At 40.0% G+C, this 137,919-nt stretch overlaps 5 protein-coding genes and 1 long non-coding RNA gene across 6 annotated transcripts; 1 reads left to right on the top strand and 5 right to left on the bottom strand.

The window, feature by feature from the left end:
• Positions 1–7,490: 7,490 nt before the first annotated feature.
• vamp2 (vesicle-associated membrane protein 2) lies at positions 7,491–13,257 on the bottom strand. The gene is made up of 5 exons (XM_026181891.2): positions 12,892–13,257; positions 9,171–9,273; positions 8,750–8,908; positions 8,403–8,454; positions 7,491–8,240 (listed from the first exon to the last, which is right to left on the bottom strand). Coding segments are annotated over exons 1-5 (333 nt in total). The 5' UTR covers positions 12,894–13,257; the 3' UTR covers positions 7,491–8,223.
• A 2,601-nt stretch (positions 13,258–15,858) lies between these two features.
• mpp1 (MAGUK p55 scaffold protein 1) lies at positions 15,859–25,832 on the bottom strand. The gene is made up of 12 exons (XM_026181998.2): positions 25,461–25,832; positions 22,372–22,500; positions 22,201–22,279; positions 21,943–22,028; positions 21,751–21,819; positions 20,363–20,559; positions 19,604–19,707; positions 19,441–19,521; positions 18,445–18,525; positions 18,143–18,345; positions 16,638–16,712; positions 15,859–16,556 (listed from the first exon to the last, which is right to left on the bottom strand). The coding sequence occupies exons 1-12, from the start codon at positions 25,581–25,583 to the stop codon at positions 16,380–16,382; spliced, it is 1,404 nt and encodes a 467-aa protein (XP_026037783.1). The 5' UTR covers positions 25,584–25,832; the 3' UTR covers positions 15,859–16,379.
• Positions 23,123–23,450, bottom strand: LOC145431379 (uncharacterized). The gene is made up of 2 exons (XR_013911684.1): positions 23,290–23,450; positions 23,123–23,207 (listed from the first exon to the last, which is right to left on the bottom strand). It is a non-coding gene; the product is annotated as an uncharacterized LOC145431379 (long non-coding RNA).
• A 3,737-nt stretch (positions 25,833–29,569) lies between the features above and the next one.
• Positions 29,570–38,226, top strand: tmlhe (trimethyllysine hydroxylase, epsilon). The gene is made up of 7 exons (XM_026182859.2): positions 29,570–30,392; positions 30,511–30,687; positions 36,615–36,894; positions 37,014–37,133; positions 37,222–37,458; positions 37,568–37,706; positions 37,852–38,226. The coding sequence occupies exons 1-7, from the start codon at positions 30,272–30,274 to the stop codon at positions 37,981–37,983; spliced, it is 1,206 nt and encodes a 401-aa protein (XP_026038644.1). The 5' UTR covers positions 29,570–30,271; the 3' UTR covers positions 37,984–38,226.
• Positions 38,227–39,419: 1,193 nt separating this feature from the next.
• On the bottom strand, positions 39,420–44,353 carry LOC113030858 (V-set and immunoglobulin domain-containing protein 1-like). The gene is made up of 7 exons (XM_026182610.2): positions 44,311–44,353; positions 44,054–44,217; positions 43,119–43,326; positions 40,447–40,602; positions 40,110–40,226; positions 39,858–40,002; positions 39,420–39,767 (listed from the first exon to the last, which is right to left on the bottom strand). Exons 1-7 carry the CDS (start codon positions 44,351–44,353, stop codon positions 39,671–39,673), a joined length of 930 nt encoding a protein of 309 aa, XP_026038395.2. The 3' UTR covers positions 39,420–39,670.
• A 19,643-nt stretch (positions 44,354–63,996) lies between these two features.
• gabrb4 (gamma-aminobutyric acid type A receptor subunit beta4) lies at positions 63,997–115,928 on the bottom strand. Its single transcript, XM_026181779.2, has 10 exons — positions 115,227–115,928; positions 113,149–113,243; positions 84,579–84,646; positions 82,182–82,402; positions 74,116–74,198; positions 70,086–70,223; positions 67,904–68,056; positions 66,595–66,851; positions 65,800–65,889; positions 63,997–65,497 (listed from the first exon to the last, which is right to left on the bottom strand). The coding sequence occupies exons 1-10, from the start codon at positions 115,304–115,306 to the stop codon at positions 65,144–65,146; spliced, it is 1,539 nt and encodes a 512-aa protein (XP_026037564.1). The 5' UTR covers positions 115,307–115,928; the 3' UTR covers positions 63,997–65,143.
• Between the last annotated feature and the right edge of the window lie 21,991 nt (positions 115,929–137,919).

Consider the following 137,919-nt stretch of genomic DNA (forward strand, 5'->3'; position numbering starts at 1 on the left):
AGACCTTTAATTTGCAAAACAGAATGTTTTTCTTTAAAAAAAATAGCCTTAGTTGAATGAAAAATACATGTGGGAGTCAAAATAAGCTCTAATAGGAATGATAATAAACCTGATGCTCTTATTTCCCTAAGCCCCAGGAGCTCCTTTGGCTCCATTGACTCAAGGACTGTTTATTTGCCACCAAGGCAAGAATAACACTTGAGAGGAGGGAGTATCCTTTCTCTGTTGAGATTCAGTAATGAGCCAACTCTTTCGCCTGCGTTATTGAGGCCTGTGGAGGGTACGCTGATGTAAAATGATAAATTTTTATGGACTACAAAGGTGGACATCTTGATCAAACTGTGAGGGAAAAGGTCCAGACAGTCTGTAAAATCACAAAGATATTTCCACAAAGAAGTTTTTTTTCTTTTCTCTTCTTTCTTTTTTTATGTTTAGTAAGATTTTATAGTTCAGATCTCATTGTGGCGTTCCAGATTGCTTGAAAGAGGTTTTGTGCCACATGCTTTCCAGACTTTTGACAGATTTGGTGCTTGTCTGTTTTGCAGTTAGAGAAATGAGCATTCCCCAGTTGTGCTGTGTTGTGTTTGTGTTTAACCCCAAAGACTCTGATAAGAGTCAGCGGGGGAAGGAATGCAAAGGCGCACAGGAGTCTGCTGGTGGTGGTGGTGGTGGTGGGTGGGGTGGGGGGTGGAGTGTACGACGTCTGCACAACCATGCAGCCGCTGCCAATATGTGTGGGAGTAACAGTGACCTTTAAGCCGTAATCCGAGGCAAGAGTGTAGGTTTCTGCTGTAACTCCTGAAAGAGTCCTCCAAGCTGGCCCCACATTCCTGCTGGGGAGTCAAGAGGGAACAGCAGCGGGGGAGGAGATGACTTGTAGTGAACGGATGGCTGAGGCAAAAGAGGAGGGGTGCGCTGACTGAGAAAAATGGAAAACAAACTTAAAACAGTTTGACAGCGAGACAGTCCCAGAAAAGTGAAAAGTTGTTTTTGGTACGCACCCTGGAGTTAGGTCACGTCCATGCCTCCTCCCTGAGCCAGCACATTACTGTTATTACATCCACACATTTCCTTTTGCAAGCTGTTAATCTCTCTCCCTCTCTTTTTAAACTCTGAAACACAATTTAACGTGACACTGCGCTTCAGAGGTGAGGAAAAAAAACCAAAACCAGAATGCGTGCAGTTGTGTGAATCCATCTGTAAAGGTGATGGATCCAAACTGATGATTTTAAAGCAACTGTGGAGCCATCTGTTCTGTTTAAATATGGTTCCTCACAAATTCACTCCACACATTTTTTTTTAAAAAAAAGAAGAAAAAAAAACATTCCTCAAATCATGTGGTGCGTTGCAGTAAGGACCAACTCTCATAGGATCTCAGTGATAACTAGATGGAAGCACATGCAGAGGTGACTTGGAATGACTGTGTCCTGCTTTGTCTGAGTTTGTCACTTTTCAGGAGGGAAGTCGTTGAGGCATAATAGCCTTTTTCCTGGATGCACTTCATTGTGCGTTTTATGGGGAAAATAAGATATTCCAGTGAATGAGCCAAAAAGCTCACAGCAATAACAGGATGTCTCACTAAAGTCAGATCTAACGGCAACTCAAATGTCACACCTAATACTTGACTTCCCTCACATTTTATGGTAGCTGCTCAGGAGACATCATTATTTGCCAGTAAGTCCGAGTCATGGTAATGACAGTATTCAGCTAGAAAGTTAATTCCTTTCACATGCATGCTTTTTCCCTTATGCTGCAGTGGCAGACATGTGGTTTACAGAAATAAAAAGCACAAGTTAGACAGATTAGAAAATAGCTAACTATATCCATCTGTAGAAATGAGTTCAAATAATAAACACCATCAAAACAAAAACAAGACGCTTGCATGAGGAAACATCTGAAAAGAAAACTCTAAGTGCGCAAATAGAGCAGTGGTTACCCTCACAGATTTCGATGTAGCTGGTTGCATGCAGAGGTGATATAAACGAAGTGTTGCAAGCCAGCATCTATGCTTTTGCATGCTGGCAAGTAGTTTAGTGTGAGTAATTTCAGTCTGTAGTGTACGTGAAGTAATGTTGTAGAGGACAGGGCGACACCCAGCGGTGAAAACGTGAAGCTACATCTTGGGTGCAGTGTTATTATCGCCGCCCTCACAAATAGATGGTGAAGTCGTGTAACAACAATGGTCTATCCCCCCTCTTTCTGTTTCATCATCTTCGGAGTGATAGCAGCTCATTTTCTGTTTCTTCGTCCAAGTTGTTCCATTTGAAGCGTGTGCAGTCGTTCATTTAGCCACTCTGTCAGAAAGCCTGTTTTGCGCTGACGAAGCAATTGGAAAGAGTCAGCGCCATGATAATAATGTGCAAAATGAAGCTTTGCTTTTATGTGCTTAATTTAGAGCTAGCGCTTGCTGGAGAGCTTTCTTCTTCTTCTTTTATTACATATGTGGGCTAGGAAATTCATATTTAGTGAACCGATAGCAAGAAATATGACCGCTTTAGCTACTCTTCAAAATAAAAGCCACCGGAAACGACGATGATAACGTTTTGGTTTTTTGATTGAGCATTTATTAGAATTAAGTAGAAAATTCGAGAATAAAGGTAAAATACTGCTTGATCTTGGAATAAAATTGTCGGCAATAAGATAAAATTGTTAATTTTCGATACTTACTTGGTTACCAGATGCTAAAAGAGAAATTATCTATCTGTTACCTGACACAAAAAGTAGTACATTCTCACAAATTGTGGCTTTACTATTAAAATTTCTATTTATGTTCTCAAAATTTCAACTTTAATATGATCCTAATACTCCTTCATAGGTTTCCCTGGTTCCAAAACCCTAATTAGATATTGGCAGGTTGTTAGAAGTTTTTAGAGAGCAACCCCCCCCCCCAAAAAAAATCCCATTCTGTGATGTACATGAGTGTCTCAGCCACACCTGACAGTTTGTATTTTTGCCCTCTGGTTTCAAGAGACTTACTTTTCTGATACAGAATTTAGTGTGCGTAATTACTATGGAGGCGTAAGTTTTGTGCCTACTTTATTAGTCTAACTACAGTGAACGAGCTACATTATAGTTTAGCTCATTTATATGCTCATGCAACTGGTTGTGCATGCTGTTTAGTTTTCAGTGATGCGAGAGTCTTAATGTGAGTTTAAGGAGTTAAAAAGAGACTATAAACCAGACTGAATGGATGCAGAGGTGCACATTTTTCTGACTTCAGGTCTTAACATAGTCTTTTTTGGCACTCTTGCATATACTAAGGATCAATTAAGGATATCATTTGCATTGGTAATAACTGTATGCTTATTCACACAGGTCCCAGATTTGCAGTCACATTTGCATTTCCCCATTGTTGCACACGGACAAAGCGCAGGAAGCACAAATGAAAGCACAAGCTGTCATAGACACAGTTTTTCCAATATACATATATTTCATGATGTTCATCAATATAATAAGACATTGATAGATTTACACTACAATTATTTTATGTACTTTAGTTTCTCATTCAGTCTCCTCTCCTTTGCGTTGAGTCAACCTTGTTAAGTTTCTAATCCCATACCAAATGACAGCACAATAAATGTATCAATAAATAAAAGCAAACAGAGAAAAAACATACAGCCCAGCACATTGCCCGTGATCTTCCAGTCCTGTCCCTCCTGTAAGGCCAGATGACCAGAGGCAATATGGACCATCATCTCAGAAAACCCACTCCCAAAAAGACAAAAAAAAGAAAGAAAAGTCTTTCCTCAAAAATAAACTGATTTAAACAAAAAATATATCTGGTAGATACAAACAGCAATCTGATGTAAACTGTAGAGTCATTCTAAGCACTCTGGACTATTGAAAGGTAAAAATACTTTCCCCTGCCCTTCTAACTTCCCATTTTCTTTACCTTTACCCATCAGTGCTGACACACAAAAACTCAGTGACATCTGGAGTTATTACTAAACTGATGCAAAATAAAAACACAATATTTGGTTTCAAAAAAGGAACAAAAGAAACATGTTAACATATGTTAAGTAGAATATTGTGAATTGATAGCCATCAAAAGAACATTCAGAGACTCAAAAGGTTCCCTCCTATTGCTGCGTTCACCCCCTTTAGGGCTTAATGGCGAACATTTCAATAAGGTTGCGGATTTTGCGTTGGTCTCCTTCTTTCTTGCTCGTTTGCTTTCAAAATTTGAATTACAAATTCAAGAGCCCTGTAAAAAAAAGGGCTCCAAACACTTATTCCCCCTAAATGACCTGAACACAGCACTGAGATCACTGAACGGTCCTTGAGGCTGACGTAAGACAATATTCACCAGTGAATCATATTCCCATCCCGCTTGAAAATGAATGAGTCACAACATTTTAAAAAGAAGAAGAAAGTGCCACGGTGTTCAAATTTATGCACACTTCTTTTCATACAGACAGTAAAGCAACAGAAAAAGAGAGCAATCACTTCGTTTTCACTATTGTGACCAATAGGGTTGAGCTCTCACGGGACAACAGCTGGATTTATGGAGAACACACAAATCCTACCCCAATCAGTAGTGTTATACCACTTCAGTCCACTGTATGGTTAACTCCTGTAAGATGGCTAAAAGGACTACATCTGTAACCCAATGATGATTTGATATTGCCAAAAATATCCAATTTTACTTTTTCTCATGCAGTTTTTGTCCTTGTACATATTATGGTAAATTTACTAGTGGCTTAAACCTGAGGATATGGACCCCTTATCCCCAAAACACCCCCATATTACAACACCAAACAGATGCAGATTTCACTGTTTTTCTCGGGTTTGTCTAATAGCTGTAGTTTGTATCTTAATTTTTATGTCTTCTGAAAAATTGGCAGCACTGTGGAGACACACAAAAAAGAAGACTTGTGCTATAATTAGTTATAGGATCATGTGTCTACAAACTAGTTACAGATTAAAGAAGCTCCTCAAACCTGGATACACATAATTAGGGGAAGGCTAATGTAGTTTTGAGATTTGAAGCATGCGGTCCTCAAGTTTTGGTTTAACTTGCATACGTTTAGTAGGATGGCACACTCACAAGCCGTAACTGACACACCACATAAACAGTGTGTACGAGTTCAAAGTTCCTATAGGTAGAGTAAGGGTGTAAGCTATCTGAGACAGACTGGGATAGCTTGGGTAACATCTTCCTATCCGCTTGTTTTTGATGGCAATTGGCAGCATAAGCATGGAATTCTGGTCTTTGGTAATCTTCTGTGGTTTGCTTTTGCTTTGTTTGGGGATAAATATATGTGTATGTGGGGGGGGGGGGGGGGGGGGGGTGTTAAGGTTGGAACGGGCCAACAGTTCTGGTAACCTCTCTGTTCATCGTACTTCAGTGATCAAGGAAACAACGTGCCTTCACTCTGAGAGTTAAGCGGCCTAATCTGTCAGGATAAACTGGGGATATTCCCAAGACTGAGCTATTCTAACACACACACATGCACACACACACACACACACACATACACATTAAAGCACTTGTGCACACATACACTCACACGCGCAGACAAGGAATTTCGAAAAGTGAGTTGAGCAAAGAGGGGCAGGTTGGTTTACTCAGGTGGTGGGGAAGATAAAAAGACACAAGGCTGCTAAGGCTTTATACACATTTGCTCTGAAATGCTGTATTTCCTTCAAAACTAAATTTCAGGACTGTGGCATCAGTGGCAGTAAAGGATAAACTGAGCGGTTTCCTGTTGAGCATTTATCAATGCTAGGCCGGTACATCATTTCTCTAAACGCAATATAAACTTTAATTCACCACAACCTCAAGGGAAAATTCTAAATCATCCCGCAGCTGAGAGCGAAACCTTTTCGGCGGTTTTGAGAAATGAAATGTGTAAAAGGCCTTAGTGTCCCACAGTGTCTGAAAATTAAAAAAAAAGAAATCAAGTGCATCTATATTGCCCTGCTCTCCTGCTCCTAGAATAGCCGAAATGGTCACGCGCAGGAGTTAGATGCCGAAATCAAGTTACGTAAGAGTTCAAGACCAAACCAGTGAGGGCACCAATGAAAGAAAGAACTGCGATAACAGAAGCCTCTCCCTTTGATGCTTGGCAGTGTGTAACGCACAGAGCTGAATTACAAAAAACACAGCAGACAGAGGTAAAGAGGAGCTCGCTGCCAGTTAGCAGCAAATGGTACTGATTGCACACTTCCTCTTTACCTGTCTGTTTCACACAAAAATATACTATAATTAAAAAATAGAATCTATATATTTAAAAAAGAAAAAGGCCTTGACTATAGGGAGACACACCGAGACAAACCACTGCTCTAGCAAAATGCTCGTCTTAGGAATGCTACTGTTTGTTGTTTGTTTTTTTTAAATTGTGACTTACTTGTCTTGTCGCTAGCTAACCTTTGAAGGTTAGCAAACTGCTCAAGTAAATCTAAAACTGTGAATCTGACTAATTAGCCCCTGTCCCTGTTGCTAAATCTACAAGGCTGAATTGTCTTGTTTTATAATGTGCTCTTCATGTGGAGAGGTTTTTTTTTTTTGTTTGTTTCTTTGATTTTTACTGCACCAGGACCTGCTTTGGCCAGGCTATGGAAGAGCCAGACAGCGCCATCAAAAACAAGGTAGCTTGTGCATTTGAAGCAGACTCCTCTTCTGCAGTCCCTCCACACCTACTAAAAGTGTGAGGGGGATGGGGGGAGATTGTGTGACTGGAAATAATTGACACTTACTGAAAAAAAGTGACTGAAGACTAAGACTAAGGCCTTTTAGTGTCCACACTGGGGAAACGTTGCTGTGTGCGAATTCAACAATTTATACAACGGTACCTTCACAGAATACATCTCCAGAATATAAGTGTGAGTGTGTAAGTGTGTAAGATAATACCTCTAAAAAAATAATCTGGACAGTTTCAAAGTCTAATCCTGCCTATTGAAAATGTACCCTTACAGCTATTTAACTTTTTTCTCCAGTGGTTTGCACGACTGACGTTTTCGACAATAGGTTCATCGCATTTTTTGTTACTTTTTTTTTTTCAAGATACTTACACTTACATGTGCTACAGTAAGAGCGTTTGCACTAGACTGCAATGAAGGAATGTTTTCGAAATAAGACACTACGTAATATTTAAATAAAAAAAGAAACATCTACAGACATTGGTCCAAATGTACTATGGCAGTTTCGAAATTATCACAAGAAATTGAGGTGTCCAAGCATGCCGAGAGACAGAAGGTGGGGTGGGGGCATAAAAGACGCAACAGATGAAAGTTATTCAAGAGGGAAATTTCAAAAGAGAAATGGAGGTTAATGGGAGGATTACATGGAAAGGGGTCCGGAGGGGTGATGATTATTAGAGCAGTTTCACAATTCATGCATTATTTGTACGCTTGATGGATTATCAGTGAGCGTTAAATCGCTCAAAAAGCCATAAAAGAAGCTAAGACTTGATTTTTGTTTTTCACGGCATCAAGTTATCGAAATCCTGAGCCGAACAAGGAGTAACCTGGAGATTTTCTAAGGGCAGTTCTTTCTGCAGATTAGCTCCAATTTCTGTAACTTGATGTCACTTTTTTTTTTTAAAATGCAAGTTTTAGTTCTCTGGCTTGTTTTGCTGGATGCGAGTAACCCAGACAAGATGAAAATTTGTATCCCAGTTGAATGGAGGCGAACTCCACTGTGCAAAAATACACCAAAAAGAGAGGAGAAGCAAGGGGACGGAAAGATGATGAAAAACATGCAAAAAGTACACACTTCGATTAATAGGCAGTAGTTACCGCTGAAGCATACGTAAAATTAATACAAAAAATAAAAAGTACAAAATGCACACGCACCGCACGCGCACACACACACCTACAAAACGGTATATATCAGAATAAAACTCTACAAAGAACTATATATATATCAGTTATGTAACAATTATCGCCAATCGTTGTTTCCTTTTCTGTTGATGCATCGTCACAAGTGTTTGGTTCTCAGTATGGCAGGTTAGAAAAGCCAAGAGTACCCAGAAAGGAGACAGGGCCACACACTCACAGGACAAATATTGACAGGGGTCCAGAGGCGAGGTGGTGGAAGTGGGGGAGCCGTGGGGGCCCTGACGGGTTTAGGGGTGTTATATCAAGGCTAATTGGGGAGATGTAATTATATATAGAGAGAGTAAATTAATCATCTGCAGTTAATTTTGTCATCAATTCGAGGTTGTTTTTTTTTTCTGTAGCAAGGAAGTTAGGATCAGACTGGGGTAGGAGCAATTCTTCTTAGGTGCTGAAGTACACTGTAGAGACATAGAAGAGAGGAGAGGTGAAGGAGGGTAAATCGCTGCATGGGTTAGGAGATTATAAAGGCAACTACAAAGAAATGTATGTGTATTACAAATAAATAACACCATTGAAATAACTGTTATATCTGTTATAGAAAATATCAGTGTGCTTCTTACCAATAATGACGATGAGGACAATCACACATATCACACCCAGGATAATCATCATCTGTAATCAGCAGATTTCCAGAAAAAAACAGAGATTTTTAATAAAAACTCTTTAAAGCACTAAAAATATCAATATCACATAAATATCACATACAGCACACATATAATTTCTACCAGTGACACACAAAATTAGGCTCAAGAGCAAAGTTTATAGCAGAAACTGATGGTTGTAGTTGGCTCCATGTTTGCAGAGGCTTTCTGTTTCACTTTGATTTTTATTCTTTTCTTTTTTTTTCATTTTGTCTGTAAACAGACAGACATTTGCTATTCAAGTAAGGATGTCTGCATGACCTCACCTTGGCATTCTTCCACCAGTATTTATTCTTCAGTTTTGCAGCGCTGGTCTCAAACTGAGAGGCTCCAGCCTGCAGGGCATCGGCCCTGTCGTCCAGTTCTGACAGCTTCTGATCACGCTCCAGAACCTTGTCCACATTTACACGCATGATATCCACCACCTGGGGGGGAAACACACAGAGCAGTGTGGTGTAATCGGCCATCAACACAACATGACTGCATGTAAGGGTTACTAGATATAGGATATTGTTTATATATTTTTATAGCAAAAGCTGTTTGAAGACTTGGAGAAATGATAGAGGAGTCAAACCCACTACTTATTATTAAATGTTCATTTTTTTCAGTTCTTTTTTTAGTATGTGAGGAATGAATGAATGAAATGAAAAGCATGAATGCCTGGCTGTGTGTTTGCACTGTACTCACCTCATCCACCTGTGCCTGTGTCTGCTGCAGACGGCGGTTGCTGGTGAGGTTGGGAGGCTGATTCCCTCCCTCTGGTGCAGGGGCTCCGGCGGCTGGGGCAGACCTGATGATAAACAAATGCAAATATTCAATAGCATGTTCATCATGTTAAATTCCCACATTACTCTACAACAGAAATGGAAAAAAAGCCACAAGTGTTTTTTTGTGATGCGGTGAAAATTAGTCTACAAAAGAATGAGTCATGCTCCCCAAAATCTTCACAAAAACCTAAAGAGGCCATCGAGTGTGATGCAACAGATGTGGAGGTTTCACAATGTGTCAGTTCTATATGCTAGTATATATCAATCCACTGAACTTGTCCTCTTGGGCTAGATGAGCCTGTTCTTTGACATTATGTACAAACGGTGACCACAGTGAGAGAGTGTCATTTCACAGAGTGGGGGTGTCATTTACCGCTAAAAGGTCAACATATGTATATATATATATATATATATATATATATATATATTAAGTCAAAAGGGCCCAAATAGTGAAACAGTTTGGGTAAAATGACCCTACATCCCAACCCAGATGTCTCTTCATCATTGCCATTTCTAAACCTCCTGTGCAGAGTTCCACCACATGGCAGTTTCAGAATAGTTTCTCTGCTTCTTTTTGTCTTAGTGAAAAATACTTAAATTTGTCACCGCTGATGCAAATGTCATTTATATCTATTTGAAACTTTAGCCTTTTCTGTGCTGCTACACTACTTGTGATTCAGGTATATCCATAGTTTTTGTAGTATATCAATAGAAATAAAAAATATCCACTTTGAATCCTCTATGACACGCATCTCATGACTGAGATGGAGAATGAATGGGCATCAGGCGCAAATTACAACCGCAAATATACTTTTTAATATTTTTTTCAGGAATAGTTTGTGGCTATTTTAAACATAACCTTTAAACATTATACAGCTTGATGTAGAATGTATAACGCGGTCGCTACAACTCCTGAAATGCAAGTGAGAAAGTGTTGAAAATACTTAGATGGAGTGTGATCTAATGCTTACCATTTGCTTCTATAAATCCAAACTAAATCAATGACCACAAAGTAAGATCGTGAACAAACACTCTATGATAAAGCTAAGCTTGTAGCATCTTACGAGAAATATACCTTAGCTGTAACTGAGCTACTTCACTAGTGCGAGGGGAAACTCTGTATAAAGGTCACCTCTGCACACTCACAAATGACTAATCCTTTAACAACAACAAATCCTTTCAAATAGTTTACGTGGTGCTGCTGGTGGTCCCTATGAGTCGCCAAGGAAAAATTATAACAGCTAAATGTCATATTAATAATATTATTTGCCTTAAAATACAAACATGTGCAAAATACTGATATTATTTTATTTTATCAGACTAGTATGACTACTATTCTATAACTGTATATTTACAGGCATGAATGTACAATAAAGTTGCACAGAAATATATATATAATTACTATGAGCTCCCTCCAACTTTCCAATGGGTCCCACCATAAAGGTGTAATGTGTACAGAGGTTCACACTGTCATCACCTCTAAACTAGCACCAAGAAGAGCTGCTAGTGCTGTGACGAGGTTTCTCACCAGCTTTCACATCCTGTGAAAACTGTGTGCTGCTGATTTGATCAACCATTTCTCATCTGTGTGCAACTTCAGAACATAATCTAAAACCTTTAAAGTTTTAAAGTTAAGAAAACAAACTGAAAATAAACTAAATAAAGTGATTTCATGCTCTCTGTATTTTTTAACAAAGGATATATTGTTTTCATTTTAATACATTAAAAAAGGAGACATAGTTATTTTATAAATGACTCTATCAGCAATCTGTGTGCCAGTATTCCAATTCAATCGCACTTTGAGATTGTAATCAGTGAAAACAACAAAAACAAAAAAAACATTTAATAAAAGATGCAGTTTGGTCTACAGTCCACTGCTAATGTCAGTTTTCCTATGAACGCTAAATATATATTTAACCTTCTTTCAAGATAGTGCTTTTAAAAATAGTCTTGCCCTGTGGAGAGCTGCTGCAACACTGATGGGACTTATTAAGGGGGGCCCTGATGATATGAGGAAGCTTTTCAACATTTATGCTTGGTTTCCTTAAGCCAGAGTAAGATTGGCAGATAGACAGACGTTTAACTCTGCAATTGATTTCTGTTTGTCGCTGTCACGGAAAAGCATGCCGCCTGATTTTCAGCACTGGAGAGCGACATTTCAGCACTGGACAGCGCAACAGCAGTCCACACTAAACTGTCTGATCCCAGCATATCTGTGCCAGTCTGTTTGATGCTGGGCACTGGATCCTAACCTACACGACTTTCATGTGTGACCGTGTACCCACACAGACCAGGAAACACGAAACATCCCTGTTCACCGCGAGCAGGACGGGCCTGTAAAACACCTACAGCACTGCCAACGTCGAGGGCGGGGAGGTTCCTTATTAGGGAGGATGTATTTTAAGCTCTTAAATGCACAATAACAACCAAATATGGCGACAAATGTAACTCAAAGCCCAAAAAGAAAACACTAACAGGCACGACGACCCTGGTAAATGACAGGTAGTGTGTCGGAACCAGGCTGCTTCACCCTTAAAACTGCCTGCTATGCGAATGCTGACAGTGAAGGCTGTGGCGGCTACTTTTCCTCAGCCCACCCTTTCTCACCGTGCGGTCAAAAACAACAAAAAATGGACAATAAAGGTGCGTGAAGAAAGACATTTACATGCTTCGTTTACCCACGAAGACCCAACAACAATGAAATGTGGTGAGATATACAGCTGTCCGCCCTCGCACTACAATCGACGACATACAGTAGGAGGCTAGGCTATCCCCACCCCCCGCTGTAGGTTGCAAACATCACGTAAACTAGGCCTAAGACTAATTCAGAGCTAATAATAACAGTCTTTGACAAGTATTATGGTGTATTCGTCGAAAATCGTCGAGGGTGTGTTCAACAGGCTATCCAAATAGTCTGGCGCTGGTCAAACAGCTAGTATGGCTCGTTCAGCGTTATGTCCTTGCTGTTTCTAGAATCGGCCAAATCGTCACCTGTGACTGGGCAAGGGAAGAATAATGCACTGGAAATGTTGAACAAGGGGACACAGCTTTAGAGAACACGACGTCTTTTCCCTTCTTAATATTATTATTAACAATAAGAAATAAATAAATGTATTTTAATTAGCCCGTGGGTATAATCACACAGACGGTGTCCTTTTCAAATCAAACCAGTCCAAACTGGAAAAAAATGCGTACGTGCTGGCTCAAGTCAAATGTAGCTCACGGCAAAAGAAAAAAAACAACAACAACTAATAATAATTACAACAAGGAAAAAGACAGTCGACAAAAACGTTCACTGCACACACACTGGAAATAAGGCTAATAACGCGTTTAATAACAGTTAAACCCGACCCCACCGTCTGCTCTAAGGTTAGGCCGACGCGTTAGCCTCTTCACTTTTGGGTCATATTATCAGAAAGAGACAGCTGTGAAATGAGATCAAACTGCGATATTTCTCCATGATCAACACAACAGCAGAGATTAATAACCATCTCAGTTTATGACGGCTGAGGAACACTGTTCACACGCCACAAATCCCCACAAAGCCTCCCAAACACCAGTCGTGAGGACCAAATTGCAATTAAATAAATTCGGATTTGACAAAAAAAATAAATTAAAAAAAATCAGCGAGCTGTACTTACATTTTCCTGGTAGCAGGGAGACAGCTGTGCTCTAATCCGGACTGGAAATGTTAGCGCGTGCTAAGTGGCTGGCAGATGGATGTGGATGTGCCTTCTGCGCTCCTCTCTACCCTCTGGCAGCCTTTGGTTGGTTATTGTGGCGTTTGCCTGCCTATATACCCTAGGAGGAGCACTGAGTTTGAATCTGCCACTGAGAGGTGTCTCCTCGCTATATATTTCTTCTTCTTTTTTTTCTTTTTTAAAAATTATCTCTATGTCTACAGATTTGCGGCACCTGACAGGCTATTTACTAGAGCCCGGTGCTGTCGGAGACCGTGCTGTAATGAAGGTGTAATAACCCTCCGCCTGGATTAGGTGGACAAAGATGGCTCGGTGACGTCAATCGCGGCGACTTTCATGTTGAAATGGGTGGCCGGAGACTTCAAACACGCCATTTTAGCGCCCACAAAGCATCGTTTTCAACCGTGGGGGCTATTATTGGGGATCTGCTCGTGTTTCATTTAAATACATTGCATGTTGCGGTCACATTTGGGGTTCTAGCTCCTCAGAAAGGAGCTTTTTCTCATGGCGAGTCTGTCTGTCAACAAAATGGCGTTCCTCGAAAGGGGGTGTGGCGAGATAAGCAGTAGCCTAGGTTATCATTTATAGTAAATATGAATGTGGCTGTTAAAATATATATATATAAAAGGCCCCAAAGTTCATAGAATAGTGTTACTGGTGTTTATAAGTTTATATAGGTTCATGTAATGTTCAGTCTTCTGTCAGTTTGGGCCAGCCGTGCCTATCTTCGATATCTCCACTACACACACACACACACACACACACACACACATATATATATATATATATATATATATATATATATATATATATATATATATATCAAACTGGCATAAATCTGCATTGTAATAGCTTTGATACTGTAACGTGTATATGTACAGTTCATGTGTGACAGGCTGGTACAAGCTTGACCTTTGTGGACAGTTCCTACATCCCAAGGATGATTAGTAGAAGTTAAGTAAAACGAAAGGTCAAGCAACAAAAAATGGTTTTGAAACATTATTTTTCTGCAGCCTTTCTTTTTATTTTATCGTGTTTTGTAATGACTTCATAATAATGAAGGTTCTAATGAAGGTCCTAATTGGTCCTAATTGGACCAACCATCACCATGATGGTGATGGTTGGTCCAATTAGATCTTGATGACGTAGAATTACACCTTAAGGAAGTTTAAAGGTCAGCCTTTAAAAATAGTTATTGTTTGTAGGTCTTGAGAGCTCTTGACAGCTGCCCCAAATGTATTACCTTCAAAGATGTTCCAAGTTGAAGATGATAACGAGGCAGAGTTCAATTAATGTACTATAAACCCTAAAAGAGTGGAAGCTGCTCTCGCTGCTGCAGGATCAACACAGTGTATGGAAATCAATGTGCCTTAATTATGTTTTACCTTTGGCTAAAAAATATATATCTATAGTGTTTCCATTACAATCTGTGTAATGAACAACTGTGTTGCTGTGCAAGACTGGGGGCATCCTTGGTAAAATAAATAACACAAAGCGCAGTTAAATTTAATATGATCCTATGTGACACACCAATGGGCTTGTTCTGCTGCATTAATAAACCACACAAACTGAAATACCTTGCAAGACTAAACAAATGTAAGGTTGAAATGGTGAAAAACAGCCCGTTTTCTTTAATTCTCTGCGTTGGGTCCGTTGATAAGGTTCAATCATGATAAAAATGTCACGCTAGAAGAAAATTTAACAAGACCATGTAAATGTGCACTAGATTGCTTGTCTAAAATTTGGCAAATACAACTTATTATGGTGTTTGGGGTTACTGTTACAGAGCTGAAGAATCCTCTTGTTAGCCTGCAGCATATTCTCAGAGGAGCTGTAGGTGCTCACACTCAACCACTTGGTGGCATCAAAAGGCAGCGTTACTTCACTGCCCACCCCCTCACAGGCTAACTATGCACTGGTAACTATCCCCTTCACAGTGATGACCTCAGTCACGATGTGGAACATGTTGTACAGCTGGCACTCAATAAAAAATTGAGAAAACCCAGCTTGTTATTATGATGTTTTGTTTTTTCATTTCGTATGTATAGAAAGCTTTGAGACCTGAACACAGCTAATCAGCTGATGACGAAATAACACCTTTTTTTTTTAACTGTGCAGCTTAAGTTGTATTTGTAGACTTAATAATATGTTTGTTCCTTTTGTTAATTCTTGAAAAGACACAATTTAAATCGGCACGGATTTTTTACGTGTTTGCTTCCAGTACACCATACAGCAGATTTCACTGTCAAGCCTTACCTTTAGACTTAATTTTGATATCTTTCAAATGCACATTGGCTTTAATGACTTAAGAACTAAACTGTGTCATTTATTTGCACACTCATAAATATATCCATCCATGGAGTGACATGTTTTAATTTCAGTCTGTACGCGTTTGCTGCCAGGAACTCTGTGCAAAACTGAATTGGAATGAAATTCATTGTCATGTACAGCCTGTAAGTGTTTATCCCACAGTGTGGATGAGGGACGAATTGCAATGTGGTTGATACAGGTGCATTGCTCGTATCCTACCATTCAGACATGCACGCCTTGATCTATTATTGATGGCAGCCCTGAGCTATGATGCGCTCTTAAATATTCAGGCAGACATGACCCTTTTGCACCCCCACCCCGCCACCCCTGCACTACATCTAAGACCAAAATGTTAAGAGAGATTTGAAGTATGTGTTACGTCTGCCCTGTTATGCTGAACCAATTTAGGCAGAAAAAGTCTAGATGACACCGAAACAATAAAGACTAAACCTCGACTTTTATATTTCGGTTCAAAGACACCCTTTCATGTTTGTGATCCAATGAAGGGAGATGACCTAACGACAAGCAAACTGTCAAAATAATTCCACGAAAGGTCTGAGAAACAGCTTTTAACGTAAAACACATTCAAAGACTCAATTGCAACAGAGATGGGAGATTTATTCTTTTGTTTCAAAGTGCCTTTTCTAGTAACATGAGGTATACATTTTTGCGAGGCTCTAATGATTCAGCGAAGGGTTTTCTGTGACAAACAATGATATATGGCACTACACTCACAGCATGAACAATTTCAGGATGTGCCTGTTAAAACTCAGTTACGTCAGAGTGAGCATTTCATTCACAGTTATCGCCCCGTTTTGCTTTTTTTTACTTTCCAAATAATCCCAAAGATGTGCGGCACCAAAACTTCACCAGTTAGTCCCTGAAGCACAAAGTGTCTAAACAGCCAAAAAAACCATCCCTGGTGAGGCTCTCGACTCTCTGAGATAACCCTGTCTACATATTGCTTCTTTTTAAAAACGCAATAGTGCAAAAAAATCTCTGTGACAATTAACATTTACCTAAAAGTAAGCCCACAGACATGTGGGGCATTGCGTAAAGGAGTGATATTGCACTGCTATTCGACAAAAAGAAGGTATCATAGTGGTGCCAAACATCTTTCAGTACACCCATGACACAGGCACCCACTGAGGGGTGGACGTGGCCCGCTCCATGGCCTCCTCCACACCCTTAACACTTTCATCCACGTCGTTGTTGATGAGAACCACATCAAAGAAGTGTCCATATGTGCTCAGGATGGCGTCTGACTCTTTCTGGATCATCTGCAGATTTTCCGTCTAGGAGAGGAGATGTAGATGATTAGCAGTTTGTGGTTGGGAAATTTGGGGATTTTAAAACACTTGGATAAGATGTAGTACCTGGGGAGCGGTGTTGGTCGGTGCAATGAAAACTACCAGAGGTGCAAAATCAGCTGTCCGCAAGAGTTTCAAGGTCTGCAAGAAGGATTTAGTGGTAGTTTAGAAGCACGTACATCAGTGGGACAGCTTACGTTGAGCAGTTTGAAGAAGAATTTGGAGAGGCAAGGCGGAGATGGTTTAGACATGTGCAGATGAGGGAATATGGATATTCTGTACAAGAAATGTTGAATATGGAGCAGTGTGTCTACTATCTATGTGTTGGTGTTGTTCCTGTATCATCACAACAACGTTAGTTTTGAATCAGCGTCGCAACTGAGCAGTTACATTGTTGTGATGTCATTACACTGCAAGGTGGACTTTCAAGTTTGGTTTGCTGTTAGACAAATTTAGGTTACTCACGTTGCTTCACCAGTGATAGTTTTTAAAAGCATAAGCTAGCTTCTTGTCTAATGCTAACTGAATGCTCAGACAACGTCATTTGTCAGTTGCGATGTTGATCCTGAACTAATGTTTTGATGATGTAGGAACAATGACAGCTTCGTCCAAGATGGGATATCAGATCATGTAATATGAAGCTGCCAGGCAGAAGGAAAAGAGGAAAAGTATAGAGGAGATTTGTGGATGCATTGCAGGAGGACATGCAGAGGGTTGGTGTGACAGTGGAGGATGCTTGGGATGGGGTGAAATGGATTCAGATGATCTGATGATCGGCTGACCGCTAAAGGGAGCAGCCGGAAGAAGAAGAACTGATGAAGTACAGCGCATTTCACACATTTGATACTTTAAACATCCTCTAAACAAGACAAGATAAAGGCAAATATGAATTGTTTTTGCAGTGCAAGAGACTGACTCAAAGCACAGAAGGAGCAGCTTTTCCTTCACTTGTTAGCCCAGTTTTATTTGAAAAATAATTTGAAAAATGAAATCGTTATAAAAATCATACGTTTACCTGTAAGGAGTGTGAATTTCATTCAAAAAGATGCCTTTTGAGTCATTATTTAACAAAAGGGGATTTTAGGGGATTTTTAATAACTACTTCAGTCTAGACTATCCTAAAATATACCATATTATCACTTCTATACACTGTGCTGCATGAATATGAGTACAAAAGCAACTCACTGCAGGAGAATATAAAATTATCATCTTTGGTTTGTCAAAGGTGGATAGTAGGTTTAGCAAACACAGCTATAGCTACTGAAACAATAGCTAATAATATGACTGCTGAATCTGCACCATATTACTTTAACAATGTGGTTAGGTTAAAGGGCAAAAAGTTAGATTGGATATGCATTTTCTTTCCACTTGAGTGAAGCTAATTCATGTAGGTGAATATCTCAATTCTAAAGAACTTTAAGAAAACAAAAAAGCTCTCAAATTAAGCATAAAAACATTTAGTGAGTTTATGCAACTCTGAGAAATGGTAAAATAGCACTCCAGGGCAGACACAGTATTCTTTATTTAGATCAACTGCGTTGATGCTACATGAAAAGAAGTTTGGCGCTAACCTGTGGTTCTATATCCAGCAGAGCGATTTTGCCCTGCGTGTGGATCTTCTGAATGGTCTCAATTTTGGTGCCAAACATGAAACCCTGGAAGCTGCCATACTCCAGCAGCTCATTTCCAGAGATGCTCTTGGTCATGGCTTCATGGGAGATGAAGTAATATTCCTTTCCATTCTCTTCATCCTTACGTTGGGGTCTGGTGGTGTCTGCGCAAGAATGAGAGTTAAGAATTAGTGAGAATTAGCCCACGGATGGTAACAACCTGCACCACGTTAGAGGAATAGAAAGGCCATCAGTCTACTTACGTGGTGAAGGGTATGAAAACTTCTCGGGGTATCGTGTCAACAGTGCATTCTTAATATGACTCCTTCCAACACCAGGTGCCCCTGAGAAAAAAAGGCAGAATTAACAAAACAGTGCTAATTTTTTAAGGAAATTTTAATCAGACCCAAACTGTGCTAACTATGCTTTCATTACCGTTGATTAAAGATATACTTATATGCAATTTCAATGAAGACACAATCTATGTTATTTTAACTTCTTGCTAAAGCATATTAAAGTTACTGTTACTTAACACATGTGGGCTAAAAGTGTAGGCTCTCAGCTATTGTAGTCCACTATTTTACAGGGAATCAGAGCTAACTGGACTCAAGTGACTCAAAACGGTTTGATAGACACATCTGAGCTATTCCTGTGTTATATCTCATTAATTTAAGCAGGCAAATAGTCTACAGCCGATTCCAAGTATGGCATCTGTTTTTGGAATTTACTGTTGTGAATCCACAGCATATATTCAAAAGGGCTCTCGATGCAAGTAAAGCAAGACATCCTTACACATCAATAGCAGTAGCATTAAGCGTGGCCTAACAGCTCTCACAACAACAACAACAACAAAAAAAAACCCAGACCATGCTGGCAAAATGCATCATTAACAGACCTGGCAACCCATTAAAGAAAACAGTGGTGAATAATCACAGGATTCTTTTGATGCTAAAGACAAAAAAGCTGCACAGCTGCGCACAGCTGCAGTAAAAGTCTGACAAAGAATCGCAAACAAAGAAAATTTATTCTTTAGTTATGATCATGGGTTCCAGACTTCAGGCCTTCATTGCCCACAGAGGATTCTGGACAATGTTTTAACAATGAACATCTTATTATTTCTGAAACCCAGGAAAAAAGTGACTGATCTGAGGACTGTGCACATTTTCTGCATCTTGCTTGTTTTATTTCCTATTGCGGTGATGTGGAAAGCAAAAGGCAAAGGTTACAAACTTATAATATAACTGAGCTAGGAAGCTTACCAATAAGGACCAGTGTTTTCCTTTGAAAAGCTGGGAGCCGAACAACCTCCTCATAAGAAATCACATCCAGCTGGTCAAAAACTGCAGAAGAAGATTATTTTAGGTCGCACTAGAGAAGAAATGAATGAAACTGTGGGACTGAGAGTTGCAGTGTTCTACTTACTAGAGCTGTGTTTAGCTAGGTACTTGTCCTTGCACTTCTTTTTCTTTCCAAATGGACTGCAGGACTGAGTGCCCTCTTTGGCCTTGCTTTTACTGGCCACCCTCCTGCAGGGAAAACAGGTATTTAAGTTAGCCTGAGAATATCTGGTACAGTTCACTCTGTATTATAAATCAGCCACGACATTAAACCAGCAAACCTAGATCGTGTACATCCCTAACATGATGTCAAAAGCGCTCTGACCACATGGGGCATGGAAACTGCCATTCTTAAGAGGATCTTGTGGTTTTCTATCAATAGATCCTTGGGGTCCAATGACTTGAGAGTTTGGGTTTTGATGGACTGAGCTTAGCCTGGCAGAACCCGTGAATAATTGTTTTGGTTGAGCTTTGGGCAGTTTGAAACCCAGTCAATCTGGACCAGTTTTATTCTGGTGGTGGGGTGCACTGTACTGTTTGGAGAATGGAGATGCCAGGCAGGACACTTTCCAAACAGAACATTGCAGTAATGGCAGGTATGCCCCTCCCTGAGGCTGGAGGTTTCTTCCTGTTAAAAGGGAGTTTTCCCTTCCCACTGTTGCCAAGTGCTTGCCCATAGGATGTCATCTAAATGCTGGCGATTTCTCTCTATTATTGTACCTTACCTTACAGTTACGTTAAAATATAAAGTTCTTTAAAGCAACTATTGTTGTGATTTTGGCGCTATATAAATAAAATACAATTGGATTGATTTGTGATGTGATTGGTATATTAAAGAGTTTACCATTCTTGGAGCTCTGGAGAAGGTATGAGTCCAGCAAAGTCAGTAGCACTGCTCTCCACTCTGCCCTGCCACCAGTTTGGATCCTGCTTGTTGATGATCTGAATGATGTCCCCAGTCTGAAACTTCAGACCTGCCTCTTTGCATGGGATGAGGTCATCTGTGGCAGGGTCATAATTGAACTGAGCCCTCATGTACATCTGGAGATTGTGAACAAATCTTATTAGTTCCCCTGGCAGTAAAAGGACTAAAGATTTACAGTTGGCATTATGTAAGGTACTACTGATAACCTGCTGACCTTACCAGAGTGTTCAGTTATCACCCAACACTTATTTAAGGTCAGCCGGGAGTAAAGTTCTAATCTGTAGAACTTAATAGTTTATCTGAAGTCTACGATTCTGTGATTCTACTGATAACTGTGAATTCACCCTGAAGTAGAATACTAGTAAACAATTTCATGATATGATCTTGGACAGCTCCTTTCAAACTGTGGACATGGCTACATTTCTAACCAAGGGACAAGGTCTACTTGTGCGAATAAATAACTGTAACTAAGTAACTGTTTGTTACTTTTTATATCTCAGGTTAAAATCCAAAGGGTGCAAACTATGAGGAAACTGTCAAAGATCATAGCAGGAACACATGTAGGGTCCCCTCAGCGTAAATGATTACTAATGTTAGTAGAGTCCATGAACATGTATTTGTGGTTTCCCCAAGAGACTCCAGTAGAAGTTTACACAAGCTTACACCCCAAAATGTGCACAAACATTGATGCACTGGAGTGATCTGGGTCACCAAAAATGCTGTTCTCTGTATGGAAAGCATATTAACAATGCCTACATATTAATGCAGTGCAATCTTTAAAGTAAACTGCCATCACTGACCACAACAGGGACGAACTTTGATGCTGAAAAAAGAAATATATGTCAATTCTTTTAAAGCTATTTTAAGTTGATGTCGTCTGTACTTAAAAGTATGTTACAGGGCAGCCATTTTTATGCCACAAGAAAGATGTAAATGGAGAGACATGCTGTGGTCACTAGATGGCAGAATGAAACACACTACCAATGTGTTTCATGTCAAAAAGCAACAATGAGTGATGTTCTTAACATTAAAGCTAGGTTTATAGTCACCTGGTTTGTTCACTGACTAACAGCAGATTCACCTAAACAAAATCATTGTAAGCAAGTAAGATGCAGAAGAAAAAGACTGCGAGAAAAGTGACCAAACTAATACTTGACTGTGCTCTAATATGACCAGAAAAGCCTGCTTTCCTGGATTCACTCATGCAAATCTCAAAAGTCTCTTGGAGAGAATAAATATGAATCAAATTATTCAACATAAGCATCACAACACTAAAGCTGTGCATAGTCTGTCGGTCGTATCGTTACCTCGCAGATTCGGGATCGACTCTTCATGTTGGGTATGATTTTCATCGTGACGACTCCATTGGTTTCTCTCTGTATGTAAAATAGAAATGGATTTATGTTTTTATAGCACTGCCGAGTTAAAATGAAGTGCAAAAACTGTGATTCAGTATAGCTCCAAACATAAATGGAAGGACTTAAGAGCTGGTGGTTTACCAGGATCTTTTGTAGCTGATCTACAGTTTGGTTTGTCACAGTTTTTCCATTGATTTCTGCTATTTCATCTCCTTCGTGTATAGACCCTGGAAAGACAAAGAATGCAAACTAGATGTCTTACTGATCCTCCAGTACTATAACAACTAATCAGGACATCAGATAAAACTCCCTCGTGACACACTATATTAATATCTTTTCTTGCACAATTCCTGCAAACTGTAAAAAAACAAAACAAAAAAACAAAATGTGCTGAATCACCTTGTCTGTGAATCATCCCTCCATGCAATATCCTGGCCACCGTGCATCGCTGTTTCTCGTTCAGTTTCAGAGTGACCCCCTACAGACACAGACCACAGTCAATGAGGAGGAATCATTTCTTTCAAATTTAAAGCAGGAGTACTGAGTGAACAGTCGAGGCTGATTACATACCATTGGCTCTGAAGCACTCTTTTCAAACGCCACTTCTTTCATCCTGGGAACCTCTGTGCAATTTCTGTGTCCAGCACTGCCGTTGGTATAAAAGTCAGCCCCCTGATTCTCATAGTTTTGCATAGCTGCCTGTTAAAATGAAGAAAGAAAACAAATGAATCACATGACATCACAGGAAATGAAATTAACTAAAGAACAAGAAGCCTCCCATTATACAGGGAACCGAATTCACTATTCTGTCAGATCAGATCATTAGCTTACTGCTCTTTCTAATAACGGCGGCGGACACTTTCTGCCCTCGTGAGCACAACAGCTACGTTTCCTTTGCACTTTCAACATATGTTCAAAGTTGAAAATTAACCAGACATTAAAACACACTTCATTAACCACGTCCACTCATCTGGTCCACCAGGTTCGTGTGGTCATGGATACCAGCAGTGTGATGAACAAAGCACTGATGTAGCAAAACGAATACACTACGAAGCATGCTGCTTGAATGTTTGCTACAGAAATCAAATGTGTAGATTTGTGCTATTCTTTTACACCAAAAGCGTAGCAGGACAACCTCGTCTGAGTTATTTCCCGAGTGTAAGCATCGCCGTAAAAGAAGAAATCCACGTAGCTCCCCTGACAAATCAAGACACTACGGAATTACATTAAATCTACTGAGTACAAGATAAGATACCACGTAATGACTCTGTGAGAGTAAAGTGCCCTCCAGGATCGGGCAATGAGTGCACCATATCAAAGCTTTTATAATTTGTTCACTTAACTGACATCAGAGAGATGATTGCCTGCATCAGCAAACTTTCTTGCGTGAATATGACACATCAGCACTGCTTCAGCAAAAAAAAAAAAATTATCTACCTTCCATCATCAGCATTACAATAATCCAATCGTTATCACTGTCCACCTCACCAATAGCTTTAGCTGCTCTAAAGCCAACTCTGGGTTTAGAAACTACTCCTGCACTGATGAGCATCCAGTCAGGTCACTTCTCTGTGAGGTGTGATAGTAATTCATCAGCTGTGTGTGCTGTGAGCCATCGGGAGTGTTGAGCACCAGGAAAGAGTGAAAAGCTGTATAAGAAATAAATAAAAATCTTGATATTCCGATACACGATATGTATCTTCCCTCTCATTTCTTTTCACACACAAAAAAGAATCTGCAATAATGTCCGCTTACTCACAAATCAGCTGAACGTGTCTGAAGAAAGGAGCAGAAATGTCTCTGATCTCTTGAGGAATTAGATTTAGACTAGCACTAAAGGGTCATTTTAATAAAACCCACCTCATCAAGATGTTGACAGTGAGCTCTGTCAGCTCCACCACTTGGAGTGTAACAAGATCAAGATTTAATTAAAGGTTTGAGAAATGCTTCAGTAACTGGAAACAAGCTATCCTTCAACAAGTATGGTCAGGTCATGGCCACAGTTTTAATGCTGGTTTCAAGTTTGGAGGAGCATCATGGTAAAGAAAGAGTGTTCAAAGCGGCGGCTTGTCTCTTCAGGGTGAAAAACAGAAGGTGACAGGCATGTAGAGGAAGACCATCCGTGCCGAGATAAATTAATTCACCATAAAAATCTATATCAGTAGTTCCATTTGCTTTTCTGCACACAGTTGGGTTACTAATATAACACAGAATAGTTGATTATACTTTATCTTTCTTACATGATCTGCTGTTTTTAACTAAAGGAATATAAATCATCAGCCCTCCCCAATGAAGGGTTTACAGGTTTTTGTTTTCCTTCTATTGATCTCTTGGAGAAACACAGTGGGAGATTAATAGTTGACATTTGAACACTGTGTGGTTAATGAGCTTTCCACAAAAAATGAGAAAAAAAAAGGAGGAAAGAACTGCCAAAAGTTCTGCGTGTCCCACTTATCAACTTGCCTCAACTTGCCTTAAGACCTTAAATGCCTTATTGTCTATCTAAGTAGGGCAGTACACAGTTATTAAGCATGAGATATTAGAAGCATAACTCAGTGCAAAGGAGCAAAAAAAAAGGGAAAAAAAGTAAGAAAGAAAGACACAAAATATGATTAATCAGCCTTAAACACACCATTTAAGATAATGCCCTCGTGACCTCAGTTAGAGACATGCTGATTAACACAGATCAGAAAGATATGTAGGCAAGATTGCAACTCAAGGCTATTGAACTGCAAACTGCTGATGTCAGGAATAAAGTTTCCTCTCTTTCACATTTCCCTCAGTGGCTCAGTGCTGACTTTTCAAATTCTGAGAAGGCACCGGTCTCCTGCTGGAAATCAAATCCAGGTCTAAAGTGTGCCAGAGATTTAACTCTGGCTTTCTCCCTTCCGACATATTCTAAATGTTTTCTGGGACATCTTTTCAGTCATACTTGTTAGCTTAGTCTTTGTTAGAGGCAAAGACAGTATTTTCATGACATACTCCAGGATCTTTAAGGGGAGGAAAATGCAAACAAGTTTAACAGTGTGCTTGGCAGTGTGGTGTAAACAACTTTTACTTGACTGATTCCTGAGCAGAGGCTCAGGGTAAGCTGTAAGCAAAATTACACAATATGTTTCAAAACTGTACGAAGGCACAGTCCCAGAAACGACTTCACAGCTGACATGTTACTTCTTTATGATCTTATTGCCGCTCTTAAATGCGTTCATATCACTATAGCCCAGCTGGTTAGTGAGACAGTTCATACTACTCTGTGAAATACAGGAACATAGTCTTATGATGGCTAAAAGAAAACCAACAAAAAAAAAAAACCCTTCCCTAATGTTTTCCCCGAGTTGTCAAAATACTTGCGTGAATTTGTGAGAAATGGAGAACTGAAACTGCCACAGCAATGTCTGCTGATTTCAAGCTGAGGCTGACCGATAGTGCTGAGCAATGAAGAAGCTGCTAAAGATCTAAATGTTCTTTGTTTAAGAGATCAACACATTCAGCTGCTGCAGTATGAAAACATAAACGGGTCTATTCTTAGAGATCTTGTTCGGAAATAAACAACGATCACATGTCCCCGTATCTGCTTCCCGGAAGCAAATAAGAACAGCGAAATCAGAGGGGTCTAAATAAATTAATAAGGTATATATATACAAAAAAGATCATCTTACCTTGTCAGACTTTGGTTTGTTTTGAAGGAGCTGCTCCAGGTAGAGATCGGAAAGGGCTGTCCGGACGCTGTTCACGGACTCCAGTGTGACAGTGGGATCGTTTTTATTGGATTTTAACGTCATCTTTCCCGTTAGATAAAAAAAAACATACACAGTGAACTCGATTTGCCCCCTCGATCAAAGTCCTCAAGACACTGGCCACAAACTGCTGATAAGGAGTGACTATGAGATAAGTCACTGTCGGAGATAAAAGTCCAAAGATGTGATCAGCAGTAGGTGAGGTTCATGCGATAACTACTGCAGGGACACCGCTGACAAAGCAAGTAAACATGCATCTGACTGCTGCTGTGCTCTGAGGGGCTGGCTGCTGATGCGTTCAAGTTCCCCGTGCGAGCTCAGGAATCTCATTATTAAAGTTATTATCACAAAATGAGCGGAAATCAGAGAATTACAAACGATAATGTAGCGCTTCTTATTGTTATTTTCTTTGGATATTTCTACGTTGGCATCGTATATCCCTATTGATCTATAGGCTTTCTCTAAACTGCGATGTTTATTCAAACATCATCTACCTATGTGTCACAAAAACCCTTTTAAAGATTCTTTGTTTATTTTTCGTTTTATTTTTTTAAAAAGAGTACAAAAATAATTCAAAACCGGTGCTAAATAAGCCTTTAGAATCTGATGGGCCAACACGGAAATCAATTTCCATTTTGAGCCCCACAAAATGCTAAATGTCCCACAGGCGGAGAATGCAACATTACCGCAGCATTTTCAGCAGGGCTACCCTCTCAAGCTACAGAGAAGCAAAAAATAACGTAGTCCCGGTGATTCCAGCAGCTAGCTTGCAAGAACTTCAGTTTGGAACATAGTGTACCCAGCTGCAGTGTGATAGTCTCTCTGTGCTAATTTAACAAACAAACAAAAAATAATCAGTGGGAAAGTCGAGTGATCCTATTACTGATACATTACTGAGTGATTACAGATGACATCAGTGTTGCAACATGCACACTGCATGTGATTAGGTTTAATACAGTGCAGCTGTGGGAGACTGTGAGCAGGAAGCCCCGTCCTTAAATGGCCTGTCTATTTCCACTGTGTACTCATACAACATATACAAGCATGTATCCAGTCTTTTTGACAGGTGAACTGAGGGCTGGTTCACAAAAACACATGGATTTCATCTCCTTTACTGTTTTAATGAACTTTAAATAGATTTATATTACACCGCTTTCAATTCAATTCAGTCTCATTTATATAGATAACAAATCACTATATCTCAAGGAGCTTTATATTGCAAGTAGACTACAATAATAAATAGAAAACTCGAATAATCAGAAAACCCCCTAGCAGCAAGTCTTGGGTGACAGTGGGAAGGAAAAACTCCCTTGCAAAAAGAAACCTCCAGCAAAACCAGGGAGGGGTAGCCATCTGCCGTGAAGAGAGCAGAGAGAGGATAGCACAAAAGACACACATGGGAGACAGCCAGAGTTTAAAATTAACGATGAAATACAACATGGAGAGTGAAACAGAAGTGAGTGAAGAAGGAACAATCAGTGGATCATGAGAAGCCCCCAGCAGTCCGGAGCTATTGCAGATTAACTAAGAGAGGGTTCAGGTTCACCCAAACCAGCCCCAATTTGTTGAAATAGGAACATTTTAAGCCTAATCTCAGAAAAAGAGAATGTGTCTGTCTCCCAAATGCAAACTGGGAACTGATTCCACAGAAGAGGAGCCTGAAAGTTGGCTGAATCTTCTTCCCCTTACCGCCAACCAGTCATGGCAGATGGCTGTCCATCTCTGAGCCCAGTTCTACTCCATTTAAAGGGAGTTTTTCCTTCCCACTATCACCAAGTGCTTGCTCACAGGGGGTCATCTAATTGTCGGGGTTTTCTCTCTATTATATGGGGTCTTACCTTACAATATTGGTACATAATGGTGCTATATCAATAAAGCACAATTGAACAGAGAGAATAGCCCTGTACACTCAGAATTCATCCTACTGCTTCTATCAGCTGTCACATCATGATACCCAGCTTTATTCATTTGTGAAGCCAGAAGATACAAATCAACTAGCTAAACTATAGACATCTCTTAAAGATATAAAGGTCTGGATGACATCTACGTTCCTTCTTCATACTTTTCTCTTCTGATCATTCTGATACAAATTAATCCTGGTTTTATCCATAATTTTTTTTTATTCATTTATTTTTCAAAAATATATATTTCAGATGCTTCCTGGCAAAGAAGATGGGAAATTGTCCTTAAAAGGTGTGTACTTCTCCACAATGGAAATCTTACAAACTGGAAATCCATCCATCCATTTTCTTCCGCTTATCCGGGGCCAGGTCGCGGGGGCAGCAGCCCAAGCAGAGAAGCCCAGACCTCCCTCTCCCCAGCCACCTCTTCCAGCTTGTCCAGGGAAACACCAAGGCGTTCCCAGGCCAGCTGAGAGATATAATATCTCCAGCGTGTCCTGGGTCTGCCCCGGGGCCTCCTCCCGGGACCAGACAAAGAGTGATTCAGAGGACCCCTATGAAAAGACCATCGAGGGAACAGTTCACCCTGCCCGGGATAGGGTTAGCGGGGCCCCGCCCTGGAGCCACGCCCGGGGAGGGTGCCCGAGGGCGAGCGTCTGGTGGCCGGGCACAGCCCGAAAAAGGGACATGGGCCCATCTTCCTGCAGGCCCACCACCCGTAGGAGGCATGTAGGGGTCGGGTGCAACGTGAGCCGGGCGGCGGCCAGGAACAGAGGTCCTGGCGGACCGATCCCTGGCTACCAAGACTGGAAATTAAAAGATTAAATTAAACCATATTAGACTTTCCAATCATTTGAACCATATAGAAGTTACCAGGCTATTTCATAATGTGGAATATCACGATAATAATTTCATGTTATTCAAAAGTTTAGATGGATAGTGAAGGCTGATGGGTTTGCAGTGTTGTGGTGGATTGTGGTAAGTTAGGTCGTGGGTAACTACAGAGATATTATAAAATAGAGAGCAGTGAAAGAACTGTGAATTGTATTGGAGACTTTTGTGACAGCAAAGATGGTGATAAAAGTTTTAAAAGTTTATTTGAGGACAACATCAGAAAACATTTAATTTGATCAAATTTGACTTGACATTATATGCAGTTTTTATTTCATTAAAATAAAAGTTAAATGAAAGTGCCCAGATGTTTCGGCATGTCTGCTGACTAACGGAACTTGCTTCCAGAAGGAGTCAGCAATCCGAATATAAGAATTCCAAGTTTGACCTTCATCCCAGCTGTTTAGAGTCGTGTCCCATCTGTTGTTTCTGTGTTGGGCTAAATAGTGATTTCTGGTGTTTCTGTGTGTTTTTTTATGTGTGACATCTTATATTATTAAATAAACTGTAATCAACAGGATTTATGAAGGGTTATTATATTTTTAAAAAGGACCTGTTTTTAAGGTTTTTTTTTTTATGTCTCTGCAGTGTTGTACCCCATTATAATCAACCCAGTCCTTTTTGACCACTCAAAATATCTTTATAAAACGATTCTTTTTTCTTCTTCTTTTTTTTTTTTTACATTTATTTTTATTTATTTTTTTGCAATTCCTGCCCTCTTGGGCTGATCTCTCTTAAAAAGCCATTTTTAATGTCAGTGATTTTTACTGGAATAAATAAAAGAGTTATAAAAATATTTTTAACAACAAAAATAACAAAAAATAAAACAACAACAAAACAGATTGCGGCTTCTATTGTGGCAGGGATATTGTTTCTGGCTCAAAGTGACTTGATATCATTCATGAAAGATATATTTGACATATGTTTCACAGATTATAGGCCAACAAGTTATTTACAACAATTTAAATACGGACAAAAGTTATTTGGCAAATACCGGAAATCACTTTTTGGAACTTAAAGTTCCCCACCTGCCAAAACCCTCTTGTATATGCAAAGTATAAACAAACCACGAGCTGCCAACTCTTTATTGCGTGGCACAAAAAAAAAAAACGTGTAGTAAACAGGAGGCAAGGAAATAGGTATTAAGCCAGCTAATGAGTTTAAGCTCCCCGATGGAGTGCCAGTTTCAACTCCAGAGGGAGCCAGCAAGCATGTTTCTATCAGCTGTCCACTCACTAACATGACCCGGACTCTTACAGGTCGGCAAGCTACATTTGGGCTTCATTTCTGTTTCTCCTGCAGATATCCATCAGGTTCATAAAAAGGCTTCCTATCGCCGAGCTGGAAAGTAATCTTTAAACGGCGCATTTATTAAAGGTGGTAAACTGTGCCATCAAAAGCTCTGCCATTTAACACAGATGCCCATCCATCCAATCTTTTCCGCTTATTCAGTTCAGGGCCACCGGGGTCCTGAATCCTATCCCAGCCGCCAGGGGACTGTGGGTTATGATAAGTAAAAAGAACTTCGTGTGTTTAATTCAAATTAAAGTGTGTAAAGACGGCGGGGAAGCAGATCCGGGTTCTCTGATGTGGTTGAAATCCAGAAGATGGCAGTAATGCAACTTCACTGATGGTTACAAAAGAGAAAAGCTCAAAGAGGAAGAAGAGCCAACTGATGGAGGAGTGCAGCAACTCTGCAGGAGGAGTCGCTTAATAATTAATTTGGACTTTTACGCCATGCCAAGAAATTTTTACAAGTTTTAAGACTCTCTTGTGTGCAAGTGAAGGGCTGAAGGGAGAAACACACACCAGCATGCACAAAGCACGCCGCTGTGGTTTTAGTTGGTCGGATTACTGCTGGGAGGCTTAACGGAAAACCATTTTAAATTTTGGGGTTCAGTTCAGTTTTTTAGTGCATCTCTGTGTGTGTTTGCACCTGAAATGTTTTGCAGATTGCACAGGAGTGTGCTGAGACAGGCTCAGCTTCTGCGTGGTGTCAGCAGGAGCACGGCTTTGCCACGGAGGGCTTGTGCTACTTTCCGCACACACGAGCAGTGTCTTGGTGGGTTTAGCTGTAACCTTTTAACCCGGTTTGCGCATGCCTGGTTTTGTTTGTTTGTTTTTATGTTATCACAAATTTCGCTGTTAACCCCCTGAACACATATTTCTGAAATCACCAGAACTGCACTATGGAGGGACGCAGATGCATTTTAACTATGTGTGGCTGCGAGATCACTGCCTCTCTGCTGCTTCGTACAACTCCAAAACTAACCAGAGGAACCTGGACACTGGGAGCATAGATCTGACTATACGTCCCGAAAGCACACGAGTGGAAGAAGACCACCTTGTTATCACCTGTAAGTGGGGCACTATAAGTGCAACAGTGGGTTGCACAGGCGGGTGGGAGAGAACATGATGAAAATTGACTTTAAATTGTGTGAAGAACTAAGACACATTGTTGAAGTGCAACTTAGTATTATTTTTTGAAGGATGGCCATCATCTGTTTTCTAAATGGAATCTTCATTCAATGTGGCCATTTCTGTAAAACAAAATAGTTTGGAAATAACACATTTTCTTTAGTTAAATTGCATTAAAATGGCACATGCTAAACGCAGGAGCAAGGTTATTGAAACTCAACTAAAACTGAAGCTAAACGTGTAAAAACATTTTAGTTTTTTTAGTTTTTATTTATTTATTTTTTATTTTCACAAATAGTACATAATTACATAACATAATACAGTGTACAATTCAAAACCAAAAAATAAACAAACAGACAAACAAACATAAAACAAACAAACTGATAACTAAACACACAAAAAACAAAAAACAAAAACAAAAAAAACAAAAAAACCCCAGCTCAGTTCCATACAGTTTAAACACTCAAGAGAATCCTTGTAACATAATATTAGAAACATCAGGTTCCACATAGTTCAAGTATGGTTCCCACACCTTAAAGAATTGATCTGTTTTTGAATGCAATATACATGTAAGATATTCCAGTGGCACTAAATCCAACACTACTCTTTTCCAACCTTTAATAGTTGGTACTTTTTCATAAATCCATTGGAGTAGTATATTCTTCCTTGCCGCATAGGTGAGAACACAGTACAATCTCCTATTATTCTTGGATATTAATCGCCGGCTGGGGAGGCCCAGTATGAGAGACAGAGGGTCCATCTCCAATTCACAACCGAAAATCTTCTCCATTTCAAATAGCACATTAGACCAATATTCTTGCAATTTCAAACATGACCAGAAGCTGTGAGTTAGGGTACCAATTACTGTCTTACATTTAAGGCACATGGGTGAAAGGGTAGGATTATATTGATGTCTGCGAAACATAGATATGTGCATTCTATGTATAATTTTTAACTGTATTGCTTTGGTACGATTACAAACTGATATTGATTTGGCGTAACTCCAGACATCTTCCCACTCCTCATCATCAATTACTATACCTAATTCCTTTTCCCATTTGCCTTTAAGCCTCTGTGACGTCCCTGAGAGTACAGAATATAAAGCCTTATAAAATATCTTCACAGGTACCTCTTTGTCTGTTAAAAATAATAATTTTTCAACAGGAGAGACTTCATGACTCTCACTAAAGTTAGTACTATGCAAAATATAATGCCTTATCTGTAAGTAACGGAAAAAGTCATGCTTGGGGAGAGAATATTTCTCAACCATTTGGTCAAATGGCATAACTACATTATCGGAGAATAAGTCCCTCAGTCTCTGAATTCCTTTGTTCTTCCATTCCTTAAATCCTATATCAAACATCCCCGGTTGAAAGTCAAGATTATTCACAATAGGAGTAAACATAGATGTTAGCTTCAACCTTCCCTCAATTCGACATACAAAAAAAACATTTTAGTTAACTAAAACATAAAAAAATATTGAAAAATCAAAAATTAAATGAAACAATTAAGTAAACTACAATAAAAATATAGAAGAATCGTTCTTCGTTTTAGTGTTAGTTTGGTAAAAATTGTATTACAGCTTGTCTGATGGGGGAGCTGATAGACATGTTTATTGAGACTAGATGTGTACAAGGCTGGCAAAACTTTCCATGCAGTAAACACTAAACTAAAACAAGAGAATCCATCTCTGGAAACTTATTGAAACTAAACTGAATTTAAAACAAAAATTCAAATTGAAATAAAAAAAAATCTAATTAGAAAAAGCAAAGCTATAACAACTGCCCAGGACCGGCTCGTCTGAAGTTCTCTGCACAGCCAAATATACTGTAGTGGTCTTTGCCCCCTGGCACATTGTATTTGTGTAAAGATTTACTTCATGTGCAGGTACAGTAAGGCTTAGGGTGTAATTATCCAAAGGAGAAAAACATAGACAGTTTTAGTTATATACCATAAAATTGATTTACACGTACAGGGAATGTTGCCTAAGCTGGCTTTAGATAGCAGCCTTTATCAGCAGTCACTGTCAAATAAAAAGATGAGACCAAGACATACCTGTGCTCCTCCTTTAGTGTTTTCTGCTGACCCCTAAAAGCTAGTTGAAGTTTGACACAAGGAAAAAAAACCCTAAATTTGTCATTTCTGCCTGCATTCCAGTCTGCTCTGGAACACAACTGAGAAAAAGAGCAGGTTTATATTTTTCTGTGATCTCCTGCCCAGAACTCAGGGGGAGGATCGTGGGTTTCTCTTCCTGCCCACCACTGAAGAAACCCTTTCCATGCTCTCTAACACCTCATCTTCCACATAATCGCCCAGCTACTGTAGACACAAGCCATTGCTCAGCTCACAGTGCTGTTCCCCAGAGAGAGCCCCAGCAGGGCGAGCTAGCTTAACTAGCACAAAGCACTGGCTAGCTGGAGTCATTACTTATTCTGTCTGCTAAGTGGAAAAAGTCAGGTGGGATTTAGTTGCCCTTGCTTTGGGAAATCCGAAGATTAAATGGTCCTGCAGATGCCAGGTGTGGACCAGTGGAAACTATTCACTCCCTCTGCTCTAGTTTGAAAAAATGTTAATCTCTGACCCATGGGACTCAGACACAAGCTGGAATTATTCACTCTTTAGTACAGGAGTCAGTGTACAGACCGGGAAACTCCATCTTCCTTTAACCTTTTAAGAACATAGCAGTCCCGTCAGAGTGTTGTAGAGCCGAGATCCCTTTTCTCTGTGGGAATCTCTCTGGATTATACTCTACCATTCATTTAAAAAAAAAAAAAAAAAAAACAGACTGTGCAGCTGCTGAAAAATACTCTCACTATGGTTTTATGCAGGCACAAGAGTGACACGGTGTCTTACATACAGTGACATATGTGGGTGTGGCAACCCCATGACAGCTGCTGATGCAGGCATTCTTGCATGCATGCCTCTCCCTGTTAGTGGAACATATTCAAGGTCAGCTCAGTTTCTGAGCATGTATTCTGTTTGTGAACAGGGGGGCTTTCAGAGTTAGGTTAGCAAATGCTAAATCACAGCAGCACATGGACCGCCTGCTATAAATTTTGCGTTCAGATCCGAGTCAGGTAATCTTGAGAACCCCTCTGCTATTGTACGCTTGCTTGCACTCTGGTGGCAACAGTCAATATTTCGAGGCTTCCAGCAGTTACTCGCCAAGACTTCCTGTTTGTTGTTATTGTTCACAGTACAGCTAGAATACAGATCCATTTAAGATAAAATGAAAAAGAAAATACAAAGCAAAATCATGGACGGACAATAGAAATTGGTGCTTAAATGGCTGTTTGGCTCAATGGCTTCCTGTTTTGCACCATACATGGGCTGTTTTCCTGTATTCTGCCAAAGTCCACACACGCTTAATTAGCCTAGCGAGCAAGGACTACAAACAGAATCCAGAAAACTTCTTCTATGACTACACACATTCTCATGTAGAGTCTTTATAGAGAAAATTGTATGTAATAAGAGTCCCTGCAACTCATTTGCTACATATGTACGTACAGACGGAGGATTTTACAGGCCTCTTAATGTCCTGCAATCCTGTATGTATACTGCCTAGCTGTCACAGGGCACAAGAGGCAGGGTACACCTTGGATACAGTCATGAAGACAGACAACCATTCACTCAAACTGTTTTAAAAATGTCTAATTCAGCCGATAATTTATTTAATAATGCGTTCTATCTAACACTTACACTCTGATTAATGCATTGGGAGCAACTCGGGATTCACTATCTTGGCTAGCAGCATTTGACTGGAGGAGCCAAGGATTGAACCACCAACATTCCAACTGCACTGTAAAATGTAATATTGTGTTTAATTAAAAATATTAAATAGGCTGAACTCAGTTTTTATCAATTTGTTATTAGAGCTCGATTTAAATACTTTTTATGCAAAAAACTCTGATAAACTCAATTTATTTGAGTTGTCTTAACTAAGTAAGATAGAAGTTTTGCTTCTCAGTGCGGAAGGATGAAAGATGTGTTTTGAAAATGCCCCGTCACTACCGTCCTCCTCCCTCTCGGATCAGTCCGCATGTTCATGGTGCCAGCATTTGTTGAGCAAACCTGGAAAAGCGTCAGCTCAAGATATTATTGTTGTCATTGCTGTGAATCTTTACCCGATTCACTGACTTGGTTGAGTAAATGTTTGCCTCACAGGCATTCACACTATTGAGATCCTGTTTCTCTTTATTCTTTATCCTTTATTATTCTAGTTGCTCCGTTTCTTTGCCGCTTAACTACTCCCTCGGTTTTCACCGTTCGAACTTTAAACTGTTCTGCTATTTCTGCTTTCGACTGCTATATCTTTTGGTGATAATAACTTTTATACTTTTTGAGATATTCAGCTTTTTATGCCATTTTTTTGGCCCATTTTACTGTCAGAGACCACATTATCAGTGTGATCACCAGTTTTGCTTGCTGGGCTGAGCCATGTTTTAGCTCAGTGAGATGAGCAGCCGTTCTCAGACCAGGAGGGCAGGGTTCGAATCCCGCTTATGGCAACATTTTCTTCAGAATCAGAATCGTGTGTATTGACCAAGTATATGTGCAGACACATACAAGGAATTTGGTTCCGGTAGATGGTGGCTCTCAAGCACAGCAATGTAAAACACACACACACACACACACACACACACACACACACACACACACGCGTGTCTATATATACATTACACATGCATACACATACATACACAAAGCTGTGTAAACCAACTATAAATAACTAATCTAAACTTATATACATAAAATACAGAAATGAAATGAGGTGGAATGAATACTACAGAAAGTTAACACTTCAACTGTTTAAACTCCTTTCCACACAAATTTCAGCTTTTTCACCTCTTTTTAGCAAAATTTTCAGTTTTTCACTACTTTTCAGCACAAATTCCAGCTTCTTAAGCTTTTTTTCATCATATCTTTGTTTTGAGGCCAGAACTGGTTAGGCGCAGTGGGCAGCACAGCTGCCGTGAGTTCTGGTGGCAAGGGTTCGAGTACTACATGTGACAGATGCTGCACATCTTCCCTGCTTGCATGTAATCTCCTTTCTTGACACTCTTCAGTGTAGTCTTTCAAAAAAAACAATACGCCAGGAGTTAGCTGTGCTCGCGGACTCTTATCAAGCCTTGGCCTCCCGGTCAGCTATTCCGCTGGTGGATAACAGAGCTCTCCGAAAACGTGGAAGCACTTTTGCAAATATGTGATATTTTGATAAATTAAGTAGATATTTGAGCATTACACAGCTACATTCTCGGCTGAAAATATCTTAAAAGGTTCGTCTATGCTCTCGTGTCAGGTGCTTCAGTAGGCTACTCATGCTATTAACAGCGGCCGATAGTTTTTACATATTACTGTAATGTTCTTGTCTGCTTGTTTCAGAAAAGTGAAGAGACGGGAATATGTCCATTTCATAAAACAGCCACTCGCTTCAGCCGAGTCCGACATCTTCCGCTTTAGAATACGACTACGCAGCAAACTGGCGCAAGATGACGCGCAGCTGCACTACAGCGATGTTAAAGCGGCAGAATTTACTTTTACCTTTAGAAGATAAATTATTGAAATTAAATAATGATATTCAGCGAGTTTAATTATTTTACAATGTATCGCAAGTACATTGTAAGTAACTGTAATTAAAATACCTAAAAATGAACAGTAATCAGTTACTCTACTTTTTCAGTGGAAAAGTAATTTAATTACAGTAACGCGTTACACCCAACACTGCTCATAGGGGATACTGTACTTGCACATAGGATTACATCATTATCTGAAATGTTTATTACAGGAAGTAGAATCATCCAATATAACCTTAAAGTAGAAATCTGTCAAAGTCAGCTTAACCTTATTTTGCATGTCTATGTTCCAGGGCCTGGTGGTCACATGTCCAGGTACAGTCTCAGTTGGCTTGCTGAGAACAGCTTTGAGAGAAAGTACCAGAGTACAGAACAACCGCGCATCCTTTGGAATTCAGACATCTATAAAAATGCAAACATAACCTCATCCAAATGGGACACGTTCATGAGCTGTGATGACGAGCTAAAGAAATTTCTTCAAAATTATCTTCTGTACGGGATCGCGTTTATAGACGATGTCCCAACCACAGTGGAAGCCACAGAGGCAGTAACCCAGAGGGTCAGTCTAATCAGGTATGCTTCTGTTGGCCTACAGATCACATTCTCATCTTTACGTTAACGCTTCGTATCCAGTGGCGTCGTTCAACCAGCTGTCTGTTGATTATCCTCAATTTCATCTGTTTCTCACAAAGGGAGACTACCTATGGCAGAATGTGGTGCTTCACTTCAGATTTTTCCAGGGGAGATACTGCCTACAGCCAGTTGGCCCTGGACCGTCACACTGACACCTCCTACTTTCAGGAACCGTGTGGGTAGGTGCAGCAGAGATGGGGTTGTTGGTGTAACGTTGACTTCTCATGATTATGTTTGGATATTTGATGCTTCTGTTCGTTATGGCAGAATCCAGGTTTTCCACTGTCTCAAGCATGAGGGAACCGGGGGAAGGACGCTGCTTGTTGATGGGTTCTACGCTGCAGAAAAATTACGTCAGAGCTCACCTGAAAGCTTTGAGCTGCTTGCTCAGGTGCCCGTCAAGCACGATTACATCGAAAATACCGACAGGCACCAAAACCACATCACAGGCATCGGCCCCCTGCTCAACGTGTATCCTTGGAACAATGAAATGTATCTTATACGGTATGTTGATGCTGAAATTTAGTGTAGTTTTTATTTTTCTGATGTTGTGTTCACTTGTTTAGTGGTTGTCCATTTAATTAGCGCAACTGATGTATTTACGTATTGACAGATACAACAACTACGATCGATCTGTGCTAAACACAATCTCCCATGATGTGGTTCAGCGCTGGTACGCAGCACATCGAGAGCTGACCACAGAGCTGAGGAGGCCAGAGAACGAGCTATGGGTGAAGCTAACTCCGGGAAAAGTAAGATATGTGCAGGCCACAAAGTCAAAACATAAATGCTTCTCCGAGTTCCAACTAAAATGAATTCGTAGTCAAGTCACAGGACAACTTAAATGTCAGTGTTGCTTTATAATCTGAGTGTTTTGCCCTGTCTTTTCCCCGTAAGGTTGTTTTCATAGACAACTGGCGAGTCTTACACGGGAGGGAGTCTTTCACTGGCTCGAGGCAACTCTGTGGATGCTATCTGACCAGAGATGACGTCCTCAGTGCTGCCCGCTGCTTCGGGCTCCAGGCCTGAACGTGAAGTTTTCTTCACTTGACTGCCTTATCACTCTGCCCACAATACAGGTTTAATTAACACTGCACCGATACTGCTGGAGCATGTTTTATTTTGCTCTTCTGTATTTTTTAATTAACACTAGATTTTTTTTAAGCAGTTTATGTGAAGTTAGAGTGTGAATGTGTCCCGAATTTGACTTGAAACAATGAAATGTCTTAATCCTCAAATGGCTTCCAGTTATTAAACTGTGTCGTGATGTGTTGTGCGTTCAGTGTTACTTCTACTTCCATGTGCTGATCCTGTTTTTATCACACAGCATATCCTCGACACTCTCACAATACTCAGTAAACACAGCCTCTGACACTCATGTGACAAATCTTGAGGCACTCTGGTGATTCAGAAATGTTTTATTTAATCATGATCTGTGAAGTTTGCATGTGATACAAAACAAATTGATGGTGTAACTTTTTTACATTTATTACTTCTGTTACTACTGAAAAAAAAGGTTATTTAAAAAACATTTAAAACACAGGTTATGATAAAAATCAGAAAAAAAGACAAAACAAAATCACAGACTGAGCTGGTTGTGCACATTAAAGTGGTGCGACCTCAGTGTTAGGAACTTAGCATATTGATCATTCATAGTGTTACGAGTTCAAATATTGAGGGTGAGCACAAAAACAACAATTGGTCCAGGAGAGTCGGTCAAACAATGATTTTAATGAACACACGCGTGGGGAGATGAACACTGCACGCAGACAGCATCGATCTCCACCCAATAATACACAAGCAGTTGTTTTATAACATCAGGGTATTATTTATGACGCCCCCTCATGCGTCAAAGCAGATACAATACATGCATAAGTTTCAAAACCACAAATGTTCTGTGGACGACTTTTGACACATTTAAAAGGACATCTTCTCCGTCTCGAGGCCAGGTGCTTCCTATTAATCTTCTAGCTCTCGCTTATCTCCTGGAACAAACTGTCCCGTAGGCAAACACAATTTTGCAGTCACAAGCTTTTGCAAACTATTATTTGAACTCTTACCTAAACACGAGTCTAACTACTGTTTGTGTGTGTGTGTATGTCTCGACCTCCAACGCAATCAGCCTCACCCCGCCCGTTGGCGCTTCTAACCTTTTACCAGACAGATGCTCTCTGTGGTAGGTGTAATAACCTTAACTAAGAACATGTGTAATCTATTGAATAAATGCTTTGATGAAATGATAATTAATGTAATGGTAATGATGATGCTTATGAATAGTAGCAGTAAAATATTTCCCTGATCTCCACAATAGGATTCGAGTGCAATCAAACAATACTGAATTATTCACAAAGCCTATGGAATACAGTACATTCAAAACTGGGCTCTGATTTAATGTCCCTTGGTATAGGCATGACATCATCAATGTGATTTATTTGATTTTCTTTTATGTAAAAAATCTTTTAGAATCATGTTCATACAGTTTATTTTTTTCACACAATGTAAGAAAAAAGATTGAAATTTAAAACATTCATTACTTAACTGAAATTGGAAAAAAAAAAGCTGTAAAACTGACAGAATTTGAGTAAGCACAGAAAAAGCAAATTCAAACATGAAGATTAGCTCCATTGTTCTCATTACATCTGAATTCTCTCCATATCAAAGACTGGTATACATAATAGTGATGCTAATGCAATGCTGTAGCTGTTTAAAGTGGCATTTAGGCTTGAGGGCCTTCTTCCTCATCCTGAACGTTGTCAGCCGTGTTTGCATTGGGAATGCTCTCATAGGCCTCCTGGGCTGGAGGAGAGCTCCCCCTAGTGGACAAACAAACAGTAGCCGTTACACCCTTGAACTCTAAATGACCAAATCGATGGAAGAAGTGTATCAAAAATCTGTAATCTCACTTCATCTCGTTGGCCTCTGCCATTTTAACAGCGTTGTATTTGTGTTTCTTGACTGTGTGAGCGATGAACCACGCAACCAGGCCGATCAGCACGCACCCGAGCAGCGCTCCGATAACCGCGCCTGCGATAACCCCATCTGCCACTTCTATACAAACACAAACATTTTATACCTGTGAGGGGGGATTATTACACACACAAACACACACAAACACACATATTAAAGCTCCCCAAAAAATAAATGTGAGGACAAACCAGGACTCAGCTCAATGGTGCATGTTGCAAAGCCCACAACATTTGTAGCAATGCACTGGTACTCCCCAAACTCAAACTGGGAGATGTTTTTGATTTCCAGTATTCCAGTTGTGGTTGCTGAGAAAAAACAAAGTTCACTCAGATTCATGAGATGGTAAATGTGCTAATGCGCGCATATATATATATATATATATATATATATATATATATATATATGTATATATATATATATATTTAAATACACATATACACGTGTGTGTATATATATATATATATATATATATATATATATACATACATACACATACACGTGTGTGTATATAGATGCTGGACTCACTTCTTCCCAGCACAGGCCTCCTTGTCTTGGTCTGATCCAGTTTGGCCCAGTTGTACGTCGGTGTTGGGTTTCCCTGCTCACTGTGGCAGGTCAGAGTGACCAGGTGACCCGATTCAACATTGCCATGGACGGCGCAGTAAGGAGCAGATGGTTTCTCTGGCGGACCACAGGGAAGTTAAGGCTTTATTGGCTACTTGACATTATTACAAAGCACACATTCAGCCTGGAGAAAACACTGACATTTTTCAAGCCATTTAAACAGCCGCTCCTGAATAAAGAGATCAGCTTCCCTTTGAGGCTTGGCAAGGAAATCCAGTCATCATCATAGCCTTGAAACCTTCCTTTTTGATAAAGCTTATAGTTAGGTCTTGATCAGGTGACCCCAAACCTTCCTTTAGATGCAACACTGCTACTGGGGGCTTCCCATGATGCTTCTTCACTCCTCGTTTTCCCTCTCTATGTGTTTATAGACCACTCTGCATTTAATAATTAGTTAGTATTAACCTCTGACTCTCCTCTACAGCTTGTCTTTTGTCCTGTCTCCTTCCCCTCACCCCCACCCACAAACTGGTCAAAACAGCTTTTGCCAAGTGTTTGCTTATAGGGGTCATCTGATTGTTGGGGTTTTTTCTGTATTACTGTAGGATTTTACCTTATAATATATGACACCTTGAGGCGACTGTTGTTATTATTTGATGAAATATGAATAATTTACTATTTTTTTCTTTTTCTTTCTCTTCTCTTTTTATTACTTTTGTATAGTTTTACCACCGCAAGCTTTGATGTTATTTCAGTGAAACCACAGGGTAACTTTAGAGGGGAAATCACACTTGTGACAGCTTATGAGCATCTGATGGGACTGCAAGCAAAACACATTGAAAGTGCTGATTTTATTCTTTAACACCACATTGTTTTATAATCCTCTTAGACTGAGTTAGATACTGAGGACTGGAAACAACTAGTAGATATGTCAGATAAAAAAAATGTACTTTCTTTTCTGAAATTTGTTGCAGTATGAAGTGGGATAAAGCAGCAATGGTCAAGTGCCTCTAGATGCTCTTTCAGTCGCTGCTTTAGAACAGATGGTCTACACCGTATTGATTACCGCTATATTCCAGTCCGCAGCTCTGTGTGTGTTTATCAGTGTGTATTTTCTTCTTTCCTGTTTATGCTGGTTTCTCCCTGTAGGTGCCATCAATTATTGGCTTCCACTGCTGAGTGTCTCTCCAACACCTGATTGGCAGATTTTAATCTTGAGGGAATAAATCACCAGCCAGAGCAGATCGCAAGTATGAGGGTCCTCTCTCCTCTCTGCCCTATCTGTGTGAACTGTTGACACTGCACTGGCAATTTAGATGCATTTTGTAGACCATAGGAAGTAGATAATGGAAAATGAAGGGATGAAGGCAAATTCTGGTGCCCTTTTTATTTTCATTCATACACCAGCGTGTTTTTTAGTCTTTCCTTGGAGTTTTCAGGTGAAACAATTCATTGTGTATTGTAGATTGTTTATCAAAGATGGTTAACAGATTTGTTCGTTAAAATAGCAAATCCTTTTAATCAAACAAAACGTCACGTGGCTAGCCATTAGTCATCGTGATTCAGGATACGTTAGGAGTGGCCTCATCGTGAGCTCAGCAGCTACTGAAGAGGCAATCTGTGTTTCATTGCTGCCCGCTGATTATTAGATCGTTCAGTAAGACAGTTGGAAACAAACTGTACGCCAAAATCATGTTTGATACCACATGCGTTTTAACTTTCACAAAAAAGACATCAGGAAAACAAACAAAGTTTCTATACATATGTATTTGTAATTTATGGCAAAGCTGTCCAGTGTTAGTCGTTCTATGTGAAAATAAGTGATGCAAATCAGCCTTGAGCCCATGTTAATCAGCATGAGTGTGTTCATACATATTCATATTGTGCCTCACAGTCAGAAAGAAAGTGCCCCACTCCCCAGTCATTTTTTTCCATAAAGGCTGTACAGTATTTAGGTAGCACATGCATGCAGCAGACACTCATATATATTCTGTATGCAGTACGAGGATGCAGTCACAGTCCTTTTTCTAATTTCCAACTCTGACAATGAGGAGACTGCTGAAGTAACCATGGAAACTACTGAGGCCTGCAAGGTTGTCCTGGTAACTCGGTGAATGAGGGGATTTGAGATGAATGTAATTCCCTATTTACACTGTTCAGGGCCACTACTTTAATAGGTTTGTTAATGTTACAACATTGATAATTGATACAGAAATCTCAGGTGAGGAAAGATAGCTGAAACATTCTTACTGAAATCACAGTTTCGATAAAAACACTGGCACTCCCTTTTCAGGGAGTCACACACGCTTACTTAGAGGAGGAGAATAATGGCTGAAGCAGCAGCATTCTAATGGGTGTAATCAGGTAGCATGAAATCTCCTACACACCCACTGTTTACCCTCGCAACCTTTCTGATTCCTGGACTGTGAGAATGTATGTAGGTTCCTTTCCATGACTCATTCCTTTTGTTCACTTTTACCCGTGCTTTTGTGTGGCCTAAGTGTGTTAGGGTTCATGTTTTGTCTTTAAAAAATGATAAAATAGGATCAAACAGGGTTTGAAAATGTAATAACATAAAAACACAATAATATACCAAACACCAAAAATCTATTTCAAAAGTGGGCAAAACTCACCGAGGACATTCACGATGATATTTGCTTGAGACTGTCCATCAACGTCGGGCAAATTGTGAACTTCACACGTGTAGAGCCCAGAGTCCGATGGTTGCATGTTTCTTATAGTTATGGAGGCATTCATGGTGGCCCCTGGAGCAGCTGGAGTTTGAATCCTGCCTTCGTAAGACTTGGGAATAACAACCTTTCCTGATTGATAGTAAAAGATCTGAAAGCAAATGGCAAGAAGTCAGATCCGATCATCTGTTGGCTATCGCTGCACAAACTCACTGTCCTCGAGCTAGTTTGCATGAGTGATCCAAATAATTGGAGAGATGAAACCTTTAGTTCTCCAGTTAATATGATATTTACAGGACAGACGTTTTTTTTTTTCTTTTCACATCAGCATGTAGTAGATGTCTTTAAAAGCACTTTTTGACATTGCATGAAGCAGCACATTTGTGAGTCTGTGGCTGTAGGTTAAATGAGCACTGCCTGAAAGATATTTGTCGATCTCAGTCACAGGCTTCGCGATCCAGACTGGGTGTGTCTGCTAGCTGGTAAGAAAACGTGGCACAGCAGGAAAAGGCGCAAACCTGTATGTGTAGCTGTGCGTAGACATATGTTTTTAAAATATTTAAAATACAGGAAAAAACTAAATGTTTGCTGCTCTGATGAGAATCAATTCCTTCGAAGCATTTTAAAGCATCTCGAAGATGATGCTATGTTCTGAGAAAGCGATTCTTATCTGCTCTGGAGAACTTGGAAGAAACACAAAATTACTCATGTCTTTCAGAAGTGATCACCGTGTGTAGTCGCATGAGTTTATTGGCCTGAACTTCAACTTGCACACCCTATTTTTAGCTACTAAATTGAAAGACATTTCATCATCCTGGTCCATAAAACTACAAATTAGTTGGCACATGGCTGTAATCCGAACAATAGACTGCATCTACCTGCTGTGCAGTCATGGCGGATTTTGAGAGAAACTCCCACTGGATTGTTAGGTCGGCAGTTGTCGCCACTGTAGTGGCAAACGTACAGTCGAGCAGGACACTACCACCAATTGTCACATTGACGTATTTCTGCGTGGTCGTCACTGTGATGAGTTCGACACATCCTGTAAAACAATATCAGAGCTCAAGTAGGTTTCCAATAAAATGTAAACTTGCTACAAAAAACAAATGATAATGTAAGACAGAAATGTGCTTACCTGTAATGCTTAAAAGCACCAACAAGAGCTGCACAGAGCACATCTTTACAAAAGCTGTGGGGATTCTCACAGAATGTCCTAAGAACTGAACTTTATACTCGCCGTGCAAGCAGGTCTAGAAGAGGAAGGGGTAAATGCATTACAGTATCACAGGCAAGGTCGGGGAATTCATGGTAACAGAACTGCTGATAATGCGCATGTTTGCATTTCCATGTTTGCCAGACAAGGTGTGTACACTGGGTGTGTAGAGAACTGTTTTTCATAAATTATAGATTTGGGCATTCGGGCTCAAAAAGTTTAAATCAGGGTGGATTAAAATGAGAAATGATGGCAAAGAAAACCCCTAATCTGGTCATGCTTTGGGCAGATACAACGTGACCTTAAAGGAAACAAATGGACTGAGTGCAGTCTGCTCTGTGTGTGTGTGTGTTTTGAAATGTTGACTGTACATGGCAGGTGTTTTGACAATGATGGTTAATTCATTTTTCAGCACTTTGGCAGTAGTTTCACCACAGCTCATCCTCCTTGTCTTGTAAGTCATTCTGGGTCAGGGCTTCTGGCAAAGGAATTAATGTAATTTAATCTCCACCTGGCCTTTATCGCTTGCCTCGAGGAAGTGTAAGCCAAAGCGCTGCAACATGCCGCTTATCACTGGGGAGTCCACTCCCCGGTGCTGCTGCCTACTTAATAAAGGCAGTTTCACCTTTGTCGTTTTCGCTCACACAGCGTGCAGCACAATGCTGACAGGGAGAGACAGTGAATCATACATGATTAATTGTCTATAATTACCAGAAGCTGACATAAGTGATTAACAATGTGAAAAATGTTGATTAGGGGTGACTGGAGGGGTGAGGGAGGGAGGCAGCGGCATGATGTGGGAAGCGGAGGAAGGCGTGTAGAGCTCATTATCCAGAAGACGTTTATGTGATAGGCTGGCAAATGACACAATATCACTGTCTGTAGGCTTTGTCTGAAAATTTAAAAAAAGAAAAAGAAAGTGTTGGCAGCTGTGTGTTTGGGCAGAACTGCAGAGTGAAACAACAAGGGGCCAGTCTTTAAATAAATGCATCAGCATGACTCACGACCAGCTAATCAGAGTCTGAGAGCGTTCTGATTCCATGACAAGTCAAGTGGGAAAACCACTAATGAATGAGTAGAACCATTAATAATGTATTCAGTTAGTTACATTTGGGAAATGCTTATTCCCACATAAGTTGAGATCAGGATTATAGAAACACAATAAGCAGATCCCTTGTTATTTGAGGGCAGATTTTAGATCACATTTCTGGCAAATTCGGTCCTTCTCCAGCTCTCCACGCAGACTCTTTGACCTCCGTGCAACCAAAGCCCACTCAGGCTTGATTTAACAATAGCACTTGAATTACAGATGTAAATGAGAAGACTTTGTGTACTAGAAAATCCACAGGTGTTACATATTCATGCGCAGAGATCTGTTTTTAGAGATTAGAGTGACAGAAGCTGACATTGTAATAGGACATCTGGCAGAACTTGATAAAACATTCAAATTTGTGCTTCCTGTTTTAGCTAAATTTTATCGAAGGTGACGGATCGTCCACGTTCAGCAAAACAATGGCCTGTTTCATTTATGGCTGGCTATGTTTATTTTGATTCAAAGAACTCATTTTTTTTACACTATTACTGCAAAAAATTATACAGTTTTACAGGGTCATGGGGAAAATAATATATTAAAATAAAATAAAATAAAAATAATACTACATTCACATGCACAGCCATTAGGGGCCAGTTACAGCCTCTTTGTTAGAGTAAGTCTAAGAGTTTACCCCATGATGCTATAAATGATCACGCTGCTGCTTTCAACTGAATGCTTAGCACTAATATTTTAGCATAAAGATTTGATTCATCACCTGATTCATCCACTTGACGCTTGAATACTTGTACTAAAAACAAAAAAACTAAAATTACCCATTAGCTATTGAAGCACTTCAGAAGAAATCCAAAAAAATCTACTGTTAAAATATGTTGGGAACCTGTTAAAGAATGCTTCACAGAATCCTGACCACTTGTTTTAGTGGTAGCCTTAGAGGAGAAAGGGATCATCAGAGTCATTGTCATAAATGCTCTGGGGAACATAAATGCTTGCACCTGTACCGAGCAAGCAAGACCGCAACTTAGCCATCATGGATAATAAAATGGGAAGATTAGATTGTTGCCATTTTCTGACTGTTTCACCCTTCAGCCACACTATACTGACTCTTCTTTCTATTCCAGTCACATTAATGGCTCTGCAGTTAGTTTGAATCCGAGGGGAGAGCTGATGATGCATGCACCCTGTAGCATCCACCAAGCCGCGAGCGTCATCTCACGAGGCTGCTTGGACCTGTAGCTGTGTCCTCCTCAAACCTCCGGCAGGTTTCTGTGTAATACCTCCACACAGACTTACTCATCCACCCACTGCAAACAGTGCTTCCCTGTCGGCAGACTGCGAGGGGGCGTAAAACTCCGAGCTCAGAAAGAGTGAGTACACATTGAGTGGTATTTTCTTCTGCTTTTTTTTGACGGACCTATCTGAACAATCCGACTGGTTGTTGTAGTAATGCACAGTGCTGGGGGAAGTATTTGAACCCCTCATGGTGGAAAAGTACCACAGCACTTTCAAACCATTGTAGTAAGTTATGACAAGTGCTGCTTAGAACACAAATCAATTAAAAGTATATGAGTGTAATTGTAAAGGTGCACCTCTGAAAATAAAAGTGTACCCAGTGCAGAAGAAGACATCTGTGAATGTTCTGCACTTAAATGTCTCTCAATCTTTCATGAAGATTTACAACTTTTCCCCCACAGTGTTTCATTCTGCTCCAAAGTAATGGATAAACAATTAGATGAAAGTTCCTGTTTTTTCACTATCAACATTTTTTGTGAGTTAACAAAAAACCTTCTGCTTAATAATTACTGGGCAATGAGCTACCAGAACTTTTTCTGTCATTTTACACATTTATTTCCTATCCTTAAAGCCCAGTGAGTCATGCTGACAGGTTTCTTTCATTAAATAAAGCATCATTTCTTTATGATGTAAATCTGAGACGTGCTGTTGAAACTGCACTTCTTTTTCTTATTTTGAGATATTTCAGTGATTAAATGTGCAGCTAAACTAATTTACACTGACAGAAATGTTTATTGGTATGGCCCACTTAAGGTCAAAATGCACTGTATGCCCCCAAGTCCCCCAATTTAAAGAGCTCAAAGCCATTTATAAACAAATATCATCTATTCTTTAATGTGTTTTCCTCCTGCGCTCTTGCTTTGTCTTGCAGATGAAGCGGTCAGATAAATGATGTCATGTAAAAGGTACTCGCATTAACACTGCTGCTATTGAGGAGAACAGGGGTGCAATTCAGTCATTGGACAATAGATGGCAGGCCAGCCTGTTAGATGTGTTGTGATGAGCATTTCTCTAAGTATGTGCATGTGGATGTACATGTACATGTTGGGTGGGGGAAGCTTGATGCAACGAAGCCAAGAATGCCACACTCCTCAACCTCAGCAGGCCTGGCTCTTCTTCACCCTCCTCTCCCACTTGGATAACAAAAATATATAGGCCAGGCATTTAGCGTGGCTTCGCTTAATGTCCCCACAGCTACCAAGCAACCTTACCACTTCTAAAAACAGTGATGGTACAAAACCAAATCATATGCGAGAGTAAGAACTTTAAAAAAACAACAAAAAAAAAACAACAGTGTAGTGTGAAACATCATCTGACTAACACAGATGAAAAAGTCTCCTTTGCATTGCTTTTTTATTTTCCCCTTGCCTCTAAAAACCACACGCAGTGACACTGAACTATCATCTCACATTGCCATCAAATGCTAGCATGAGACGCCGCTTTCACAGAGATTGACACAATTGTGCAAACAAACCTAAAAGAAGTGGGATACAGTCAGTCAGACGCAACATCTCCTGATACTTTTGTCATCTCTGAAATTCAGAGTCTGTCACTGAAGAGGGCGACCTGTGACGAATTGTCTCAGGAAGAGAAACAAGGGGCGCAGAAGGGGAGTACATTTACATCAGCAAACAGTCTAATCGACAAGCTGTCAGTGCTGCATTTGGACTATAACTTTTGTAAAATGCCAGAAGTAAAAAAAGAAAAAGAAAAGGAGCAATCGCACAGATGACCCTTTCTGGCACAGAGAAACGTTACGCTTTCAGAAGATGCATAACGTCCCCACATCCATTTTGTCTAATGATATTTTTGATCGTCTAAAATCTGTCCTTTAGCAACAAGGGAAATGCCAAAATAAATTGAGAGGCAAGCTGTTAGATTTGCCAGCAAAAGTATAATTTTATGCGTTAGAGCCGTGATCTTCTCAACACTTAACTGAAAGATGGTTCTTGCCAAGTGGAAATGTGTGTTTTCCACAAAGTACACTAATGTTTTAAAGAGATATTCACAGTTTTTTATGTCCAGCTTAGAATACTGAGACCTTGGAGTGGTTGGAGTGGTCGTTATTGAGGGGATGAAGCAAATTTTAGAGATAAAAATCAGCTGTTGTTAACCACACTTTATAGGTTAGTTTTTAAAAATGACTTTGGCATATTCTTCCTTGGGTATATTAAACACAAAAATATGCAGTGCTGGGATATGTAGTCTTGACCTAACCCTTTTGTGTGTTTTCCTAGACATAGGGTTTTCTACATAGTGGTCTTAGTAGTTCAGTCATGGTCACAGTAATATTAATATTAATATTTTAATATTACACGCATTATGTTTCCACTCCTTCTCAGCTCCTCACTCTCTTTTCACGTCACAAACAAAAACTCCATGGTAACACCGATGAACATGCTGTAAAATTAAAACACCTGCTCACCAAGTATTATAGCAGCGATCGTGTCAGACTAGATGCTTAAAGAATGAACATGATGCGTAAAGTAACAGATGTAAGTGTTTATTAGCTGAATAGTTGATCATTATCCATTCAACCAATCCAAGCTGATGCTCGGTCACATGACCTTTTCTTGGAATAGTGGACTGATCTGGTGAGGCTGACTAGGTCAAGCATAAATGCAATAATTACAACTAGTAAAGATGATTTATTAAAAACATTTGAAACAAACTTGGTGGTTTGAACCACAAACCAAAGAATCCAGTGCTTTTTTAACTGCTGTTTTTTCCCCTCTGAGAGAAACAGCCATCAATTTCTGATCCATGTTAATGCACCCTTTCAATATTTTATGTTTTTATATGGAGAGCTGACAATAGAACACGGAAATGGAAGGCACATTTCGCTGAGCTACTTCACCAGCCCAGTATCCATCTCCTCAGAAAAGCTGTGCACTTCAATGCAGACAGAGCCCGTGCACTGAAAGTAAGATGAAAATATAGGATGCAAAAATGTCTATGTACACTAAAAAAAAAACAGATCAAATGACATGATTTTTTTTTCTCCAGCATATTTAATAAGCTGTAACAGGCCATGGGTTAATCATGAGTTAACTGCGTGTTAGACATATTATTTATACTGTATGTGAACCTTAGCTCTTCTCAAGGTGAACTCACTTGGCAGCGTAATCAGCCGTTGAAGTGTCTGGGGGAGTCTAGCAAGAGTAAATTAAAAGAAATCAATTAGGAAGAGACAAACCTGTGCATTAAATCTCCATCGTATCTGAAGGAGGACGCGTCAGCAGTGCATCATTACACAGGCCAGAGCGACCAGAGAAGGCTAAGCAGCAACGACGAAAACACACCAAGTCTGTCACGACTACATATCAAATCAGCCTGAAAGGATGAAGATCAGTATCACTTGAAGTAAACAATAAGTAGATTTACCCAAATCTCACATTATAATCAGAAATGAAGAAACTAACGTAAAAGAAATGAAACAGACAAAATAAACCATTTTAAATACATGATGTTAGGTGATTTGGAATAAGAGTATCTTTGTTTAATCTAACCACACTTGCTTCAGTATTGCCCATAAATATGTTTTACATTGCTAAATGTGCTCTTCTTTCATTTGCAACTTAATATTGTAGTATCGTGTTTCAAACTATCCAGTTATTTTCTTTTTATTTAACCCTTTCCAACAAGAAACAATATTGTAACAAGTAAATCCTAGCTAAACGGTACATTAGCCTTAATGGTGTTTTAAAAAAACTAAAAAAAACTAAAATCTCAGGCTACATTTTCTTACTTACTATATCATTTATATACATGTGTGTAATATTTACAGTATACGCTGGAAATTTTGAGACCGATTCTCTTCCATTTTAACCGTGTTACTGCATGCCTTTTCTTGGTCCTGTGAATTATTCATAGTAAAAAAAAGCTATGCCTCAAAAAAGAACTGATATGGAGCAGAAAAATAGGGAACATGGGAAAAAGAAGAAAGAGGTGGGCTGTTGATACTATTTGTGGCTAGTAGAAGCCTGCTTTGCATGTCCGAGGCTTACAACTGCTATTCAAACTGCTACAGTGTAAGTAAAGCATTTCTTTTCTTTTGCTTTTGTTAAAAATAAGTGGATCACTGTGCATCAGTGGCTTATTAAAAATGCTTTTTGAACACTATGAATAATCTCAAATATATACATTGGCATATATTAAACAATAAAGTCTTAAATATAAAGACTTAAAGGCATGTTATGCTTTTCCGCATCAGCGAGTATGCTAGTGTCTGCTTGGGTAAGTTTCATCATCGGATGGTGAGCCTGAGGCTCCATGCAGAGGTCTGCGTGCGTCCCAATTTTTAAATTACATTACATTGAAAAAAATAAGTATGCAAACAAATGAAGAAACAGAGAAACAAATATTGTCAATATACATTTCACGATTTCAGTTTCAGGTTACTGGTATTTACTCTAGCATGACCTGCTGGTACACTTGCCAAGGCTGTAGTTATTAGTTACGTTTGCGCTTTATTCTAGTACAAAAGGTCAAAATGTCTTCAGGCCTACTGGTGAGCACAGTTAAGTCATGTCTGTTAGAAAAAGAAGTAGCAGAGGAAGAACAAAAAACTTGCTAGATGTTAAAAATAAATCGAAAGAATGTTTCATTGAAAACATGGTAGCTATCTAGATTAACACAGGCAGTTAAGCCTCCGTTGCACTAACATAAGTTCTGTTAACTCTACTGATTAGTTAGTTAGAGAAACAGCTTTTGATATATTACTAATGTTAGATAAAACCTTGTTTGCCAATCACACTAAACTGGCTGCTATTAATTAAGCTGAATGTCTAAAATGTCAAAATCATATTTTTTCTTCTTTTTCTTCATGATGTTCCAAGGCAATGAGGCTAACATGGTAAAAATGGCTTAAAAGTGTCATATTCATTAGAGGGGGTCTTTGAACTGTTGGCTGTTCTTTGGATGGTTCAGAACTTAGTTAGTCCCAATATTTATATGTTTCCAGTCTAATTTCTACCTTTTGTTTAATCCTATATCAACAAATTAAATCCATAGATATCAACAAATTAAATCCATAGTAAAAAAGAAATTTAAACCGGGTCAAGTTGAACTGCAAACACCACCAAGTGTGGTTCAATTTCTTACTCCTAAAACCCCCAAATTACTATCCAAAATATACAGAATGCTTTCTAAAACAGATGAATCAATATCACTTCCTATTGCAAAATGGGAAGCGGATTTATCAGTTAACTTAGACCTAAACTTCTGGTCTCAGATTTGCTTAAAAACCTTTCATCTAATTAGAAATCCCAGTCTTCAATTAATTCAATACAAAATATTACATAGAGTGCACTATACAGGTCATCGGATGTTCAAGATGGGCTTTACGTCTACCAACAACTGCTCACACTGCGAAACCAATTCACCGGACAATTATATCCACGCTCTTTGGTTCTGTCCACCAGTTCAGAAGTTTTGGCGCGAGATATGTGAAGACTTATCGAAGTGTCTGAAATGTAACATTCCAACTTCCCCCTTAGTGTGTTTGTTGGGCAGCTTAGATAATGTCACTTCAGAAAAGAATATCGCCCATTTGGTTTTCACTGCCCTATGCATAGCCAAGAAAACAGTCCTCATGAACTGGAAAAATAAAAATAATCTTAATTCTAACCAATATAGAAATTACCTATTAGATTACATTAGTCTTGATACAGCCTCTGCCACCACATCAGATCAATTGCTCTGGGCTCCTTTGATCAGCTCCATCACCTAGTGGGGGTGGGGGGGTCTTAGTTTGGTCCCGCCTTCACTGTTGTGATTGGTGTGGGGGTAGGGACAGGCTTAGGGCGTCGGGGGGTTCCCCGGAGGCATCTTCCTTGGGGGGCTCAACCCGGGGTAGCGGTCATGTCCGGTTAGGGGCTCTGTTGGCTCTCAGGTGACTGTTTCCTCGTGGCTGCGTGCAGCGGGGCTAGGGGAGGGTCTGTGGAGGAAGATCTCAGCCTGGGTGTCTATTGTCTCATGTAGTCTGGAAGATGAGTGGATGGTGGGGTGGGTGCAGTTTTCTCTGTGGTGGGGTTGGGTGGACTGTCTTGGGCTCTGTGGGGCCGTGAGGCACTGGGCCCCGGTCTGGATGGGCCTGGGCCCCCTTTCCCTCGCGGAGTATGGGGGTGCCTACTGGGGTCAGCGGGGGAGCTGGCCCCAGGGAGGGGTCACTTGCCCCTCCCTTCCTTCCCTCCCCATCTCCAGCTGCCTCCCTCTTCCCGCTCCACCACAACCACCCACACATGCAGGGCCTTGGAGTAGGGGTGTGTCACCAGGGTGCAGAGGAGGCTACCCCCCCCCCCCCCCCCCTGTCCCCTTCTGGCTGCCTCTGCCTCAATTTTATCCCACAACTTAGACATTCACATTACTCACACTCTCATTACACATACATATAGGATCTTGGGGGTGGGCACGCTACACGGACTCCAAAAGACCATCAGGGTGTACACCTCACCCCTGGCGTCGTTGCCCACCCCTCAATGTTAAATACACGTAGACATTGAGGGCTAGCAGGAGGGACTATGCGCTTACCTGCTGCTCTCTGGCAGGTAGCTCCATGCCCTCCTGGGTTTTAAATGCACCTTAGAACACACATGCATCAACACTACAATGAGCGGGTGGAGGGAGGTTTGGAGTCTTCTCTCACCCCCATTCTCTGCGATCTGCTGGAGCGGGGGGGCTAGGAGGAGGAGTTGGCCGTCCGACTGCGGTCTGGGGTGTGGGGCCTCCCTGCTGCTGCGGAGTCGGGGCGGTCTGCCTCTCCCCACCGCAGGGAAAAGGGTAACACCACCTGGGTCTGGGTGCAGTTCCCCCCTCCAGGGGCAAGGGTACCTAGACCCGGTTCGTAGAGTATGCTTGGGGAGTGTGATCGTGTGTACAGCGTCTCTTTATGTTTGTCTCCACGTTGGTTGAGTGTGGAGTAAGTGCATATGAGAGCATGAGGGTGGGAATGGATGTTTGTATCTGTGTGTGCCTGTATTTCTGTGTCTATATGTCAGGTTGGGTGTCAGGCGCCACCTCTCTGGGGACATCTCAGGCCCTCCAAGGTTTGGAGGTCTATCTCCCCCTACCACCACTTCCCCTGCCAGTGGCGGACTCCCTCAGACATCGGTGCGTTGGTGGTTCTTTGTGTCTGGGGATGGGCGTCCAGGTACACACCGGCTCACTCCTTGGCGGCCGCTTATCGGGGCCTGGAGCCTGGGGCTCGCTCGGGCCACTTCGGAGGTGGGGTGCGCCTCGGCCTCTCGGCCTGGGGCTCGGTCACTCAGGCACAGCTGGCTGCCGGCGGAGCTCACGGGCGCGTCACTGCAACTCCCCCTGGCTTCTGCCTCACCCTTTTTGGCTCCTACCTCAAAGCACACTGTGTTCTGTTGATCTTATGTGCTGCACAATAATGTTTAATATTTAGTATTTACTGTCATATTCCCATACAGGGCTCTAGAGTGCGACCAATTTGGTCGCAAATGCGACCAACTGTTCCGGTAACAAAAAAAAAATCTCTGTAACTCTCCGTGTGGTCAACAACAGACACACATTATGCCCCTATCGTGGACTAAACCAATCAGAGATAGTCAGGGGCGGGACCTCTCTGATTGGCCGTGGTCCAGTTGAAAGTGCAGGTGGAAGAGAGAGGTGAGTAGCTTGAATAAAGCGATATCAATTCATTAACGGATTCCACACAAAGACCTAAACACGGAGCGGACCCAACACATCAGAATCAGCTTCGTCTTTCTCGGCTTTCTCACCCGACGGCCTGAACACGGACACGCTGTCGGAGCTTAGCGATTCTTCGGGTCCGCGCTGTGTTTACGTCTTTTTGCGCTGATTCTGAGCTGCAGGTTTTGCCTCTCTCCAACCAAAATTCACCGAGCCTGCAGCAAAAGAAGCAGCAAACTGCGCTTCACATTTGATCAATGTCGTCATGAATTCCCTCTGACTTTTGCTGTTTTGCTTCCACCACGATAAAAATCACACTTCCTGCACAGCTCTCTCTCTCTCTCTGTACTTCAGGAACAGTTTCCCGTCTCAAATCTGTTTTCTGCATTATTCATTCGCTTATTACCCACCAGTCTAGCGTTGTTTACAGCGCTTTTTCTTTTTTCACTTAAATGACCTCAGACAAGAAAGCCTAATTTCTGCTGTTCAATACTGAAGAAATTTAAATTTCTTAAAATTATGCAAAATTGCAGAATATTTTTAAGGTTATCTGCTATAAAAAGCCAGACCAGGAAAATCTCCTTCATGTTTTCCTGTGTTTTATTCTCAGTTACTTTCACACAAAGGCATCTGCTGTGATTTTCACAATTCTGATGAAGTCTCATGTGTATCAGTACTGATAAATGATCAGAATTATAATATTTCTGACTGTCTGAGGCTAAATTGAATCAAATCAGGACTTTGAGAACCGGAATTGAGTGGATTATAGAAATCAGTGATGATACTCAGCCCTAGTGAGCAGCCTAGGCCTGAGAGAAGTGGATGTACTGTAGCTGTGGGTAATAAGAAAAGATGAAAAGAACTATTGATAACTTTTTTGTTAAGTTAAGGCCTGATCTGTCTGAAATTCATAGCCAGTGCTCTGACACGGTGCCATCAATATTTGAATGCTGAAAAAGCACAGTGTATCCAGAAAACACATTGTATGCTGCAGTAAATGCACTGCCCAAGTGTCCCCTCTCCCCACGGCCTTTCAGCAGCAGACAGCAGCAAACAGGTCGTCAGAGGAGGCCAAGATGATGATTAAGTTTTTAACATTTTCTACAATATTGACAAAGCACTTTAAGCACAAGTTTGTTAGTTAATAATTTAGAAATTAATATTGTCTGTATGGACTTCCCCCCCCCCAAAGAAAGTGCACATGTAAAACTGCGGTGTTAAGCGATGCGGTTGAAAAATTTGAGTGCGCCTAACTTTTGTGCCGGTACGCCTAAATTTTTAAAGTTAGGCGTACCGGTGCGCCCATGTCAAAAAGTTAGTCTAGAGCCCTGCCATATATCATTGTGATGTTGTTTATTCTATTACTCTTGTTCTCTTCTGCTTGTTTTCTTTTTTCTTTCTCAACAGGTGATCCAGGTGATCGATATATGGTTTTCTTTTTTTTGCTGCCCGTTCTGTTGGTTTTTGTTTTTTGCCCTTCTCCCCCGTCCCTCTTCTCAGCTGTTTCTCTTTCCCTCTTTCTTTCTCCCCTTCTTTCCCCCAGTCAAGTCTGTCCCGTATTCAGCAAGTGAAAACAAAATAAACAATAAAAGGTGAATCAAATGGACCATTACGGCAAGGCTGGGATGGTCAATTTGGTAAAGTAAATCCGTTGGGCATCTTTCTTTGCCTTTAGACAATAATTCTGATGGCAAAAGAGCCAAACGGGATGGGCAAAAAATAAATAAATAAATAAATTGAAAGAATGTTTCATTGAAAACATGGTAGCTATCTAGATTAACACAGGCAGTTAAGCCTCCGTTGCACTAACATAAGTTCTGTTAACTCTACTGATTAGTTAGTTAGGGAAACAGCTTTTGATATATTACTAATGTTAGATAAAACCTTGTTTGCCAATCACACTAAACTGGCTGCTGTTAATTAAGCTGAATGTCTAAAATGTCAAAATCATATTTTTTCTTCTTTTTCTTCATGATGTTCCAAGGCAATGAGGCTAACATGGTAAGAATGGCTTAAAAGTGTCATATTCATTAGAGGGGGTCTTTGAACTGTTGGCTGTTCTTTGGATGGTTCAGAACTTAGTTAGTCCCAATATTTATATGTTTCCAGTCTAATTTCTACCTTTTGTTTAATCCTAATTAGCTGGTTATAGAAACTGTAAAAAAAAAAAAAGAGTTGATATTAGCTTTTAGCTCAAGCCTTGCTATTTATAAATCTAGCCACATGACACTGCAGTTAGCATGGGTATAGAGTCTTACTGGGGCTCCAAACAGGATGTGTCAACGGCAACGATGCTACCACCGCTGTGTGCACGCATTGTGATTGAAGTTCATCTTATTTGAAATTCGATAAATCCCCAGTAGCATGCAAGTGCTTAGCGGGCACCAGGCATGAAAGGCAAAATAGATTCACGTTAATAGTGTGTATCTGAATTCCTTGAATTGGATGACCTAAGTTTGCATTTGTATTTAGGCCTTGGGAGAAAAACCTTTTCTCAGAAACATGATTCAATCCAAGTAGACATGTTAGCTTAAGCAGCTAGGTTATTGTAGGCAGGCAATATATCTAAACAGGTAAAAGATCAACAACTCTATTAAGCTTCTTAACCCTCTCGAGGCAGGCGTTGCCGATTTGCAACAGTTAAAAACTAACAACCTGATTACCCCACATACATATTTTATGGTTTTTTTTTTTTACCACTGCAGGACTTGGTTGTGCATTAGCAAAAAAAAGTTTAATTTGAGCCTGAGAGGGTTAACTGAGGTAATAAGATATAGAAGTTTTTGCTTGAATATTTTATTGACGGGTGATGCAACCCATCTGGAAATTATGAAAAATCCATCTATTCTGTCGTGTCCCCAGCCAAAGCCACCAGTGAGGATAGTAAATGCAGCATCGATGTTTCTGTTATGAACTTGACTAATGAGCTGAACTTTGAAGCTAATAAGCACTTAAAACTTTACCTAGTCTAGTTTGTAATAGTGCACAACACTGAAATGTTAGAATCTCAGGATATCTGTGTTTAAAAATCATTAAGAGGCATGGAACTGATGACTCTTTAAATCTACGGATACACAAATAACAGCACATTCTGGTATGTGCTGATTTGGTTACTTATTTTAAAGAAAGATTTTTTCCATTATGTAATTGCAACTACACAGATAGCTACATGTATTTAAAGACATATAAAGTGCAAGTATCCATCCGCTTCTTAAACCTTATGTTCTCCATGGTCACAGGAGTGGGCTGGAATCCATTTCAGCAAGCACTAGGGATCTGACAAGGGCTCACCTTGACATGTTTCCAGTCTATCACATAGCTAACATGGATGTAGACAAACACATTCACACCTACAAGACTATTTAAAGCCTCTGGTGGACCTGAACTGAATGTCTTTGCACTTTGGGAGGAACATGGCTTTCACACAGTGGAAAATATTGTGCTTTCTGAGTATGACTGCAAGCGCAGCTGATGAACAGACCTTAAACAGCATCGAAACGAGTTAGTACATTTTGTCTATGCATGTTAGATCATTTGGAGGTCACAGAATGTTAGTAGTGTGGTAAAAGTACATGCTTTACATTTAAAACACTGATGTGCTTTTATTCAGGTTGTTGCTTCAAATGAGACTGACGACTGGGACACAGGTTGCATCCCAAAGCCCCTCCAAACCCACCGTGCTACTTGATCTGCATAATCAATAAGCTGATTTGGACAGTAATGAATGTTTCTTAAAGTTTAGATTCCTTTGTGCAACATATTTTAAATCTCTCTCTCTGGATCATTACTGCTGTCTTTGCTCAAGGTGCAATTACATTGAGAGCCCATTCTATTCACTTTCACCACCTAAAAGTTCAAGCCCAGACTGCATCCAGGAAAAAAACAACCCTAATGTGCAACCATATATAGCACCATGCCCTCAGCCAGAGGACAAAGAGTCTTAGCAAAGAGCAAATTAATCATCATGTGTTTTGTAGAATGCAAACTGCCCCACAAAGGCATTCCTGCTCTCTGATTTATCATCATACATCTGTAAAGAATGTAAAGAAAAATGAATCTTAATAGTTCCTGAATTGAAAAAGGGGCAAATATTACACTTGTCAGCAGGAGTCACTTTGCGTCTTTATTCAGGAAATAGGGTATGAAAGGAGGTATATTCTCATAAACGCGCAATGTTTTGTAATCAAATTAAAAGAAGACACTCTTGATTTTTCTTAATTTTTTTGTTTTCAGACTGTCTTCATATCCAGCAGTCCTTATCAAAAGCAAGACACCAGCTAAGCGGTGAGAGCTCTGACAACAACCTGGAGTAGCAATGGCAAATACCTGATTTTGTCCTCTTGGTTTGCAACATTGTATTTATGCTATTTACCTTTTGGGGACTAATATCTGAAAAAGAAATTAATCAAAAGTCAAACGAAACGGTGTCATATATTAGTCCACAAAGGGCAAATGAAAAGACATTAGCTTTCTTTACTGTATAAGCCTTTATTTGTAAAAAGTTGGTTGTTTGAATGATAACCCTTTTTATACCACATACTTGAACACCTTGTATTTGTAAAAAACACATTTTGTTCAAACACCTAAAAAAGCTGATCGACACTATAACATTAATTTTGCACTGACAAAAAAAATACAACTTCATACTACACAAATGTTGATTTCATGAGTACTGGTACTCCAAATGAAATCAAACACCTTATTAAACAACTGAATCAAATAAGCGCCCAATGTGAACAAAACAATTACAGTACAAAAAAACAAATGCATTTTTCTTCCAGTGCCAGTATATCAGATGAATTACATTTCCTTCTTATGATAAAACAACAACAACAGTAAGAATAACAATCCATAACAAATGTAACGAATACAATAAATTTGAAATGAACACAGAAATGAAGAAAAATCATTTACTAATTTATACCGAAACAAAAGGAAAAAGCAAAATAATGGGCTGTTTATCTTGTGGGGTTCTTCTTTTTGTTTTCTTCCATTGCCAAAATTTAAAAAGTGTTGGATAATTTTCTTACCTACTGGTTAAACATGATCTAGTCTTCCTCCTTTAAAGAAGGAGGTACAGTAAACTGATGCGTAAGTGGGAATCAGCACAGCTTCTTTGCGGGAATCCTCGTACAGTAACCGACAACAGACCTTAACCAGAGGCAACTTTTTAGAGAGGAAAATACAGGGAACACCAACTCACTGTGCAATCACATGGCTTACGTTCAGATGCTAATAGCAAGCATCCTTTACATCCTTTGTTGCTGAAGGGCGTTTGATGTTAATGCTTATGCTGAACCTGATAAAACTACAGCATCCGCTTGGTGCATCTGTTCCAAATTGTGTGATTTACAGTTACTTTTGCAGAGGTACATATTCGCGTTTTGCCACAATCGCGCGATACGTCCTCCAGTTTTATGAACAGTTTTTTTCACAAGATTTGCAGAACTGGCTGTAAAACAAGTGCAATTTTGAGCATGTAAACACTGGATCTTTCTCTTCCTGGCTGTGGAGATGAATCAGATGGTGCGGAGTAAAAATGTAGGAAAATTAACCTTTTAAAACTCAGGTCATGCAAAACAAAACCAGTTACAAGGTACATACAAAATAATGAATGCACCAACAAAAGTTCTTCCAACAGTGAGGAGCCAGTCAGCCTTGTTCTGGTGTTTTGGTTGGTTCAACATGCTCGCGTGGTTGTGGTTCACTCTTTCAGTGCCACATGAAGCGAGCTAATGTGGAGACTGGAGATGAAACTTTGGTAAGATGTGTAATGGCATTTAACGTGGCACTTTATAGAACATCGAAAAGAGCACAAGCCCACATTAACTAAACTGTTTAATAATACTATGAGATTCGTGGATCTTTACATGCACCCAGGGAATAATTTTGTATTAATACCCTCACCCCCGCTAAAAAATACTTCACTACCATCCTACACAGATTTGTGCAACTGAGCAGTTGCATTTAGGCAACTGGCTGAGTGCCTTGCTCAAGGGCACATGCGACTGTCTTGTTGAGGAACAGGTAAGAACATCCCACTCGCCTTCTTAAGGCAAACCTGCTCCTCTAGCCTCTACGAGCCAGCAAGCCAATCATGCCCTTAATTTTCTGAGAGGATTCGCGGATGACTGAGTGGTTTATCCATGGCTGAGGTAAATGCAGCAGGTGTCCTGTACTGAAATCTTCTGCAAATCCTAAAGTTATTAGGAAATTCCCATTCGCTGAGAGTGCACCAAGGCCGCATACTGTAATTTCCAGGCATCTTCAACAGCATTAGCATTAGCCTTGTTCTGGAGGGAATGGGTGAACCGATACAAGCTCGGGACCACCAGAAACTCCTTCACTGTCAGAGGACTTTGCATTGATTTCTCCATTATTTTGTGCACACCGTGTATTTCTTCTGTTTCATTTTTTAGGTTTCGTTTGCAGAAGTATGCCAATGCTAGAGAAGCTGTCCATGCCATTAGCAGTGAGGCTAGCTGGTATTACGAACTGCCATGTTTTTGTTCATGCATTAAGAACTATTAAGTGAAAGATATCATATTTACAGTACAATTCACATGTAATTACACATATACACTAGAGGCAAGAAAATTCACATTGAAATCAGTTCAACACATTTTTTCTCCTCCTCCTCCTGCTCCACTCCATGAACATGTGTCAAAAGAAATTTATTTTCTCTCTCATATAAGCAAAAAATTTAAAGTGAAAGCATAGAACAGAAGATCCTCACAGCTTTTTGGGGAACAATGTGCTGATTTCGTGTTCAGAAAGCAGGTAATACATGTTCTCCCTGAAACGAGTGGTGGAATTTTGTTGTTGTATTTTTTCTTCTTCTTCTGCGAGCATGCAAGGGCCGCTAATGTTTTCCCTCCGTATTTGCTTGGTGTTTATTAAAGATATGCATTTACTATTGACAAAAAAAAAAAAAAAAAAAAAAAAAAAAATATATATATATATATATATATATATATATATATATATATATATATATAGATATATATATGAAAATGGATGCTTGAATTGATTTCTGTCAATAAACCAACCTGAACAAGAATGTGATACTTGTGTCAGTTTACATCACAAAATGTAGTGTAAGTGCAAATCATTGAACCCTAGTCAAACGCGTTCCACCAATTTACTTAAAAACACTTGTGGTTGTGATACTTTAACAAACAAAAAGTGCTTGTTTATACTAGAACAAACGGTATAATCTGGCCTCATAGGTTGACCAAACTCTTAGCGAAGATCCACCAAATTCCATTCAAACAGTTTGACAAGCTGTTAGTGTGCAGCGCAGGATGAAATGACAAAAATTCATTAAAAAAAAAAAGAAAAAAGAAGTAAATTGTGTGTTACTGGTATGAACTTCCATTTATCATTACTCTTGTTTTATTGTAACCTGCAACATAAATTGGAATATGTATATCTCTCTCCCCGACTCAGAGAACTCTGTGTATCACTTACCAATTAGGGCTGTCACGATAAAAAAAAAAAAAAAATCAACAACATTATCAAAATTAAAAAAAAGGCACTAATGCTGTTGGTCAAATTCTAATATAACTTTGTTTATTTTGGGTTCTTTTTTTGGCAAATTAATTAAACTCATAATACAACTGCATGGAAGTTATGAGGGACTGTGACTGTAACTCTACAGAGGCATACAAAAAAACAAAAGCAAAACATTTATTACATGTGCATATTTAGCACAAGATCCATATTGCATTCCTAAATATCACAGTTAATGCTAATAAACGGTTATCGTGACACCCCTAATGTCGACTGTCCACACTGTGGGAGTGCAATCAAAATCTGACTGCAAAAAAACGACTGGAAAACTGAGGACTGTGTACAGTAATGATGTCAACTGAATGTTTTACATCAGAACATCCTCATATGTTAAAATTGCAGCATATGTGTAACAGGGATGCGTATAATTATGTCAAAGGGGCACTCCACTTTAGCATTAGTTGGGCGGGTGTTTGGCGCTACTACTGCATATGTGAACGAAGCTGCATAAAGCTTTTGTGCTCCAAGTGATGCCATTTTGGTGGAGTTTCTTCCGTAGATGCAAGACTCTAACATGAAAAGATTTATGAGAATAATAATTTTCTTTAAAAACAGACATTTCTCCTTCTTTTTGCTCTAAACTGTCCATCAGTCTGATAGGAGTGTGATGCTAAATCAGTGAAATGCTATTTTAAAACTGGTACTGGGCTTTTTTAGGCGTGTCGTAACCACTGCCTGTGTTTTTTGTTGACAGCCTTAACTCACTTTCATTTGGCAACTTTAAAAGACCCCACCCCCTTTCTATCCTTTACCCTTGCTACAGTACGCCACTGAATATGTAATCTTCACTTAACAAGAGAACCTGCTCCCGGGCTTGGTCAAATTTTCTCATAAATAACTATTTCCTTTTCTTCAGTAATCGCTGTGTTCTAGCCGCATGATTAGACTTTAGGATCACCGAGACAGCAGACTACTTGGCTGCTGGAACAAAGACAAGATATCCGATATAAACACACTACACTATGTATTTGTGTTACTCTTGTTGTCTTTCTGTAAGATTTCATGGGTTGCTTTATATTCAACAGTGAGTGTTCTTCTTTTTTGCTTCTAGAGAATAAGACAACAATGCATAAAATGTACACAATAAGGAATACTAAACTCAGCTCAAGGCTTGGGCCACATCACAATACAAACTTCACTAAGATGTAAGGAGACAAATTGGTTTCTGATTAGCACTCCTTTTATTTTAACACACCTTAGACACCTTAACTTCATTAATATGTTTGTGTGTAGTTGCTCTCTTTGTAACTTTTATTTTTTTTCTCCGGGGCCAATGCCCCTAACTAGGTTTGGTTGTGTATGTTGCTGCTTTTTGCTCTCTTTTCTGTCTTTCAAAACTTTTACAGAGTGTCAGCTGTCCATCTGCTTTAATATCATAAAACGCTTTTTAGTGGCTACAATTTTTCAACCTATATACACTATTAACCAGGCCTATTAAAAAAACTAAAAATACAATGAATTAATTAATGAAATACAAAATCTTAGAGGTTTTTTTTTTCTTTGCAAATGAACCTGAGCACTGAAAATGCAATGTGTGTGTGTCTGCATGTGTGTGTAGGTGTGTGTTTGTGTTTGAGCAAAACAGCAATAATCCATATGGATTGTAGGCCTTTTGGTTGTTACATCATTCAATTTATGGCTATTTCTGGGACACTTTCCCCCCCAAGAATCCTTCCTTCTTATAGGCTGTCGTTTCTGATCCTCGGGGTTTGGCGTATGTGTGGGATGGCACTGACTGAGTTTAAGATTGAAACGTTGAATACTTTTTTCCCCAACACCTTCTGAACGTGCTGCCCGATACTGTCCCGATCAAATAATCTCAACCTCAGAGCCTCCGACACTGAGAAGAATGCTCAACGAACAAAACAAAACAAAAAAAGAATACTATATACTCAATGACAACTGGTCAAACTGTAGGCGGATATGTTGACTCTTTTGAATATACATGTTCGCACATCTTCACTGCAGAATAATTTCAAACGAATCACAAAAGCAATCCTCCGTTTCCTCTTAGCAAACACAAAGCAGGATATGACGTCAATGAACGCTGCATCTAAAGAGCGTCGTTAGGAGGAAAGAAACAGCACAAATATACTTTCATGAGAATACTGAATGATAAAATGTACAGAATATGCTTTTTTTTTTATCTCCAAACAATCAAAATGAGTAATGCATACCTTTGACTCTTTTATCTTGTAATGCCCTAGCTCTAGAACATGTTCTGACACTCTCTGAAATCACAGTATTTTTCAAGTCAAAACCATATCTACAATAATCAGTATTTTGTTTTTAACCGTAATGAAAAAAAGGAGCCCTCTCCCTCAACCTCCAACCCCCCACCCAATCCCCACCCTCCCACGAGGACGCGTTTCTAAAAACAACATGAGAAGAGAAAGGAATACAAGGGTTGTGTTGACTCTCGTCGAGAATGCGGCGGTCGTCCCCCATCCGAGCGGCCCTCTAATGGAGACCATTAGGCCAGAGTTGATGTCTGATAAAGAGAACGATATCACTTCAAAAAACCCAAGGAACAACACATAATCCAAACAAGGTTGCTGTACATAGTAGAACCGGAGATTTCCGTGCATGTTATCCATGGGTGATGGCAGGGGTGGGGGAGGTGGGGGATTCGGCTGTAGGGGTGCGTGTGGGGGGGTGCCAAGGATCTCACTCAGCTGATGCCTGAACAGACAAGCCACCACTGATTTCATGAGCTGCAGAAGAGGATTTTTGATTACAGTAAGTATCAATAAAAAGTCAATGGGACTCTGAGACATCGTTTCTCTCTCGAGAGCTTTCGCTTTCTCTTTTTTTTCTTCTCTTTTTTTCCCCCTTTTCTTTTTTTTCTTTTTTTTTTTTAGCAAAAATATCATGCAGTCTTTAGTTCCAAAACCCCCCTTGGTGGGATCTCGTGTTTGTTTTGTTCGTTTCAGCAGGAAAAAGAAACTCAAAGTCTCCAAATTCTTCTTTCACAATTATTCTTAAACATTCAAGTCATCCTATTAATACTTTGTACAGCAGAAAGGTCTTTCGGATTTCACATGTGTATATATAAATATAATATATAGAAATATGCATATACATATGTTCAACTCGTATATGTGTATACATATTTTGGAACTGTATCAAAGCCAATTTAATGTGCTCTCAAAATATGGCCCATGATTCCTTGTGGGATGCACATCATTTCACATAGTACAACCAGTAGATAAGGTTGAAAAATCCAAAGGTGATAGGGAAAATGACCCGGGACCACTTGTCAATGGTGCTAACATCTGACAGGTTGGGGATTTTCAACTTGAGCTTGGAGGAGCGTCGTCTTAGCCGACAGTTGGCCCGGCTCCGCATGGCACTCCGATCCAGCGAATGGTGGCTGAAGCCATCTCGGGGGGCCATGGGCTTCCTGAATTGGACCCCGGAGCTGTCAAAGGACATGACCGAATTCCGAGAGTCACTGACGCTGCTCCCCACGTCAGAAGGCATCACTTCGTTATTCATCTCCAGCGTGGTGAGGAGGATGTTTCCATAAGCATCCACCTGTGCAAAGCGGCGAAAGACACAAAGATTCAGCGAGGTCTGAAATGCCAAGGAGCAGCCCCATTAATCCCATTAAAACTGATACTTATGTTAAACCCCCCCTCCCATCCCACAAGCTGTCAAGCTTAAGCAAAATGCAGGGATGATATGGAATGTCATTTCTCGCATGCAACAGAAATAGTTAACAAGACTTTCTTTATATATTACTACTATTATTATTTTCTTTCTTTTTTTTTTTTTAACACAAGTTACTTTATCGTGAGGTCTGGCCTACAGCTGATATGATTGCTAAATAAATGTACCCCAACTTTTCTTTGTTCCTCGAGATACAGATTTCTTCGCTGTGTAAATGACCTGAAGGTGTTGGTTTGAAACGGCACGGAAATGGAGTCCTTGCAATGTGAAAGAAAAATGAAGAGAACATTAAACGGCTATAAAAATACTGGCAAATAAGCACATTTTCTCAGAAATTACACAAGGCATAAGACATAGAGTTAACAGGAACAACTTTTGAATAAACATAGCATTTTTAGTACCTCACACACAGGAAAACAGGAAAGGGGGGGGGGCTTTTTTCACTCCATTTTAGCATCTGTCATTGGCAAATTGCATAAGTGCTGATGCTTCCTTATCTTACGTTTTGATGTTTATCCAATTTTTCTTTTTTTCATTTTGCAGGAAAACAGGCGCTGAAATATAAGGCCGGCCGAGTGAGAGTGAATAAAGCCTACAGCATAAACATAGACAACAACCTAAATAAGAAATGGGAATGTTTACACCACTGTTGAGTTAGATGAATAGGTATCTCAATGAAAAAGGCTATGTTCGATAAAAAGCAGTCAGTGCTTGAGGGAGAAGCAATGGATGATGGTCGGTGAATGCATATTAGGCTGTGGTGGCATCAGTATGCTTGTGGAAGATTACTTCAGGGACTAGTGTATGCATATGTGTCTTTGGATAAAATGGCTGTGGCTCGAAATCTTATGTGCAGAACATCGTTGTTTTGTACTTGAACTCTGACTGACACAGAGAGGTGGAGTACAAAAAAAGGGGGGGAAAGAGAGAGAGAGAAAGAGGCGGCAGATGAAGATGCAAACCTGTTCCCTCAGGCGCTTCTCTTCGTATCTTGTGCGCTCATTGTTGGCTTTGTTCAGCCTCTCGCTGAGTTTCTTCTGTTGCGCGGGGCCCCGACCAAAGAACACGTAATTTACAAAGGCATATTCAAGCAGGGCCAGGAACACAAACACAAAACAGCCCATGAGGTAGACGTCGATGGCTTTCACGTATGGAATCTTTGGGAGAGTCTCCCTAAGGTGGGTGTTAATAGTGGTCATGGTAAGCACCGTTGTCACACCTGAGTACAGCAGCACACACACACACACAGAAAAGAAACACAGAGACCGTCAGATACTGCACATGTACACACTTTTACTCCAAACTGTACTTGTGTATCGTTACTTACTGCGTGGTGATAGAAGTGGTGAAAGGAGTGCACAATTTACTTTTATTTAGACAAAAATGTCATTCCAGTGTTCTTTTCTCCCTTTTAATCTTGCATTGCTTTGCTAATATAGTGGTAACTAAGTAATATTTGCCTTTAATGCGTGTTAGAGGAGATAAGGAGAAAAGTGGGATTGTTAAGTAAATGTAATCGGATACATATTTTTACTAGAGTTCATTGATTGGCTCCAAAGTAGGAGTTACAGTTCGCCGCTTTCACAGGGCCTCTGTCACTAACACAGAGAGACAGCCAACCATTCACATCTACCTCCAATTTACAATCACCAGTGAACCTAACATAAGCCTGTCTTTGGACTGCCAGAGAAAGACCATGAAAACATCCCCACGCAGAAGGGCCCAGCTGGGGGGTGGATTTGAACAGAGGACGCTGCACCATCACTATGCCACCGTGCCACCCTGATCACATCTTAGTCTAACTATCATAGCGTTAGTCACTTTGATGCGGTTTATTCAATTATCATGGCAGACAATGCTCTGAGAATACTTGAGAAATTGGATAAGTGTCATGAAAGTTACCAATTTTGGTAGTGTAGCTGGGCCTTGTGTCATTACTAATTATTTGCAATAAAAATATTATATTTAAAATAAAGATTTTTTTAATACTGTCTCACTGAAATAGTTGTGTTATTCTGTTTTTGGACTAATTTCTGGGAACAAAAGAAATTCCACATGACCGCAATGTCCTATTGAAAATAGCTGATGCTGTGACCTTTAGGTGTGCGTTTGTTGTAATTATCTATCAGTCATTTGCCTGTATATGCTTCAGAGTTACACAGGAACAAGTAACACTGCACGACAGCCACATGTTGTTCCTTCCTGTGATAATAAATATATTCTAGCAGAGATAGTTATGAGTTTAATAATGCAGCAGTGGCTGCGGCTTACCCAGGGCCACCCGAGCTGCAGAGGCATCGTAATTGATCCAGAAGGAGACCCAGGAGAGGATGGTGATCAAGATAGAGGGCATATATGTCTGCAAGATGAAATATCCAATGTTCCTCTTAATCCTAAAACTCAGTGAAAGCCTTGGATATGCACCTGTAAGGAGAGAGGATGGAGGATGGGTGATTTTGGAGCAGGAGAAGAGTGAAAACACATTAGTAAAAAAAAAAGAAAAAGAAAGAAAGGAAAAAAGAAGGGAGAAACCATGGCACAATTTAAGTGTTCCAAACTCTGCACTTTGACAACACGCAGGGTAGTCATTTCTCCATTTGTTCAGATGGAGCACTTAATTTCCCCAAAGCGATGGATTCCTTTCCAGGGACAAGTTCGATTCCAATTAAACATGGCAGAAAGTCGCAAACGAGGCAGATTTTTCTGCAACCCCTATCTCAGCAGGCAGCTCCAGCATCCCTCTGAGAATTGTCACAGTGAGCTGCTCTGCTTTTCTTTTGCACTTTCTCTGTCCTCTAAACATTAACAAACGGCCATTTTTAAAGGTGGATAATTGCAGTGCATGCCTATATGCTGAGAGGAAGAAAAATGTGTGCCGTAAGTCATTTATTGCAGAATCTTACCAGAAAATGTTTTCTAGGAAAACTATCAGCCAATGTAAACACTGATGGGTGGTTTCTCTGCTGTCTAGACAAGATATTTTTAAAAAAAAATGTAAATAAAACTAGAATACAATGATGTACAAAAGATTTTGAGCACAATATTTAATTGGAAATCGTGCAAGGGCATGTTTATGTCTAACAGAATTTCATTTTGAGTGTGAAACTGTCAGCAAAAGTTGCGACAGGGGCACCGTGTTACATCTTGTCATTTTTTTACACAAAAAGATGAGCATTTGGGAACTGAACAGGTGAATGTGTTATCCAGTGTTGGTTTTTACTTTTTTACTCTGGATGCTATAACTCCAAGAGGATTTGGTTGGACATTATGTTGCTGAAAGAACTTTCGGCAAAAAGTGCTGCTCTAAAATCTTCATGAATTTTATTGAGTATTAATGGGAGCTTCTGTGCCATTGCACTAATGCACCGCCACACAATAGAAACTATAGTTGTTGGCTTTGGACCAATGTGTTACCTGACTTACCACCTTTAAGTCACTGATCTGTCATCTTGTCATCTCACCAAAGGACAATTTTCCACTTTTTTTTTCTTTGCATGATTTTCACTTGTATTGTATTGTCGATGTAGCAACCTCGAATTACCTGTAAATCTTTTAATGGACATTCACATAAATGCCTTATCAAATGTGATAAATACATGCCAGATAAAGAGCAGCAACAAATATTATTGGAAGTCGTCAAACTCAATGAATTATTAATCATACATTCGACTTTTTCCTCTGTTTACCCTTGTCTGGTTGCTTAAGGGAAGTTGGAATCAGTTGAAACACAACTAAAAGGACATTTATGTTACACGTCTAAGGTCGCTTCTACATCTTTGCTTGTTGAAAGTCCGATGAGAAGATTAATAATCCGTACGCTGAATACGAAGCACAGAGAGAGTGAAGTGTTAGGTTAACATAAATACTGCAAATAAGGATAATGAGCTAGCATGCCTGTATTCAGAGGGGAAAAAGCTCACCTACTAATAAAGCTATTTATCTCTCTCAAGCGCTCTAATTAACACATCTCATCCCCGGAGTCACTGACGTTTGCCGAGCAAACTGACAAGATTGCAAGGAGGCACTGCCACGGGCCAAGAAGTATACAGTATAAGGCAATATAAAAGCTGCTGCTTTTGCACTTTTTGTTTAAAGTAAACAAGATATGTTTTGTTAATTGGTAGTTTAATTCCTGGAAAAAACAGCCTCCCTCTCATCATTGCTCTCCATCTTCATAGCTCACTGTGCACAGCAGTAGTTTTCTTGTAGTTATGATTCTTTTAATAGCAATAATGATAAATAAAAGCTAAATCAAGAGTTTTAGAAGTGTTGCATGAGTAATCCTGATGAGACAGTTCTCTATAATCTCTAATTTGTGAGAAACAAAAAGATGTTTGCTGGACCATTTCAGGCTTTCATAACCAGCAGCTCAGTTTCTAAATTTCTGCATTTTTATTGTGATTTATTGTGCTTGTATGCAGCCTCTGTCTAAATAGATGTGAAGCATTCTTACCTGTAGTAAAGATGACCTCCTTGGACACCAATTGGGTGGCCACGATGGAGAACTGAGGTAACTCTAACTTGTCAACGCCTGTAACAGCATTGTCTCCTCCTTCCCAGAAGAATACAATGTCATCTGTGGTATATCCATCTGTGCCAAGGTCGGGGAAAATGAGAAGTCAGGGGAGGGAGGTGTAAATGTGATAAAGAAACCCTCGTTAAAGTCAACCACATTTCTGTATGAAGTCTGATACATGAGTATGGATAATAAGTCAGGGCCTGCACTGCTTTGAAGTCACTGAGAGTTCAGGAACATGGTGTCTTTATATGTCTGTTGACTGCCTTCCTAGATAATAGTTATCTATCTATCTATCTATCTATCTATCTATCTATCTATCTATCTATCTATCTATCTATCTATCTATCTATCTATCTATCTATCTATCTATCTATCTATCTATCTATCTATCTATCTATCTAAGAACATCATATAAACAGAAAAGCATGGTAGTGGTAGTGTGATGATCTGGGGTTGCTTTGCTACTTCGGGAGCATCAACCAGGATTTCTGCTCGTTACTAGAATGTCCTGAAGTAGAATTCCCTGCCATCAGTTTGTATCCTGAAGCTCATGCATACTGGAGTTATGTAGCAGTCAAAGTCCAGACTTAAATCGAATTGCTTTGGCAAGACCTTAAAAGGACCGGACCGTTCCTGCTAAAAAACTAAACAAAAAACCCTCCAATGTGGCTGAATTAGAACAATTCTTCAAAGAAGAGTGAACCAAAGCTCCTCCACAGTGGTTTGAAAGACTCATTGCCAGTATTTGCAAATGCTTGACTGCAGTTCTTGCTGCCAAGGGTGGCTCAAAAAAGTGCATGTGGCATTTGTTTTTCACATAGGGACGGGTAGATTCGGATAGCTTTTTCTCCTTAATAAAAGCTATCATCATTTAAAAACTATTTTGGGTTATGTTTGTCTAATATTAAAATTTGTTTCACGATCTAGAACATTTACGTGTAACAAACGTTCATGTTTTTGTTGTAGTTTTTCATTTGGTGTATTTGTTAAGTAAAAGATCAAGTGTAGTCAAGCAGTGGGAGCAGGAAGAACACATTTTTGCTTAAGACTTAAATCTACCAATCCATAATCACATGCTTCACTATCCCATCTCCTGTGAAGATATAGCCCCGTATGCATTAATATCTACATAAATTAACATATACTGTATCATAGGTATGACGCGCCCACATATTCTCAACTGGCAGTGCAATTGAAAGTGACCACAGTTAGATTTATGTCAGTAGGCCAGCATGCATTCACTGCAGAGCCGTTTCTCAGTCTGAGAAGTATTACTCCATTTCACATTCTACTACTCTGTGCTCAGACCTGGACTGCATTCAGTAAGGGACCAGGATTCATTACTATTAAATCTCTCTTTTAGGTTATAGGAAATGCGACATTGTCCATGAAATTGAAACAAGTGGCTGACTTATAAATCAAACTGATGTTTAATGTGCACCATTCACTAGTGCATAGCTTCCATGACTGTAAATAGCAGAAATGCATGCAAGTCTTTAATTCACAGCCTGTCCATATTTGATTGCTTATTGAAATCCCCGAGGGTAAATGCTAGGCAGTTTTATCTTGAACAACATGAACCACAAAATATCTGGTGTATTGAGCAAGTGGATTTGATTGATGGAACGGTCAATGAAAATGATCAAGCAAATACAATTTTTAATTACACCACAAGCATATTTTTCTCTCGGATAATGATTTATTGAAATTAAAGCATTTGGGGGAAAATAATATGTGAAACAGCTGCCAGCTAATGTTAGGAGTTGTATTTTATAGGAAAGTTTAAAGTGAAGTGCAGACTTTTAGTTTTTATTTCAAGGGCTTTTTTTTTTTCAATAACTATTTGGGAATTACAGACACTTTTAAACACAGCCCACTCGTTTTCAGAGGATCAAAATTATGAATTGACACAATTTTAAATATAAGGATTGTTTTTTATACTTGGATGAAAATTCTTTGACTGGCTGAAATCTTGTTTGTGGTTCTCTCTGCCTTCAGGTTTGTACTTAGTAACTGAAAAGCATGCACTGTTGGGTTGAGACCAGGAAATTGATAAATATCCCAAACCCTTCCTGGTCTTTTTTGATACTTTGTTGATGTTTGTAGTTTTGCATTGTGCATCTTTTGGCAAATTATGGGTAGAGGATACGCTACTTTGAGTTTATGATTGTTTTTTACTTTGTTTTCTTTGTTAACACAAGTATTGTTTGATGGCTTTGTGTTGTGGTAGTGGTAAGACTGTTTATTAATCGGTGAGCATGGCTAACTTATTAGTCTTTCCCAAAATATCAAACTGCCCCTTTAGGACATACTGAAAAAGTTCCGATTTTTGAAAGAAACATACTACCTTATTCAAAGTATCTGGGTCCAGACTACCTTCTAAATGAATCATTGCTGATAAGCCCTGAATCTGGTGCTAAATGGAACCTAACCAATAACTAATTACTACCTTCTTGCTACCGATATATTGGTTACATGTCTTATGTACAAATTATTCATTGAAATGTATGATGTGGATGTGATGGGTAGAGTTAGTATATTATTTATTAATGTGGACACTATGTTACACATTGAAAGTTCACTACGGTTTGCAGTATTAATTACTGGCCTTTGCCACTGAATAATCCACGGCTGGCTTGGTCCATCTGTCACACTGATGGCGGACTGTGACTATTAAAACTGGGACTTCAGCTCAGCCAAAACTTAGCCGCAACATTAAAAAGGCAGCAACCGGGAAAAAGATTTTGCCAGTAATAGGGACTATATCTCAACCTCACTTCCTATTTCATCAACTTAAGTGATGTCGTCATCCAAATAGATTCAATTTTCCTCCCTTTTCCTGTAAAGAACGCAGACAGTTCGAGTGTATCGGTGTTTTCCCAGACTACTGAAAGGAACCAAAGAAGTTATCTAATTTTTGTGCGTGTATTTCATTTCAGCTCAGTTTTGCAGTCATTTACGGTCATATTAGTTTCTCTCCTCTGCGTTCTTTGCTGATCTATGCACCCTAAAAACCCTTTTAGATTGATTACTGTCTCTTTTGGAGGTGGGTAATCAATGCACATCATCAAGCACTGCAACTTTTTCTTTTTCTGAAGGCAGTCATGAAGTCATATACGCCGAGGGTTAAACATCAGACAATTGCCATACATGTGCAAAGATGACAAATATCTTTCTAATTCCTCATGCTACAAAATAAACCAAAATAAAACTTTATGTATTTGCACCTAATTCAATATAGATTACCTGTATTGTAGTGATTAGCTAGCAAAAAAGTCATGGTTGAACATTAGGGTGGAGCATACTGTGGGCCGTCTGCATTATGCGAAACTCTTGAACCTTTTATGCATCAGTTTATGAAGGAAAATTATTATCAGGCCTGGGGAGTAAAAATATGACAAAAATTCTGATATAAAATAGAGTTAAGCTCCCAGACAAACCATACTGCTTTTAAATAATTATTCTCAGCTTTTCTTCCCCCTCACAGTTTGGGCCACTCTCCTTAAAAGTTGCTTTAGTTAATTGAGGCTGCAACACTGATTCTTTTTCATCCATCCTGCTTGAGATCATTGTCCTGCTACATGGTCCAGTTCCGGACAAGGTTTCGCTGTTAGACAGAGGGCCTCACATTTGATTGTACAATCATTTGATATACAGAAAAGGTCCTGGTCATGGCTCCAAAACAAGACCAAATCATCACCCTTCCACCACCGTGCCTACATGTTTGTGCTGATATGGTTTTTTGGATTTTTCCAAATGCAGTGCATTCTTGCATACTTTTTCTAATTGTAGTGTCATGAACTTTAACATTTAACATGCTAACTAAGGCCTGTAGGGTCTGAGAAGTAGCTCTTGGGTTTTTTGCTATTTCTCTGAGCATTGCACAGTTTGACTGAGAACAAAAATTTATACTTATGGCTGTAGGTATGTTTTTTTTTTTTGAAGGGTCTTTTGCATTACTCACAGCTTTCAATTTCCAGGGTGCAGTTCTGTTCATCAAGAGGGTACCTCCTTAAGTCCATCATGCAAGCAGCAGTAGTGGTTATCCTGTGAGACAAAGACAGAATAGAGACATGAAGACCTGGTACAGAAAAGACCAGATGAGGGGAGTAGTAAAAAGTCCAACAACAAGGAAGACATAGTGCAGTGGGGCAAGGAGTGGTCCTTTACCTGGAAGTTTCAAGTTCTAATCCTGCATGAATCCAAAACTTGCATTAACCTTTTTACGGCACATGTGAAGCTCATGGTCAGGAGATCTGCAGGAAGTAGATTTTCTTTTTTCAAATTCTTCCTTTTCTTGACATTTTTATATTTCTCCTTTAATATAGAGGTCATCATTTGTCATGTTGTACATAATAATGAACCATTAGTATGACGATTCCATAATCAAAATTCCCTTTAAGAGTAATTATTCTGCAGGTCATTGATTTGATGACAGTTTGTCAATACTCTATCTGTCCCTATGGGTCTGAACATACATAGCTTTGTAGGTTCTTTTCTATAAAGGGGAAAATGTGAGACTTCAGTGTGATTTATACATTTGTGATTTTTGAGGTCTGGTGACGTTATTTCGTTTTATGTGGATCACTAACTGCTCAGAGCCTGCATAGGATTTTGTCGATTTATGTTATTTATTGCTTGCTCTGAGATATGCATTTCTGCCAGGTAGCTTTAGAAAAATGTATGCATAGTAGCTTAATGCCAATAAATCAAGGCGCACGGGAAAGCAGCTTTGGCTACAAATTACACATGTGGGGGTCTTTGAGATATTCACCGGTGCAGCAGATTTTAGTTATTACATTTCTGCGGTTTATACCAGCTGGTATGTGTTCATCACACCAGTTCTCATTTGCTTACTGCTGCCCTGTGCAAGTAAAATATATTTACAGTAAATTAACTTTCAGGTCATCGCCTTGTGACAGAAGCAAGCAGCACATTCATGTGAGAGCATGATAGCACCTCACAAAGTTTCAGCTTTTAGGGGATGCAATACTTTCGGGATACACTGAATCATATAAGCCACAGATGCTGCCAGAGTCCATGGTTTTATACTAATATAGCAAGAAAATATACACAACCATCTACCATAACTAGAATTAGAAATACATTAGATAATAAGCTCTTTGTGCTGGAAATATATTGCTTGAACACAGAGTCTGTAAATTGGTCATGGTGGCGTGAACACAGTTCTGCTGGCAGGTAATTGGAAAACAAAATATGTTCTGCTGAAGCTGATTTGGCTATATTTACACCCCAGCATGTGTGGCTACTAAAGCCATGATGGCAAAAGGCACCATGAAGGGTAAAGAAAATTATACATGTACATAAACAAAGTGTGCGACACGTATGTGTTTATTATTCACAATAACACTGTGCTGCATTCTGCTGCACAAGCAGTAAGCTGTTCAATCTGCATGCTGTTCTGCTCTACTGTACCGCACCTCCCTGTTGTCTCACAGCGATCTTCTGCTGAGAGGGTATAGCAGGGCCACTATTGTTACACACTGTGACAAGATAACATCATGCCTAATTACATTAACAGAAAAGGTCCCTTGGCAATTGTGATTCGAGACCAAAAGTTGAAAAAAGTCAAAGTTAACAATAATTACAGTTTAGAATTGCTATATGAGTCCATTTAGTCGGTTTCTCCCTGCACTTGTAATATGAGCACCATGAACACCATGTTAGAGAAAGACCAGGGTTTGGAGTAAACTAGATTTATGCAAACATACAATTGGGATTGAAGTTCATAGATAAAATAAACAGCTGAAAGTGGATAGTGCAGCAGTCCTTCGATATCATGATTACAATAATAAAGACAAGGAAAAAGTAGAACATTCACAGTTAAAAGAAACATTGGCTACCAGTTGGAAACAAACAGAGGTCTCCTGGGTTACATTTGAATGTTTCCTCTTGTGTTTAGCAAACCTGTCCATCCACCCAGACCACCTCCCTACATACCTTTACCTGTGATCACTACAGTCTACTACTACTACTTGCCTATGAGATGGTTTTTTTTAAAAAGGCATCATCATATTAAAAGTTGAGTCCTTTGCAGTTCAGACCGCAGAAAGAACACGGAGACAAAAAAGAAAGATAAATTATCAGAGATCATTTCAAATCATTTGGGGCTTCTGTTATAGATAGTCTACATACTAGCCAGGTTTGGTCTTGGTGCTGAAATTGCACTGAAAACTCAAGGAGTCAACAGAATTTGAGCTAATAGCCTCATGCAAACAGAAAGCAGCCAGTTTCCATTATCAATAATCTTGTCTCTTGCCTATAGATTATTCATCATGAAGTGCAGATATCTGCAGTTTTATGCAATCCCATCAAACACTGTGTTGTTTTTTTACATTGATTAAATGATCAATTTAACATTTTCCTTTACTGCAGTTAAAATTATTAATTAAAATAAATAAGGTTAAAATCATAACTCTCTCTTTTTTTTCATGATTGCACAGCAGACATTAACAAAACATCCAAAAAAGAGAGCCACCCCCCCCCCCCCACCCCCCCTCCAGAGAAAACTAATACGATGGGTCCTTTTTGATCATAAACAGGAAGACAAATCCTGTCAAGACACTGTTACTATTCTTAAAAGACAATACCCCTGATACAGCAGCACAGCGGAGCAGTGGAATCCAGGCAGCTGCAGAAACAGCAGCTCAGAGTAATGGACAGAAATGAATTCTTTACCCCTCGGCAAAAAAAAGAAGAGAAGCCCACAAGAAATGAAATTGACTTTATATGTGACAGTTAACAAGTCAGGAGAGAATCATCATTGAGTAGGCACGAGCTTGGATGGCTCACAGCGAGGGGCTGGGATTTGGAAATGTCAGCAGATGTAGGTCAGCAACTTCCAGTCCCACAAGAGATGGTCAGCAGCCTCAGACCTGTGCATGCACTGCAGTCTGACACTCAGCACTCTCTACGCTCTGGATTTTAAGTTTATATGCAATGCAATTTAGTTGTCTTTGGAGGTAAAAGACGAAAGTGAGGTATGGGGAAGGGAGCCATCTCAATGGGCCGGCCTTTGGAATTGGCATCTAACGCCTAAAGAAACCTTTGTGGTCAAAATTCTGTTTTGATGGAACTTTGCAGCTTCTTTTAAGTCACTGCATTGCAAAAATGATTCATGAACAAAAGGGCTGACTAGTATGCAGCCAGTAATATAAAAAATAAATAAATAAAAGGTTCATTCCACTCATTTCAAAGAATTATGCCAACATAACACCACTACTAAAAGCAATCTGGAGGTGGATCCCAGAGGCTCGGCACTACAGACTGGTAGGCTTTCAGATATCTGAGCAAAAGTTGTGACGCCTACGCAGTCTACTCCTGTATCCATCTCTGTGTGGTAGTTTGCTTACCAAAGAAGATCACTGTAGTATCACAATGCTTGGCTTAATAAACAGAGCAACATGAGAGAGCAGATTTACAGAAACGGGAAGAGAGAGAACACAATCTGGCGAGAGCTTAGCTCAACAAAGCCCTCAATGCTCATATTGGCTCGTTGGTTTGCTGGTGATGATTCAGCCTCTGAACCCATTGGCAAGTTAGAAAAACCTGCTCAACAGTTTTTTACTGAATACATCTTCTTTTAGTGATGTTGGAAGTGACTTTGCGTGCAACACCCTGATGTTCCCATGCATCTTTTGCGGTTTGTTATACGTAATAAAGCACAAGGTTCAAATCTATCTGTAGAATTACCTGGTACAACCGAAAACAAAGAGCTTAAAGAACCAAAATGTTGCAATGATGGAATTTCATTGTTTGCTTTTTTTTTTTTTGTATTTGCATTCATACAATTCCTTCATCTCTGGATTCTTGTGGGCAAGCACAGCACTAATAATTCATGTGTCACAAGCATTTCAAGTAAGTGTTGAACTCAAAATATTAAGTTCAAAACTGTTCTGTGTGCATGTATGATCCTCAAGCAATAGCTGAAATTAAAAAAATATATACTAGAAACTGAAGTGTTAAAACTGCTTTAAAGGGTTCAAAGCTAAACTGTATGGACTATTACTTGAACAGTGCATAATCCTGTTAAAGTATTACCCTAAAAAAATGTTAATTAAATCTATGAATAAAAGTAATGCCTTTTATCCCACTGAAATTTATTGCTGTACGAGAAAAAAGAGACACAAGTACTTTGAAATTATGCACAAGCCTAGTTAGACTGTCACATCAGAAGAACTGGTTTGTGATCCGAACCATTCTTGGAGCATTGATCATTGCTGCATCCACAACTCTCCATTGCAATCTATGTATTACAATACGGAAAATTTAGAACTAAGGATAATTATTACCGTTTACTTTATTAAAGTAAATTAAGTTGTAGCGCAGAACAGAGTAGTCTTTGAGTTATAGGTCTGAATATAGCATCTTCTAAAATATCTTTTTTCGTGTGTGTTTGAGCATGAGAAAAATTGATTTAAAAAAAAGTTGGTGCAATCTGACTGGTAATCTGGAAGAACAAAGGCTGCTGGTACAAAGAATCATTCACCATTCAACACTCAAAGCCACATCAGTGGGTAAAAAATGACGGTGCCTTTGTGAAGCAGAGACAATTTTAAGCTTTTACCCAAAATGATTATAAAAATAGAAGTAGTCGAAGAACGCAAGTTAGATTAGAATCACAGTAAGTTGTACGAAACAAAGCACATTTAAAAAAAAAACAAACACAAAAAAAACACCAGTGCTAGCACATTTCACAGTGAGTGGGTAGAGAACAGGACAAGGTGCAGTAGCGTGTTTAATGTGATTGTCCACAGTTTGTGTCTATCCCCCACGTCGTGCTCAGTAGCAGGACGTGGGGGATAGACTCAAACGGGGAGGGGCTGCAATAAAATCCATTTAAAGACACCGAAAACCTCAGGCACTCTGATTTGAGAGTCACAACAATCAATTGGCTTGAACTCAGACTACAAACATTTATTGTGCATTGTCTGTTCTGGTTGTCCTCACAACCTCTGGGCAAAAGACGAACAAATCAAGAAAGCAATTTCATTACACGCTCATGGGAAGCTTATAAAGGCCCTGGAATCACCACTGCATGTACGATTATGCACTTTTTTCTAATTACACACTGCTGACAAAAATCAAATCTGAGACCATCTACTATACAGCTTACAGCAGACAACACCAAACTGTAGTACGTCTCAGGACGAGCTGTTGAAGAATTAGCTGACGTTAAAATCCCCTGGAACGGACTTCGCTTTCCATTTCGTGCATGCGGAATAAAAAGCCAGCCGAAGTGCAAATGCAGGTGTAATGCAATTTTCTTCTGGCTCTGGTCCATTTTTGCTACCCTTGTGCCTCTTTCTGCGGGCACAGAGGAACCTGCATGTGTTGAGCTGCGCTGAGTGGAGCAGCTGGGAATGTTTATTCAGATCAGGTGGCGCAGTGTCATTTGGTACCATTTTGGCACAAGTCTCCACCTGCTTAAATTGGCCGCTGCACAAAGTTGTTATTTTATTCCACACACATTCAAAAACTAACAAAGCTAAATATTTAATGGGGTAAAGTCAGAGATTTCACTTGGTATATGCTATTTTGTTCGTGCTATTTTTCTGTTTGCTTAATTAGTACCTGCATGGAACAATTTTAAATACTTTTTTTCAAGTTCCCTTCCTTAAAATACCAAAATAGTGTACTCGCCTTCATAAAGGATGTACTCTCCAAGTCCCCCTCTAGTCGTTCCCAATGTGATCATCAGCTGGATGTATGTAAACAATGTTGGATATATAACGTTCCCCATCAAACAGCAACTCTTTTTTTTTGTTTTGTTAAAATAATATATTCATCCTATTCCTGACTTGGAGAACAGAAACACAAGTACAGATTGTACTTGTCTGGTCAGAAGCTAAAATTAGCTTGGCATGCCTGTGTGGAATTGTCACAGTAGATCCAGATGAAACCGTCTCACAGATATTTGTTTGCCACCTCTGCATCAGTGAGGATGCATTTCTGTTGAAGTGATAATAGCCCTGTGACGAGTCATAAGAAGAAAAAGAAATACTTTTGCAGTCACATCTCCTTTTGTGTCAGCACCAATTTGGTAATTTGGCATTTCTGAATGCTGATTATCGCATTAATAATTCATTACTTCATATGATGTAAACCCTGTCGCTGACATTTTCCTTTATTCGGCGAACAAAACGCCTTCCCAGCTTCTTTGCCTCTGTCACACTACTTTATTTTAATAACTTGTGTTAAGAAAAGCAGCAATCCATTGTGAGTTCCATAAACCTTACTTTAAGCAGTGCCCAGGGGATTTTTAGATGGGTCCCTCTGTGCGCATTTGCTGTTGACTGAATTGTCTGGTTCGTCACAGTGATCTGGGACATTGAGGTGGTGAGCATTTTAAACCTTTTTTTTTTAGCCTTTCTGGGTCAATGAACCTTTGCTTTAATGTATTCGTCACTGCTTCCAAAACATTGTGATTGTTTCAGGTCAAGCTTATAACTTTGCAGACCATTAACTTTAAAAATAAAACTTGAAAGTCTGTTTGTTGTTACCAAAAATAAATCTGTCATATTTCATCCTGCCAAAGGACCAGATGATATGGGCTAGCAGAGGTGATCTTGTTTTTCCAGCTTAAATGTGGTTTAAGGTTAGTAAAATATACCACTTGATGAAGGAAATGGCCGGCAGCACAGCAACAGTTGTTCAGGTGATCGTAAGAGCTGTATGTATGGATGTTCAGCAGTTTGCAAAAGTTTTATCAATATCGAAATACTTATGATTCTGCTGTACTATTTATTTTACGGCTAATGCTGTTTATGGTCACAGTGAGACGGGTCCTTTACTGGCACACGTGGAATGTTTTTCTGTGCTCACATTATATTTTCTGGGGCTTAGACTTCTTCTAGTATAAAAGTAAAATGTAAAAGGCAACAAGAACTCTGTCCAGTTTCCTTCCAGGCTGTGGGCAGAGAAACATCCTGGAAAGATTTCTAATCAGTTGCTGAGGAAAATGGAGCTGCACATAGCCACACTCACACTGGGACATTTCATGGTGTCCAGTTCCTTCTCACTTGACCTGTTGAGACTGCAAGAGCCAATCTGCCTCTAAGTTCAGCTGTGTAACAAACTTTGGTAATGATAAAAATGATAAATAATAATTACGCAGTCTCATCTGTATTAACATTAAATGGCTCAGTCATGCTACAGCAAAGACAGGAAAGCAACCTCCTTGTAAAAGATTGGTGGTTGCAAGTTGATTGGATTGATTTTTTTTTTTCTGATTTGGTGCCCAACTGTGAATAGCTGTGGCAACAGCAAGGTGACTGCACAGGTTGCCTGGTGGAAGGCAAGCAATTCTGACTTAAACAGTCAGTCTCAGACAGATTGCAGACAAAATAACTAACTAACTTCCAAACGCATTGCTATCTATTTGAGTCAGTATTCACTGATAAGGGCACGCCTGTGACAGGCCACTTTCCAACAGGGGGATCAACTCAACTGGTTGTAGTTTGGTTATATTGCTGTACAAAAGCAAGGCTGGTGAGTACCTGTGTCATTTTGTAGTTCAGTTGAAGTCCTGGAACACCTATGTCACTGTTTTTGGAGGAATTGGTTTGGGCTGGATTACTTTATTAACTGGATATTATCACAAACAGATTACATGTAATTGCCATCTTGACCCCATTCAATAGGACATGATAGCAAACTGATAGTACACTGACTCTGTCCTATTGCCATGTTTTCCCAGCCTGACATACCAAAGTTGCTCTGCAGACAGAGACTGTTTGCGGGTTGTTGTAGACCTGGTCTACTTAAAAGTTCATTTCACACGGTCGCAGCAACCAATAGTCATCAACCTAAAAATTAACTGCACTCTTAGTGTCACAGCATTGCTATTATGATGTGAAAGCAAATAAAACAACAGTTGGACGGTAAACAGAGAAAAAGAAAGACAGAAGAGTGTGGCACAATGTATCCACAGCACCGATGCTTGCCTGATAAGCCACATTAAAATTAACCAGCAACCCACGTAGTGCGTAGCGTTTTTACTGCTCTTACCTTAATCCATATAAGACGGTGCCATCAGGGTGCAGTCGGATCATACGGTTTTTTACTGTCACACCATGAAGAAAGGACTTCTTGTCATTAAGGAAGTAGGTGTCAGGGAGCCAAAGCTGGTCTGCTACACGGTTGTCCAGAGTTAGGTTTAGGTTCAGCTCACCATAGGCCAACCGTTTATCTCGCCAGCTCTGCTGGAAATACATTGTGATGGTATAGTCCTGGGAAGAAGTAAAGGAAAAACCAACATAAACCACAGGCAAAAAACAAACAAAGAAACAAAAAAGTACTCAACTGTACTCAAGGGGAAAAGTAGACAGTTGTTTTAGATTAACTGCTGCTCAAAAGTTAGGTGCAGAAGAAACTAGAAGATGCTTAAGTGAATCTCAGATCAGGAAAAAACATCTAATGTTTCTGATTGTGTTAAGGAAAAGCGTGAGAGAGAAGGATTAGGAGGAGAAATGCAGTGAAGTGGAGAAATATCGTCTTGCAGCTAATGTATCCCCTGTAGCCAAAGGGCTGTGCTGTTAATAGTGCTGAGAAAAACACGAGTACAGGCGCTTAATGTAAAACCTACAAAGTGCAAAAAAAAACAAAACGGCGGCTTTCGATGCATCTCAGATTATTAGAGTTAAATAACAAGTTTACCCACACTCTGCATTTGAGCATGATGCCTATTAAGAGATCTGGTATCCTTCCTTTCTGATTTATTATTAATGACATAATATTTTTTCAGAAAACGCCTCACCCGTGTACAAATGAATGGCCACGGGGCTCGTAATGAGAACTAAACCAAACTACTGATAAACAACTCAATCACCCCTTTCAGTGACATTTCTCATTAATAATCAGCAATTTTAGATGCAAATTTGAGGAAAGGCACTCTAACGTCATTTTAAAAAACACAACCCAATGAAATTTTCTGCTACTCAAAAACCTGCAAACGCATCGACGGGCGGAAAACACTGACATTTTATGTTTTTGTTTCATTAAGACCGTGAATTTTTAATAATCAGTCTGAGTGACTGATTGTTAGATGTCTTGATGCATTCTCAATCATCCAGGAAAGTAAATCTCCAAAAGTTGATGCTGTGATTGCAGCCATTCCCCAACTCTCTGTGAATGGTACTCATGGCCATTGATCAGTGGGTTTTGGTTAGTGGTTGTTGATCAATGGTCATGAGAATTTGCGTAATTAACCTGACATCTGACCTCCCAGCCCGTTGTTCCTTCAGTGGGCTGGTTTCAGTCATTATGCAAATGTACTGTTTATAAGATTGGGGAAACCTGCAGTCAGCTGAGTCTGAAGAAGTCACTTGGATGAGTGATGAAATATTTCTCCTACAAAACGCTACGCCCAGATGAACAGAATCAACTTTAGGGGATTGTTAGATGTATGTCAAATCACAAATAAACTTTGAATTTTTGGAAAATTATTCCATCACTCCAGAAGCAAAAAAAAGCCATACAGCAGAAAATAATAACAATAATCATAATTTTTAAAAAGCTGCCACACTATGTGGGCGGCTATATCATGCTGAGTGAAAGAAAAAGAACGCTAAGAGACAGGATGATGTCATTTTTCAGACATCAGCCATATTGCCTTATCCAGTACTCCAGCCTGCCTCTCTGACAGTCTTTGTCAGAGCAAACGAACACGTTGTATATTACCTGCAAACTAGTGTGAGGAGTAATGATGAAAAAAAGGAAAGAAAAAAGAACCTGCAGTCAAATCTCAGTGTCTCATTCAGTAACAAGCAGAAGCGGTTGTCCACCATCACACGTATCCACAGTCTGTGTGGCCGTTCAGTCCAACTGAACTGTACAAAACACAGTTAGTAGTGTTTGTAGCTGGAAAGCCTTTGAGCAATCCTGCCTTTGCTGATTCTGTAAGCAAGTATTTGCCTTGGTATTTGCAAGTGCTGTGTGATAGTTATTTACTTGGTAGTGATCCCATGCAAAGTAAATGCAGGGATAATATTGCCAATACTGATTAGAATGATCATTAATTTGCAATTTGACCACTAAATCACTGTGATCGGATACCACAGTAATTAGTGAGCACACCAAAACACACCTTTAAGCTTTTCATGTATTTTCAAGTCTTCAAAAAACACTAATTTTGAAGACCTGGAATTTAAATGTGCTTGTCTCTAAAGCACTTTGGATCATCTTTTATTATTTAAATGTGCTGCAGGCTATAAATAAAAATAGATGTGACAGTCAACACAGAAATATTCAGATATTTTTCATAGCGAGTGTTTGAGATATATTTTTGGGGAATTTTGGTATCTGATATTTAATATTTGCATGGTTTAGCATGAATCTAGTCTCTTCTTGCAAGGTTGGGAGTTCCTAGTGTGAAGCCCTCCTTAAAACAATGAGATCTGAACTTACCATGTTTACTTCTGAGATGGAGTCTATACTTGCTATGTTGATGCTCATTCCTACGACGACTGGAGGACCTGAGGAGAAAGGAAAACTTGGCGTCACCAAAGCGCTTTTATTTTTTCTTTTCTTCTTAAACACACATATTTTGAAGCGATGCGCTAACATTAAACTGCTTGATAAATTCAGCAGCATCCACCCAGCCACATCAGATTTTGTGTACTGACTGATGCAAAAATCGACACTGTGTTATGTTTTTGCATATGAAAACAGCCATTTTTTTTTTTTACCGAAAATGCACTGTACCCTTGTTCAACAGCTCAAATACCCCCATCCCCAAAAAGACAAAAAAAATCACACTGAGCACAAATATAAAGGTTAGTGCTTAATATGTGCAGTTGCCAGTGGGTGGATGCAAAGCCCAGCGTAAAATATGAGCCCCTTTCAGAAGCCTCTGAAACCACACGGAGAAAATGCTCTCGTACATACACGTTTCTATACTAGCAGTTTATGTAAAAGAACGAAAAGAGTGAACCACGCCTCATTTACATGATTATAGTGCATGTGACAGATATGCATGCTGACTCTCTTACAAATGCAATAACCACATACCCATTTCAGTCGTCACACAACTTTAGGTTTACGAGGTGTATGCATTCACAGTGCACATAAAACCACAGTCGCTGCAACCAACAGCCAGTGACACCATGTGACTGTGCTGTATACAGTCATGAATACGCATGAGACACTGCCTCAAATACAGGAAGGCACACTGTAACACTAAAAAACGTAGATACATAACTGCAATAAGCTTGCTTGTTCTTTTCTTAATGCCTTGCATTGGCCTTAACTGGGGGAACAGATCTGTTACCATTAGTTCTCAGTGTTTTATTGGTGCAAAATACAGCCTTCCCATTCCCTGTTCTTCAAACTAAGTCACCTTTATTTTGGTTGATGGAGCCACAAAATATAATTTGCTGACACGGAAAACAGAAACAGCAATAGCAGATCAGTGATTGGTTCATGTGGCAAAGCTGAATCAGGGAATTCAGATGATGTGCCACAGTTTTATAGTGGAAGTGGCATTTGCATAGGAATCATAACTACGAGAGGAAAAAAAGCAACTCTGCTGCAGTGTGTACAATCTAATATATCATCATACATACCCGAAAGACATCAGACTTATAGCTTTTTACTAAAATGAATCAATGCGATAGCTACGTTATTAGTGCACTGCTGCTGTGTGAACTGCATGTGATATACTACTGTATATCATATGCATGGATATACTGCATCTACAGTATATCATTTTTCAGGGACTGGTGGCACACATTAATTAGAAAATAGAAAGGAATAAGGACGGCATGATAACTTTTTTTTATCACAAGCAATGACTGGTTTGTTATGCTGATTGTTTCTTCGAATTTTCTCTTTTTTAAATAAAAGTTTACTAGGCCATCATTTCCTGCACAGTTTTAACTGCACAGTGAGATTCCTCAGCATTAGCTGCTGGTAATAGGTACTGAAAGCGAAAAAATTTTTTTTGGAGTTTCATTGGGACAGAAGTATCAAGTAGAAAGCACCACCAATAATTACTTTTTTGTAATAACACAATATAATTAACACATTTTATGAATATGTATATTGTTATAGCCTATTGTGAGTCACAGAGTCAGAGAGTGACATACAGCTGATGGTTATACTGCACAAGTTCACATAGACAGATTCTTTGCCCAAAACAGATCTAAGACTTCACCTCTGGATCCTCTAAAAATATAACACTCTGAAATAAAAAAAAAATATATTAATAAGAAAAAAAAAGTTGACAGCTGCTTTAGATGACGAGAGCTGTGGTGATGTTAAAGGTTGGAAACTTGCACAGTTCAGAGGCCATAAGGATTTTAAGTGTATAAAAATCACTAACATAACCCAGATCTGCCCAAATAATCTCACCATACAGAGTCTAGATGCATAAAGAGTCCCCATGACTATGCTTCTGATTATGGCTAAAAATAGAGTTCAATCTAGCCTGTCAGTCTGCTCTCAATAACTATAGTGTGTGTTTCTGTGATACAAACATCGATCCATAAACTTTATGTCTTGCCTCTGTAGCTTAGAGCATGGAACAAACTGTGCAGTCTAATTCATGACCAACTCTGACCAACATAATGACTAGGAACATTTTGTTTCAGCAGAAAGGTGAATGAAATAAACATTTCTGCTAGAATTAGCTTTGATGACTAATCGACTTATTTAAACTGTTTGTGTTTTGACAAACTTCATCAATTATACTAAATAACACTGCAATTGGCACTGACAGATTGTCTGTGTTTCTCTTTTCATACTGGTGCAACATCCACTTCCTTTATTAAATATTTAATTGTGTACCGCATTAGAACATTTAATTGTACTCCAGCACTCTGGAACAACTTTTTTTTTAAAAATACAGCGGGGTCTGAGATCTCCAAGCAATTCAGAACAGAGTGCTCACTGACGTGACCAGGAAGCCAAGACGGTTGTTGAATGTGGCTAAAACAAATGATTTATATCACGATCATACCCAATAAATCATTTTGCACCTCATTCCTCCTTAACGACACTTATGTTACACATTTCAGTGCATCATTCTGCTTAAACTATCATCTGCAACCTATAGGTGTAATGCCAAAGTACATTCGTTCGCTAGATGAAAACAGAAAGCACCAAATCTCACCTCTCTCTCTCCCACCCTCCCTCCCTGTCTCCCTCTGCATATGTTGACCCTGCTTTAGAGGAGCAGAGTCACTCACTTCACTACCACAGCTTTCTTGAAATAAAACTGTTGCCTGCACTTGCACTTCACAAGTTGGAACGAAAACAAACACCATTAGACGTTGATTTTCATAAAAAAAAAAAAAAAAAAAACCCCAACAGTAGCCACCACATACTTTCTTGTTCTCCGCTGCAAATGTTTCCAACCATCTCTTAGTCTGTCTTTTTAATAATTTATCAAAGGTTGGGATCTGTGGAAAAAGAAGGGTGCGAATAAGAGGAAGAGATCATAATGTCCCAAGGCAAGCCATATTGTGTGCGAACAATTAGCGAACTAGCATGTAACACTAAGTTTTTCAAGAAGCCTCTGAATGTGTCAGCCTGCTCTGGCTCGCTGACGGGTTGCTGGCCAGCATCGCAGTAGGAACAGCTTGTAGCACATGTCTGATGATGGTCTGGGCATAGATGTGGTGCATTAAAATGGAAAAGAGGCAAAAACAATATGAGTTGATCTTTAGTCGCCTACTGGTTTCTCCTCATGTGGTTCCTCGTGAAACTGGGCACAGGGACATCACTCAGGGAACAGAACAGATTTACTGAAATTTTACTAAATTAAAGTCACCCTGTGGGGTTTTTTGATGTCCACTCGCATGGCAGTGTAATGACCACATGCTCTAACAGCATGAAGATTTTCCTGTGCGTGTGTGCTACATGGGTTGACTGTAAAGGCGAGCATTGTTGGTGGTAAAGAATCAATTAATCACATTAATCATTTTAAATGTAAGTGTTTAAAATGGGTTCTCTGTAGCAGGGCATCATGATTATAAACATAATACTATGTTTTTCTTATTTTATTTGCTCTTCATTTGATTTGGGTGAATTTGTACTCTAACATCACAACACAATTTAGTGTGGGTTTTTTTTAGGTGGACATTAAGATGTAATGTATAATATTTTCCCAAGCTTTCACAGTATCAGCAGAGGTGACTAGACTGAAGTCTTCTTAATGCCCATAGCATGTAAATAAAAGATGGCAACTGCCTCTGGGTCTGAAAAGTGAATATGATACAAATGTGCTTTAAACCTACATTTTTTCTAGCGGCCAGCAGGGGGCAGTCTATGAGAAAGAATCCTAATTCCACCTTCATGTGTGACCCCCAGGAAACCTGAAGGATTTCTAATCTCGTTTGCTAGTTTTAAGTTGTAGTTAATGTACTCGAATGGTAATTTTGCAAATGATGCTGCCTTTTAGATTGAAACAGACCATAAATATACTATAGATGGTGGCAATGATGACAAATCATTATTGTTTGGTCAAGTAGCGTCCTGTCCTGGAATTCAGTCAGACTCATCAGTCATGACATCGGGTTTGAAAGGAACTCTCAAACTCTCAAGGCTGACCTCCGTATGTTGTTGTCTTTTTTTCCCCAGAAGGACGCTGACTATTTAGTTAAAATAATGGATGAAAAGACCAGTAGCGCTATCTTAAAGGATGGAGAAGCTTATGCTGGTCACATTTACTGAAAGGCAGGCACCAAAGAGAAACTTGCACAATTTTCATCAGGTTGAATTTTATTAAAATAAAGGTCAATAAAAGGCAAAGGATCAATAAACTCATCTTTGTTTTTTAAAATACAAATCAGTCAGTGATCTCATTCACTCCATATTTTCCCCCTTGCTCCTGCAGTGACTGTGATGGGACCCCAACAGTGGGTCCCATCCCACATTTTGAGAACTACTGCTTTAAACGAATAAGATATAAATGTGTTTCTTTTCTTGCCAGTAGCTGAAGTCATTATTGTCATGGCTCATTAGCATGGAGTGGTGTCCAGTAGATTTCCTAAATGGTTCATAAACAGAAAATAAGCCAATCTGATTTCATTCCTTGATGACAATTGTTTTTCTTTTTGAGCCCTTGCGTCCCCTCCTTTGCTTTTCATCTATTATGTATGCTGTCCTCTGAAGTCCAACAATGTGTTGCCACATTTAGCTTGCAGTCTAACAGCCTTATTTTGCCTCAGGGCAACCGATGTAGGGGGCAGTGGAGCTGCCCCACTTAATGTTTTCCATGGCAATGGCAGTTCAAATCAAAACAAAGTACGTTCATTGCTGGGGAGTGGCATATCCTGATTTCAACTGAGGGCAGGGCACACATGTCTTTGTAACTAATCTTTTGACTGCTAATCATGTTTTTTTTTTCTAATCTTAGCTGATAATCCTAACCTGACTAATATCTGAAAAGTCGTTATTTATTATAAAGAAAATAGAGCAGGTTAAAAAAATGCCTTTGTTTGGGGTTTTTTTGTTTTTTGTTTTTTTTTGGACACTCTAGACTATATATGGTCCCTCAAATGTTATTAGGCTGGCTATTTGATGACTAGCAAAAATCACGAACTGCTTCCATTATGAAGTGTTAATAACATCCAAAGCTCCGCTTCTATGCTATGCTTCAAACACAGAATTACTACTTTTATTATGTGTTTAACACATATATGTGCAATATGTGCATTTCCTTTAATGTGTTAGCATAATGTAACATAATCAGCTACAAAGTACAGTTGGAGTTGCTATTACAGATGTTTATCATAATCAGAAGTCAAAATAGTGCTTCTTTGATTCATGTCAGTTTCTATGCATAGTACATGTAAGAGCGTGACAGGTCAGGGAGGAAAGAAAAAGAGAGTCAGGCTTCCCTAAATTGGGTCTTTACTACGATTGTATTTTCTTATATATTAAAAACATGTCTAATAATGTAAACCTTAATCAGTCTGATGTCTGGGTGCAGCCACAAGAGGGCATCATGATAATATTCCCTCCATATTTGCGCTTATAATTTGGATGTTTTCATAAATTAAGCCAGATAAATTACAAAGAAAGAAAGAAAGAGAGGATCAATAGCACATTCAACACAGGACCAGCATAAGGTGAACTCGATATAGAATCCTCCTTAAGAAAGCTAACCGCTAAATATGTGGTTTAATATTGCATAAATGTGTGACATTCTCTTGCAGCAATGGTTTCTGATGAAATACTTCATAAGTTATATTGTGTTTGGACATTTGCATTTGATCATCTACACAGAAAATAAACAAAAGAGAATAACTTGGATCTTAATTAAAGGAAGCATTATTCCTCATAACCTGTCAGTCGAAAAAAAGCCTTCTGAAAACAAATTTGCGAGATGCCAAAGAAAACACCGCCTCTTATATAAAAAAATAAAACTCTGATAATAAACCTATTGCCTAGCAACAGAGGGTTCCATAGCAACTGTGCAGCATTTTCCCTTCAGTGTTGCAAGAGAAGCGTGATGATTTATCCAGCTGAATCTGTATTTGTTTTTGTTTTTTCATTTGTTTTTTTCTCTTTATGTTTTGGTTTTATTCAATGGAAACCTTTTTTTTCAAGACAACACAACAATGTGTCCTACAAAATGCTTTCACTACAGCGGCCTCAGTTAGCTGCTTCATGATAGAGATCAACCGAAAACAACAGCGGAAAGTGCAATAAATAATAGAAACGCTACCTTTGCTCAAGAAGCCAAAGGGTGTCTCTGATATGCATCAGCAAAAGATTACAAAACAACATGACATCTTAAAATCCAATATTTCAGCAGCCTAATTATACAGCAGGTCTATTCCGCTAGTGCACCGGCTTTCATGTTACATTCATCCCGAACACTGAGGAAGGAACAACGTGTCTTTTTTTAAAAATTATAATCTAAGACCCTTATGAACTCCAAATGAACACATCATATACATTAGATTTACTGTAATTTTGTGGCTGCTAAAAGTAGGATCAGCTTGGAAAGAAACAAATGCATCAGATCAAGTAATCATCACGAGCACATGTGAACAATATACGGCTAAAACTGAAACGAGGCGGTGATGTTTGCTTTAGGAAACGCATACATTGAGAGGGAGGCAGTTCTGTACGTTCACGTTTCCCCGCATGTATCAGTGTCTTTATGAATGAAGTTATTTAGGTCACCACAGGGAGCTAATGTAACTGCTGACTGAACGTATTCACCCTAAACCCTCAAGAACTTAAATATCCTCACAAAGCTATATAAGTGAAGAAGTCATCTTTTGACATTTTTAGACACACGTCTAAAAAAACCCCAAAAAAACATGATAAACTGCAGTTTCAGTCGTAACGTGTGCAGCCAGTTTAGGTCTGTGCAGAACGCTAGGTTTTTATTACTTTTAATTATTAGTATTTTTCTTCTGCTTTCTACAAGCTTCAGGGTAGCAAAGACCCGGAGTCTGTACCCCAGCATGCAGTGGGCAGGACACAAGTCTCTTGCAGGGCTAACACACAGACGGATGAACACAGTCACACCTACGGACAATTTAGAGTTTCCAGTTGCTGTGCATATATCAGGTCTGTGGAAGGAAACTGGATCACTCTTTCAGAACCCAGCGCAGCTTAATGTTTTCCCTGAGGTCTCATCGATAGGGTCAAATATGTCAAGTACTGAGCATTTAATCAGGTTATTTTCATATTTTTAATTTTTAGAATTTCAAAATAATTGAAATTAATGTAATGTCAAGTTTGTTTAATATTTGCGTCCTGTGCGTATCCCATGATTGCAACCCGTTCTTCTGTCCCGTCTTAATCATTCATTCTTCACACTTGTTTGTAACATTTAGTTCTCATTAAAACACAGACAAAATAAGTTATTTGATACCAATGTTGCATTCTGCACTGTCCAAGGAAAGCAACCAAGTGCAAAACTGCAAGCGCCGCCAAAACCGAAGACCCTGAGCCAGTAAATAAGGCGAAATCATTAAACCAAAGGGGCCTGAAAAAGGACAGAAGAGTAGACAAAAGAAAATGATGAGGTGAAACAGGAGAGCAGAGGCAGTACATCACAGGAAGTCAGAGAGACAGAGGATAAGTAAAGGTGGCCTCATCTTATCGTCCTATCCTGTCACAAACCTCAGGCCTGATGTATGAAACCTACTTAGATACTGCACTAAAAAGCTGGAAACAGAAGACGCTTCCTACTTACGAAACACTGCACATATTACAAATGAAATTTCCAACTCCTACATTATAATCCCACAAGGAACATTATTAAAGTAGTCTGAGGGGAGTAAGAGTGAATTGAAAGGTTTGACTTCTTTTTTTTAGAAGCAAGTGCAGTTGTTGAGAGACACTAAAATAGCAGACAGTTAATCACGAGGGTAACTCAATCACTGAACACAGCCAAATGAAAATAAAGCGTATTTATTCGAGATGAAATTTCAAATATGACGCTTTGTGCTCTCCAAAGATGAACAGAGCTAGATCTGAGATTGTTGTACGCACAGAAAAAGGGTAAGTCACCAATCTGTTTTGAAGAAATTTAAAAAAGGAACAACTTGCAGACTGTGAAAGGTTTGTTTTCTGTGATACAAAGGAAATATGCCAATGTATGGGTACTTGAGGACAAAGTGTGTCCATTGCAGGATTTCCCCCTGAAGCTGTTAGCAAACTATTGGCTAAAAAAGGGTATAATTCATTCATCAGTTCTCTGTGGTCCAGCTTATTATTTATTTACTCGTAGGCCTAATTTATTCAGTCGCACATTGACAGTTTTAATCAATGCCATTATTTTCATGTTCCCTTCTGATCGTGAACTGAACATTTTGAAAAATTGGCTTAAGCAAAGTCATAAGATATGTGTGCTGCTAAATACAGGATGTTTTCTTTACAAAAGGGCATCTGTTTTTGTCTCTTTTAATTGATGCCACGATATCCAATGGCATCAGCATCATCGTGCACGCATTGGTAAGTCCCGCTTTAAATGTCTGTGTAATTACATTAACCTGTGGTAATTATGTGTAGATCCTCCTCACCAATCAAGACTAATATGTCTCAAGAGAGTACGATACATGAATTAGTTCTTTATTAGTAAAGAAACTCTTAGTGTTCCTCGTGTTTTTTCTGCTGTTCTGTCCAAGCCACTAAATTACAATTTACCAAAAAAACAAACAAGAAAAACCCATCAGGAGTGAATACAACCAAGGTCATCAAAGGGTGAACAGTACAAGACATTAGCGAGATGTGTGTGAGGCATGTGTGCAGGAATCTCACTACTTCTTCATTTTAGCTGAATTGCCATCTAGAGTTTACAGTTCATTTATTTTCACATGAAATGCTGCTAGACCACAGGAACAGAGAAAGTCACATTGCGCAGGTGAGATAAAAAAAAGAAACATCTCACCTCGAACAAAAGCGAGGAATAAAAAAAGGTCCTGCAACACGACAAACAAAAGTCAACAGAGCTGGATAACAGACTCTAAATGACAAACTCAAAAACAAGGGGGAGAAAAAATAGTATGTGAAAAACAAAAACAAGCTGCATAAATGTAAAGAAGGAAAACAAACTAAAGTCGTGTTAGATCAGATGAAAAAAGTGGAATCAAAAGGAAGAGTAACAGCGAGTGCTGCTGTGTGTTCAAAGACTCCGAGGAAGAAAGAAGGGCAGGAAGAGAAATAGAGAAGTTGTGTTGTGCCACTAGAGGAAAACTTCAGTAAGTTTAACTCATCAGCCAGTTGACACATACATCTACTGTACACTTGAACTGCAGAGACATGTGACCGTGCAGGAGGATGGATACATCTGTCCAAATGTCTTCCATTTATTTGTGATCACACAGAAAATCAAAAACTAAAAACACAACTACAGTTCAGATCTTTCAGTTTATACATGCATATCTTTTGACATACCTATAGCTTCACAAAACAGGAGAATGGAGTTTGACATAAGAAAACCTATTCAAGTTATTTCTAAATTGTAGACTTAACAAGACCTGGTAAAGTATACCTACAGTGTCAGTTCCTGTTTCTATTTACAATTAACAAGAGAGCCCTGAATTGTAATATGAAAATGAAAGCATCACCACTGACATCACCATTATGCATACAGATGCCAGAACAGTTCATACGAAACAGCATTAAGGTAATTATCTGTATCGGACACCCTGAGAACGTATTATCACGATCAGTGTTGCAAAGTAACACGTTACTGTAATGACATCATATTTTTCAGGAACGCAGTAATATAATAAATTCAGTGATTACATTACAGCTACAATTATCTCATCACTTGCATTAATTCTTCAGTTATCTTAATGCTGGGTGGATAGAAAGAAAAAAAACATCCAACAAAACTTTTCTTATTCCTGCTCACTTGTGCTGCAGTCAGCTGATTTCAGGTCATGTGCCGGGAGGAGGAAAATGGTGGAGCGGTATGGACATTGCTTTTATATTTATTGAACAAAAGGACAAACGTGAGGTAGTCCGCTAAACTACAAATTGCATCCACGACATAAACAACTGCATCGTGCTGCCAGCACTACTTTTGCTCTGTATTTGGAAGCATCTGCACATATAGCATGCTAACGCAATGTTAGCAAAGAACACACACTGATCTTCAGCAGGTCTTCTTTGGTAAGTAATGTAATGTAATGTAATGAGTAGTATAACAGATTAAGTAACATAATACAATACTTTTAAGAAACTAAAGTAACGATCCCAGCACTGATCACAATTATGGTGTATGCAACATGAAACAAAATTAGAGAATCATCTTTTTCTGTTATTGCTGTCAGTCTCTAGCATATTTACAGTGATGCTAGCTGTGCCACCATGTTGGGTACTCTGACTAAATAAAAAGTAAAATATTTCTGGAAGCCACATTTGTCAGGCTAACAGTGAAATTCTCTGTCTAGGTTGTTATTAGCACACGGTCAAAAGCCAGCATCGGTAATGGCATGATGTTCATTACTGTGCATGGCATGTGTAACGTGCATAGCTATCTGTAAAGGTCTCATAAGTGCTGAAGTAGATTTCCTTCAGGGGAGACTTTGCTTGTTTCAGGAAGACAATGCCAAGCTATGTTCTGCACCTGTTATAACAGCAGTAAAAACCTCCAGGTACTGAATTGCGACGCTTCAGTGCAGAACTGATAATAATTATAACACGAAAAAATTTCCCTTTCAGAGCTACAACACTGGTCTACTCTCAAATGGTCACTGAATTCAATATAAATAATTTGCATTTTATTGCATTGTTCTTATTGATGCTTTAAGAGGTGTAAACACTGTTTCACAGAAGTTGAGCCACGCTTCCATCTTGCGTTTTCCTTTAGCCCTACACTATGCACAAAATATTTTTATGTGGAAACCTTTTTTTTTTGTGGCCAGCTGTTTGAGTTCAGAAATGAGATGGGCTTTTAAGCATGTTTCCTAGTAGTAAGGGTGAAAGCATCTCTCTCCAGATGCCGTAAATGGCTTTTTTAATCCTTGTTTATGTATATGAAACAATTTGATAGCTGTATCTTGCCCTTGGCCACCCTATCATGGCCTTGTAAAGGACACACCTCCCATCAATCACTGCAGGTTCAAGAAGTGAGTCACTGGGGACCTTAAGAGGAATTTAAAAAAAAAGAGGAAAAATGCCCTGCATGCAGGATGCCTCACCAACGCCTGACCTAGGGTTTTTGTACTTTGCAGTCCACTGCGATACATTCTGGTGCAATTCTATCAGCATTTTTCTCCTTCATTTCAAAGTTGCTGAAAACAACACTTTGAATGGGAAGATGAAGTATGTCCTTTCTCCTGCATGCTATCTCTCACCACCCCTGCCCCCCCTCTGCCTGCCTACATACACACCTCATTTAATTCAAATAGAAAATCTAAGCGAAGGGAAAAGGAAAAAGTGCCCAGCTTGAGCATTTTTTCCTGCGTTCCCTCTGTAATAAATCACTGGGCATTCTCTCTTCATCAGGATAGATTTCACTTGCACATGCCCCAACATCCATCCTGGGATTCTGACAACACACTTATGTTTTGCGCTGAATAGGCATTACTTTGAGACTGAATTACAATGGCCTCTGCCATCAGCCCATATGCAAAACACCCCAACATTTGACATGTCGCAGCACACAGACTAAGAGATTGTCCCAAGTGTTGCCTGCTAACCTTGATAGATCTACCTGCTACCACATATTATTTAATATCTGCGTCCGCCAAACTGCAGGTTGCATCCGACGTCCTGCGGGCATCAATCAGTGGTCGTGTTCTCAGAAGGTAAAGTAATAGTGTTGGGAGTACTTTCTGTAAAGAGCCGCACACGTATGTGAGCAGCATTTAGTCTATCATCTCAAAGGACACACGGGATAGCCTCATATCAATTACACTTACATTACGCTACAGCATCTTACAAGCTGAATATAAAGCGCTGCAGCTGCTGCTCTTACTTACATGTCCCGCCTTTTATATGCAGTCAATTAGGTGTCCATTCTACTCACCACTCTCGCTGAAACCGATGTGCTGTTTCATGGCTACATTTACCACTTATCCATTACACACAAGATCAAGCTGCAACTGGGACTCATTTGAGGTCAATGGGAAATGAGATCAGCAAAACCCGAGCTGCATATGGCAGAGAGATATGGCAGGTGACCGTTCTTTGATGACATGTCCACAGGCTGGACCGCCTATAGCTCGGGATCCGGCAATTACAGTTGCTGTCACAAACTGCCGCACAGGTAGAGAGTCTGATTCGCTTTGACGAGTGGTCCTGAAAGCCATTGATGTTTTTTAATGGTTGAGATCATTAAACTGCAAAATTCTACCGTGATCCTCTTTTATTTGAAACCATTAAAGTCTTGTGTCAAAATGACTTTATGGTAGGATGCGAGACAAAATACATGTTGTGGAGAAAACAAGAACGCAGCATTGTTATCGACTGTGGAAGCAATATGACTTCCTGCAGTCGGAAGTCTCCAATAAATATAGAAAGTTTTATCCTCTTACAGTGTTTTGGTACATGTCTATGGAACACCATTGACACTTTAAATACGAAATAGAATCGATTTGGGGTTTTCTTTTCATTCACAGAAGCAACACTTGTTGGAAATTTGAACACTCAAAAAAATTAGCCTTTATTTCTTATAATTTTAGCTGTTTAAACTTTTGGTAACTTAATAACAAATCGACAAAGAAACATTGTATCATGTAATCTGAATGTGATGTATTTCATTTCTTAGTCAAATTGCGGATCCTTTTTATTGTTGTTAAAAATATGTCTTCATGTCGTTTCATGTGTAATGATAAATAATACGTACCACCTCAGAACTGTTAATGGTAGCATCAAGCAGCAGCAGCAGCAGCTCTATAGCTGACTGATGTTCTTGCTCCAAGACAATTCCAATGTACAGTAGGAGCACATGAAAAATATTTAAATTATTATTATCATCCAACTAGCACATTCTGTTCTGCATATAATTATAGTATAAATGTGAGAAATGCTGCTCTATTTACAGACTGGAACAATTTTCCCTTTATTGTGACACAGTAAATAATCGAACGCACAGCAGTGTTAGACTATTTTTTTCACTGTTAGCAGCCCGACTTTGACACACCTTTAAAACAGCTGCTCACAGATGGTGCATTCTGACACTGTCATAGGGACCAAGGTTAAAAGCCTTAAACTAATAATATCAATTAAATGTATTAAATAAAAAAATTGCATTGATGTCATTTGATGTTTGTGTCTGTAACACAATACTGTATTTTAAACTAAAAATCACATATTGGTTTTCAACACCAAATTCTTTTTGTGCTACTTTTATTTGGTTTTGTTTTACTTCATTTTTGTTTTTTTAATGCTCATAACCACCATAAAACATAAAATGCCCCACGACCGCAGAGAATTCCCCAGAGATTTAGTCACCTCTGTAATGGTTTCAGATTTATTCCCAGTCGAGCTGCTGTGACATTCCAGTCCCCGGACAGGGTGTCCTTTATTGTCCTTTCTCCCTAAAAGGTACACGGTTGAACTTTAATTAATCCATCTGTTACAGAAAAATTCTCCATCCCGTGAACCATGTGAACCTTTAAAGTCGTGGAGAGAAAAAAAATAACAGAAGAGATCACCACTTGCAATTTCCACTAGTCACATGTATTTCTAAAATCTGCAGGGCTGTCTACACCGAGACAACACTTCATAAATTACCCCTGCACAGCACCTTCTGTTAGACATTTACAGGCTCTCTTTGCAGGCTCATTTCTTTGTCATCCTGCTTATGCACATCTACAGTATGCTCACTGAAATTCATTTTCTCCCTGCTGCACTACCAACAAAATACCATTTAAGACACACTAAGCCACTATCACTGTTTATTACACCAGACAAGGACAAAGTAAGGTAGGAGAGTAGCTTAGTAAAGCATCACTGAACTGTTTTTGTGCTGATAATCTAAATTATTTCCCATGTTCAGTATAGGAACGACAGAAAAACAATGTAAACGCTGACCTAATCAAGATCCACTGAAAAAAGCTGAATATTGTGAAACAGCCTTATAAACTATGGCATATGCAAAATACCGCTTCAAGAGTATATAAAATATGCTTAAGAGTGCTTAAGAGTATATATATATATATATATATATATATATATATATATAGCCTTCATGGGAAACTGAACACTCTACATTTCTAAGAACAATGACTGGCTTTGAATCACAGCCTACCTCAATTTTATATTTGTATGGCGCCAAATCACAACAACACTTCCCATATGGAAAGATATATATAAATCTTATAAAGTTTGTATCTGTCTTGTGTGAAACTTGTATGAAAAGCGTACAAGAGTGAAAACAGAGATAAGATCCCTTGAAAAATTATATAAATGAAACTTGTATGTTTTGAATACTTACTAAAACTATATATGAAAGTAATGAGAAAGTGGCCACTTTCTTGAGTAAATCATATAAGCCTTATATCAGCGGTCTCCAACCCCCGGGCCACGGACTGGAGTAGTTTGGTACCGGGCCGTGAGAGTTGAGGCTCGGGTGTGAAATGTATGGTTTTCAGGGTTTTTAGCGTTATTTTGTTATCGTTTTTATCATTAACTCAGTTTTCCTTGGTCTTTTCACGTGTGTTATGAATAAATCTTATTTTTCTTCTGTACCGGTACTAGTTTTATTTTGTTGGATTTATCCACGACACCTAAAAAGCCGGTCCGTGAAAATATTGTCAGGCATAAACCGGTACGTGGCGCAAAAAAGGTTGGGGACCACTGCCTTATATGATTCACTATATGAAGTAGACCACATCTTATGCAAGTCTTTTATAAGTTTTTCCTATTTCTTTTCCATATGGGTTGCTTCAAGGCACTTAATTGTCTATTTTGCTTTTGTTTTTTGCTACTCTATACCAGTGCTGTGCTAAAATCATGCTGCCAAAACAATTTGGTCAAATAATAATGATTGCTAATACTACTACTACTACTACTAATAATAATAATAATAATAAAAATAACGAATTATTGACTGAAATATTTTTGAAAACTGGGTCCAGTGTGGAATTGGCACATCTTCCCTGTGCACATGTAGGTTCTCTCCCGATACTCTGTCTCTGTCTTCCCACTGTCCAAATACATTAGGTTAATTGGTTAAACTTGCCATAGGTTTAAATGTCAGTGCAAGAATAGTAGCCTATCTCTGCACTAGCCTTGGACTGGTGACAAGTTCAGAGTGCACCTGACTTCTTAGCCTGTGACTGCTGCAACAGGCTTCAGTGTCTCCCAACATCTGTCCTTCAACATCTGCCAGAAAATGCTGAGGATTTTCTATGAGTCTGTGGTGGCCAGTGCGATCCTCTATGCTGTTGCATGCTGGGGGAGCAGGCTGAGGGTCGCAGATGCCAACAGACTTAATAAACTGATCCGTAAGGCCAGCAATGTTGTGGGGATGGAGCTGGATTCCCTCAAGGTGGTGTCAGAGAGGCGGATGCTGTCCAAGATAAAGACAATGTTGGATAACACCTCCCACCCACTCCATGACATGTTGGTCAGTCACAGGAGCTCGTTCAGTGAGAGACTGAGATTACCGAAAAGCACCACTGAACGACACAGGAAATCATTCCTGCCTGTGGCCATCTCCCTGTACAACGCATCCACTTAACACACTGTTTGCTGCTACAACTACACATGTTTCTTTTCCAAATATTTATTTATAAGTGACTTATGTATGTATGTATGTATATATATGTATATATTGTACTATTCTTAGTTAGCGTATTGTCTGTCTTGTCTTAATGTTGGTTTAAAATGGAGCACTGTAACAAAAAATAATTTCCCCCAGGGATCAATAAAGTATTCTGATTCTGATTCTGATTCTGATTCTGATACACCTGTTTTGTTTTTTTCAAACCTTCCTAACTATTCAAATGCTCCTTATTTCTGTGTTTGTTGCATGATGAAGGCAGGAAGATGAAATGTGCATTTTAATCAAATAAAGACGTTTAAAGTCTTTGCTGAGTGGTTTCCCATTAAATTCCCATGTAGCGTAACTTACCGTTTTATGCAACCACATTAAACACTGTGGAAAGCACTTTCACTGATAGCTTCCCCCATTTAATGATGTTTATAAAGATTTCTATTTGTAACCATTTGAACCTATTAATTAAAAGAACGTTTAGGTAGGTAGAGGATTGGTTCTTTGTTTCTTTAGTCTACTCTGATATGATGAAGTATTGTCTACATTGGTTGGTCATCTAAAAATACATTCGCTCCATGATTACAAGCTCATCTCAAAGTCACTATTTGAAAATTGCTTGCCTCAGAACACCCCCTGGACATCTACTGACTATATTTAGTGGCCGGGCTTTCAACTTCACTCAGTGCTCTTCGTGATCAACACTTGAACTTGAAGACCCTTTTTGCCAACCCTTAAAAAAACATTTGCCCACCAGACCATATTTAACCATGTATATCCATAAAATCTGAAGTGCTGGATTGAGTAAATGCACTTTTTTGTCATCTAGAGATGTCCCACACTTGGTCACGGCTCTGCGGGAAGAATGACATCTTTACAGCATTTGTGATATGTCACCTGTCATGGTGTGTTAATGGTGGAAGCTGAGATCATAAAACCCATTCCTGTGATGATGACAGCTTGATTTGAAATGTGTCCTCCAGAAGGACGAATGTGTGAATGAGCTGAGCTTGGCCCTCTTATCGTCTCCAACTGACTGGACGTTTGTTTGTTTTTCCATTTGTTAGCTTGTTCACACTGATAGCAAGACAGGGAATTGTTTTCGCCAGAATGAAACTGTCAGATCACCATGCCCTTTTTCCTGACTGAAAGTACAAACCATTCTTAGCACAGTGCATGACCTCTGCTAGGTCTCTTACTGGAACATATGGTGATCTGTCGAGTATTATTGATAAGTATTCTTTTCACAAAAGGTTAATGAACAAAGAGACAAAATGGCTGTGTAAGTAGGAGGGGGATAAATGAAGGATCCGTCTGCAGAAACAGCAACTTTGTTACAACTGTAAAAATGCCGTAACACCTATAGGTGGCGGTATCATTACCAAAATGTATCTCTCTATATTATTTCCATTGTTTGAATTCTGATTAAACGAGGAGGATAAGCTTCTCCTGAGAGCTGGAATACAGTATTTGAGTCACAGTGGTCAAAATTGTAAATTTCATGTTTTTTTTAGAGTCACACTGTGGTTGCAAACTGCAATGAAAAAACAAAATTGCAAATTTCAAACTATCTTTAAATGCATCACTTAAAAATTACAGTGGATGAAGAGCTTTGGTGGACAGTCTCAAACCATGCTGCCTTTGCTGTCTGGGCTCAAACTATGTTGAGATTATGGTGGGGTAATGTGGCCCAAAATGCATCCATCCATCAAAGATTGTTGCTATTTTAAGTGTTCTAGTTTGTTTTTACATTTTTTGCTTATACGACTTATAAAAAAGGGTAAAGCTTCTGTGCAGGGGAAGTACCAAAACCAATGCTCACTACAATACTCTGAAAATGTACATGTTTTTTTAGTACTGTAGGCAATCCAGACATGTAAGAAAAAGAATGCACATGAGCAAAAACACTATGCACTGCACAGCACATATTACACATGGAAAATAGTGACTAGCGTACTTCGATCTAGACTTTTAAAAAAAGGCCAAAAGGGGTTATAACTGATATGCAAAAGGCTATATGCAAATGATGCCATCATGCTTTTCACATCTTTGAATTTAGAAAAACATCTAAGAGATGAAATCCAGACCTGTTAAAGTAATTCAAAGTAAATGAATTTCAATTCAGCCACATCATCCAAACTACGAAATATCCTTATGTTATTCTGAAATACACACTTTTCGACTGGTATTGGTACGAACTACTAAGTTTCTGGTACAGCTACATCCCCATACCATGGGACAAAAAAATCAACATTGCAGTACATTGTCTTGTGATACAATAATTAATACCCAGGAACCAAATATCAGGACAGACTCCCCCAAGTTAGCCTAACCAGAGTCTCTATTCATGACTATTGTAGAGCCTTCAGTATTATTGTGGGGTCGTAAAATATAAAGCACATTGAGGCGACTGTTGTTGTGACTTGGCCACTATGGATAATCTGATATCGCCGTGTTGGTGTTGTTCCCACATCATCATGAAAATGTTGTTCCAGGTTCAACATTGCAAGTGACCAATCACATTCTTGTGGCGTTATTCTTTTGCGCACCAAGCCATTCGTGCATTTATGAAATTCCAATGTTGCAAAGAAAATATCAAATCGACTTACCGTTTATTAAAGGGTTACGGTTAGGGTCAGGGTTAGGGTCAGGGTCCGTTGATCGGCGGTTTCTCGCAGCTTAAGTACAGTTTTTTGTTTTACGGCGGTTTTTCCCGAAGTCGCAAAAGTATGACGTCACAACATTCTGATTGGTCACTTGCAATGTTGAACCTGGAACAACATTTTCATGATGATGTGGGAACAACACCAACTAGAGCTGGGCGATAGAACGATAACGATATGTATCGCGATATAACTTTTACCCGATAGAGAAATTAAGCTATCGCGATAGACCTCACCGCTCTTGTCCTCTTAAAAGAAAAAAAAAAAAAAAAAAAAAAAGGTCAGCCAATCCAAATTAAGTAACGCAGAGCCGAACCAATCACAGCCGCAGCGTCACGTCGCGTGACTTGTTACGTACAGCACAAGTGCCAAGCCGCACGTGTGTTTGTTTGGGAAGCAGCCAGCGGGTAATGGAGCCAGCGCGTAATGGAGGAAATGAGTGTGCCGACTAGAAAAATCAACCGAGCGTGACCGAAGAGAAAACAGATGATGGTTCCAATGCCGGAGAGATTGTCGAACGGAAGAGCCATAGAAGTTCCGTAGTGTGAAGGTATTTCGGCTATTTCAAGTCTGACAAAAAACAGAGTAGCGTGCACTGTAAATTGTGCCGAAAGCAAGTCTGGAAATACAATAAACTGGTGCATGCGTCACACTGTGCGCCACGTTATTGTTTCGGTGAAATGAATTTCTACAATACTGTTACTGTTAATTCTACTCTCTGCAGTGTTTAAATGCTTACATATACACACAGTTACTGTCCGTCCACACATACGACTCGGTTCTGCTTCTATGCCCCAGCTTTGTTTACTTTTTCCCACCGAGGCTTCTAGACTTCTGATTGGCCAACATTTCTGCACGGTTAGGAATCTAGCCCCACCTGCTGCTTTGGCATGTTTATAGCAGCGTTTTCCTTCATTTCTCCCTTTATGTGTGGACGGGATTATTTTTTAAAACGAAAACGGAAAATCTCCGTTTTCAAAAGTACCCGTGTACGTGTGGACGTAGCCTCAGTCTCTGACTGGAAGCGCTAATTCGTCATTCGGCTTTTGTCAGACTAAAGTAACTGTTAAAACTGTTTGAAAAGCTAAGCTATACAACAAGGAGAGATTGAGAATTTCCTTTTAGTTCTCAGTTTATTTGATATTGACAAAAGTTAGTCAGTTTTGTCTGTTCTTCTGTAAAACAAACTAAGATTTATTTTTAGAATTAATATTTTGTTTCTAAGTGGAATTGACAATTTAGTCTGTTTCGTTTTTTCTATTTTGAAACTTAAACGCTTTAGTGGCTGCCTTTTGTGTAGTTTGCAATATTTGCCTTTATTTATCTGAAAAAGTCTCATGTTCCTTAAGTACATCTACCCTGTTGAACTTATTATGGGAAATAAATATTTAAATCAAAACATGCTGCTGATTATTTCACATTTTACTTGTGAGCAACGGCACATTTAAATCTTACAAATATAGTTATTTGGCTTATATCGTGATAGATATCGTTATCGCCTGAAATGAAAAAAACATATCGTGATATGAAAAAATCTCATATCGCCCAGCTCTAATTTCCACTGGAAATGCCTTTTGGTTAAACTGTCAGCAAGGAATTTCCATTTGCACTGTTAATTTTTTATATTATATAACTTTAATGCACATAAAAAAAACAACTGTTTGTGAAAAGTGAAAATACATTGATGTTTTTTTTTCCACTAATAAAATTGTGGAGTTGTAAAGTATTTTGTCTAGTGTCAATTATATCGTCAGTTATATCGTTATCGCAAATTTTCAAATGTATATCGTGATAAATATTTTTGGTCATATCGCCCTGCTCTAACACCAACACGACGATATCAGATCGTGCTGGCCACTATATACACTGAATCAAACTGAATTGAAATGTACTCCTTGTTGAGTCCTTTGTTTTGTTTTTATTTTTTAGATAAATCAGGGCAAAGTAAATGATGTTAAATAACTTGCAATAAAGAAAGAAAAAAAATCACAGTATATAAAATGGTGGCAGGAAAATCGGGCAGGTAATAATACTGTCACATTTTTAAACTGCATGATAAGCATATACACAGACAGACACACTTTCCTTGTATCACAATATTGTCACCAACATGATAGCACGGTATCATGACTTGCTTAAAAAATGTTTTCTTGCTGTTGCTAGAAAATACAGTCACTACAAGGTACCACCAAACAGTATTATAAACTTATTATGTGACTGATTATGAGGTCTGTTAAGAAACAGTTTGGGTAATTCACATACTACTTTTTTTTTTAGGGACTATCACTTTTATGAAAACCTACATAATAAATGATGAAGTCATTGTGTAACACGTTAAAGCCATGTGTCAGAGAAGCCGTGATTCAAAGTGTGGCCTGTGGTGCATGACTACCAAGGTTGGCTGTGTTATCCAAGATAAGCAGCATTTGTAGTCAAGTTTTATTGAAGTGTCGGACAACTTGACTGAGAAAAAAATGATTTAATGCGGAGACATGCAATTTCTCGAGCACACTTGAGTGTCTTTGTGTGCATGCATGCAAGGCTACGTAAATGAGAGAAGGGTGAGATAAAAGGGTGAGCCGGAAGAAGAAAGGCAGAAGAGATGAACAAACCATGGTTTTCAAACTGCAGATAAACTGAATTTCTGTAACTTCTTTGATTTATCACCTGTTTATCGGCATACAATGTTGCAACATACAACAGGCTATACTGGCGAAGGGTCAGGCTAATGTTGGGATAAACTGTATAATAAATTGTAGCAGCTGTAAACAGTCTTCTTTCTTTCATAAAGGTGGAGTGGGTACACTATCTGGAACACTTTTTAAATCTGGCTTCTTGAATATCTCCTCATGGTCTCCTATCCATTCTGTGAGGCATTGGTATCTTTTTTTAAAAAGCAACCATTCGAATGGCTAAAATTGTGTATGCGTAAAGGCAGGAATGCGCATTCTTTTCGTCAGTTTTATAAAGCCATGCATACACATGACCCTCTTTTATAAATCTCAGCTGTTGAGTAATTGTACGCACAAGCAGAAGCCTGATTGATTTAGCCATAAGGGGATGCAGACACTCCCTTAATTAATCATTTACATATAAAATCAACAAGGAAGATGTGCAATTTTGCAGAATTTGTAACAGCGACAAATTAGACAAAGAAATGAAATCACAAACAGGAAAAAGGTGTTTACTGGATCTTTAATGAAAGTAATATGCCAGACTGATCTATATAGCGCCTGCCTGTCAGCAACAGGGGGCGATCTAGCTCATGCACTGAATAGCGGAAAGGCGTTGTGGGGGCAAGGAATCATTGTGAGTGCGAGGGGCAAAAAACTGGAATGTATTAACATGCTGAGCATCGCAATGAACTCACAGAAGGAAAGATAATGTTTGTGAGAATAAAATTTCTACAAGATGAGCTAAAATCAGGCAGTAATGAAGAGCTGCGTTCATTTTGTTGTAAAGAAACCTCAGAGAGTTCAAAGCCCTGAAGATGGATGCAGACGTTTCTCAGTTTCGGCTTGACAGAAAGCTTTACAGCCCCTGCACTAGCTGTTTGCTAATTCTCTACCTAGCTAAAGTTAGTTACATTACTTGGCATTCATTTGCTTTGGTCAAACTTGTCTTTTAAAATTTGAGTCTTAGCTTACAAAGAAAGCTGTTGAGTTGTTTTCTAAAAGAAAATCTTAGATGCAGAGAAAAAACTAGGGCTTCAGTCACATGGGCCTAAAGACCAGTCTGTGATAATCTGGCAACCACTGGTGGGTAGGGAAGAAGGTGTGTTCCCAAGTTGGTTGGCAAGTGGCTGATGGCAATTGCTGTAAAATTGATTTCTAAAGCTCCCATCATGAATACCTAGAAATTGGTTGGTGGCCCCCTGTCAATCATGGGTCATTAGGAAAAAAATGTTGACTGCTGAGTGCTTGGTAGAGGTTACCAGTAGTAGTGAAGTGATATCAGTCACAAAGTGGTATATAGTGCATCACAGAAAACAGAGATCTAATTGCTTTGGTCACTAGCAGATTGCCACGGTTGCCTGCAGTTTGTAAGGAAGTCCTCACTTGTCTGCAAACTCTCAAGGCAGTAGTGAAACTAACTGTGAAATGTGAAAACCGGAAACAGAGAAATGTTTTGTCTGCAATAGTAAGGCAGACATATCACACAAGTCTAGTAGGGACCAAAGCAATTACAGAGACATTTTTGATGTGGAACCCTTGTGACTGGTGGTTGCCAGAAAGTCATCAACCATTCTCTAGGTCTTTTTGACTGGACCTTGAACATGTCATTGATAAGACTTCCATCCAAAACAGACCAAACCATCAGGATTTCATAGCAATCGGCATACACATTAGAGCAATTCTTCACAATAAAATCATGTTGTCTAAAAGGACAACTAAAGAGAAGAAGTTCTGGAGATCAAAATGTGTACATGAAAAGGCTGCAATAAGGAAGTGGTCTATTGCTGTCTTAACATTGTTGCAGCCAGCAGAAAGTGATTGGAGGATTCAATGGTCTTCTGCTTGACAGGTAGCTCTGCTCGCTAACTCGCTACCTAGTTTGCTAATTCAGTCAACTGGGTGATATATTCAATACATTCAAAATGGTAACCAGCACAGGTCTCAGTATAGATGATGATAACCAAAATTAATCTTCATCACTGTGACCTTTTAAGTCTAATGTCTGACAACAGTCATGGTACCAGATACATTGTTGTCGGACTGGTGCTGCCACCGCTGGCAAAATGTGAGAGATGTCGAGCAGAGAGTGCAGAGAGAGTCTGGCACCTCCCGGGCTCTTTCAGATAGAAATTTGACACTTGTCATTAGATGCAAGAGAGGTGTAACCATTCTGGACCATATTTGCATCCATATTGCACCCACAAGATTTTTGCATAGTACATTATGCACAGTATAAATTGAATGTTCTCATACTCAGATATTTTACACACCATAGCATGAATGTCTGTTCTTAGACATGCTGACCTTTGTTTTTAAAATGATGTCTACAGCTTATGATAATAATCTAGCAGGTATACTGAATGTAAAGCAATGAGTTCTGTAAGTTCTCTGGGCCCTATTTATACTTCATTTCTTTGTGAACCTGGTAGTATTGTGGGGTCAACTGCAGGAAAAAACAATCTCAAAACTCGCCAGAGTACTTTACCATGTGCAAAAATACCTTGCGCCCAACAAGTATCTTGAGACCAGTGGTCTTCTTGATAGCTGCAATTTTCTACAATGAACCTTTACCAGTTACAAGTCCACTGTGATTATTTACTAGGTACCTGATCTATTGCCTTTTTTCAGGCATGACACAGACTCTTTGGCTCTTCAGCACCTGCCCCAGGTTTCCAAGGGGCTTTGCCATTGTAACCTATATAATCAAAATGCTGTCAAGGTGCAGAGGCGCATGAGGAATACCTTGCAGCAGAGCTTCCCGTGTTCACTGAAAAATGGGGCTTACTGTCAAAAACACTTGGTCAAGAGCAGCCGACCATGTGCCATGGAGAGTCAACTGTCTGTTTTCCCCAGCAGGTGATCTTACTGATGAGTTACTTCACTCCACTGGCTCAGAGTTCCAGTCTGCGAGATTACTCTTTGATTCGCTTGATAACATGCGGCCAATTTCAAGAGTGTTGGCATTCTGTAGCATACGATTGGCATGTGTTGAGTGGTTGCACCCGAACAAAACCTGCAATGATAAAATATTGCTAGCTTAAGGAAGCATATCTGTCTACAGAATGCTTTGCCAGTGAGGCTGCTTTGGAGCCATTTTGGTTCTCCTTCTTGTGTAGATTTTGATGTTACAAGCTACTCTGAAAGAGTGAAAACATAGACGCTAGATGCACTGTTACCTGAGAAAGACTTAAGACTCTCAAAGATCAACTGATCACTCATAATTACATGTACTAGACAAAGAAATTAGTATCTGTATATTAAGATGAAGTCTGGTGCTGCAGTTAAAAAAAAATGCAAATCATTTTAGGTAATTGTAACAATTGCAAGTCTTCAACAAGCTTAACCGGCTTATGGATTTGAAAAATAAATGCATGTGCATCCACAGCCCCTGCTCCTCTCGACAGAGTACTAAATCATTTATCAGATTTGTCAAATGGGATGGTTGTGGAACAGTAGACGAGTGTAAATGTTACATGTTCTGGATCTGATTCTTGTACCTGTGGTTAAATATGAAAGTGGAAAAAATATTCAATTTCCAATATTTCTTTATTTCATTATGAATAGAAGAAAATATTTCTTTTAAACCCCCTCATTCTTATGATAACATACATCTCTTTCAAATGTAATAACCCAAAACATATATAGTCAACCAAAGCCCTCCATGACTATTTCTAGTATTTTTGCACTTACCTTGAATTTCCCAACAAATATTTCTATGAAATCAAAGACAGGGACTACCCCAACAGAAGGTGCATCATCATCACTGAATCATGATAAAGACCAACCAGTTTTAGAAGATATCATTAAACACATGACCAACACCACTGTGCTCCAATAACTAATAAAGCTTTACTGCTTCAGTTGTTGCTCTTACTCCCTACAATGTCTGTGAACTTTTAAAATGTATAGTCTCATTAGTGTGTCCTATTTTCCATTTAGTATGTGTTCAAGCTTTGATTCTCTTTGCAGATTTACTAGTATCCCCAAATTGGGCATATTCCCAAAATCCACTATTTTCCAATTAATTGTAAGACACTGTCATACATCACTGTGAGTCATCTGCCTTACATGAACAACACACCTAAACAAGTCCACACAACACTTTTCAGTATGCTGGAAAGTTCTCATGGAATGAGCACATTTTAAGAAAAGCATTTGAATGCACAATTTGCTGCTTAGTTCAAGCTAGTTAGAATCATTTAATGTCATTAAAACTATGTTTCATCCTTATTTCGTTATAATTCAACATTAAGTGGGAAAAGATAGACCTCATCAGTATCAATGCAGCAAACAAGCAAGTACTGGTGGCAGACGCTGTGAAATGCAGCTGAGCAGCGACACGATCAACCAACCGTCCATTTTTTGGTAACTTGTGAGTGTTTTGTTTTTTTAATACAAGACACAGATTTCCGTACAATCAGGTCCTGGATTGAGTAGCAGCAATTGCATTGGTATGAAAACACAACTGATTCAAAAAGAGCAAATGTGTTTAAAAAAATATTGCTGTGCTTAAAAAATGATTCTTTCTTTACCAGGTCTGCAATGCGCTGGCTGAATTTAAATCAATGTAATGCATCATTCAGAATTGCGATCGAAAAATCAGCACTGTTACCATGGGCGGTTTGTTAGGCGGTTACAACCGAGGACTACAATCCAAAGAGAAGACACGCACACCCTTTTTGCAAGAGATCACTAATCAAACTGTTTTTTCTGCAAAATTGAAAAACAGTAATAGTAATTCAACCAATATCATGATAGTATAGAAGTAATTTGGGACTGTTGAGCTATTATCTTTAATTCCAGTCGGTTCACAGATCAATGGGAAGAGGAGAGCACTGTTCAAATGGAATGACTGCAGAGTGGACTTTCCATTTAAATAAACGATCTGAATAATATCACGCATCATCGTCCTATTTCTGACCACTCAGTGCACAAGCTTTTTCCACCAACATACACCTCTGGGCTGATCTTTACTTCTAATATGGGTGTTGGCCAGGCCGATAGCAATCACACTCACTGTCCTGCATTGTGCCAAATTAAAATCCTCCTTCTTGAATCTCCAGTGCTGAAGGTCATCAGCAGCAGTAGCACAGCAGAAGCAGCTGAGTGATGTTGGAAATATCAAGACATGATGGACTACAGCTCTCTGGCCCGAGGGTAAAGCACAGCTACTCCCTGCCTGGGATACTCACTCCTTAAAACTTGCTCTACTTACTCCAACACATTCGCAGCTTGCTACAGAATAGCAGCCTGTGACTAACAAATCTTTAGGCAATCAATATCAATATAGATATTTAATATCATTCAATGTCGAACCAGAAATCAAGGCAATTACTTGAATTGATGGTAATATAGAGATAAAAGAGGATGCTGCAGTGTTAATCCATTTGTTTATTAATTTAAAACATTGCTGATTTCTCAGCTGCACAAAAATGAAATCATTCACATAACACAAAACGCTGCCTATATCTTCTTAACATTGAACATTTCGGAACAGAAACCTTTATTTTTATTCAAAATCTATGCACAAAATTCCTGATTATATTCTGATATTTAATAGATACTTTGGTAATTCACCCACAAGAGATATGCGATGGGAATTATGGCATTGTGTTTTTATATATTATGTAAGTCATTATGGCGAAGTAAAGTGATTGTTGCTTGCTTGCCAATTCGACATGCCGAATCCAGCTTTTTTTTGTCTTTTCTGACCTTTAACAACAGCAAAAACGCTACACAGATTCAACAGTTCTTGGTCACATTTAATTCTTTTGTCTGCTTTGAATGGCGGAACTGGTGAGCTACAAAACTGTTGCTGGTGAGCGGGACAATAAGGATGAGTTCAGACCCGAAACACTCTTCAAATTGCTGCCAACTGTCATGAAAGCACAAATTAAAACGCCAGAGAGAAAACACAATAGACTTGGCATTTGCAAGCACCAGCTACACAGCTATGGCGCTACATAAATGGGACCGAGGAATGTGTGAATCTGTTGCAGAAACATTGACTTTGAAACATTTGTTTGTATTTGAGTGATATTTAATATTGTCAAACGGGGCTGGGTCTTGCTGGGTGATAATATCCCAACTGAAATTGGCTGCAAAACTAAAATGAAATGTGCAATGTCCAAAACTACTGCTAGGCATAACGAGCTTGTTTCAACAGTCGGAAGCAAAGTGAAAATGGCATTTCGTTGCTGCTTTGTCTTATTTCCTTTCACTGAGTCTTTGAAACAACTCTGGAATGGCAGCACTCCAAAACACAGAACAAAGACCTAACCTCAACTATAACATAGCATATTTAAAAAAAAAAAAAAATTTTCTTTTCTTTTCTTTTCTTTTTTTGTTTGTTTGTTTGTTTGGGTTTTTTTGTTTTGTTACAATAGCTAACATCAGCCTAACGCATCTTGGCACATAAGCCTTCATCAGAGCAGCCAACCAGACGAAGGTTATATGAGGAGGCACACCTGCTATATGTTTTTCACTGCTTGCTCTCATTCTCATCAAGTGTAGTGTAGTCACAGGGCTGACAAGCTGCAGCCTGCAGCATATTTTAAAAAAGGTACTGGTGAACAGTGTGCATCTATTTAATAAGCGTAATTTAGATCATGTATGTTAAAGAAAACCACTATCAGCCAAATAAGCCTCCTAAATGTATGCAAATGTATGTCTGTTTACATTTGAAATGAAATTCAATCAAATCTACAACCCTGAACATTTTTTACAGCAAAACAAAAGCAACGCTGCCACAGCTGGAAATGTTAACTTTATGTTATCTCAATAACTTAAATGTCAAAAGGAAACCAACCACTGGCTTTTCATCCTGTACATTGTAAGTACACATGATCTACTTAATTTGCAAAAGAAAAGCTTTAATTCTTATTGATTTTTTTTCCCCAAACCTTCATTTTACACAAAAGAGACCCAACGAATTACCTATTAAAGTACCAACAAATTAATATAGATTGTCCAGCTATTTTCATACTTCCGCTTTAGTTAAATAGCTTCAGTAAAACAATCACTCTACGTAGCAAACAAGAACGAGTTGTCCTCCGTGTTGTATACTTTAAAGAATCATAAAAGCAAACATTATTGTAATGAGCAAATGCATAATTTCCAGTAAAAGTTAATGGGCCAAATGTATGGCGTAATGTGCAACGCAGAGGCCATAAAACATCTCTAATCAGAAGTGCATTCAGAAAAGTATTGAAAATCAGTGCATTCAGTCTGCCAGATTTTAAAAGACATAGCGTTTGACGGCTCGTCTCCATGTATGCCCTACTTCTAGAGGAGCAGCCATCTTCGATTATGTGGATAGATGCATAGTAATGACATGGTAGCAGTCACTTCAAAGCTCATCCCCATTTCTTTTTTTTTTTTTGCCACAGGCCAACTCTTCGGCAGCTCTCGGCTTAGGGATGACTCGTAGATATCATCATGACCAAACCTTGAATTGTTAAGACCCTCGACCCATAAACAGATGTAATCATGACACGTACCTCCAAAATCAGGCCTTAAACGGATGTCATATCCCTTCAGCAACTTGTCCACGGTGGTCTTGGCCACAGACATGCCGGCGCTTCCAATGGAGGAGCTGGAGGGGAGGTGAAAATCCAAGAGGCATTTTTAAGCAGCAAAAGCAGAAGTGTCCAATACTTTTATCACAAACATTACGCATCTCTGCAGCACACCTACTGAGTGATAGTAGCCTGAAAACTGTGCTGCACATACTCTATATTCCTTTTCAAATGTCACATTTGAAAAGGAAGCCCTGATAAGGTGTTAGCAAAAGGGCAGAAGGGGACTTTGGATGTTAAACAACACCTCGCTTACAAATAATCCCATCCACGCGTGCATCCCACGTCCTTCAAAGTAAACATTATTTCACTACCAGACTCCAGATTTAATCAAAACGCAAAGAAAATAGCACTGCAAAGAATTAAATCCATGCAGATGCTTTTTTATTTTCTGTGTTACTCTGAGGTGCACCTGATAAAATGTTAAAACAATCCCATGTTTGTATCATAACTGGAAATGCTTGAAAAACGTGCTTTGCATTGTGCATTATCCCCCTCTGCCCCACCTACAGCATATTCATCAAATCGGTTGAGGGGGTGCAATGATGGTGCACCTGTCAAACGTTTTATATTGATGCCAGTCCTTCAGAAACAATGGTGTTAAGTGTAACAACGTCACAGTTTATTTGACTCGCCATCAGCTAAAAGCCCAGCGTGATTCAGTGGCGTGTGTTTTAATAAGAACGAGGTTATAGCAAAAAGCCTCCCATTGTGCCATCAGAAGCACGGGCCTCATCAGTCTGAGCCCGGAGACAGACCACCTCTCCCTGGAGGAACTGCATAGTCCACTCTAGTCTGAGTGGCATCTATAACATTGGTGCCATGACCTGCATCACCTAGCAGAGAGCAGCTCTCCAGCTGAGGTTCCCTATTACAAGGAAGGGGCTGAATGAGTGTAGAGGGAGGGTGTGCATGCATGCGTGTGTGAGGGGGGTAAATTGCTCCCTTGGTATGGCAGGAGCACTACTGCCCACGGCTCAGTCAGGGAATCACTGTTCAATTAGCTCATAGGCAGTGCAGCTGTTCATCAAGCTGGGCAGTTGCAGGGCCGGAGGGTTTGACACCTGACAGCATCATGAGGGAATCTGCAAAAATCAAACCCTTTCATTTGCTTGGGTCAGACTATTGTAATGGAATCAGATGTCAAAAGGTGCAGCCCAGTGTTCTCAGTGAGCATTTCACTCTCATAAGGGAAGCTGCAGGTTGCTGCAGACCATGAAAAAGGAGTAGGCCACAAGGGATGAAAGCTACATCAGTTCCTCTAAGATCAAAACAACTACGGAACTGATCAGGAGACTGACACTGAGACGTTATCCATGAAGTCTTGTGCAGTAATTTGGCAATGGTGTAAACATTTAAAAGCCATGGCACATGAATTAAAAAAAAAAAATACGTTGCAACGTTAAAGGGCTACCCTGTCATCTATGTGGAGAGCAGCAGAGGATGACAACCCGCCAGGATTCCTTCTCAAAATCAGATTGAAACACGTATATAAATATACAAAAAGGAGCAAGTGGGCGACAGCAGTATGAATACGAACATTAGTTGGCGTTGAAAATTAAAAGGGTTTTGCTTGCTGGATACAGTGCTGTAGTTCACAGCTGCGGACAGCTGCTTAGAACAGCGTAATCAATCGATGATCGGCTGATTGATTGTATCGCTTAATCATCGCTCAAGCCTACAGTGCCTACTCAGGGCTGTCATTTTACACAGTCTCCCCAGACAACACACACACACGTATATCCCCATTTTGATATCGGGAGTAGGTTACGTTTCACAATGGGCTTCTGGTTGTGCACGCGCATGTTTTTACGCTCGCGCGCGCCAAAGCGCCGTCTAATAGGGCATATATCGGCAGCAATGCCCCTAATAAGTAGGCCTGGGTACCCCGTTAATGCGATTTGCCACATCTGAGCCTTTTATTGACCGGTAATCACGTCTACGGGTGTGACAGTTCGTAATTTCTTTTCTTCTTTTTCTTCCAAGCGACATTTTCTTACCTTTGAACAAAGCATACGAAGGACAAAGCCGCCAGAGCAGAGAAAATTCCACATAATTTATCTTCTTGGCGACCCAACATCTCCACAAATCCTTCTATATAGTTCCTATAATCCAACCGGTCCAGTGGTCCTCCCGAAAATGCAGAAAGTAAAAATCGGCAATAAAAAAATAATTGCCTTTTAAAAATGCCGAATAAACTAGCCTACATCTATGCATGCGATGTCTTCATTAAAATATGCTTTAGGGATGGGGGTAAAAAGAAAAAGAAAAGAAAGAAAAAATCTGGTAATTGGCCCCCGCTGCTTCTTCCCCGGCTATGGAAATCCGTGCAGGTCACAGAGCCCCTCGACCAACACCAGAAGATCAGACATCTTGCTCAAAAAACGGCATACCTAATACTTTTAAAAAGTGATGACAAGTGTTCTTCCCCCTTAAAAACAAACAAACCAAACAAACACGGGCATGAGTGACTGAGCAGCAGCCTCTTGACGATCAAATTGGTGGATGAAATTTCCCAGTCCAAATCTGCAGATGAGGCATGGTTCCAGCGATGCTCTGGCGCCAGACTATTCCACAACGTGGTGTTGTTAAAAGATATTTGTTTGAGCTTGGAAACGCGCGTCGTCTGGAGGGGAGCGGTGGGTTTGTATTACAAAAAAAAGAAAGAAAAGAAAAGAAAAAAATTAAATCTTCATTCCCCCGCTTCTTTTCTTTTTTTTGTCTTCCCCCTCTGTTGTTGCTGCTGCTGATGATGATGATGTAGATCAGCGCAAAGTCACTGAGGGGAAAATGCACATTGAAAAAGCACTGGGTAATATCTGATGCAGACGTCAGAGCAGGCTATATCACTCCTCTGGTGGAGAAAAAAATTAGATGCCGAGAAATATGGATGGCCCCCCCGATACGCCAAATGCAATGTGTCACAACGTCGGATTAGCCTACATGTTAAAGACGCAAACCTATTCGAAAAGTCCACTTGCCTCTGCTGCCCGGCGTTAAATGGCGCTTGAATACGTTATTAGGGTCCGGTGGTCTTCTCCTGGAAACACCGAACCAATGACCAAAGAGATATGATGAGGGAATCTCGTCTCCTGTGTTTTCTTTCTGTTTTTTTCTTTTCTTTTCTTTTTGGATCTCTGCTTTTAAAATAAAATAAAATATCCTACTAAGGGGTGAGGAGGGAGGGGGACACCTAAGGTGAATTCCTTAGCGACAGGCTGTTCATGCGCTGAATTGTCTCTCTGAAGCCCATTAGGATGCTGGAAGTGTGTGCCGGTGCGTTTCCGTGCGTTTCTTCCACTTTGCCACATTTCTGAAACACGCGCACTTACGCATGAAGGCGCTCACCCACACACAAGTCATGCATGCGGGCACACTCGCGAGCGCACCCACGGCATGGAAACACGCACGTCGAATTTATTTATTTATTTCATTCCTCTTCAGCATGTTTTCCCCCCCGTATTAGTAACATAAACACTGGGAAATTGGCAACACGCGCACACCACAATCGGAGAATCACACGAGCTTGTGTTTTATACAGAGGAAGAGGTATTCTTCAGGGATCTCTGTGCTGTCCAGTTGCTAGGCAACCCAGCCAGCACTGATGCAGTTGTGGTGATTCGAAGGCTATGCGCAAAGGCTCGTTTAAAGGAGCAGACCCGGCTCTGTCGCCGTTGTGGTGTCAGTGGGACAAAAGCAAACAGCGACTGATGAAGCTGACCACCGAGGCATTTGTGTTACATTAAATACATGCAAGAACGAAATGTGGTGTGACTCGGGGTTTCGCACTGTATACTTTAACCGCCTCATCATCGTCATTGTCATGGCCACAAGCACTGTCACGAATAACCAGGCAACCAGTCTCTAGTTTCTTCCTTTCTTGCTTTTTTTCTCCTTTTAATGTCTTTTTCAGCACACTCAAAGCATTTGTTGCTGCTTCTGCCTCAACTCTGCTGTCCTCCATTCTAAGGAAATTTCACTTTGTCCCTCCCCCACAGGTGATGTCACAGCACTGAGCCAAAAGGGTAAGGAAGTGGCAGAGAAGGAAAATAGTTATCCCGTTTAATCTCCTATTTTAACCGATGCTTAAATGTACACAATAAAGCATGCCACTGCTGTATTTTGGCTTTAGCTTCGGAAGAGACCATTGAGCGGCCTGTCTCTGACCATCATAACCATCATCGCTATTGCATCGCTATTTATATACTGAGTAACACCAGATGCATTCAATTATATAATAAATATTCTAAAAAAGACTTTGGTAAGATCATGACTGACTGTGACCTGAAACCCAAGGGCTTGGCAATTACGACTGGCTCTCACACACACTCATACTTGTTGCATCACAGGAGCTGATAGTCAGACAAGCTTGAAAGTGTGATTGCTCCAAATCTGGTGTAAAGCATCTGATTCAGCAAACTGAGTGTTAGTTTGTTCATGATGTTGGAAACACTTGGCAGCTGAACACTAGTTTTGTTTTGTTTTTCTGCAGAATATTTCTCCTGTCATAAACCTGGATACTTGAGAAGTGATTTTGAATGGCCCTAAAAACTCATATTAACAATAATTGGACATTGTTTCTCAGGATCATTTAATGATCATGTCTGTTATTTTTTTCTTTATCAAAAGAAATGAAAGTATAACAGTGATACAATTAGAGTCACTAGTTTCCTCATTATTAGTTTACGAGTACAAGATGATTGTAGATGTTCTAATTAATGATTAATGCCTAGCTATAGCTTAAGGTTGATTTTCAACTGTACATAAAAGAAGCAAATCCTCCATTGGGAAAGTGAATCCTGTAATGTGCATTTTTGCGATGGCCAGCAGGGGGCTACTCCTCTGTTTGTGCAACTGAAGTGCCTCAATAAACACTCTCCTCATGTGTTAGTTGTCTCAGTATGTCGTTTTATAGTATATTTAATAGAATATAAAGTTCATTATTTTGAATGTGGTCCTATTTGGACTCAAAGTGATGACAAAACAGGGAATGGTTTCGAGTGAGGCTAACTTGTGATTAATTAGCGAACATTTTTAGTTGGGTCCATCTCTCACATGTGATATCTGGTTTCAAAAGAAGCGAGACGTTCAACGCTAAAATGTTCAAGTTTTTTCTTTGAAGACAAACTAGCTCAATGTATTCTCATTTTTAATTGGTCTGCTCATGTCTACGTGCCAAGGCAACAGGAATTGTAGGTTTGATAAGTGCTACTTGTCCACATGTGTTTGATTTGAAGGCAGTTCAGCTCTCATAGGATACGTTTTTGAGCCACAGTGGAGCAGTGGCAGTATATAATGGAGCGTAATATGGAGTTGAAACCTGTCTGACAGCAAGCTAGATGAATACTTCCAGTGTCTGGGCATGCACAGTCTGCTCTACATTATAGACAGTTTTTCTCTCCCATCCACAGCATTCCCTGATTAATGCGATTAACTCTCATTGGCATCTATGACAAGGAGACCCAAGTCCCTGAGATGTGCATGTTCCATGCACTTTTTTTTTTTTGCGCCATTCATATGTTGCATAACACGTGTGAGTTACTGGGTCACCCTTGCTCCTCAGATATAAATAGTATCACATGGTTAATGCATTGGTGCCTTCCAGTCACTCGCTTTTCCTCTTGCTGTTCATAGGCATCAGTCAAACGCCCCAATCGACTCTTAGTAACACATGATGCTGTATGTTTAACTCAAGTGTTTAGACAACATGCTTTATCCTTTCTTCATACAACTTCACCATCAGTCTGGGACATGAGTGGATAGGTGTGTTTTCAATGGTGGTGGGGGGGAGGGAACTTAATGAGAGTTCATTTAACATTAATTTGTTGTGGGATTTTTTACACTCCCTCTGATTAGAGAACACAATCAAGGCTTCTCGCGAAGGGGTTTAATTTACAGCAATGAAGTCCTTAACTGTGAGGTGAAACAAAAGCTTTAGCTCATGTTTGTTCATTCTCACTGTAAGAGGGATCCCTGTGACTAGTTTAAGGACAGAAGCTTGATGACCTGAAGAGGCTGAATATTTGGAAAGATAGCAATGTTGGTCTGAAACTGGAAACCAGGCTTTACAATATTCTCATAAATACGTGTCAAAAGTATTTGCTCATATGCCTTCAAATTCAAATTCTTAGCATTTACTATGATGTTGACCCACCCTTTGCAGCTCTTCAGCTCTCCTGGGAAAGCTTTCTACAAGGTTTGGGAGTGTGTTTCTGGGAATTTTTGACCATTCTTCTAGACGCACATTTGTGAGGTCAGACATTGATGTTGGATGAGAAGGCCAGGCTCGCAGTCTCTGTTCTAATTCATCCCAAAGGTCTTCTATCTGTTTGAGGTCAGGACTCTGTGCATGCCCAGCCCCTGAAATACAAACCACACCATAATCCACCATCCACAAACTTTACTCCTGGCACAGTCAGACAAGTATCATTTCCCTGGCAACCATCAGACCTAGACTTGTCCATTGGATTGCCACACAGAGAAGCGTGATTCGTCACTCCAGAAAACTCGTCTCCACCGCTCTAGAGTCCAGTGGCGGAGTGCTTTACAACACCATTGTGCTTGGTGATATTGGGCTTGAATGGAGCTCCTTGGTCATTGAAATCCATTCCAATGAAGCTCACTGTTTTTGAGCTAATCTGAAGGCCAAATGAAATGTGGAGGTGTGCACCAATTCACTTTGCAGAAAGCTGCTAACCTCTACACACTATGCACCTCAGCATCCACTGACCTTGCTCTGTGAGTTTACATGATGAATCTCTTCATGGCTTAGCTGTTCCCAGTTGCTTCCACTTTGTTAAGTGGCATCCTATCACTTATTGATTGATATCCAAGATGGCGCCGCGTATGGATGCCCTGGTGCTTCAGTGCTTCTGTTTTGTTTTTGTGCATAACTTCTGTGTCTGGGCACTCCTCTGGATATTCTTACACCAGAGAAGAGCTTCTTAACTACAGGACTACAACACCTGTGGATTTACTTCCAATATTTGTCGCATCTGCGGCAGATTTACTGCAGACTCTGATCAGGAAAGTGAGACGCCGAAAGAGAGGTAAGCGAGCCGGCGCACTCGTGCGTCTGAGGAGACGTGGACTGCGAACTGCTCTTTCTGGGATCTTCCTTTCCAATGTTCGCTCACTCAGGAATAAAATAGATGAGCTGGCCCTGATGAGAAGCATGAACAGAGACTTTGCCTCCTCCTGTGTCTTATGTTTTACGGAGTCGTGGCTCTGTGAGGACATCCCGGACAGCGCGCTCAAGCTGGAGGGCTTTCATCTGCTGCGCGCGGACCGGCAGGCCTCTCTCTCTGGTAAGACCAAAGGTGGAGGTGTCTGCTTCTACATTAATAGTGGCTGGTGCACAGATGTAACAGTGATTGCTCAGCACTGCTCTTCCTCTCTGGAATACCTTTTTATTCACTGCAAACCGTTTTATTCTCCGCGGGAGTTTGCTTCATTCATCCTGGCCGCTGTTTACATCCCGCCAGATGCGGATGCGCAGGCAGCTCAGTGCGCACTCGCGGAGCAGATACTGCACATGGAGCGGACATTCCCGGACTCTCTCATCATTGCTCTTGGGGACTTTAACAAAGCCAATCTGAGCCATGAGCTTCCCAAATACAAGCAGTATATTAAATGCCCGACCAGAGAGGAGACCACTAGACATTAGACCACTGTTACAGCACGATCAGCGGGGCCTATCGTGCGGTGCCCCGCGCTTCACTCGGACTTTCTGACCACGTCATGATCCACCTAATCCCCGCGTACAGACAGAGGCTGAAGCTCTCCAAACCTGTCGTGAGGACCAAAAAACTGTGGAGCAACGAGGCTGTGGAGGAGCTTCGCACGTGTTTGGAGTCTACAGACTGGGACACAATGAAGGCTGCTTCTAACAGCTTGGACGAGTTTACGGACACTGTCACCTCCTATATCCACTTCTGTGAGGACAGCATTGTGCCATCACGCACCAGGGTGAGTTATAACAATGACAAACCCTGGTTTACTCCTAAACTCAAAAAGCTGTGGCTGGAAAAGAGAAAGGCGTTCAGAAGCGGAGACAGGGACTGCTACAGAGAGGCCAAGTACAGGTTCACTAAAGAAGTGGACGTTGCTAAACATCAGCACTCTGAGAAGATGCAGCAGCAGATCTCAGAGAATGACTCGACTTTTACTGCCGTTTTGACGAGTCATCAGGCAGCCTTCACACCTCCAACAGCCCCAACAATAGAGACACTTTGGACACTCATTCCCCCACCTCTCCCCCCTCCATAGAGCCATCACCACCTTCAAACACTTCACCTACAACACCCCCTCCTCACCCCACACAAAAGAGGATTTCATACCACCTCCTCCCACCACAACTCTTCATATTCGTGAAGCAGGTGTGAGGAAGCAGTTTAAGAGTCTGAATGCTCGGAAAGCTCCTGGCCCAGACGGTGTGTCTCCTGCCACCCTCAGACACTGTGCAAACGAGCTGGCCCCAGTGTTTTCTGGCATTTTCAACTCCTCACTGCAGGCATGTCATGTGCCTGCCTGCTTCAAGTCCTCTACCATAATCCCTGTCCCCAAGAAACCTAGGATCACTGGACTAAATGACTACAGACCCGTGGCTCTGACATCTGTGGTCATGAAGTCATTTGAGCGCCTAGTTCTCTCCCATCTCAAGACCCTCACGGCCCCCCTCCTGGACCCCCTGCAGTTTGCATATAGAGCCAACAGGTCTGTAGACGACGCCATCAACATGGCCCTACACTTCATCCTGCAGCATCTGGACTCCCCAGGAACCTACGCCAGGATCCTGTTTGTGGACTTCAGCTCTGCCTTCAATACCATCCTTCCAGACCATCTCCGAGGCAAGCTTTCCCAGATGAATGTGCCTGATCCCATCTGCCGGTGGATCACTGACTTCCTGACGGACAGGAAGCAGCATGTGAGGCTGGGAAAGAATGTCTCGGACTCCCGGACCATCAGCACCGGCTCCCCTCAGGGCTGTGTTCTTTCTCCTCTGCTCTTCTCCCTGTACACCAACTGCTGCACCTCCACCCACCAGTCTGTCAAGCTAATAAAGTTCGCAGATGACACCACTGTCATTGGGCTCATCTCTGACGGGGATGAGTCTGCCTACAGGAGGGAGGTTGAACGTCTGGTGTCTTGGTGCAGCCACAACAACCTGGTGCTGAATGCCCAGAAGACAGTGGAGATTATTGTGGACTTCAGGAAGCACACAGCCCCACTCCCCCCCCATCATCCTGACTGACACCCCCATCACCTCTGTGGACTCATTCCGCTTCCTGGGTACCACCATCACCCAGGACCTGAAGTGGGAGCCCACCATCACCTCCGTCATCAAGAAAGCCCAGCAGAGGATGTCCTTCCTGAGGCAGCTGAAGAAATTCAACCTGCCAACACGGACGATGATGCAATTCTACACTGCAATCATCGAGTCCATCCTCACCTCCTCCATCACCGTGTGGTACGCTGGAGCCACTATCAGGGACAAACAGAGACTGCAGCGTGTTGTGCGCTCTGCTGAGAAGGTGATTGGCTGCAGACTCCCATCTCTGCAGGACCTGTACACCTCCAGGACTCTGCGGCGTGCAGCCCGGATCTCAGCTGACCCTTCTCACCCTGGACACAGTCTGTTTGACCTGCTCCCCTCAGGCAGGAGGCTCCGGTCCATTCGCACCAGAACCTCTCGCCACAAGAACAGTTTCTTCCCCTCTGCTGTGGGACACATGAACAATAACCGTATGACTGTCCCCGCCACTAACACATGACCCTACGCTGTGTCACTGCATCATTTCATGTCTGGCACTGATCACCACCTGCACTCATGTATATATCTTTCTACGTAGCACTCATAATTCTTATTCTCATGTATATCTCATGCACATATCTTTCTTTCTACATAGCACTTTAATTCTTATTGTCTGCACTGAAGCACCGCAGCAATTTCCTAATGTTGTAAACCTCAACATCTGGCAATAAACCCATTCTGATTCTGATTCTGATTCTGAAGTCTTTTGAGCGCCTGGTTCTCTCCTATCTCAAGACCCTCACGGCCCCCCTCCTGGACCCCCTGCAGTTTGCATACAGAGCCAACAGGTCTGTAGATGACGCCATCAACATGGCCCTACACTTCATCCTGCAGCATCTGGACTCCCCAGGAACCTACGCCAGGATCCTGTTTGTGGACTTCAGCTCTGCCTTCAATACCATCCTTCCAGACCATCTCCGAGGCAAGCTTTCCCAGATGAATGTGCCTGATCCCATCTGCCGGTGGATCACTGACATCCTGACGGACAGGAAACAGCATGTGAGGCTGGGAAAGAATGTCTCGGATTCCCGAACCATCAGCACCGGCTCCCCTCAGGGCTGTGTTCTTTCTCCCCTGCTCTTCTCCCTGTATACTAACTGCTGCACCTCCACCCACCAGTCTGTCAAGCTAATCAAGTTTGCAGATGACACCACCGTTATTGGACTCATCTCGGACAGGGATGAGTCTGCCTACAGGAGGGAGGTTGAACGTCTGGTGTCTTGGTGCAGCCACAACAACCTGGTGCTGAATGCCCAGAAGACAGTGGAGATTATTGTGGACTTCAGGAAGCACACAGCCCCACTCCCCCCCATCATCCTGACTGACACCCCCATCACCTCTGTGGACTCATTCCGCTTCCTGGGTACCACCATCACCCAGGACCTGAAGTGGGAGCCCACCATCACCTCCGTCATTAAGAAAGCCCAGCAGAGGATGTACTTCCTGAGGCAGCTGAAGAAATTCAACCTGCCAACACGGACGATGATGCAATTCTACACTGCAATCATCGAGTCCATCCTCACCTCCTCCATCACCGTGTGGTACGCTGGAGCCACTATCAGGGACAAACAGAGACTGCAGCGTGTTGTGCGCTCTGCTGAGAAGGTGATTGGCTGCAGACTCCCATCTCTGCAGGACCTGTACACCTCCAGGACACTGGGGCGTGCAGCTCGGATCTCAGCTGACCCTTCTCACCCTGGGCACAGTCTGTTTGACCTGCTCCCCTCAGGCAGGAGGCTCCGGTCCATTCGCACCAGAACCTCTCGCCATAAGAACAGTTTCTTCCCCTCTGCTGTTGAACACATGAACAATAACCGTATGACTGTTCCCACCACTAACACATGACCCTACGCTGTGTTCACTGCATCATTTCATGTTTGGCACCGATCACCACCTGCACTCATGTATATATCTATCTATCTACTTAGCACTTTTAATTCTTATTCTCATTTTTATTTTCATGTCTATTTAAGCTTAATTTATAACAGTATTTATAACAGTATGTTTGCACTGAAGCACCGCAGCAATTTCCTAATGTTGTAAACCCGCTCAACATTTGGCAATAAAACCCTTTCTGATTCTGATTCTGATTCTGATCATGGTACCACTGTGGAATTCACTGAGCTCCTGAGAGGGATCCATTCTTTCACAAATGTTTTTAGAAGCAGTCTGCATGGCTACGTTCTTGATTTTATACACTTGGGGCCATGGAAGTGATTGGAACACCTGAATACTTTTGAATAATTTTGCCAATATAGTGCATTTATATATATGAGTGATGGGATCAAGATGAGTGCAAATAGACACACAAGTCTGACAGCAGCATTCAAAGATCCACAGGTGATTTCAGGTCTTCAAACACAAGCAGATACACACAAGCCAAACTGAGCTTTGCTGCCCTCCTGACTCATGACCTAATTAAGAATGACTTGGACAACCCTCCAAAAGGCCCCTAGAGTCAGAGCAGAGCTGAAGCATTTAGCCCATGCAAAAGCACAGCGCCAGGTGCAGCAGAGCATTTTGTTTTGGCACTGGATGTATGCACTGCATGACTTTTCTATGATTTTTCCTCTGTTCGCCATAATAAACTATGATTACACTCATAGGTCAAAGCGGCACTGCGGGAGCTCACCACCTCGCGCTCGCTGCAAACCTCTGAGAGAACCAAGGTTTAACATCAGTGTGCATCACGCCGCTCATTGACCGCAGCGATGAGATCGGAGGCTTTGAAAGCACACGGCACACGACTCTGAAGCACTACCTTGAAGCAGGCTACCAGGCAATTGTTGCTATGCTACCACAGAAAGCCCAATCAAAGTGCAGTGTGTTGCTCATTGAGGCTGAACTGCACCGCAGTGTTCCAAATACTTGTGAGGAGCGCTGTTTACACTCAAACCGTGGATTGCACACAAGAAAGAAAGAAATGCGCGTTAATGCTTCCGTTCTGTCTGCCTTGGGTTACTGCAGGGGAGAAAGGGAAAAAAATACATGTAAACAAGTCAGACAGATGCATCACATGAATAATCCACCTCTGCTCAGATAAAGTATGAACTGCAGGATGCTAAGTGGAAATCCTGCTCATGATTCGTGACCTCAGACTGGCGTGAATGACATCTGTTGGTGATTATTAAACACGCTCATCAAAACCGAACACACTGGGTGTTCCACACACGGCTCGATTTGTTTATTTCTGATGTTTGGTGAGCTCACAGCAGCATATTCCAACATAACTGGAAATTAACAGATATGTTCTGATTGGCCATAAAAACAAGAGAGCCTGAAGGAAATTAGCTAAAATGTAGTATCTATCTTCTTCTTCTTTTTTTTAAGATAAAAAATGATGACATGTGGCGCTTGTCCTCGGGGAGGGGGTGGGGGAGTTGAATAATTAATGAGATTAAGCAAAGGTTACATGTATCATCATAATTGTAAAATAATCCCCCTCACCCACCCACCCCGTGTGTTTCTGTGCAGCTTCGTGTGGCACAGTCCGCAGGAGGCCGGCAGCTTTAACACACTCTTACCTGTTCATTCTTTGAAGTGACAAAACTAAAGGCTCGCAACCCCTGCAGGCGGCACACAACTAACTGACCTGAAACGCTCATTTGTCCTCCACACACCAGATGAGTGCACATCTCAAGCAGTCACATGGCACGCCAGCTCCAAAATTAGCATGGGCGAGGCGCAACACTTGATGCTAAATAGCTATTGATGGAGGAGAAGCACTAATAGGAATCTGTAATTCTGTCCCTTACCTCACCCGTGTCCCTCTGCAGCCCTCAGTGCACTATTTCACTTTATAGCACTTTTTTTTTTTGGGGGGGGGGGGGGGGGGGCATATTTAAGCAGACCTTTGTGGCCTTTTATTGATACAATCACAATGAATAATTAAGTGTTTGTAAAGGTCTGGCATCAGGTTAGTCTTCTTCAATGGTTTATCAATATCAAAGTAGCATGTCTGTAATGCCAACAACACCCAGGGAGGTCTTTAGCAGGCTCAGTCTTTGTCTTAGCGTTAGAGTAAGCGGATGTAACAGTTTCTAAGGACATGCTGTTGGCATGCACGTGCCATATATATATTTCTCCTTCCAGACTTCAGCATGCCACTGATTTATCTTTTATCAAACGCAGCCTTACTATGTTTCTCTGAGGATTGGCTTCAAGCCGCAAAGGGTTATTCTGCTATCCATCTGGCAAAGGGTAGCTCATGTGATGCCCTTATTTGCATTCAAAGTGTCATCACTTCAGTTTTCCTTACGTCCAAATGTCAGAGCCTGTTGCAATACAGCCTTTGGTGTCTGGATAACACGGAAACAATGGATGTCAATACTAAAGCAGACATGGATTCTCCACTATATACTAAAAAAAAATGCGTTGCACTTCATAAATAGTAGGTTTTGTCAAAAATAGCACTGTAGCATCCCCCCCCCCCCCCCACACCCCCCATCTGCGTTCTACGTGGGATTTCTACATGGAACTCCTGCGAGAAAGGGTTAATGAATTCCTCACACAGATAGATATTGCCATGGAAACAGCTGCGTGACTGCTTGCAGCTTGTATACACACAGGAGGGGAAAAAAAACAATGGTGCCAAAGGTATTTTGAAATTCAGCGAGCAGAGGCTTTCCAGTGCACACAACTGCATTTTAAGATTTTTGAATTTTGATTTTTTTTTTTTTTTTTTAACAAGCAACTGTGAGTGAGGAGTAGCCACCTTGTAACCTCCACCCCTGCTTCCTCCCTCCATCTCCTGCTCTCCGTCTTCCAAATTCAAAGAAATGTGATTGACACTGGAGATGCATTTGCAGCGGCCGCGGAGCTGATGCATTCAACAACGACAACAAAAAACACACGCGTGAGGTCTGGATATTGTAGATGGGAAATAATACTGTGCCATGTCATTTTGCTTGCAATAACAAAGTAAATGCATGCAGAGCAGACACTCAAACACACACATATGCACACACACACTAATACAATTCCAGCAGAAAATAATTAATTTACAATATGAAATAGACCTTAAACAATGTGCCTCGCAGCTGAGCTGAAAAAGAAGGAATGGATTGAAAATCAATCAAAGCCACCTGCGCGCACACACAGACGCACGCACACACACTGCATTTGTACACGCAATAATTATTTGTCCCTTAAGATTATACAGTCCTGCTCATGTTTTTGAAAATGGGCAGCACGGCACGTCGTGTGCTGGTGGGAAAACCTAATCCATCTCGGCACAAAAACATGCTCTTTTAGTGCCATTAGCCATCCTCCCAATACTGAGTCAATAGTCTCCGTCCAAATGGACTTTTATGCTTGAGTCTGCAAATATGACTCTATAGGTCGGCTTCTGCAGGCATTCACCACTGGCACTCAGTTGCCAGAGCAAAATAACTGTGTTTAGATTCATAAATATTTTCAGACGCATTGAAAAAGCTTTTAAGTCCATAGAGAGGAGTTAGCATAGTGATGTGAGGTGCTGTAGGTGCAGGCAGCACAGAGCGGTGTGTCGGTACACAAGCAAACAAAGAGATAGAAAATATAAACAGGGACAAGTAGTGACACTAAAGGAGGATAAGCCTGCTTTGCAACTTGCTGCTTCTTGTCCGTTTTGGACCCGGTCCTTGTGCACTTTGGAGTCTCCCTGGAACCAAAGGACATTCCATCAGCATGCGTCTCACGGGTCCCATTACACGGGACGTGTGTAGCATGCTCCATTTATTTATGTGCTTTTTTTTAGAAACACACTCAACTTTCTTCATGCTTTGCAACCACATAACTCACCAGGGCTATAAGAAAAGTCGTGCTGTTGGATACTGCGAATTTTGGTATCGATCCCAGGGCCAGTACTGCCGATACCAATATTGATACCGATACTTATACTAACCTATAAAGCAGCTTTTGTAGTGGAAAGTGGTGTGTCATGATTTATTGAGATGAATCATCATTAATTTGCAAATTCTAAACACATTTTCATGAGCACTAAATGCCCGTTATTTTTACTTTCCACAGTAATTAGTTCATACAACAAAACACACCTCTCAGCTTTTTACATATTTTGAAACTGGGTTTTTTTGACGAACTGAAGCGTAAATGCGCCTGTTCCTAAACCTCTGTTGTTTAAAGTCAACACAAAAAGGTTCAGACGTTTTTCATAGTACATGTGTGAGGTATATATATTTTTTATTTCCAAGGAAAAAAAGTCAGAGGAATACATACTGAACATAGAGAATAGAAACAAAGTATCGATGCTAACACGCTACTATCGATCTGTTACCAACTATTAATATTTGGATTGATCTGCCCACCTCTAAAGACAATGAGAGTAGAAACCACTTGTGTTAAAATGAATTCAGTCAGCCACAGCTTACATCACACCTTTATGTTCATTTAACCAAAAATGAGTCATTTGCAGAAGTCAACACAACCTCAGCTGTAGTTATTCAGTAAATGTCACAGGTTGGGGATCACACGGGACCAGACCAGTGCAAGTTTTTTGCTTTTTTTAAAACCACATTCATCCAGGTTAATTAAAAAGTGATGGACTTCAGCTACCTCTCCATCTCGTCACACAGCAGCATGAACTGTGGTCAAGCATAATTACACAGCTGTAAGGAGATCATAATTGGATAATATTTTTTAGTAATTCCTTTTGGGATCTGATCCTCCCATGGGAATTTTTAATTGATGAGATAGCTCACAGCTGCCAGAAGTTACAAGATTAGGTGACTATCATAGCTTATCACACAGACACGGAGAAGCAGGCTAAGTCATAAAGCAAATTAGTCAGAGGCTCGGTGACTTTGTCGGGCAGGTATGTGAAGAGATATTGTCTTTTTTGCTAAATGAGCTGTGAATGGACGTTATCATTTTTTTATAGCTTGACATGGCATGGCAGCCCTACATAAAGACATTTAAAGTACATTTTTAGGTCTTTTCAGTCAATAAATCAAATATAATCTTATTTAATCTTTTCTTTTCATAAGAAAGAGAAATTAGTAAAAAAAAAAAAAAAAAAAAGGATCTGTAGCACAGGAAGAGCAATGAGGATATAAACACAAAGGGGTTTAGGCAGTACAAAAGGAAATAACTGTTTCCCAGATGTTTGTTTTTTTAAAGAAATAGACTTATTTATTTTCTTGCTTAGTGAGTTCAGTAAGAAGACTGATGCAAGAGTCAAGTCTGTACAGCAGATATTAAGATACAGTGAGACGCTGATTAGCTGATCTTAGGATCTCCACTGGAGATAAGAAAGCAGTCAGTTGGATTTGTGTGTAGGTAACAAATTTGCCGGCAGCGTCTGCAGCGCTAATTAGCTAACATGTAGGCACTTCTTATCCCAAACAAAAAAAGAAAACATTAAAATGAACTGCTTTTACATGACATCATACACAAAGGCTACTATGGGATGTCACTGCCTCGGACAAAGACATAGTCTGACACATACAACACATAAAACGTAGAGCCTTAGTCACACAGGGCCAGAGATCAGTCACAAGGAAACAAAAACTGCATTCCCAGACCAATTGGTGAGTGACTGCTGGTTGTCCCTTGGTGAAATCATTCACAAAGCGTGTGTCACACCAAAAATCTCCTTGTAATTGCGTTGGTAACCAGCAGATTGCAGCGCTCGTCGATTCCTAGCATGGAAAATGCTGACTTGTTAGGAACAGCTTACCAGCTACTAGCTGACTCATAGTGAAAGTGTGAAAAGTTTATTGTTCCCATTTTTAATCTGAAGATGAATAGTTCAGTTTGAAGTTTCAGTGCTAACTGGCAAGTTAGTGAGTTTTTGGCAAAAGGTCACCATCTTCAATAAAAACTATGAGTGACTGAGGAAATCTGCTTTCGGCCAAAGCAATGACAAGGAGGTTTTTGGCACAGCACCTCCTTTGTGAATGATTTTCTTGGAAATCAAGCAAAGTTGGTTGCGAGTTGGTTGCCAATCAGTCTAGGCCTGTGTGATGGAGGCCCAAGACGTCAAACAATTCTTTAAGAGAAAGCGAAGGTTCTTAGAGTGCACATTAGTTATTTGAAGCTTGTTTGCAGAACTTTGTAGAAAAGAACTTGACAGATTTTCATGGAGTTTATTGGAGAGGTGGTGCATAGTCAAAGAAAACACCCTTCCTTTACAATTTGAGCTATACAACAATTTTCTAAAGTAATGCACAGTTGAATCAGTTTCTAAGCTGTAGATTTTAGACAAAGTTTAAAAAGATGAAAATGAAAAATGAAGTGAGGGCTATGCCATGGTGATGTACTAAACTTGTTCCATTGTTATAGTTTTATGGCATTTCACCATTAGAGGTACAGCAAGTAAAGATTATCCTTATTGAATCATCCTAATAGCTTTGGAAATATTGTAGTACTTTGTATAGTTTTATTTTAATATAAATAATCTATCAGTGAGTCAATGTGTTTCCCAAGTCATCGTTCATCAGAGTTACAATGATAAATTTAGTGATCCTAAAGATATAGATAAAATCTTCACTTAATATTCACCCTTGAAACAGTTGCTATTATTAAGAATTTAGAGCCTTTAACTGTAGCCTCAAACTACAAAGAATGAAAAAATAAAAATCATAGTTTTTTGCAACTTGTTGTGATGTATCTCAGCACTTTTCAGCTGGCAGGTGGTTCTCACAAATGCTGTCAAGTCACAAGTCTCCATCATCCATCCACACCTCCAGAATCATGACTAAGACCAGTTGTAACTGACATAAAGTGATATTTCAAGAATTCCTAATTATTTCCAAGACACTTTTGTCAACTGGGAGTGGGGTTGTTAAAGAAAAGTATAGGGTAATGATAAGTAACATAAACTCAAAGGTAAATCACAAGGAGCATTTTTTGGTATGAGAACAAAATGTCTTGTGATGGGAGTAGGTCTTATGGCTCTGTCCTCCAGCTTGTAGCAGGTGAAGCTGGAGGTAAGGAGAAGCGAGGGAATGTCTTGAGGTTCCACTGAACAGAGAGGAAATCTGTATCTGTTAAGCTGCGTTGATTCATTGGAATTGATTGATCAACCCACCCCAGATATATTGTTGTCATTTTGTATGCCGGGGCAGTAAAATCTCACTTATTACCCCGTTACAGTAATGTGCAGCCGTTATTTATTGCATGCATTATTTAGTCTGCTTCACTTTTGAATCACTTCCTGTTGTATATGCCGAACTTTAACCTGCATTTCAACCACAATCCTTTCACAATACATACCTGTCCATTGGGCACACAATTATTATTCAGGGTACTTTTCAAATAAAATGTGTTCCAAAATTTAAAAAGAAGAAAAAAAATGCTAAATAAAATAGCTGTGTCCAGGTTGAGGACCGCTGGGTACAGGTCCGTGAGCCATTTGGTACCGAGCTGCAAGAGTGAATTTGTGTTTATTATTACATTTACAGAATACCATAGTTTTTGTCTTGGTCGTATCATTTTATTTTGTTGTATTTATCCACGACACCTTAAAGGCCGGTCCGTGAAAATATTGTCTGACATTAAACCGGTCCGTGGCACAAAAAAGGTTGGGGACCGCTGCTATAAAGGACAAGTACAAAAATCCATGCGTGTCAACTTCATATTTTAATTATTTAATATTTTCATTTAAAACCAGAAAGAAAGAAAAAAACAGGGCAGCTTACATGGATGAAACATTGTCTTAAATCTTTACTGACAATCTAATTACCTCGCATCAGTCAGTCAGTGCCAGCCTGTGGAAATGTTATATCAGGCTCACCGTGTAATCTGACTAATTCCACTCTTGTTGTACATTACAAGCCATTTTGCAACCCACCTCTACCCTTTCATGTGCTATCTGACTTCGTTTTGCATTTGTTGTCACTGACTTATTCCCGGAATATTAATGAATGACTATAAAAACAATAAAATTAACCAGTTTATCATAACGTATGGTGAAGTTCTATTAGGGGTCAAAAGCCAGAAAGTTTTGGAATCATTAAACTATTGCACCCTGGTAACTCTTTTTCCATTGCGCCTTTAGTGGCATCACATTATTTAATGAAAAGTGAGATGGTTGTGTTATTTTATGCTGTATAATCCAAAGCACATGCCATGGTTCGGGGCACGTCTTCAGACACAGCTGCTTGCTGACCTTCAAACTCTTGCCTAAACCCAAACAGCTATTCACAGCTAATCTGTCAACATGCGCATTTCTGTCAACATGTCCACTTCTGTTGACACACCTACCAGTTTCTGTCAGAATCTCCACATTTCAGAGCTTCACAAAGCTGTTACTATCCACTGAAGGAAACACGGATAAACACCGCTCTGAGCAGGGCTGGACTGGGACAGAAAAATTGCCCCTAACATGCATACACATTTCATTTTGTTTGATTATAGATAGTGAAACAGGATTTAATCAAGTTGATAGAGTTGTTGTTGTGCTATTTCTTACTTGCACTGCAGTATGTGACAATAATTAAAAGCTACACTTTAACTATTAATAGTGGTTCATGGTCAAAGTAGCCATTCATTTGACCTAAATCTTTGAATCTCTCCCTTCCTAATTATGTCCCTCCATCTATTTTCTTACATTAACTTCATCTTCCTCTGTTTCTTCCTCACTTCTCCACAGCTGGTGCTAGCAACAGCAGTAGCCTCCTGTGACTGTGAGGGCTGGGTACTAGTTGTTGCTGGTACTTGTTGATTTGACACATTTTGCTGCATCTATTTTTAGTTTCTTGTAATTTTTTGTCTTTGTTTTTTCAGCTCCACCTTTTCGCCACTTCTGGCCCACGAAACTTTTTCTATAAGCTGCGTGAGCTCACATTGAAGGTAGGGGAGGGCCGGTCGCATTCAGAGATTTGATTGGGAAACCCTGTATCAGTAATGAAAATGAGTCAAAATGAGTCATTCTAACCGGCCCATCGGCCCAAAAGTACATTGGCCCACCGTGAAAATGCTCGGTATGCCAGATTATCGGTCCAGCCCTGGCTCTGAGGTTCCTTTCCAAAGAAAGGAATCTGTATTTAAAACAAAGGTACACCATATATTTTCAGTCCCCTTTTCACTAACACTGCCAGAACCTAAAACATCACTGGCCACTTAAAAATGTAATTTTTATTCTATTACTTCAGCTCTTTTAAAAGGCTTCATCCTTGCCAGGGTGATCATAGCCAAAGCTATTGGCCGCATGTCAGCCTAAAGAACAACCTCTGTCCTCTCATGCTTCTTTGGCAAGGCTGGTTGCATCATTGGTGCACATTTCCCTTCTCAGTTACAATTATTCCCATTGCCCTGCCTTCGCCAGCAAGCTAAACCCATTCTTGGGTACTCCCAAGAATGCAGTTAAGCTATCCTTGGCTAAAATCTTGAGACTGGGTTTTTCTCACAGAAATCATGGAAGGCAATCCAAAGCCAACCATTTGGTTGCACAAAAAAGCCATGAATCTGTAAAGTCCTTTGTAACTCCTCAGAAATGTTGACACCACACTAAAACATACAGTATATACTACATGAATATTTTATATTGCTCATCTAAACATCATTTAGTCTTGTACTTTTTACATATTCTTTAAGGATATTCAGTATATTAGAATGAATCATGTTGAAATGATAGAAACTGTGGTTTTCTCCTGAAGCTCTGTCTCCTGGAAAGGCATTTTGAAGGGAAAACAATTGTTCTGCCTTTTATTTTGTCTTCCACTTTGGAAACCTTTCTGTGGGCCTGAAGTTCTACACTCTGTATACCAGTGAGAGAGTGTAGACCACGTGAGACGCTGTAGTTAGCACTGCATGGACCATGGCCTTTCTCTCATTTTGTGAAATTGATTGATATTATACTAAAACTGGAGCCTGTTAAGATCCCATGTGATAGAAACATTACTTCTCACACTCAACAGAAAGTCACTTGCTTCTTACGAGGATGGACCTACATTTTTCACTGGTTACCCACACGGACACTGGTCGACTGGAAATAATAGCTTGACCATAGTTATGTGATCTTGGTTTGGATTGGATTGAGTTATACTGAAATGCTGTTCTGTGCAGTGGTGCTGTGCAATACTGCAAATTTCAGTATTGATTTGATATCAAGTAAGTACAGGGCCAGTACTGAACTTATAAAGGCAGCATATGGAGTACTCAAAGCACTCTATAAATAAAGGGATTAAACGGCGGTATTTTCCTGTTTCATATGTTCGGCTATGCCCTCTCTACTTTTGGTTTCCACGCCCCAAACAAAACACGCATTAAGAGGCTCTGATGCCTGTGTCTCAATCTCGCGGCCCATGTCACCTCTACTTGTGGCCCGCATAATGACTTGAAGAAATATTTAAAAAAATTATTCACAAAAATGATTTAATACGAAGGCAATAGGCAGAGTGTTACAGGCATCGCCCTAAAGAATGTGGCCTCATGGGCAGTGTAGTGCTGCAGGGAGAATGGACTGCCATACCCGTTATGTGTTTGTGAGCGCGAGGGAGGGAGAAAAAGGAGAGTGGAAAAGTACGACCAGAAGCGGGAGATGGAAGCATGCAAATATAATAATGACCACTGCAGCCAAAAAGAGTGACTGACGAGCCCAGTTGTAAGTAAGCTATTAAGACTTGACTGTACACTGTGTTCATGTTTTTCTCCACAACAATAAGTTCTGTTGAAGCAGCCTTTCAACGCTCTCTCTGTTTCTCGCTAGCAAAGTTGACCCAGACAACAAAGTAAAGCTAGTTTTCGTCTACGAACCCGACATGGAACCCGACACGGAACCCGACGTATTAGCCAGAGGTCCCTTTACTATGGTTTGGAGCCGCGGACCTGTTTTATATATGCGTGAAACTGTTTTCTATACGAGATCTCTGCAAAAAGTGCAGCTTTACCTAATGTCCACCCTACCCTACTCATTTTATATTAAGATTTAAAAATCTAGTCGATATTGGTATGGCAAGTAACCTTCAGTAAAAGTAATAAATCACACGATAATAGTACATTCATGTAGTTGTAAAAAGCATGATAATATAATAGGTAATCCAAAGTATTCCGAATACGTTACTCTCATTCTGTAATCTGTAGTGGAATACATTTTAAAAGTAACCTTCCCAATACTGAGTGTAAGCTTCACATTATGTTACAATATGACCCGTACCAAAAGTTGGCCACAGGAGAAGAAAAGCAAGCTCTGGGTGGTCACCGCAGTCTGGAACCTGTTTAATGCAATCATAGTTAATGGGTTAGAGAGTATTAGAGATCAACAGTGGGCCATTGTGACAGATGGCGTATGCATAATGACCCACGATAACCGCTATCATCATGTCTTGTAGAGTGCACTATATTCGAGAGAACTACTCAGCCAAACCATGGACAAAGTCCAAAACAAATATGACAGCCCAGGGCCGCCATGTCCAGGTTGGCTGTTAAATGAACCACTATCAAAAACATAGCTGCCTGTTCTCTGCAGTTACAGTCTGAACAATGATAGCCTCTGCATGTGTCCCTAAACGGACAAGCCTGCAGGACTTTCCTAGCTATCTGTGTCTGCCAACCAAGCTAATAACCAGCCGAAAATTTCAAGATATGGTGGTATATCACTTTATACCAACAAAACTGACTGCTCTTACTAACTTGTAACTGGAACTTAGCACATAAACCTGCAACATTACAAGAAGACTGGCTGCCAAATTGTTATTCATCTGTTGTGAATGCGTCAATACATTGTAAAATGTATTTGCAAACTATCCTAACCTGCACAGGTCTGAATGTTTGACCAAAATATTTAACCATTTCTTTTTCTGAAAATAAAGAACTTCTTCATGCTTAAAAGCACAAAACAGGCATCTGTGCCAGGATCTGCAACTTCCTATGGATATAAAATGCTCCATCTGGGATGATATTATCTTCAGCAGGTTAGAAGGCTTTTGTTACCATATTTCACAATAGGCTGAATTTCGTGCGTGGTTGAAAGTATGTGATTTAATCATCAGGAAGGAAGGGCTCCAATGCTGGACAAACAGGGGGTCAGATACATTCTGTGCTAGTCTTCCATCAAATCTTTTCAAAAACTTTTCTGTGTGGATCTCTGAAAGATCAAATTCCAATTAAAAAAATAAATAAATAAAATAAAATATTTGACTCCAGGTGTAATGGCTAATTATATTTCTTAAATAAATCATTTACAACTAGATGCTGCTTACTAGGATTCCAAAATAGGACATCTGTCTCCATGAAAAAAAAACAGTGTCACTTTTGTTTTCACATAGGTTACTCTGTGGTTTCCATTGAAGCCTACTACACCACCATCCACTGTCCAGGTCTAGCTGTGTATGCCTTTCATGCACATCTGTAACATATCCGGCCATTGCAATCCCAAAAGACCTGCATTTTGTACAAAATGTAAATAAAAAAAGAATGCAATGATTTAGAAATCATTTAAACCCTTCATTATGACAACTTTTTCAAACTTTATTTGTAAATCAGCAGTTAAGAACAACAAGCATGATTAGAAATCCTTTTACTATCCCCTGACCTTCTTCTTGTCAGCAGTCTAACATTGCTCAAGCAAGTACTACACAAAGTGTGACTGGTTGGCACCCATAAGATTCAGATCAGTGTGCAAGCCAAACCACTAAAGGACATCATCTGGATCATCAATTTGCACTCAACTATCCAGATCCACTGCTAAATCTACCCTGGCATAATTGGATGATAGAAATTGTAGTAAAACAACTAAGGCCACCATTGTCTGCCCATTTGACAATGTGCTAACTATGCATAGAGCCAACACACACCATAGTTTTTGTCTTGGTCGTATCATTTTCATGTGACACCAACACACACATAGCTGCAGTGGCATATTGCCACTTTCAATTCTGCTGTTGACACTTTCTCATAGATTTCTTCTCTTTCTCTTCATCTGCATAGATACTGAATTGGATACTGTCACTGTTGCTATTGCTTTGCTGCTGTAATAGAATTAGGTATTAGCTTAGAGACACTGTGGGTGGCTCAGAGTAAGCTATAGTATATTGTTAATATCTATAAGCTCTGGTAATTTTTTAAAAAAAGGATGAAAGTCAAAAGTAATTATCAGCCACTAAGCTGTTTATGCCTCATTACTCATGCTGATTGTAATTACATCAATACATAGAGACATAACAATGTATCTGTTAGTAATTATATTGATTAAAATAATTAATATCATTATTTCTTTATTGTTTTGTTAAGCAGGTCTTAGTTTAACCATAAGTTTAAGTCAATACCCTCACGCTCATCCTATAACACCATTTTTATTGTTTCTTCTTTCTTTATTGAATCTTCAAGTTTCAAACTTGTCAAGCTTAGCATTAGAGCTAACGTTACAGGGTCATGAAGTCCTAGGTCTAATAACATCATGTGAAAAACAAAGTTTTCATAAACAGGACTCTGTGCAGTCT

Source organism: Astatotilapia calliptera, chromosome 10 (genome assembly GCF_964374335.1).
Source record: "Astatotilapia calliptera chromosome 10, fAstCal68.1, whole genome shotgun sequence".
In the NCBI taxonomy this organism is placed as follows: Eukaryota; Metazoa; Chordata; class Actinopteri; order Cichliformes; family Cichlidae; genus Astatotilapia; species Astatotilapia calliptera.

Coding starts and splice junctions, on each gene's coding strand:
- vamp2 (XM_026181891.2), bottom strand. Junction 8,909..9,170: donor CACAGGCACAGGTGGATGAG/GTGAGTACAGTG, acceptor TTTCCCCCCCAG/GTGGTGGATATCATGCGTGT. Junction 8,455..8,749: donor ACTGGTGGAAGAATGCCAAG/GTGAGGTCATGC, acceptor TGCTGATTACAG/ATGATGATTATCCTGGGTGT.
- LOC113030858 (XM_026182610.2), bottom strand. CDS start 44,353: ATGTGCTCTGTGCAGCTCTTGTTGGTGCTTTTAAGCATTACAG. Junction 40,227..40,446: donor GAGGCCTGTGCTGGGAAGAA/GTGAGTCCAGCA, acceptor GTTTTTTCTCAG/CAACCACAACTGGAATACTG. Junction 39,768..39,857: donor GCAGAGGCCAACGAGATGAA/GTGAGATTACAG, acceptor TTTGTCCACTAG/GGGGAGCTCTCCTCCAGCCC.
- mpp1 (XM_026181998.2), bottom strand. CDS start 25,583: ATGACGTTAAAATCCAATAAAAACGATCCCACTGTCACACTGGAGTCC. Junction 18,346..18,444: donor GTTTTCATACCCTTCACCAC/GTAAGTAGACTG, acceptor ATTCTTGCGCAG/ACACCACCAGACCCCAACGT. Junction 16,713..18,142: donor TGCTGGATATAGAACCACAG/GTTAGCGCCAAA, acceptor TCCTTCTTGCAG/ACCTTGAAACTCTTGCGGAC.
- tmlhe (XM_026182859.2), top strand. CDS start 30,272: ATGTTTTGCAGATTGCACAGGAGTGTGCTGAGACAGGCTCAGCTTCTG. Junction 30,688..36,614: donor AGACCACCTTGTTATCACCT/GTAAGTGGGGCA, acceptor TCTATGTTCCAG/GGCCTGGTGGTCACATGTCC. Junction 36,895..37,013: donor CAGAGGGTCAGTCTAATCAG/GTATGCTTCTGT, acceptor TTTCTCACAAAG/GGAGACTACCTATGGCAGAA.
- gabrb4 (XM_026181779.2), bottom strand. CDS start 115,306: ATGTTGGGTCGCCAAGAAGATAAATTATGTGGAATTTTCTCTGCTCTG. Junction 113,244..115,226: donor TTCGTATGCTTTGTTCAAAG/GTAAGAAAATGT, acceptor CCTCCCCTCCAG/CTCCTCCATTGGAAGCGCCG. Junction 82,403..84,578: donor CCATCTCAGAAGTAAACATG/GTAAGTTCAGAT, acceptor ACTTCTTCCCAG/GACTATACCATCACAATGTA.